This window comes from Alligator mississippiensis, chromosome 13, assembly GCF_030867095.1.
Source record: "Alligator mississippiensis isolate rAllMis1 chromosome 13, rAllMis1, whole genome shotgun sequence".
In the NCBI taxonomy this organism is placed as follows: domain Eukaryota; kingdom Metazoa; phylum Chordata; order Crocodylia; family Alligatoridae; genus Alligator; species Alligator mississippiensis.
Genome location: NC_081836.1, coordinates 57,254,745 through 57,375,796, shown reverse-complemented (window position 1 = coordinate 57,375,796; position 121,052 = coordinate 57,254,745). Strand labels below are relative to the sequence as shown.

Here is a 121,052-nt window from a genome sequence, read left to right as displayed (position 1 = left end):
CCATAGGCACCCCGCTGCCCTGAGCCACGCAGGCTTCTGGGGGGCCGGGGAGAGAAGATGGAAATCATAGAAAAACAGAAAAATGAGGGCTGGTAGGGACCTCAGGAAGTCTAGTCCATCCCCCTGCTCCAAGCAGGAATGATGATGGGTGGATGATGGGCTCCTCCATCACTGATGATGGGTGGAGGGGTTCCCCATCCTCTGCCCAAAGGGCAACACGCCCTGAGCCAAGAGCCTGGGACCTCCCCCAAAATCTCAGGCAGCAGAGGCCGAGCAGAAGGTGGCCGTGATGCCGTGGTGTGGATGGGACTGGCTCATAGCTAGGAGGGAGGGAGCATGCTGGCTGGGCCACCCTGGAGGGAAAGGTTTTGCTGCCTCCAGCCTTGCAGCCACCTGCTCTTCGGCCTGAAGAGTAAGAGGGGCGGGTTGGTTGGGCTGAAGCTCGTGTTTTCCACCTGCAGGAAAAGCCAAGCCATCTTGCTCTACCCAGATGGTCTGTTGGGGCCGGAGGGATCTGCCGCTTCTTGCCCCTGGCTCTTATGCTGGCTGGTGAAGGAACGAAGAAAAGGAAGCTGAGCCCCATGGAGGGAAACCCCACCTGGTTTCCAAGAGAGTTTCCCCCCCACCGACTGCAGGATCATGTCCTTATTTAGTTTTCCTAACGCAATGATGATGATTTTGGTTTCATAGATACCGATACCATGACAACTTTGACATCATTGCTCTGCTCAGGACAGGAACAGGCAGGAAAAGTAACCGTGAGGCCTGAACAGACAGGTGGTCGGAGCCTGGTTCTGTTCCTGGCTCTGCCACTGACTCCCCTTCTGACCCGGGGAAAACCATCTTCCTTCTCTGTGGCTGTTTCCCCACCTGTGACAGGGGGATAATGCTACCGGCCTGCCTCGCCTTGGGGGTGATGTGTGCAACAAGCTTGGAGAGTCCTGCCGTGCAGGATGCTATGGTCCTAGCACTGCCCTCTGTGCTTCCCCCTCCCAACCAGCCCAGCCCTCGGGGTTAAATCTGCATCCTTGTCTCTGACAAGTGCGGTCAGGAGATTTAATGGCCAAGGCTCGTTAGGATGCCATTCAGTTTTTCTCAATTCCAGGTGAGTCATCATTTCTCTAGATCTATTTCTGACTCCCAGCAGGAAGAGCAGGATTCAGCCTTTCATCCCTCAATGTCACCAGCTCAGTAGAAATCACATTTTACTATGAAAAAAATAAAAGGCTATTAAGGGAATACCAGGCTACCCCTAGTGCCTTCGCTACTGCAGGCTGTCTCACTGGGCTGCGATGGGATGCTCCTCAGGGGACGTCGACAGCCAGGGATTGCCACCCCATGTGAACTGCAGTCTGGGAGAGTGTGATCTAAGTGACTTAGGAGCCCAAATACCTTTGGCTTTCAGCAAGACGTGTTCTCCAAATCACTTTGCTGCTTCTGAACATCCCGTCTCAGCACAATAAAGCAGAGGTGTGCACAGTCCTAGGGGCAGATCCAGCTCAGGGACATCTGCAGTGTGTTCAGGTGCCTTTTGCTTTTTAGTCACTGGCCAGATAGCCCTAAGTGTCCTCAACTCCCACAGTCAAAGTCCTTGGGGAGAAGAATTGGTGCATTTCTGAACAGTTGCAGTCGAGATCTGCCTAAAATGCACCATTGAAAAGTTAGAGTCTATTCCTCCCTGTCTAACCACCCAACTCCCACATGCTGGTACTGCTTTTTTAAATGAATCCTTGTATTGTTTGATGTGTGAAACCAACATGCACAAAACACCCCCCTGCATACACGTGTGCACTCACAGCTGAAGAGGAAGACACAGAGCTCAACACTAATTTCTAATCGACAAATGAGAAGTGGTAACAGATCAGAACATTTAATTGGTGTCCACTGAATTACTGAGCCCACAAACACCCAGCGTGAAAACCACCTGAGGGGTTCAGAAATGCATGTGGTACAGGGCACACTGGTGCCTCGGTAGTGGACAGGCAGCAAGGTTTGTGGCAGAAGTGGCTGATAACAAGCAGGCACCTGGCAAGCTGCATTGTGCACCTAGCTAGTTATATAAAGAACATCCATTTACCTCCGCGGGGCACCATCACACTAACTTTGTGCCATGAACAAACAAGCAAGTTCACAATCAAAAAGCACACCCGAGAGCTATATACATCAGCATTCGGAAAGGGAAAGGAACAGCTGTAGGCAACGGTCGATCCTCTGGATCGTGGTGTGCATGTAAGAGGTCTAGTCAGGTGCCTCATGCATCCGGTTGTGGCTGACGAGGCCAATTTGAGAGTGACACAGCTTGTTACAAGTTTCACAGATCCATGTGTTGTCTGAGTTGGAGTCCAAGTTTACAGCAGGCTGCTTTCTTCTTTCTCGCTTGGCTTTGATCCTCTGGATCAAAGCCACTCCAATTTGAGCTGCACCCAGTGCCAGATGTTCCCTCTGGATCAGACGGGATTCTGCATGCTCCTCCCAGCTTTCTATGCTGATGTTGAATGACTTCATATCATTTTTGCATACATCATGGTACTGCCATAGAGGGAGACCCTGGTTTCTAGAGCCGTCTTGAATCTCGCTGTACAAAATATTCTTGGGGATGCGGTCTCCTCCCATTCTCCCGACATAGCTGATCCATCACGGTGGTTTCTGAGTGTGTCAGTTCTATGTGCTCCAGCACCTCTGTGTTTGGTATTCTGTCTTCCCACTTCATTTTCAGGATCTTACGCAGACATCTCATGTGGACGCTGTTCAGTCTCGATGTGCCTAGCATATTTAGTCCATGTTTCTCAACCATAAAACAGGGATGACAGCACACAAATCTCATAGATGCGCATCTTCACCTTACCTGATGGGTTGCTTTTATTCCATGCACGTTTCTGCAACAGCCCGAAATTCTTAGCTGCTTTTCCAATTCTGATAGTTCGGTCTGAAAGTCAAGATTCCTGCTGATTGTGGAACATAAGTAGCAAAAAACATTGACGACACCAGGAGATTTATCTTCCAGAGTGATGTTGTTGATGTCAAAAGTGTTTAATTCTTTGTTTAAACTACAGCTGCCTTTATTCGCTTGATATAATAAGTGAATGATGCTCAGTAGCTCAGGGGACAACATAGCTTCTTCAGAACAGTTTCTTCCGTTGACTGTATGAAAGGCTTTTGTCAGATCGATGAGGGCTATGCATAGTGGTATTCATTTTTCTCTTCACTTCTCTTGCAGTTGCTTGACCGAAAATATATCAGTGGTGGAGCGTCCTGAGCAAAAACTGCGTTCGCTTTCAGGATAGATTCTTTCACCTCGAGACTAGTTAGAACTTCAGCAAACAAATAGAAATCTTAAAATATTATGCACGTGAATCCCTGATGGTACAGGCCCAGCTTCCCAATCCAACTGCAAAGTGAAATTGTAACCTTCTCCCAACTCAGCATGGCCTGAAGAGGGTCACACATGGATCACATCATCTTTTTAAAAATAGTGGAGGATATTTGGTTGATTTGCATGGGTGATGTGATATGTTAATACAGGTGCTTATGGATGGTGGTGTCAAACCACATACCCCCTCATGTTACACCATCTGCTATGATGAAGTAAAGATCAATGCATTTAGTTAAGCACAGGTTAGAAAATATTTATGCAAATGGTGACTAGAGCTGTACTTGTAGGTAGTACTGCGTTGTTCATTTTAAATGTCAGAGGGCAGTTTTGGAGGAGTATGCTTGAATGCAAGTCCCAGGCAAGTTTGCAGTTTCTGCCAGCTGTTGGGACTTTGTGCTGGGAGGGAAATGCTTTGTTAGAGATCTCTGCTTGGAGGGTGTTTCTCATAACAACTCCTATTAGCGCTAGGTTAGCAGGTTGGCACTGTTTGTTTCTGAATGCACCATTATGTTCTGCTGCCATCAGGGCTGTGGTACAAATGGTCAGGATGGTGAAGGATTGATACTGGAGCTGCACTCAGCATGACTCAAGAAATTTCCCCAAATGACGCCAAGCTCTGCTGGTTCCTTTTGCATTTTTTACATTAATCTTTCAAAGGTTGCACCTTCCCCTTGGAGGTCCCTAGGAGTGGTATCTGATCCTCATTCTGTTTGCATAATACTAACTAACCCCCTTTGCATAAGACAAGGCTGCTGATTGAGACCTTTTTCAACTGCAGAAAAATTGACAATGTTAAAGAAAAGCCGCTGTACACAGAGGCGGTGTGATGCAGCGGGGAGGACACTGGGCTGGGAGACCTGGGGTTTGTTCCCATCCTGGCTCTGCATGACCTTAGATAAATCACATAATCTCCCCATGTTGCCCTCTATGCTCTGTCTGTCTAGACTGCAAGTGCTCTGGGCCAGGAATAGTTGGCACGATAACATTTTTCCCACAATTTTATCCATCTTATACACCAGAAAGTACCATTGCTTTCCTCCCTTGCTCAGTTTCTGCCCCTATTTCAGCACAGCTACCAGTAGGGCAAGCAAAGTTTGCCCTTCTCTTTCTTGTGTCATTTCTTGCTGCTCAAAAGCTGTGTCAGGATAGGTCTTGCCAGCCACGTGCAGGTAAGGACAATGAACAGCGCCCCTGGCATGTATGGAACGGTCATCATAGGGGAGGAAATAACAAAGTTACAGGGGATGCTTCTAGCAGCAGTTTCACTTGCCACAGGAGCTTTGCTTGCAATAGGATCTCCTCTTAGACTTCAGTGGGCTGCAGGTGTGGGGGACTGCCACCTGCACTAGGAGCTCATGGTGGTTTCAATGAGACGTTAGGACTGGGTTGCCAGAATCATGCATGTAACACTTTTCACTGGAGCTGTTTCAGCACCTGGGCGCAATTCACATTCCTGGGGCCTTGACGGCCTCCTGAGCTTTGTCCTTGCTGCAGAGACCTGCTTTTTACCTGGAGCTCACTGGCTGTGCAGCCCCGAAGGAGACAAGGCTAAGGTGGGTTCTGTCTTGAGCAGTTTGTCCATGCCAAGTGCAATCTCCACAGCAAGGGGCTGGCTTCAGTCAGCCACACTGAGGTATTATGCTAGGATCCTACAGTGAGAACATTACTCTGCAGCCAAGTAGTGATCACTGCTTGTGCAAACACCCTCAAGCCAGCTTTAAACTCCCCAGCTCAGCTACTGACAGCACCACAACTAGAGCAGCACAGAGCTCAGTGCAGGCTGCAAGACCTGCCCAAAAAGCTGGGGGAATACTTCAAGGCCAGACTGCCCTAGCTTTGGGCTGCTGCAGCTGGAGCTCATTGGCTCACCTGCAGAGATACCACCCTCTCTCTGACTGCTTTGTAGACATTGCCTTAACCCCAGGGTATCATGCCAGTGATCCACCCACAAGACAGGGGTGCCTGGTCATCCTGAGCATCTCCATCATCTGTGGATGACACAGGGCCAGTCCCCACACTCTTCTCAACATTAAAAAATGAATGGTGTGAAGGAGGCTTGTTGGGCTCTTATTTCCTCCATCGGGAAATGCATGAAAAGGGAGTGGGGGAAGGTGTCTCTAATAATCAATAGAGCATTTAAAGCAGGACATGCCTTTTGCATGGTGTCTTTCTATAACCAGCTGCTGTAGGGTTGGACTGAGGCAGAGAGATCAGGAGGACACAACAAAGGAATTAAACACCTGTAGAAACAAGTTCAGAAGACACTGATGGCTCTGGCTGTTGGAGTATTGAAATCATGAGGTCTAGTAAGCTCCATACTTTAGTCAAGCATAGTGTGATCTCCCAGTGGGGGGAGGAATCTGACCAAGCTTATTTTTGCAGTTACCAAGGCTAGAAATGTACCTTGTATTTAAAACAGGAGCTCAGATTCTCACACAATCACATGACTCTAGGAGCTGGAGCTTGGACCCTCATGCTAACATAGATTAGGTAGGAAAGCCAGCAGGGCTTCCTGCTGTGCCAAGGGGATGGAGTGATTGGAGCCCTGCCAGCCTGCGTGTCCATAAAGCTCTATGACTGCTTTGTATCCAGGATTCACTTCAGTGCATGAGCCCAGCTCCTGGAGCTCCAGCTTGAAACTAAGGAAGGAAACGTCAAAATTAACTCCAAAGGACAGACTCATTCATCTCTTAATTGGCCAGACACAGATATTCATGACTGCAGTAAACTCAGCTTAGGGCATGGGAGAAAAACGCTCGGCAGCAGCTGCTTGGCACTGGGATAAAATGTTCTTAGAGACACATCAGCAAATGTATGACCAGGCCTGATGCAGGCACAAACCACTGCCTGTCCTAAAGAGCCACGCACTGCAAATCCCGGACTAAGATCTCGGATTTAGAAACCCAGGGGGTTCTTTGTATGCACTACAAGCCACTGACTATGTAATCAATCACTACGTGCCTCCCACACCCCCATTTTCAGTGTATCTGGGGGCTTATGTGTGTTATTCTTGTCAGTCCATAGCTATCCATCATTTCTTATCTCATTACAGAGGTGTGGTGCTGCTCATGGGTCTGATGTGTTACTGATAACTGCTCAGGTCCGCTGGGCCAAATGCTGCTCTGAGCCATTATGTAGCTTTCGGTGGTAGTTACTCCCCAGTCACTCAGAGGAGGAGCTGATCCTTTCTCTCTCTCGCCTTGTCTACATGCAAGAGTCAGGCTGGGGTAGTGTAGATCAATGCAATTAAACCAGTGTACCCATACTGATGGTGTAAGTTTACATGGCTGGGCATGCACTGGGTTTAAGTTACCTGGCTTCTGAAGCAGCATCTCTAGGCTGTATACATTGTGAGGTGTTGTGGTAGATTGAGAGGTAGCCAAAGCCCAGAGGAAATGCAGAACTTAGGCCAAACTCCCGTGACTCCTCCTGCTTCACAAGTCACTCGGCTGCTGCTTGCCCGTGCCAGCATCCCAAGAAGTTCGATATCAGGGTCACGGGAGTCCTGGAAGACACTAACTAGGTAAGACATTTGGGCATGAACCTGGACGCTCTACTGAACCTCTCATGCATACTCATATAACCTTGCTTCCTGGACAGCATGATCTGGTTTGCATTGAAGCTGAAGTCTTGCTGCCTTTCATGGCAGCAATGTTTCATCTCCTCTCCTGCCACTTTTTAGAATGACTTGTTGAGGCAAAGTAAAGTGCAGGACTCCAGCCCCCACTGGGGATTCTGGCACTGATTGTAATGGAGACAGGTCAAGCCCAGGGGAATCAGAGCAGTGGAAAATGTAAGCCCGTGAAACCAAACGCTCACAGGCACTTTTCTACAGCAAAGCAGCAATAGATGATGTTTTTCTTTCTGGGTCTCTGCCTCTGCTTTTACAGATGAAACAAATACCTGGCCATATCTGCTCTTTAGCATCCTACAGCTAAAATACTGCTGTGAAATCCACCCTCTCCTAGCATCGTTCCTACCAGTGACTTTCAGCAGCTGGGACATTGGGACAAGCCCTTTTTCAAAGCCCGATCTGTGCAAGTATGAGCATGCATGAGAAGTTCCAGCCCCAGCGTACGGTCCATTTATGTTCACTAAATACCATCAGGGCTGAACCTGACCTGGTCTTTTTACACATGTGGAGAGGGTGAAACAGTCCTGCTCTTCCTTTGCTGTCTGAATGGCACATTCAATTGCAATTCTTTGTCCCTTAGCAACTAAACATCTTGTTTCATGATCATGCTGCCCTGAAATGCCCTGTGTAGCATCCATCAGGGCCTGACTAAAACTGCCTTGTACATTTAGCCTCTAGGAAGAGAAAAAGGAGCCAATGGAAATCTTACTGGGAGGTGCCTGAGAATCTACAGTGCCCAGGGCAATATAATATTCCTCATCTAACAATGCCTTAGCATGATATTCCTCTAAAGCTACAGAGTGCCTTCCAACCTGCTGCACCCCAGTTAGTTTAAAACTATATGATGATCACCCACCCACTGCTAATAGGCAATCACTCCTGGGGATGAATTCAGCAGGCATTCAACAAGCGTAAGCACAGGCCTATCCATGCAAGTACAGATACAAGTTCTTTTAACAGGAGGGGCTCTGGGGAGTAGCTTCTCTAGTGGAAACTGCCAGGGGAATTTTAGGGCGGTAGACTGCAGGGTGGTAGACAGGCTACACAGAAAGGTTAGTAGAGTTTCAAAGCTGGTAAAAACAAACCTGGAGTGTTTTATAATGTCCCCCAGTGGTGACATCTCGATGTCTCATTCCTGGAACACCTTGTTTGTTCATTCACAAAAGTGCTCATAGCACAAAAAGTCTTGGGGGATTTCCTAGGCCAAAACTCTGGATTAGTGAGATCCCCGGGGTATATATGATAGGTCCAGAAGGAGCCCAGAATTGGATAGAAGGAATAAAAGGTATCCGGGTGAACTCCAAAGAGACCTCACTAGGTCCAGACCAGCCATATCCTGCAGCAAAAGTCAGACCAGAAAGCTGCATTTTGCACTTGTCACTTCCTATTTATTCAGTACTTCAGCTAAGCATGGTAATGAGAGCAGGGGTGGACAGTGACAAGGATGCAGGACAGATCCACAGGAACCCGAGCAGTGATCTGGCATACAGAGGTACTGCTGCTCCCATTTGAACTACAATAGACCTGTAAGAACAGTGGTAAAGGGGCCCCTTTCTGCTCAGTCCATCTCACTTGGCATTTCTCATGGCATTGCCTTATACAAGATCAGTAATGAGCGTTCCAAGAAAACACACCACCACCGCACACAAGGCATCTACAGTGACATTCAGAAATGGGAACTGCCTTTTGGCTTTTAAGTGAATGCCCTTAATGAACGTTAAACAGCTTGTTGGGAGTGCAAGGGGAAATTGCAACAGGACATGACAGGAAAGTGATAGGACCAATTCTTAGGATTTACTGGTATTGCAGTAGAATATACTGAGCCTGGGGCCCTGCTGTGTTAGGTGCTGTACATTCCTAGGAGGAAGCAGTCCCTCTTCTAGGGAACTTCTGATCTGAATAGGCAAGACAAACAAAGGGTGTGAAAAAGTCATTATTGTCTTTATTATACAGAGGAGGAACTGAGGTCTGAGGATGAAGTGACTTGCTCAGGGAGTCTATGCTGGAGCTACAAACTCAACCCAGGTCTCTTGAGTCTTGGTTTTGATCTCCACTCCCAGGTCCTTCTCACAGCTGCTCTGTGCTGTACGTGTAGCATTTTATCGTGTAGAGAGGGCAACAATAAAACTTTTCTGCTTCCTTATACCACTGGTAGCACTGACCAGGGAGACAGAGAAACCTAGGTCCTGCCTAAGCATAGCTGACAGTCACAAGAAAAGCCCCATGTGTTTTACAGCCTGCGTGGAAAGCTGGGGTTCAGGAAATAGTTTTCTGTTTGGGGAAAAACAAAGGCTTCAAAGGAGGCTGAGGGGAAAGTCTAACTGGTTAAAATAAATCTGTGGGGGTGGGAAGCTGAACACTGTCTCATAACCACAAACCCAGAAGGAAGCTTCCCTAGAATAGCTTTGACAGGCCCACTGCCTTTTCTGCCTGAAAAAACAACCAGCTGCATCCTGTCTCAAACTACATCATCTTCCCTGAACTCCTGATTGCCCTTCAGGTCCTCCCTTTAAACTCCCCTTTTTCCCAGGACATATAGAGGTGATTGGCCATGATAATCTGAAGTCAAGCAGATGGCAGGGCAGGGTAACACCTTAGAGGCTAACTAGTTCAGAGGCACGGGCTTTCTAAGGTAACAACCTACTTTGTCAGATGCTATGAATGGACACTGCAACCTCCTAGGATGAGCAGTGAGAAAGTGGTGATCGCTGCTCCTGACTGGCTAAAAACTGTGCCCATCTTATGAGTGTAGACATGACCTATGTCACTGTCTTGCCCACCTGGTGAGCCTCCTCTTTCACGCTGTAAGCTGCTCAGGGCAGGGCCTAACAGGTTCTAAATGTTCATACAGCACACCAGAGGCTGACTTGTTGGAGGCCTCTCCTTGCAACAGCAAGAGAAATGTGCATTAATCATAACAAGGAACTTCCTGCTGCAGCTCCCGAGAGACCTCAGTGTCACCCACCAATGCAGACCACAAACTCAACAGCAGATTGCTTACGCTCGTCGTGCAGATGAGAGCTTGTTTGCAGCGAAGGGGCCTGGGGCTAGACCAGGGTCCGGGCTTGCAATGGCAGAAAATGTTGCAGAGGGGAAGCAAGAGAGCAAGGAATGCACGGTTGGATTTTATTTAGCTCCTGTACAGCCTCTACCATGAGGAAGCCCAACTAGATCTGAAAACTGCTATCTTATAGCAGTCACAGGAAGAGCCAACCCCCACAGCCAAGGCAGGAGGCACTATCTCCAAGAGCCTGCCAGACCTTTGGGGTGAGGACTGCCTTTTTGGTGCTGTTTGTACAGTGCCTAGCACAGTTCACCCTGTGGAACAGATCAGCAAGAAGCTTCAGAAGATCCTGTGGTTGGAGAAGTGACTACTGTAAAAGCGACAGAGGAATTCAGTGTTTTCAGAACAGCTTTCCACGCTCTTCCTGATTTGTTGTAGACCTGAAAAAAGCACCTGGATTGTCCCCATATGCTGGGAATTTGTGCCAGGAACGTCAAGCGGCAGGTATACTGATGTAAACACATGCCCGCTCCTCTGCACCCAGGTGATGTTTCACTGTGTTGCTGAGTACAGATTTCAGCCATGGGCAGATAAATAACCTTCTTCTCACTGCAGGCCTGTAAAAGTAACAGTCAAAAGAACAGCACATGTGCTGGGTAACCACAGAGCCAGGGTTAAGATCAATGTGCCCTGGGCTTGAAAAGTAATTGAAGTGACCTGCATTACCCCTCCTCCTACACATAGGAAGGGGGCTAGGAGCAGGTAGAAATCCTCTGACTCTGCTCTTCTAATCTGAAAGGGGGGTCGGACTCGATGATCTATTGAGGTCCCTTCCGACCCTAACATCTATGAATCTATGAAAGCCTGACGAAGAAATGGAGAAGTCAATGAAACAGATGTTCTGTTGCCCTCTAGCGGCTAATTCACTGGGATGCAAAAGAACTTTCCTGGGGAGCTGGCACAGGACCGAAAGTCTCAAAAAGGTTCCTATGAGCCAAAAGGGCAATGCGGGGGAAAGTGAGACACGGTGACACATGAGGAAAAAAAACTGGGATCAGAGTTGGGTGTGCTTGGAAGCCTCCACCGTCAAAGAAAAACAAGTGTCCACAGGCACAGTACTTTGTACCTTTGGAAAGTACTCCTTAGCAGCAAGCAAACTGAAAAGGCGGTGGGAGTCAGGAAAAGAACCCAAGAGTCCTGATTACCATGTCCCTGATCTAATCACTGGGCCAGGTTGACTGGACACAGTGTGTTCTAGAGAAGATTTTCATGAAGCCTACCAGTCTTGATCACAGCTCTTGGCGCTGTGTTATCTTCATCTTCTGCTTTGCTAGACTTTAATAATGCAATATATGCTGGCAGGATTGTCATATAGCGTGGGGAGGAAGAACAGTATCAAAGCAGGGAGATGGTGAGCTGGTTATCCTTTGCTTCTGGAAACCTGGAGAGGAATCATAGAAAGGATGGCACAAGTACTTGGAAATGGCATATACACACTGATGCGAGTGCAACCAGGTTGGCAGTAACCAGAGCTCTGCTCCTTTGTAGCAATTGGGTGATTGATGTATGCAAGTTGGTGTTTTCAATCCCAGTGGGCACGTTCCAGGGCTTGACTACCTTGATGACAGTCTCCACTGAGGGACTAATGACTGACTACCTGCAAAGATACCTTTAACAGCAGTCTCTGCCCAGAGTGATGGGGCAGTTTATACTGCTCTCCTCTAAGCCAGCAAACCTGCACTGACATAAAAGAAAAGGTCAGACAAATCCATCCCTTCAAGTCTCAAGCACCAACAGAGCTGGCAGCATCGGGTGGACAAAACAAAACTGTGCTAGGGAAGAGGAGGCTCTACACATTGCCTGAGAGAGATGTATGGGGGGGGAGGGAAATCCATGCATACTGTTACTCCCATGCGTCTTGACAGTGAAGGTGAACATTTACACCCAAAAGGTACATGAGAACAGTTTATCCTTGGGAAAATATTAGACACACATCCTTAGCAATGCTTCCGTCAGCAGCTGCATGGTTGTTTGCTGGCAAGGGGAGGCACAGCAACCTCATTCATGAGTCATGTGATTCCCTTGTTGCTCACTGCTCTTTGCATTCAGGAACAATCAGTTGTGAGTGCAAACACACCAGCAAGAGCAATAAGCGATTTGTGGAGATAAGGGCAAGTTGGGTGCTTATTACACAGAAGCAGCATTGGAATTACATCAAATGAGTTCCTTAGGGATTGCCTGCCTCTCCTCACCCTGTCTCCCCTCCTGATGGTCAGTCATATTAAAGGAAAGGAGCCTCCCCCCTGCTAGCAGCTGCTCTAGGGAGTTTAAGGCTGTGAGTGTTCATGTACCCAAAGCGACTGTTCCCCTTCAATGGGCCACAAGCCCTTGTGGGTGAAAGCTCTGGCTGCCTTTCTGCTGGAGTTCAACCAGGTTTCAGCTGCTGCAATGGTACACAAACTGACACAGGCTCTGATCTCAAGAAGTGCTTTAAATTCCCCATGCCCACAGAACTCAGCGGGTGACAGGCACTAATGGCATTTCTATAATTATTGATGCCTCCCAGTAAATCTTAAAAGTGGGTTTAACTCCATCTGCCTTGTCTCAGATTAGGATCCAAATGCACAAGTTAGGTGAGCTGACCAAGGTCAGACAACAACATAGTAGCACTGTCAGGACATCTGTTCTTTTGGTAAAGCCACATGGACCAGAGAAATCAGAGAGGAACTCGTTGGCTTTATTAGTTTGATATTAATAGGAAAAATATTTGCATACAGATAGTCTCAGAACTAAAGCACTGTGGGCACAGAAGATAAGGGAATGCATGCGCTTTTCCTTAATATACAGCTAGAAACATCTTAAAGAAATTACATAAATAAGGTCAACGCTTCTGATTTGCTCTAACCAGAGCAGCACTGCCCTCCAGCCCCCAGGTCTAAGATCACACCTGAAAAAACAAGACAGATCAAAGCTGTAAGGTGTAAACATAAGAGAAAAGCAGAGAATGCAAACATCTGCAATGGTTAGCTGGTAGCCACATGGTGCAGTTACTATCTGTCCTATTAATATACTCGTAGCCAGAGTTTGTTGATTGGTTATCAGCAGAGGCAGTCTTGAAATGCTATTTTAAGGACTTCAGGAATTGTCAACCTCCCAAGGCTTCCACCAGCATAGGTATGCTGGCATAGCTACGGGATAGCCAGCACATGAGGCAGAAGGCTATTTCTGTCTGCATAGTTACACATTCTTCCCACATGACATAAGCACTCTCCTACTGGCATAGCTGTGTCTCCACCAGGGTCTTGCTGGCATACCCATGTCAACTAGGGATGTGATCTTCTCCAGCACAATTTGGTGCTCTTGGATGACACAGCTCTGTCAGCAGAACTTTGTAGTTTAGATCAAGCCCAGGTGGGATGTAAGTGGTGCCTAGACCATCCCTGCAAAGGGATGAATTTCACACTAACCTAAGTATTACATTCTGTTGTACAATTTGTTGATCAAAATGGGTTGGAATTATTTATTTCACGTAGCGGAACATGCACCAAGAGAGATCTCAGTAGCATTTAATTGGCTGGACAAAAATCCCAAAGCCTTAATTCAGTTAAATCATAAAGATGGTATGAAATCAAGTTTCAGTTTGATTAGAGAAAAATACTGAGGAGTAAAACAACATACCACTAGCTGGATGCTACTTAACTAAAAATAAAATCTTTCTGCTATTTTTTTAACAGGTTCGGCTTCAAATGACATGAGAGTGTTATACATTAGCTGAACATCTTCCTAAAGCTTTGACTGGTTAAGTACTCACCAACAAGACCCTAGCACCACAACATTAGGGTCAAAGGTTTACTAACAGACAATATCAGAATCCCAATTCCTTCATGTGTCGTGATGTCCCCCATTAAAGTTTCTGTGCAAATCCCAGTCTACTTTCATACCTCACAGGGCAGATAAAGTAGCCCATGAAATAAATGCATGTAGGAAGCTCACAAACCCCCAGAAGGGGAAATACAATTAAAAGCATCAGAAGAAAATACACAAGGAAAAGAATTAAATACTGATATTGTAAGTTTGCACAAGGTCATTGGAACAACTAGAACCCAGAAATGCAATTATATTTATTATACATCTAAAAAAAAGGAGAAAGAATCATACTCTAATTTCAATAACTTGAAATAATTCTGACATAATTTTACAGAGCCATAGTCTAAGAAGAGCCAGGTTGCTTATATTATTTACGTTTCTATTTCACTTGCACCTGAAATTCAAGTGCACAAACCCCAGGAACATACTGATGCAGTACAGCCAACCTAGAGGCATAGTATTCAGTACGGAATTGGCCAGTTTCTAAAGGCGAAGTATACCCTACACACCATTTTGAGTTCACAGTGCATTTGGTACTTAAGACTCTAATGTAAGACTTAAGCAAGATTCAAATGCTGCATAGGCTTCTGTGCAAGTTCCTCTAGTCTAGAGAGAGAATTTCACCTTCAGGGTAATACCATCATACCAGGCCAGTCAACAATTACTCAAAGGATCTCAAAACACGTACACTGTTTTAATGAATCCTATACGTAAAGCAAACTTGAGTAGGCTTCATTACAACCAGCTATCTGTCTCTTCCACTCATGTCATAGGAATGGTCTCTGTGAACCACAAAAGTTCAGAGACAAAAAATAAATACTTATTTCTAAAGAGCTGGTTCAGTAGACTTGTCCCATGGAACTCACCTGGGTTAAAAAAAAATGAACAAACAAGTCACAAAGCAATTACATTTTAGCTGGTCAAAGAGTTTAAATATTTTTCTTCCTGCAGTGCCCTCTTGCTTCGAAGTGAGGCTCTACAAGTTTAGACAAAGGAATATAAAAAAGAGGATATTTGTTATGGCTGGGAATAAAATCCTGAGTTCTGATATTTTAATATTTACACAAAATGTTCTTGCCTTGAGGCTTTTAGCAAGTGAGTGTGAAGGCAGAGGAGTTAGTAGTTAAACAGTGTGAACACACAACAGCTCATAGGAAATTACTGAAGAGAAGATGAAGGACTACATGGTTGGCCCAAAACACAGGAGACTCATGAACCAGCAGTCAAATTGCCCGTCATTGGACCAGCACAGCAGCTGAAATGACAGAGTGAAGGAGAAAGGCACTGCCAAACGAAGGAAAGAGGCTTGAACAGGGAATGGAAAAGGCAACAGTGGCCACAAAGTGCCCCCAAAACTAAGGAAATGCCAAGACCTTTTTCTTTCTACAAGTTGCATCAGCAACTTTGCTTGAATTTGCCAAGTTTCTGACAGTTACTACAACAAACACAAGGTCCAGTCCCAGAAGATACATGACGACATAAAATTAGTCACTCCTAAATCAAGATCCTGCTGGGATGAGATAAAAGTAGCAGCCACCTTTTTACCATAAGCTATGTCAACCACACATACACACAAATATATTTACTTGCATCTCTTCATGACAATTTCCCACCAAAAGTCTTATGTTAGAATTGGTCTGTCTGATTCCCAGGGCAGTCTCTACAGATTAATCACAGCTACCATCTTTCCAGCCATCTCGCCAGCGTTCATCCACCCTGGAGCAGTCAAATTCAGACTTCCCCAATTTCTTGTTCACGTCATTATGAAGTACGCAAAACCACTGGGATAAGTTATTTCTGCTGCTGGTGTCAGGCTGGTTTGTACGTAATCTGCAGAGGGAAGAGGAATCAAATGCCGTTTACTTCTTTACAGTCACTGATTTCAGTCTCCCAAAGCACAGGTGTGGCTTGCTGATGGCCTGAGTCCCCCTTATCTATTAGTTCAAGACATGTCCCACAGAGCCTTGCAGACCGAGATCTGTATTCACTGTAGATTGCAGCTCCCCGTTAAATATGAAGATACATGAAGCTGCACTGGTTTTATGCAAGTCAAGTGGAGTCCAGAAATTCCTAGTCAGCTATCAATGATATTCCAAATTAGATACTAATCAAGCAGCTAATCCATGGCAAAACACACAAAGTAACCAGGTTTGTGAATATTCTGAAAAGAAAGAACTTCTTGACAAATATTACTGAGCTGATTTTCCATGTTTGGCTCCTTTCAACTAAGTCAGTAATTAATTTTCAAACTGTCCTTTTTTGTTTTATATAGTTCTATTTGTGGATAAGGTTAGCTTGGCTTTATACGAGAGGCAGGTCTCTTCTCTAGTAGACAGAATATACACTAGCGCTATTCAAGTTTAGAGCTATTCCTTCTACTCATCTCCATTAATGCAGCTGATTATTTAAGTCATATGGAGGGGCAATTTTATGAGATGAAAAAGATCAACTTCACAATGATGAACTATTCTCCAACTACTTAGGTTGGTCTAATAAAAGATATCAAATTCACCCAAGGAACCTTGTCCGCCTAACTTCACAATGACACATTTTAGCTCGTAATTAGAGATTCTGCATTATGCATCCAGTAATCCTGATAAATAGGACCCCATACCAAAGCACTGAAAACATTGCTGGAAGGGCTTTCATGCAAGACAGAAAGTGTTGTGGTTGTTTTGGTTTTTTTTTTTTACCTCTCTTTACAATAAGAAGCTCTGTTCTGAATCGTGAATCACCTTATGAAAGAAGCATTCAAACACACTATATACTGCTCCAGGTGGTTTGCATCTTGGAGTCGGTCAGGATATTGAAATGTTTGATATCAAAGTTTTAAAGTTCATCACACAAAACATAAGTCCCAAACCAAATGCACTGTTGGCAGTACTGAGATTTGAAGATGCTACCAAGTACCACACCCCACTCGGCCCTTGGCCCGTCTGCCGAGACTGGTAACGTGGGACCATTACTGGCAGTGGTTTTGTGGAGTAGGCAGCTGTCCACTGAAAGCTAGGCCACGATCCAACAATAAACTCATTTATCACACACCGTGAGATAGCTGCATGGTGTTGCTAGCAAGCGGATTTGAACCAGCAAATATACAGAACTCCTTTATGTAGTTTTGAGAGGGATAGGGCTCAATCCCTAAACAACTCACTCATTTTTTACAACACGTAACAGATGTGAAGAACAAGCATTGGAAAAGTGAATGACCTCGTGCCACTGGAGCGACAGGATCCCAAGATTTTACACGGGCCTCTTTCCTGCGGATGCATCGATAAAATACAACTCACCTTTCCCTCAGATCCTCCGCACATTCGTCGCACGGATAAAACTTAGAAAACAGGTTGATGAACTGGGTCATCTCTTGCTGCTGCACGCTGGTGGGGTGGTCTGGGTAGTACGCCGCCACCGTGTGAAGGACAGACCACGTGTTTCTCCCCAGCTCCTCTCTATCTAAAGGACAATTTGGAGGCTGCTCCTTTTCCTCATCGACGCTCGCTTCCTGGGTCACGGATTTAAAAAAAAAAAAAGGTGCAATTATTAACTCAAGAACTATTAACCCCTTGAGACGGATCTCATGCTCATTGCGTTTCTATTACCCCTTCAATTGGGGGGCTTCTGGAAACCAGCTGATTAAACCAACCCTTGCCCCCTCCTTCCACCCCTCCAGCCTGACAGCAGAGCCGAGAGCCCACTCCCGCCTCACAGCCCCATAATTAGGGGGTGGCTTAAGGGAGAAGAGCCCAGCCCTGCCTGGGGGCCCTCACCCCGGGGGCTGCAGCCGCCTGCTTCCGCTGCTCCCGGATCCAGCTCTTGAAATCCGTGCAGGCCCGGCACGGCTTCTTCGCGGCATGCTCCCCGGCCCCGGCCCCGGCCCCGGCCCCGGCCCCGAGCAGAGTGAAGGGGAAGGTGGCTGTCACCGGGCCACTCCGGCTCTCGCTGGGCGCCGCCATCTTGGAAACGCTAAGCATGTTGGGCCGGGTAGCCGGTTTGCCTCAGCTCTCACTGGGCGCCGCCATCTTGGAACCGCAAAGCATGCTGGGCCGGCCCTCTCTTGGAACCGCAAAGCATGTTGGGCCGGGTGTTCGGGCTGCCTGCCGCCATTTTGGAACCGCAAAGCATGTTGGGCTAGGATGGCTGTGTTGCTTACCGCCATCTTGGAACCGCAAAGGATGTTGGGCCAGGTGTTCGGGTTGCCTGCCGCCATTTTGGAACCGCAAAGCATGTTGGGCCAGGATGGCTGTGTTGCTTACCTCCATCTTGGAACCGCAAAGCATGTTGGGCCGGGTGTTCGGGCTGCCTGCCGCCATCTTGGAACCGCAAAGCATGTTGGGCCAGTATGGCTGGGTTGCCTGCCGCCATCTTGGAACTGCAAAGCATGTTGGGCCAGGATGTCTGGGTTTCCTGCCGCCATCTTGGAACCGCAAAGCATGTTGGGCCAGGATGGCTGGGTTGCCTGCCGCCATCTTGGAAGCGCAAAGCATGTTGGGCCGGGTGGCCCAGGCTGTGGCTGCAGGTGTGGGTTGATGCCTCAGAGCTGAGATTGAGGAAGGGGAGGAGGAGGTCCTAGGAGACCCTGAGGTTTCCCCTTGTCTCTGGTAAGGGGCTAGTACTGGTCCCTCTCTCTCCCTAGACTCCAGCTGCACCAGAGCTGACCCCACACAGCCACGGGGAGTGTCAGGCTGACAGGGGCCTGCAAAAACGACTCCTAATCTGGGAGTCTGGTGCCTCAGATCTTCCTGCACCTTCAAAGACCCCCAGGGGAAGCCTGTGGGGGGGCTGTGCACCTGCTTGCTGCTGCAGCGTGACAGCTAGCGCTCCTCCCTTGATGCAGAGACCAAAAGAAGGAAAGAAATGGAGATCTGAGCCTATTAAGGTAGCAGAAGGCTGACCAGGGGCCTCCCGAGCCTGTGGGTTTCTTACAGCTCTTTAGCCGCGCAGCGTTTCATTCTGTAGGGCCTGTTGCAGAGCTTGTTGAAGTCCTTGCAAAGGTGCCCATTGACGACTGGGGGTTTTGTACCTGACTCCGAGGGAACTCAAAATTTTAACAGTGCAAAAAGCCTACAGAGGCCAATGCCTGTTTTTTCAGTAGCGAGAGGCCGAAGAGAAAAGAGGGATTTTTAAAAAATGGTTAAGTAAAACCTTTGCAGCCATGGAAGAGACATCGCCGACAGTTTTGCTTCTGCAAGCATTTACACATCTAAATTATGTCGATGCCAGTGGGATTATGGTTTGGGTTACACAAAAGTGTTTGCAGGATTGTGACCTAATCCTTTATATTAATGTTTTTAAAGACGTAGGATGAAGACTATGTAAAAGGGAACAGAACGGGTAAAGGTTCGCTCTGACTTGTGCACTGGTTCGCGTGACCGGCCCGTGGTTTACCTAATCGTTAAGCACTGGTGTCATCCCCTAAGAATTTACAGGGGGGAGGGGTCAGATTCCTCTGAATTGCAGATGAGAGTAGGAAGCCTGTTTATTTTTTTGCAGATGTGTTAGACGTGCACACAAACATGTTCACTTTTATCATTTTTAAAGATACTGCACTGAGTTCAGTTCTTATTGCATTTGAATTATAATAACATTGATCTTATTTCCCGTGGTGTGTCCACGCCCTAGTTACATGAACCATCCTCCCAGCCTTCTCGCCAGCGTTCATCTATGTGGGAGCAGTTGAACTGGGGTTTTCCCAGCATTTCATTCACTTCATTGTGAAGAAGGCATAGCCATTGGCATAGCTGCTTTCTGCTGCTAGTATCTGGCTTTTTTGTGTTTAATCTACAGAGACAGAAAAGAACCACATACTACTTACTTCAGTCCAGAATCACTAGTTTCAGTCCCTAGACAAGAAATAGCTATCTGAGCGTGCTGAACTCAAGAAGGGAATATATCATGCAAATATCTGCATCCTTCATAACTCAAGCCTTTATATTAATAAATAATAATAGTAATTATGGGGGTTCTTGCAATCTTCTTTTTAGCTCTTCAAGCTTCTGGCAAGTTATTGATGCCATATTTCCAATTGAACAAAGCTGAATACTCCTGGAGCAGATTGCTCCAGTGCTCTCTAATGCTATAAAATTCCTATTGACTAGCTTCCTTGCAGAAGAAACTTTTTTTGGATCACATTTAGCTGCTGTTTCAAGCATCTTGTAACTTACTCTTTGAAAACCAGTCTCCCTCTCCCAAATACAACCCTGTCCTTGTTGGTTTCATGCACTTGTCTGCCAGGGACTAAGTTTTCATCTGTGTTTAGAAAGCACCTAGCCCATTTGTGATTGCTAATGAAATCAGAAAAATAGAATACAGTTTGCAGTGTGTGTAATGAATGAGTTCCAAGTTAGGGCATATATAACTGCCCTCTAAATGAAGGAATATACATTGAGTATGCTTAACTGTTTACTGCTTTCTGGTGATTAAGTTAGGGCTATCGATTCTTGTTAGATAGAGTTTTTTAAACCAAAAGTCATTGGCACCAAGGGCACAGGCTTTTAAGTATCCAGACTGTGTGTATTCTATATAATTTAGTCATTCATTATAAAAAAAAAAATAAACCAACTGAAAAACAGTGACAGTATCCCTGCTAGTGGAGGTTTGTTTTCTTTTATGAGAAACAGGATTTCCCCACACCCACATTTCTAAACTTTATTTCTAACCTTCTTTTTAAAGGCGGCTTCAGTGCCTTGGTTGTCGTGTTTTACTCCTGACGTGCTGTACCAGGCATTAAAGGTAGAATATAACATGTAGAAATAACTAAACAGTATTTGCACCTCTGGGAAAGCAGCTTCCAATTTATACTGACAGACTTCTGAAGCCAGCTCACTAAGGTTGTGTTGAGGCTTGTGTATTAATAGGATTGCACTGGTTTAACTTAAGGTGTAATGTTTAAACAAATGTTATTACATTCAAGTCTGTGGCTCACCTGTTCCTTAGGTTTTTTGCACACTTTTCACAGGGATAAAACTTGCTAAGTAAGTCAATGAACTGAGTCATATCAAGCTGCTGATTGTTGCTGGGCTCATCTGGGTAATACGCTGCCATGGTGTGAAGGAAAGCCCACACATTTCGCCCCAGTTCTTCTGTGTTGAGTGGACACTCTGAAGCTTGTACTTTTTTTCTTTTCTGGGGTCAGAAAAGTCAAACGTTTTACAAGCACGTTAGGACTGTGGTAGAACAGCCTTTTCCACTTAGCTTACCTAGTTCGTTTCCGCTTCTTCAGTCTAGCCTCATGCTAATGGGGAATGACATTTCAAACGCCACAGCATATCTGTTTTATCAGTGAAATGGAGCTGAGGGTTCCACAGATCTTATCAGGGATTCTGAAGGGGAAGAAAAATAGGGCTCACGCTCTGGGAAAATGTCAAAGCCCCTGTGAGGGTCTGCAAGTAAGGAGAAATGAATCTGGTAGTTTTTAAGGGCAGATGTTCAATGTATCAAGAATGGGGGAAGATGAAGACAAGAATTAATAAGAACAGCTGCTTAGGATCAGGTTGGGAGTTGCAGGCAGTTTCAGCTCAGTCATCAGCCATCTTGGGGTGGGGAAATAGACCACTTGAGGTTTATGGAGTTGTGATTTCTATAAGCTGTGTGTGCTTCCCATATTAGCTGAAATCAGGGAGTGACTCTTATGGAAGCTGTAAACCCACGCTTTGTATTTTATAACATCTATAAAGATATGGCATACTGTCTGTGGATACAAAAAGCCTATTTTCTATGTGGGGGCCCACCATCCATTCCTATCCCCCTTCGCCACCTAATGGTAATTCCAGTCAGTTCCTTAGGGTTGATCCCTGCCCATCCCGTCAGCCATTCCTTCCTGCACCTTTTTTGTCTGCTTCTCAGGGAAGTGCTTGTCCACAACTATTTCCGTAGGCGAATCAGTCCTCTTTCCCGCTGTTTTACCTCGAGGAACATTATTCATCTGCCCCCCACCATCCATGAGTGGTATTGAGAAAGAATTCCCTGTCCACTTAACCATTCCTGCCTTCCCCACTGAGTTGCCTTTACCTTGTCTGATGAGCCGAACCTCTTCCTGAGCCCAATCTCTTGTTTCCTTTTCTTTGAGCCCTTGCAGGTATGGCAGTCTTTCCTCCTGGACTGATTCTTGGCCACAATAAATGGGCCTCCCTTGAGGAGAGCGTTCATAGCTTGGTGGTCCATAGCTGGAGAGGTGGAAGACGTTGTGTTGCCTTTCTTCTTGCAGGGCGCTTCAGGTTTCGGTCGACCCTGTGCATCCAGCCCAGCCCAGCTGCTAGGGGCAGCACTATCAGCATGGCTAGAAGAATCTGAAGGCTCAGAAGGAACACTGGGAGGAGAAGGTGGCTTCTTTTCTTGCTGGTTCTTTTTCCAGTAAAACACCAGTAATAGGTGGTTTTTCTTCTTGGGCTTAGCCTGCTGCAGTGGTGCCATTGGAGAGAGATTTCAAGTTTGGAGGCTGCAAGACAAGTCTCCCACTGGGGACACTAATCTCCCACTGGGAACACTATTATTTAGAGTGTGAAATGAGTGTCTGCCTTTTTTTCTACCTCTTCACATCCTCTAGGCAAAGGAAACAATGTGATCAATTCGCTAATAAAATGGTCTCAGCCCAGCCAGGACAATATAGCCTTAGTGTGACTCTTATATAGCCTTCCTTGCAAAGTCCTGAGCCTCAGACACTGTGGCAACCCAATGTGAAATGTAATGATCGTGTCATACAGAGCCCAGTGACATCAGAGTGCCCCTTTAAGGAGACTGGTGGCTTTATTGGCCAGAACTAAAAGTGCCAAGCAGGTGACGGTACAGGCTATTGGGGCAGATGTAGTTTTGATAGGTCCTACCAGGTCCATATCTCTTCCTAGTGCCTGCAGTTGGACTCATAAGCTATGATCTCAGGCTCTGGTCCTGATTTTTTTTAAAGGAGTCCCCACCTAACCTCCCTTTTTATGGCTACAGTTTTGTAGGTAAATTTATTGGCTGGTACTAAGAAGGGAGACACCCAGCTAGCTGATCTGGGGAGACAGTCAAAGTGATTAGATGCCTTGTAGACAACTGTGTCTGAAAATTCCAGGCATAAAACAGAGGATAATAAAATAAGTTTTATTATGGGTGTTTTGCCTAAGGACAGATTTCAATGTAGGTGTTTCTGATGGTGTTTGTTCTTTTTTTTAAAATCCAGAGATCAGATAAACAGTCGGTACATTTTTTTTCTTGTTCCTTAAAGAGGGGCAACCGTATGGGAATTCCCGAGAGTGTTCAACTATTTAGCATTACGGTAATTAACAACAGGAAGGGATGCCTCTAGGTTAAAGGGATCTCAGCAGTGTAGTACTGATGTAGTCTTTCTGCTTCCTGGTCTATTGTATTTTGTCAATCAGATTGAAAACTTGCAGATATGATTCATTTGTTTGAAAATTAAAAATCTGCTGAATTAGGGTGAGGCATATGCAAGAGAAAAGGTTGCAGCCAACTTGTTCCTTTGTGCTGTCTGTTGCTCCAGAGATTCCTCTTTTAATCAGCCCAGAAAACGGCAGTAACTGACTGCAGACATACTGGTTCATTTTTCTTGAGAGTGGAAGAGTCGGGTCAGTGCATTGTGGTGTCCTGGAAATGGAGAGACCTGAAAGGTTCCAGTTGGAAACCGGAGACTTACCTTTGTTTCTAGAGAACTAGAAGGTTCTTTAATTCAGTGGAAAATAAACACATAAATGTGTTCCGCATAAGAGTGTAATTTTCTAAAGAGAACAGCAGACTGGCCTTCGGTCCATTCCCAGCTCTGTCACTGACTCACAGTGTGACCTTGGGTGGGACCCTTAAGCTCTGTGAACTTAATTCTTTCTTGATGTGAAAGAACCTCTTCTACTGACAGCATTGCATTATACCAGGCATAGGTCAGAACAGACTTTCACCTCCTATTTCCTAATCTTTTGGATAGACTTGATACTTTCGAATGAGGTATCTTGCATTGGATAACCTGAGGATTAATTAATGAAGGTAAAGCTGTTTAGACTATAAATGAAATAGTCATAGCTATGCAAAAGGGTAATAATAATTCCATTTTTTTAATATCTTACTGCTTTTAAATAATGAATTTTAAACATGATTTTATACCATGTTCCCTTTCTTGTTGGTCTCCAGCTCATTTCTGGGGGGTTTTGTGCTTTATTTGGTAACCATAAGAACGTTTCATCCTTGCAAGTTTCCTTTCATGATCTTTCAGCCAACAGAGCACTGCCACTGCTATGTTGTCTGACCATGAAACAAGTGACATTCTCTCCATGCTTTTTCTTGGAAGCCAGTTGGTCTGGGACTGTGGTTTTATGGCATATTCAACAAGGTTGCTTTTAGATGGAACAGAGGGATATATCCTGATCAGAACTAGAAATGCGGAAGACAAAGGGAGAGAATCCATCCCAAGTGTTACATGGCATCAGTGCATTCTGCAGTGGAACTTTGTCATTGGTCTATTTTTTTGACTGGCTCTGTAGGTTAGTGAAAGTTTGTAGTACAAGTGTGTGAGGCTCAGGGTTTGATCTAAGGAGCTCCCTGCAACCGGGGACATGGCACAGAACGTCTCACAATGGGGACTCTTGCTTTGAAAAAGGAACTTAAGGACAGTATTTTCATATAACAACAGGACTCCTATTTCTGTATTCTCTCCCCTGCTGAGACTTACTTAACCCTGTAATTTAGAGATCTTGTATTTAATGACTGCCGGTAGCTTAGAACTTGCATGAAACACCAGGAAGTGGCCAACAAGGCATCCATTATTTATATAATTATATTTAAAAGACAGGCCGGGGTGAATCCTGTTGAATAGGCGCCCTTCTTCCTAACTGCTTATTAATCCATGAATGAAATGGGGATAATAGCAGGGATGATATAATGTTCAGGGCTGTAGTGAGGTTTAAATAAGGCGGGGGATGAAAATCGGGGAAAAGGAAGATCATGGGATCCAATTGAGAACAAGGAATACAATTTTCAAAATCACTTGATTTAGGAGCTCCAGGCCCAGATTTCCAGGCTGCTTACTTAGATGCTTTAAAAAATGTTACCCAAAATCTCTAGGAATTTTTTTTTTTTTACCCCTCTCATAGACAACTCCAGCAGGGCATTAGTTCTCTTTTAAGTTTTCTTTTATGTTCTTTAGGATGGTACAAAATACCTTTAGGAAGTTATCGTGCTCTATTCACTTCTCAAGTATTTTTTTCCCCAAAGCTGTTGAATCAGTTGCTAGAAAGTGTTCAAATATTTGCCAGCCTTAAGAGTTAGTCGTGTAGATGCATGTGAAGTTGTTATCAACAAGGAAATAGTGCAAAAGGAATTAGTCTAGTAAAACATTTCACATGCCAGGTGAATTAATTATAGTAACATTTCTGTGAATCATTGGATATCAGGGAAGTCTATTTAGAACGCCTCATTTGTATAGGAGGCCAGCATTAACAGTAAAGGGATACAGAATTGGTAATTGAACACTGGTTTAATCAAATTGGTATCAAAATCAACCCCTTCTATTAAATTGATGCACCTTTGCATATAGATTGAGCCAGATTTTGACTTGGGTGTCAAGCCGGTGGCCTCAAGCAGTTTTGCCAGGCGGTATGGGCAAAAGGAATAATAGCACTTGGAAAACGCTGCAGAAATGGTATTTGCTAAACAGCTTGGTGCATGATCCCCATTTCCCATGATCCCCATTTGTAGACAGAGAATCTGACCACAAAGGAACCTGCCCAAGGTTAGACAGCAGGCTCGCAGCAGAGCCAGGGGTAGGACTCAGGCTCCCCAGCCAGCTCTGTTCACTAGATCACACTGCTACATCTGCTGAAGTACCTCATTGACATACTCCGAGTACCCATGTGCCTGCAAACATGAGTAAAAGGGAGCCTTTCATATTTTTACTTTTGAAGCAAAGTGAAATGTGAAATCCTCAGTGAGTAGCAAGCTGGAAACTACTGACTGAGGATTTCACATTTCACTCTGCTTCAAAAGCAAAAATACGAAAGGCTCCCTTTTACTCGTGTTTGCAGGCACATGGGTACTCGGAGTATGTCAATGAGGTACTTCAGCAGATGTAGCAGTGTGATCTAGTGAACAGAGCTGGCTGGGGAGCCTGAGTCCTACCCCTGGCTCTGCTGCGAGCCTGCTGTCTAACCTTGGGCAGGTTCCTTTGTGGTCAGATTCTGTCTACAAATGGGGATCATGGGAAATGGGGATCATGCACCAAGCTGTTTAGCAAATTCCATTTCTGCAGCGTTTTCCAAGTGCTATTATTCCTTTTGCCCATACCACCTGGCAAAACTGCTCGAGGCCACCGGCTTGACACCCAAGTCAAAATCTGGCTCAATCTATATGCAAAGTTGCATCAATTTAATAGAAGGGATTGATTTTGATGGAGCTGCTGCTGTCTCTACACACCCAAATTCTGGTTTGAGTCTCACCAATAAACAGGGAACACTGCTGTTGCCCCAGGGAGAACGGAGTAGACATTGTAATCCAAATATCTTGCATTTTAGTGGAAAGAGCAACTCCACTGAAGTTGACGGAAAATGGTTCAGGTCTTTGGTCTCGGGCTGCGTGAAGGTTACCTCAAACTTTTCTTATCCGATTCCCCCTGCATCTCCCATACACCTGGCTGCCTGTGTTTAAAGTAGCTCCAGATGGGATTCAAATGGGACAGGTAAAACTGGAAGCTTCCTTAATTGAAAATTTTTCCTACATCTTCTACTCTTTATGTAACTCTCCCTGATGGTAATGACTTCTTCAATGATTGACCAAAGGAGACTAATAGGAAAGTTTGAACATACTTAATTTAATTAGGGCTGGAGAAACTGGTTTGTCTCCGATAACAACTTGCATGAGCTTTCCTAGAAAAGTTCAACTCTGAGGTTTGGGATTATAATAAAGCAATTCCTTTAAAAGTGCTTTACTTCTGCAGTTTCTATGTATTTAGGCTGATACAATTAACTGAAGTAGAATTAATTACACCTCTTACTTGTCAAGTGCATATAGATGAGATGGGTTAGTGTAGAAGATCCACTAACAGGGCCCTTTGCACTTTGGAACTTTCCTCCTAAGGAGCTCATAATGCAAAACATTGATGTTCCTGCTTCCCTACCTCCACAAAGTGTGTAAGCCTCATCCCCTAAGAATCTTAGAAAATCATAGAATCATAGAAAATAGGGGTTGGAAGGGACCTCAGGAGGCCATCTAGTCCAACCCCCAGTTCAAAGCTGGAACAGCCCAAACGTCATCATCCCAGCCAAGGCTTTATCCATGCGGGTCTTAATTTCCAAGGATGGAGGTTTCACCACCTCTCTGGGTAACCTGTTCCAGTGCTTCACCACCCTCCTGGTGAGAGTTTTTCCTCATACCCAACCTAAACCTCCCTTGCTGCAACTTAAGACCATTACTCCTTGTTCTGTCATCTGCCCCCACTGAGAACAGTCTTCATTTTAAAGGGTAGTAAACGGAACACAGGAGGCTTTGTCTTCACTAGGAAACATAGATAAGCTATGGCTTCTTGATAACCTCCTTTGCTTTAATGTCTGTCTGTCTGCTCAGCAGTGCGATGAGGCTAAATGAAGTCTTACCACTCAGTCACCGTCTATAGTCTAGTCCACACCTAGTGTTGGAGAGACTAGCAGCACATAGCAACAAGAAAAGTGGATGTTATTGCCTGAGAAGCTGCTTTAGAAACTCAAACCTGCACAAACAAGCCTGGGAGGACATTTTCAACCCCTTTGTCTTCTCATCTCCTGGTCTAGCTCTGACATGCGGGCATGCCCTGCAATGACTTCTTGTCACATCAGTTGAAATGTGATCTTTGCTCCTTTTCTAAGGACAAAGCAGGAAATTTTCACCTGTGATGGAGCAAGTTGCATCATGTTCTTAGCTGGAAATTTTATTTTTAAATAGTACCCTTGTCCCTGGCTTGGCCTCAGGCAAATGGATGACAAAACCATGATCCTCAGTACAACATGTGGGTCACTCCCAAAGAAATTACAGACCTATTGCAGCTGGTTTTTGCTAACCAAGAGCACGAGACAGGTATTTTTTACTGTTTTATGACAAATGACAGCTTGTGAAATGAACCAAACATCTCCCTCCCTGCTGAGCCTATCTTCAGAATACATTAAAGGAAGTACAGATATGTTCATCATGCTATACTTTCACATTGCTCAGCTGAAAAATTCCTTTGTAGTGGCAGGGAAGGGAAAGGACTGATAGGATGCATCTTCCTGATTCTCTCAAATCTCTGATTTTGCTCTAATATTGCTGGCTGGAGCATGATTTTCATCGTAGGATTTCAAAGCACTTAAACTTCCTGACACTCACATCATCTCTGCAGAGAGAGAGATCACCTATTATTGTTTCCATTTATGCAGCAGGAACTTTTACGTACTCTGTTAGACAGGTCCTTTAATGAATTCACAGAAAGCATCTACTACAGTATCCCATCAAGTCTGCCCCCTGTGCTGGGAATGGTGAGATGGGTAGTGTAGAGCCCAGGACTTCTTCCATGACCAGGGAAAAGCAGCCTCATCCCCATAGTTTCCAAGCACCTTCTAATGATAATTAACTGATGAGACCAGTATCTGTCATGTGTACGTTGTTCTTTCTCTTGTCCTCTCCTCCAGAAGAGAATTGTGTCTTCAGTGCAGTGTCTTGCTTTGGCAGGGTTGTGTTTAGTTTACATGTGCAAGCTGCCATGTGTTTCTTTGAGATGTTCAGCTCAGGCCACACAGTCAGACACAGTTGGGAATAGGACCCAGGTGTCCTGACTCCTCCTCATTGCTAACTACGAGACAGTGCTTCAGTGTCCACCTGACACAGGCCCCACTGTTCTTCTCTAAGAGGGATGTTTCTGACTGTGGGACCAAATGTGCCCCTGTCTCATGCAGGCTGAGTCTGCCTCATGTGTCTCCGTTTTCTGTTACTTCCTACTGTTTGCATTGGAAGTACTGGATCAGGAAGCTCAGTTGCATTAAGTTGCAAGTCCTTTTGGTCTGTGTCCACATATGGAGGAGATCAGCAGGCACAGAGCTATAGGTCTGGACAGAATCTCTTTTCTTTCCAGTGGGTTTTAGTGCTGGTTTGGCAGCCTGGAGAAAGCAAGATTCAACCAGTTGGGCAAGGGCAACATGACAAGAAGATTCTCCATGGGTGATTTAACTCAGTTCTTGGTCTCTCTGCTGAGCGTGCTGGTCAAAGCATGGTTATGTCTGATGCTAAGTGCACCAAACAAGGGATGTGAGGTCTGTGTAGAAGCTCTGAGACTCTGGGGCAGCATCTAAGTGGAAAAAAGGAGACTGGCAGAGAAGGAAGGGGGTTAAAATAAACCAAATTGTGGTGGAAAAGCATCTCATGAATGTGTCTCTTGGGTGTGCTCCTGGCCACACACTCCCCTTCTCTCTATTCCTGGGCAGCCAAGAAAATCACAGAGTTAATCTCATGCATCCTCTCTCTGGCTCAGCACAGCTGTAGGGCTCCCTGCTGGGTTTCCCCTGCCTCCAGGGAGGACTTTGTCTCTTTGCTACAGCCAGCCAGTTTTTCTCCCCATATCCCTTGCTAAGATAATTCGCCAGCACTGCTGCATGAACAATCAGGTGGCTGAGCAGAGGTGGAAGTTCAGTCTTCATGTATTCTCACTTCCTTTGCCAGGAGGAAATCATTATAGACTGCACTAGTTCAGCACGACTACAGCTAAAACTCCAATCCCAGGCATGGTAGCTAACACTTGTAAAACACCCTTGGTGTGGGGCAACAGTGGATGCTATGCAGGTGTTGCAATTTCGTGCTGTTCCGAGCAATGGTTTCTTGCAATGCTTTTGCAGTTAGCAGAGAGGCTGCTTCAGGGCAATCTGGTCACAGGAGTCCTTCCCTTAGGAACTAGATGGCACTCTCTTATGCACAGTCTCTAAACAGTGATTACAGGGTACTCACCTTCGCTTAGACTTGACCCAGGAACCTAGGGTTGAGGCTTTGGGTTGGTTGGCGAGTTACCAACATGGAGTAGCCATCACATCATTTTTCATGTGGTTCCATTGGTCTGGAAGGATCCCCAAGGCACTGTCATGATCCCTGAAATGCAGCTAGCTCTGGGATAGTGGAGAAAGACAGCCCAGTGGAGACCAGGACTGCTTAAGATATACATGACCATTCTGTACGCTGGAAACATTTGGATTTGAACAGCCCCTTGCAGATTAACAATTTCATGCAACAACTGATGGATTTAGAAGAAAGCCAAACACATTCTTTAGCTTCTGGACTTGACATTGTAAAATCTCTCATCCCAGTTTACATTTCTTAGATCGTTTACAGAGCCAAGGCTCCTTTTGTCTGCTGGAGTTTTTGATTTTCTTTTAATCTGGGCCTGTCTCTATAATTAACAAGCATCTCAAATCATCCCTTTGTGCTCATACCATCAGCTTTTAGGCAGCTGGGTTTTTCATTAAGGGTGCTGATATGTCATGTCCCGACTTAGTGCAGGTGACCTCCAGGAGCTGCATGTTTTGATTCTGAAGGCGATGCTGGGAAGAGATTAAGCTCTTGTACTGACAGCATTTCAGGTATCAGTGCCACCCAACCCTGCCTACAAGGCATTCCAGCGCCGTTTCTGTTAGCCTATTAATAATGGATTCTTTGATAATTTTTTCCAGGATTTTACCAGGGATTGAGGTCAAGAGCCAATATCAAGCACCGCATCTCTAGCCCAAGGCAGTTCCCGAGAAGTCTTACAATTACACAAGAAAAAAAAGGGGGTGAGACATCTCATTAATACTCCTTGTGTATCTGACTGAGCTCCAAGATGGTTAGCAATCAGGGTGAATTCTTACAACTGCAGCATATGGGACACTGAATTCCTTATCCAGATCCCAACCAAGGTGAGAGTGAGTTGCTCTCTGGCTTGTTTATCTTGCCAGAGAAAAGCACAGAAAGGAGAGATTCTCAAGGCAGCCTGGAGATACCATAGATGTGGAATTCATTTCCATGAGCAAACGTGGCTTTGTTGCAGGCAGGCCATGCCTGACCAACCCCATTTCCTTCTATGATCAGGTAACTTGCCACCTGGATAGGGGAAATGTCATAACTTGGACTTCAAAAAGACCTTTGACTTAATCTCCCATGATGTCCTCATGGTACAATTGGGAAAATGCAGCCTTGACTATTTTACGGTCCGGTGGCTAGGTAACTGGCTCAGAGGTTGGACCCAGAGAGTATTAGTAGACGGAACTGAGTCAGAATGGCAGAAGGTGGCCAGTAGCGTCCCTCAGGGCTCAGTACTCAGACCAGGGCTTTTCAACATGTTCATCAATTATTTGGATTTGGGTGTTAAAAGCGTAGTGGCAAAGTTCGTGGACGACACCAAGTTATGGGGGAGTGCGGTCTTGCTCGAGGAGAGGCTGGGGATACAGGCTGGCCTGGACAGGCTTGCAAGGTGGGCAGATCATAACCTGATGATGTTTAACACCGAGAAACATAAAGTGCTCCATCTGGGGAGGAATAATCCGTAACATACACTTACAGGCTTTGCAGTGCTATGCCTGCCAGCACCACGACTGAAAGAGACCTGGGGGTTGTGATAGACCACAGAATGAACATGAGCCACCAATGCGATGCTGTAGCAGGCAGAGCAAGTAAAACTGGCATGCATTTACCGAGGCATCTCAAGCAAAACTAAGGATGTCATCCTCCCACTCTACTCAGCCTTGGTGAGGCCGCAGCTGGAGCAGTGTGTCCAGTTCTGGGTGCCACACTTCAAGAAGGATGTGGAAAAGCTTGAGAGAGTCCAAAGGAGGGCTACATGCATGATTAGAGGTCTGGAGAGCAGGTCATATGAGGAGAGGCTGAAAGACTTGGGACTGTTCAGCTTGGAGGACAGAAGACTCAGGTGGGACTTGGTGGTAACCCATAAGTGTAGCAGGGGTGAACATCATGGCCTGGGGGAGCATCTGTTCACCAAGGGCCCCCAGGGGAAGACAAGAAAAAATGGGTACGAACTGATTGAAGATCGCTTCAGATTGGACATCAGGAAAAACTTCTTTACAGTTCGAGTGCTGAGGGTCCGGAACGGACTTCCCCAGAGGTGGTACAGTCGCCCACCCTGGAGATCTTTAAAAACGTCTTGGCGTGCACCTTGCTGGGGTCATCTGACCCCAGTGGTCTTTCCTGCCTAAGCGCAGGGGGGCTGGACTCAGTGATCTCATGAGGTCCCTTCCAGCCCCTGACATCTGTCAATAGCCACAAGGTTCCACTTTGTGCGATTACAGGATGTTGTTAACAATCTGGGCCATGTTCTCTTCCCACTTAGATTCCCTGCAAACTTGTGGGAAGCTCCTGGATTTAGAGCTGCTTCTTATGTACACCGATGTGACATGGTAATCAGGTCCCAAAAGTTCATGTGTTTGGGACCTTTCACAAATGATGAAGTTGGGGGTTGGCCTTATGCATGAAGCATGGGACAAGCAGTCTGGGGCCTGAGCTTGGCTTGTGGCTCTGCCAGACTTCCCTCTGTAGCCTTGGGAAGTCATTGGCCTCTCTGGATCTGTGCTGTTCTCCCTGCCTGTACCATGGGGATCCTTGTGCTTCCTCTCCTCCCCAGTTATCTCTCTTGTCTGTTTAGACTGGGAGCTCTTTGGAGCAGAGACTGTTTTCAACATTATTTTTCCCCCAGCGGGGCCTGACTTAGGTGTGATCGTCAACACATGCCTGTTGTATAAATAATGGGCATCATACAAAAGGCTGCAGCTGTAAAAGGAAAAAGATATGCAAATATGTATTGATGGGGAAAAAGGCAGCACCCAGAGCCCTTCTCCTGAGCTTCTATTTCCTGCACTCAAGGCCGCCTTTTATTCTTGAGTTAATAATTATAACATCCAATGCCCTGGTTTGTTGTAGGGTCACAGGAGCAGCAATAAACACAATGTAAATACTACAACAAATTTCTGTTGAGCAAGACAGAGAACTGTGCAAATACACCTGGAAAGCAAACAGGTGAATGGCCTTTTTTCTAAGTAAGGCATCCTTTGGTTGAGCCCTCAGCCCTGGTGTTCATGCAGCCCCCGAGCTCTGAGCTTGTCCATGCTCACATAAAGCAGTGTTTGTGGTATCCTATCATCTCTCTGCGACAAAGGGCTTGACAGGTTTCCTTCATGCACAGCTCCAGTCCAGCTGCCTCTCACTATAATAACATGAGTTTCTTATACAAGTTTCTTCCTTTCCTAACCAAACTCAGCAACGAGCAATCAGTACTGTACCCACGTAGCACAGAATCGAGTATACTTGCAGTTAGCCTGTAAGTACTGCTATAAGAAGGCCAAGCCAGTACTCTTCCTTGAAGGCATTTGTGGGCAACTTAATTACGCACTTATTATCTGTACCTCTCAACTGGGATCTCCTTAATTAATTGCTTCAGTTTCTCACACTATTAAGCCAAGCATCACTTGTTCACTGGGCACATCTGCATGCTCGTGCTCTCAGCCTGGGGGTTGGCACAGCTAAATTAGGACTGAATTTCCCATCGTTTTGAGGAATTGCAGTGTCTCCTTCCTTAGGCGTTGAGTGAGACATGCTGGGGGAATCCCACCTGGCTGCAGGAGTGACAGCACAGACTGATTACAGGAGTGATGTTTCTTTCATCGCGGTGCTTGGTAGCTTCTGAACAATCTCAAAACCCCAGGAATAAGGAGGAACAAGCTCTCCTGAAAGAAGTGAGCTCTCACTTCACCAGAACAATACACGTGCCTGAGTCGAGCATCATTGTTTGCCTTGATGCTGGGTGTCTGCTTCAGGTGAAGAGGGAAGGGTTTGGAGATTGAGGACCTGATCCTGGGAGCTGTTGAGAGCACTGAGCGCACGGTTGTATTGGACCTTGAATGCAAAGATCTTTGAGCTGAGCAGAGTGGTGTCACAATGACCCGACAGAAACCTTCAAGCCATGGGATCTTCTCCTCCGGCACATCTACCCCAGTGGGAAGCAGCTCAGCAGCTGCTGCTGCTTCAGCTTCTCCAAAACAGCATCTTGTGGCATCTTTTTCTTACAGTAGCAGATTGTTGTGTACCTTAATAAAGGAACTTAGCTATTTACATTGTTTTCTTTGTAGGCCCTGTTAAGCCCATATCATTCTTTGCTAATTAATGAATTCATGCCTGCAAAGCTCTTTGAGGCTGGGAAGTTCTGTGCAACTGCTTATTAGTATAATTGCTTTGTATTATAGCCTTGCCTCGCTGATAGCAAACAGGACACACAATACTCAGTGCACCACACCTACAGATGTGTTTGTCTATACACACCAAAGGTTTTACTTTAAAGCGCCAGTATCCTCAGTTTGCAGTGGGGGAGTCTGAAGTGCGTGTTGGTGAAGTGACTGGCCAAGGCAGAATCAGTGACAGGTAGATCCAGGTGTCCTGACTCCAGGTCCCATACTCAGTATAACAGCCTTCCTTCTTTTGCATAGAAATGATCCTTTCCAGATGGAGGGAGCTGAGAGAACAGTAAGCAGTTTGTGTTTCCATACCACAGTGAGAACACTTGGTTAGTAATGATGCCTGCTATATAGCTATTTTCCGGTAACTGGTTCAGTGTATTGCATTTTTAGGGTACAGATGGAACGGAAGTAAGCCATGTGCACGTAGCTGGGCTGAGTTAGGATTGGATATCTCTGAGTGCTGGTGGTGCTCTGTGTTCAGGTTCCTTGGCCAGGGTTTGGCAACGTTTTTGGCCTGAGTGTCAGAATCATCCCAACCTCTACCCATGCCTATACATGGCATGCTAGAGATGGGGGAGCCGCAAGGGGCCTGATCTTCATTGCTAACAGATGGTGGGGAAGGGGCCAGGGTTACACTGCCCCATCCCCTTCCCCACCATGTGCTATGAGCTCTGGCACCGGCTCCATGGCAGCTGCACAGGTGCCTCTGGGTGGACAGTGAGGGAGGAGCCCGGGTTGTGCTGCCCCAGGCTCCTTCCCGGCCACACATCCAGAGGTGCACGCACAGCTGCCACAGCCATGGAACTGGTGCTGAGGCAGCAGAGCTTCATGCAGCTGTTTGTAGCCCAGGCTCTGAGCAGCTGCTGGCAGAAGCTGCCCAGGGTCCAGGTTGGCTGTGGCATGCTGAGGAAAATGGCCTCGCATGCTATGCTCTGGCTTGCATGCTGGGGGTTGCCGATCCCTGCCCTGGGAACTGTATATCCTGCGAAGGCATTGAACGAAGGATTCTCAACCAGGGTCCCTTGAGATCCTTTCAAGAGTACTGCAGGGTGCCACACAATGGTAGCATTGTCGGTGTACAAACATGATTCACACGATAAATCCAGAGATTTCAAACAGGAATCTGTAGTGTCAAAAAATATTCTGCCCTGTTGTGGCCTCTCTGAATTCTTTGCAACAGAAGAAGTGCTCTAAGATTTTTCTGTAGTCAAAAAACAAGTAAAAACTAAGAGGTGGCATTTTCCAAGGGGTGCCCCGAGTCAATCCAGGGATGCCTCAAGGCTCAAAAGGTTGAGACCTGCTGTATGATGAGATAGCTGCCCAGATTGTCTCAGCATGCCTCCCTGCACCCATAGATGGGCCGTGTGATTTGCACGGAAGCATGGACATGGCAGACGCATGGCTGCACACTACATACACAATCTTCCTTCCAGAGAAATTGTAGAGGGCCCAACCCTGGACCGTGGCATGCAAGCCTGGGGCCAGGATGTGCTCTGGAGAGGGGATGACAGTCGGGGGGTTTAAAGAATCCTCTAACCACGGCAGTGGGTCTGCTCCACAAGTACTGGGGCCTTTCACCTCTCCAGTGGGGTGAAGGGGGATCCTGGTGGCTATAGCTCCAACAGCCTTGCCTGTCCACCCCACAACACTTCATTCTCAGCTTCTTCACTAGTAAGATCCACTGTGAATCTCGCTGTAGCCTAGCGGCACTCAACCCACAATGCCATGTCGCCCAGCCTATAGAGCATCCCCTGGGTCTGGAAATTTGGCGGTGGGGAGCAGTGGTATTATTAATTGCCACTCCCCTGCTGCCAAATTTCTGGACCTGTGGAGAGCCCCGCAGGATCACGCAGGCACGTGGGCTCACTCCATGGCTGGATGCAGTGCATGGGGTTGGGGTAGCACACTGGATCCTGGCTGTGGACTGTGGGATCTGGCCCACTGACTGACCCTATGCCACTCGTGTGGCCTGCGGGTTCTGGTAGGTTGGGCACCACTACTCTAACCTAATGACTTCTTTCTTTTGCATGTTGCCTCAGGACATAAAATCGATCCAGCCCTAAGGGGGCTCTCAGCAGGAGGCGGGAAACACAAAGCAAGCCCTTCTGTATCCGCATGTTTGACTGTGCCCTCTGGCACCCGCAGTTAGTTGCATTGGCCTCTCAAAAGCAGGGAAGCAGCCTGTCGTGTGCTCAGCTGAGAGGCATGTAGACATTTGCCTGATTCTGGAATTTCTGGGCCCCTAGGTGAATTCGTGGGTGGAGCAAGGAAACAAAATCCTCTCTATAGCTTGAACCTAACTGGCTGGGTAAGCCTCTGCACTCCCTCCTGCTCCTGTCTATTTAGCTTGCAGGAGGCAGCTGCTGACACCAGACTGTGCTGAGCCTCAACCAGTGTAGAGAGAGGGCAGCATCAGCCTCAGGGAAAGATGAACACAACCTGGTACCCTGTTGATGTGAAAGCTGTTGGCTTGATGAAATGCAGAAAGCAGAAGGTACTTTGATCTGAGTCTCCTTCTACTAAATATATTTACAAGCTAGGAAGCTTAGGGACCTTTTCAATTACTATGACAGGACCAGGTTCATTCCCCTGGGCAATGTTGGGTTCAGTCATTATGTAGGATGCTGCTCTTAATTATATTTTTTGTGTGTTTGTTTTTTTCTGGTGAACCATATCTTAGCAAAACAGCTGTTTCTTGGATTCTCTTGCTATTCCACTCCTACCCCTAAATCCCACCCAATGCCTACGGCAGTTGCTTACATAGACTAGCAAAGTATTTCATTCATGTTTTGCTGTTTTCAGTCATGTGGAGGCTGGAAACCATTGACTGGCCAGCTCTGTGTAGAACCCTACCAAGTTTCTGTGCACCCCAGTTTGGAAGCCTTTGATTTTTACAGTCATGATTAACGCACGCTGTATTCCCTTTTGTTCCTTTTCCAGAACTACATGATGTCTGTGCTCTGGCCAGATCGAAACAACGTTCTTATCTACCGGACTTTTGAAGAGTTTAAGAAATTCCACGTAAGTTAACAACCCCCTGGAGATAATTTTTGTGTTTTTATCTTTGTTTTTTTCCTGCTTTTACCAGGATTCAGGAGCATCATCACTTATTTTCTCACTCTTTTCTTTTCTCAGAAAGAACTGAAAAAAAAGTTCCCCATAGAAGCCGGTTTACTAAAGAAATCAGACCGAACCATTCCCAAGTTTAAAGGTGAGAGGGTTTAAATAATTTCAGTTGATGGACAGACTTGAGGGAGTGCAAAAAACAGAACAAAAGTGCAGACATGATCACAGCAGTCAGAGCAGGTTATAGATGAGGGAAAATAAGAGTTCAGTCAAGTCAGTTAGTAAATAAAACATCTTTTTAAATGTATTAGTTAATGAAGCTTCCAGTCCATATGGATCTGAGGTCTCCTGCAACATTTTGATGTGTGCAAAGGCCAAGCTAACGTTTAGCACAGAATAGTACAAATCCCAAAGTGCAAGCCCATTTCAAATGGTAAGAAGAATTACTGTTATGTTTATAGCCACTGACCTTGATCCTTTATGCTACGGGAATGGAAATTAGGAGGCAGTGCTGCCATTCCTTGGCAGAAGGTACTGCGTACAAGACAGCAACATGTTAGGATCCCTTTTGCTGATGGTGATTTTGCTCCTGTTGTTTCAAAGATGCCCCTCGGATGCAGAGAAAGAGCGGGAAGCTGAGGAGGTCTCTGGAAAGACTGAAACTTCTGGAGCTTTACTCCCAGGAGCTGATGAAGCTGGATACAAAAATCTCCCAGAGTGAAGATGTGACCCAGTTTTTCAAGGCACAAACCCGAGACCTAGATCCCTCATTTCCAGAAAACAGGTACCAAATATCACCATTTGTATTATAGTAGCTATATTTCCCCTACTCTGTAATGTGTGTGTTTTAAAAACAAGGAGAAGAAAAAGAATTTCAGTTAAAAATGGGTAGAGGGCAGAGTTGTTTTTTTTCCTGGGAATCACTTTAATTTCTTGAATTAATTAGAAATGTTCAAGTTGTGAAAATGAAAGTCAGCTTTCTGCAAGCTGCATCCTAGCTCCCTTTTTCCAAATCTCTCGCTTGCATTTTCAGGACATAAAACTTCAGGTTTTCCTACTTTTACCACTTTCATTGGTATGTTTGAGCAGCAGAGGAGGAATTACAAATCAACCAGGATTTTACATAGGAATATATGCTCTTTTCACCCCAGCCTGAGAGTTTTTGCATAAGCAGCTGCTTTGAAAATCTAAGGAATCCCCTTATTTAGGAGCAATAGGTTTCAGCTTGCTAGAAGCAAAATCATGATGGATATATGCAAAATGAAACAGTTTTTACTTGAGACCAAAGCAAGTTCAGCAGCTCCGAGACCTGCTGGGATTTGATGTGTGGCTTATTACAGAATACATAGAGCACGATAACTGCACATTTGCATATGGAGAAAAGATTATATACTACCCAGTAACCTGTGTGTCACCTCTGACTTGAAATTCAGAAAGGATATTATAAACTATGTGAAGCAGCAATGCAAATGTTTAGCTAAGAATGCAGGCTAGTGGAAAGAGAACAGATATCAGAGCCAGGAACTTCTGAGGTTTATTTCTGAGTATGTAATTGCCTTCCTGGATGATTTGACCTCTGTTTTACAATAATCTGTGCCCCATATCTAGTCTGTTTCATGGCCATAAGATCTAACTTGAAATGGGCACTACAATTTGGAAAATACTTTCTGAGGGCTTTGGGATCCTATGGACTTGGTCTTCTTCACAGGGGCGCTTTTCCCCAAAAGGACAAGCCTGAAATAAATCTTAAAGCCAGCCTCCTCCGTGGCTTTGTAACAAACAAGTATTGCACTTTTCTTTTCAGCATTATAATCATGCCATCAGAATTTGGGGATGAGAAGAAAAAACAGCTTACACAACCAAGCCCCTCTATTACATACCCAGTGGCTTCCCAGACCTACAGGTGCATCGAAACCTATGAAACGAAAGACACAAAGAACAGACCTTTCAAAGTTGCTAAGGGGGAGATCGTTGAAGTCTTAATCAAGGACATGACAGGTATGTTTCATTTAGACTGTTCATTATCTGCTTCAGAGGGGAACTCTAAATTAAAGTTTTAGCCTTTTCACTCCTTTGCAAATATGTGTTTGTAGCATGATGAATATATTTGTTTATGTACTCCAGAATATAACTTATATCATGAAGGATTACAAGTATTTTATTAGGAGGAAAAGAGGAAGGAAAGTAGGGTTTTTCAGTTGAGTGAGGAGTTTGAGGGTCAGCACTCCTGGGTTCTAGTCCAAGCTTGGGAGAGATGATGGTCTAACATGAGAAGGGACCAGGAGTAGGAGCTCTAGGGTTCTGTGCTCAACTGTGCTACAGATTCATTGTGTAACATTGGGCAATTCACTTAATCACTTATATGGCATGTAATTTCTATATAAAGCATAATGGAAAGTGTCAGGCAGCATTTACTCAGAGGTTGCTGCCATCTCCCTTCTGGCACTTTCACACCTCTTTTGAGAGTTGTGAAGCTTAAATAACATATCTCTGAAAATCACCCTTTGAGCAGTGTTCCAGGGTCTCAATAAAAGCATGTATTTGTATGCTCCTGCTTGCAGGGTGGTGGCTGGTAGAGAACGAGGACAAGCAAATAGCCTGGTTTCCAGCTCCATACCTGGAGGAGAGAACATTTGGAGAGAAGGCTCCAAGTTTCAGGGAGTCAGATGAAGAGGGTAAGCCCACTTCTTCCTTGCTGTGGCCCAGGTCTTTCAATCCTTGTTGTCAGCTCAGGGGCGCGTTCTGTTAGTGTTATCCTTCTCTGCTAAAATGAGTCCGGCGAGTTGCAGAACAAAGGGCAAACACCTCTCAGAGAGGGAGTGCGGGTTGGTGGTTATTGTTCACAGCTTGGGCTATGGAGAACTGAGTTCTGTTCCCAGTTCTGCTGCTGTGAACAGGTCACTTAAACAGATACAACAGTCAATTTGGAGATAATACTTCTATGTCTGAAAGTGTTTGCTACTAACTAGAATGGCCCCAGGAGGACTATTTTTTCCTCATTAGTTTCTTTCATGCTGTTAATGGCACTTTGTAGATAGGCAGGATCCCTGCTGGTCCTGTCAGCCCATCAGTTATTTTTCCCTGCCAGGCAGTTGGAAGTGGCCCTCAAAGACCGGAGCAGACCTTGGAACTACAGGCCTGTCTCTGTTAGGGGGCTCGGGAGATGCAGTAAACAGCAGCAGAAGGGAGTTTTCTGCTGACTTTGCTCTCTTCCCTTCTTGAACTGCAGAAGCAAAGTCAGCAGGAGCCCTTTTTTTGCCAGCGGAGAAGGTTTGCGGACATAGCTACGCCAGCGTAGGTGGGGTGGGGACTGAGCTCTTTACATCCCTAGCCAACAAAGCTGTGCTTGCAAAACTGTAGCATAAACCAAGCCTATACTTTTCTCCTTTAAAGCCTATGAGGTCTTCAGTCATTGTGGACTCTTTCAACCTCTGTATGATAGTTGTAGGATGTACCCTAAGCCTTGCCAGGTGAGTTAAGTCCTCCCATTGCTGGGCAGCCTAGACCAGTGGGTTAGTCTGGGGTTGCGATCCAGTGACCCCATACACTGGCTTGGCCCCACATGCCAGAGAAATTTGGTGCATGGGACCTTTTCACTCAGCCTGCAGGGCTCCCCAGGGGTACAGAAATTGGTTGGTGGGGAAGTGGTGGCAGTATTGATCACTCTCCTGCCACCATATTTCCGGGCCTGTGGGGAGCCCAGTGTGCTGGATGACATAGCCCAGTAGTTTGGAATTGGCCCATGGGCTGGATATTGAGCACCACTAGCCTAGACCATTGTTCTAGCCTCTCTTGTTCCCATACTCTACCCCATCTCCTTATCTTCTTTGTCTGCAAAGTGGAAATGATTCCTCCCTCCTTCCCACAGGGTCCAGGTATTACACTGTGCGGGCATACAAGTCTCAGGAAGCAGACGAGCTCTCAGTGAATGCTGGGGTCATTGTGGAGGTGCTGGAGAAATCAGACAATGGCTGGTGGCTCATCTGGTAAGGAGGTCCTCTTCTTCCCACCACCCCAAACCTTCTCAGTCAGTGTGGTGTGAGAGAGCCAGTTGACAGCAGGTACTGCTCATCTACTCTGGGTCCCAGGCAGTGGACAGTGGGGAGCTGTCACCCTGTTGCAGTGCCCCAGACTGAGTAGATAACACTCTCAATTGCAGAAGGACCTTCCCCTTCCCCCATGTCCTATGTACAGTTATGGGCTCAAATTCCTCATCAGATTCCAGGATCTGGACCCTGGTCTGAGAGACTGCCCATGCAACACCCTTTGTGCAGTACTGACTTGGAGAAAAAGCACCACCGACTGGGTGAATTTCCAGAGTGAAATTTCTCATTTCCCCACAGCACCTGAATGAGGAAACTCTACCTGTAGGCTGGGGGTTGCAGCCCTAGATCCTCTCCGTTTTATACATGGTGGGGGCTTGGCTAGAAAATGTATGTGGGCATGGATCCATGGACTGTAAGGGCCTCTCTGCACTTGCCTGCTCAAATCTGACAGGTCTGACCGTTCAGCAGCTTGTGGGGTCCCTCTCCCACGTTTGATATGGGGAGACTGTTCCATGCCACCCATCATTCCAGTTAGCATCACTTTGGGTCTTTCTTGGCCTCGATGTCACCAGGACCCAGGTCCCTTCACACCTTCCCTCGGCATTACATAGCAACATCAAGTTCTGTCCAGAAGTACCACATCTGGCATTTGAAGCTGGCACTTAGCAGCCACTGGCAGCATTTCCTACAGATGGGGGTGCTTCCAGGGGCACTGATCCCCTCCCGGGTGAGTTCTGAGCTGACAAGAAGCTTCCTTTACCCCTCATTGTTGTTTCCGCACCCCTCTCCCTCAGGTACAACGGGAACACTGGCTACATCCCATGCATGCTCCTCCAGCCCTATAAGAACCCTCACAGCAAGTTCCAAACGATTGTGAACGCTGGCCTCAACGCCTCCACGCCCAACCTGCACCTGCCCTCCAGCCCCTCCTCAGGGAGTGCTCTCCCGCAGGCCAACCCACAGTGGGGGGGCCTGCCCCAGAGCTACTTGGGGAGCGAGAGGGCTGACAAAGGCAGGGGTTCCTTGAGTAGAAATAGATCGAAATCCTTGCCTGGGCTGGACACTGCAGCCAGTTCCAGCATGCTTCTGGAGCCAGACAGCTCTTCTGTCAGCTCTGGGAGTGGGAGCGAACAGGAGGTCAGCCAGAAGCCTGGCTCCCCAAGCTCTTCATCTGGTGTCAGGCAAGGCAGCAGCAATCCTCACCTCAGCTGCAGGGACAAGAACAGTTTGGACTTGGAGGAGGCATCTTCAGGCAGCTCCGCGCATCCCCCTTGCTGCCCAGACCCTGCTGCCAGCATGCCCAATGTGCCCATGCGGCCCACCACCCGTGAGATCCTCCAGAAATGCAGCACTGTGACACGGAGAGCCATAGAGCGGTCTGCCCACAGACCCAGTCTGCTAGCCACACCTCACATCCGCCCCTGAGAGGGAAGGGGGCCATGAAGACCGGGACATGGGAACACGCAAGCCTCAGATAAAATCTCCTTGTCGTTCTGTGCCTATGGGAAGTAGGTCGAGGGTCTGAAATTTCCCAAATCACCGTTGCTCAGCTATCAATTCTGCACTGCAGCTGAAATTGGTGAGAGAGGAGGGTCGGTGCTCAGGCCTGTCACCTGCTGAGAGATGAAGGAGTTGGCATTTAATTCCTGTCTGGAAGATAACTCTTTCATGGCTGCTCAGCTGGCTGGCCTGCATTGATGCACTAATCTTGCCTTTCACTGAGAAGGAAGGGGCTGCTGGAACGTGGTTTGGGTCCGTCGTGCTGACCTGCAGAGGCTTGACACTGAGATTCACACTGTGTTGGTGCACTTGGATTGGATCCTTCATGCCCAACCCTTCCATGATTAGAAACAGTGTCTGCAGGCAGGGACATGCAATTGCCTGATGTCATTTCTGCTTCCCCCAGCCGGGTAGCCAACTCTTGGGATCAGGTTTCTGCTTTCTGGTAGGAATTCTCACATGAATGAGCTGAGTATTAACTGTCACTGAAGAGTCTCTAATAGTGGCTTGCTTTGCTCTCTGCACTGCAGTTCCTGCCTACAAATGCATGTCCTAAAATATGCTTGAGAAAAATCCATCTCTGACTCAAGCAAGGACTTTTTTTTGCAGATAGCTACTCACCCGTCATTGGAATTAGTCTTTCATACAGCTTTTTAAAAAAAATGTTGATGCTTAAACATGCTTGTGATCACTATGAATTATGTTTTGTCCAGCTTACAAGGAGTTGATATTGTTCTAAATTATATATGCCACATATACATATTTATGTCTGGATTAAGCACAAGCAAAAGAAAATATATTTAACAGAAAATCTGAGCCAGTGACCAGTTTTTTTATTTCAAAGGGTTATTAGCTCGGGGGTTAAAATCTTGCAGGAACCCAAGGCTGTTATGTTTCTAGAGTGATGGGGGCATATCCTCGGTTGTGTCAATGCAGCTAGGCAATAACTACCATTGGAGGATCCAGCCTTTGTATTGTACAGACATAACGTGAAGGAATGAGGCACTGGAGGGGATGTATGATCCACATGGAACTGGATATGAAAAGCAACATGTAGAAGGCCACCATGGTTGCAAAGTCATGCACTGAAAAGCTAGGAAATGCCAGAATTAAGGTAGCCTATGCAAGGAAAGTGTGACAGGCTGATGCAGCCTCTTGCTAGCGAATGCAGACTCCAGGAGAGCAATGTAGTCCTGAAGCTCCACATCTTTAACAGCCCTGCTTTCCTAACCACTCACTTCCCACCTGATTAGGGCTACAGTAGTGTAATCAGCTTGTGGCTACTCTGAGTTAGTTTTCAGCTTCCTTAGGATTTGCCTCCTTTCCAGATAAAAGAGCAGACACTTTTGCTTTATTTTCAGACCTCTAACCCTTGTTATCTGCTCTTCATTCACTGGCCCCTGTTGAATCACTTACCACAAAATATATCAGCATAAACACACCCTTCAAGTGCATTGTTCATTCTGTAGCTGCCCCTTTGAAGATTAAGGCTGAACTAAAGAGTTTATTACGGGGATTAGTCATGTTAGTTTGCTGATCCTGCTTATGTGAAGAGCTAATTCTTCACAGCAACTCAGGGAGCTGCAGCCTCCTTCCCAAACAGGGGGATGTGGATGAACACCCATGTCTGTACATGGGGAGAAATGAAAGCCATTTCCTTTTACATACACACAATCTTATTTGCTCACATGTGGTTCCAGCTATCCTTTCCACATCGCTATCAGTTCTGCCTCTGCACTCCTGCCTTCTCTGCTCAAAAGGGCAGAAGGATATTTAGTGCCTGAAACCTTCTCTAACATCTCTCTCAACTGTACAGTTGGTCCAGTTAAAGGTATCACCAATAAAACCTTGCTGCTTGCATATTTTCTGGACTATCCCAGCCACTACACTCCATCCCTTTGCCCAGGCAGAGGGCAGCAAGCTGTACTTAGAAGAAAAGGATCTTTTTTGTACTGGGACTGGAGTTGTAAGTCACTCTTGCAGATTATACCTTGCGTGGATTTTAGGTACCCCAATAAGTGCCTGAGCAATCCCCAAGACTCAGAACAGAGAGGAAACGACTTCCCATTTCAACGTGGGTCTCATGCACAGTCCAGCTGTCACTGCAGTTTCTTAAGGGAGCTAAAGGGACCGTCTCCAGTGGTGGTTTGTGTGGCAGGAGGCTTGGTGCTGAGGCAGCCTGCAGATGCAGCCAGGGTTGATTACAGAGTCATCTGACTCTGGAGGAAGGCTGGGCTTGGGTAGGATACAGGCCCAGACCTGAGTGGAGCCAGCAGTAACAGCTTGGAGCCCACTGAGAGATCAGCATCTCAGCAGGGAGGGCTGCAGCTCCAGAAGGTAACATGGAGGGTAACACCTAAGGCAGTCTGGAGGTTTGGGGAGGAACTAAAGGGAGGAGGAAGTTCCTAGGGACCCAGGGAGGGGTCTGGAGCCCAGACTGAGGGCCCAGGAGCCTAGCGAGAGTGTGGGAGCAGAGAGGGGCTAAGTGGAAGGGAACATCAACGAGGATGCCACCTGTGAGGCATGGAGCATCGCGTAGGGGCGGAATGGAGCCATGCAATTAGCCCATAAGGCAGTGACCACAGGCACCTGGTGGTTATTTGAGAGATCAATTTAGGAAGCTCTGGGGCAGCCTCCCTCACATAAAGACATGAAGGCATGCTGGGCAACTGAAGGGGTGATTGCCCATAAAGTGAGGGCTGAAGGGGCTCCAGGGCCTTCATGGCCACACCTGGAATAGCATCCTGTCCGTTTGCTCCTGGGAACTGCCCTAGGTAGTCTCCTACAGCAAGGCTGCCATGCAGCTTTTTCAGCTTTAGGATCTTGAACTAGTTATCCCAAAACAGGGACCATATTGTTGCCAAGTTTATATACATTACCTTGCACAGCTTTTAAACATGCAAAAGCTATTAGCAAGCAACAAGCAGTGGTTCACTGAGCACAGGGTTGAAGCCTCAGGCTACAACAAACACATACGGCAGTAAGGGGAGGCTTTCCTTCAATAGCTCTTTGTAGTACTATTGACTCCTAATCTGGAAACCTCTTCTCATAATCCATTTGCATTTCAAACTGCCCTGGGCCTATTATCTGCAAACCCGCTAGACTAGAACTGTCACTGGGCTAAAAAGCAGTAACCAGAGCATGATCGTTAGAGCAGATTCACCCTGTTCTCCTTATTTAACCCTATTGCAACCTATCTGTTGTAACACCTGAAGCAGTGTAGCTACAGGTATGTGAGCAAATAAATTAAAAAGTAGTGGTAAGAAAGAAAAGTGCAACACCTGCCCATAGTCTTTTTATCCATGGCACTTGTTTCGTCCTAGTTAAGTTTCAAGACCTCAATAATAGCAATGTACTGAAAGCCTGTCTGTGACCTCCAGTACCTGATCAGTCTTGCTGAGCATGCTTACACCCCACATAAGCACCAAAGATGCATAACTGTAGAGTTACTGTCACAGACTCTTCCCTTTTGTTCTGATCAGCAACAGGAACGAGAAGGTGGCAGTTTAAGCAGAGAAGCTCTTTTAGGCATTGAGGGTGATCTGAATTTATGGTGGCATTGTGGCCTATAAAAAAAATAAAATAAAAATCAGACAACGAACCCTGTTAGGCTACTAGCTTCACTTGGCTGCATTAAATTAAGGTCACAACAGGCGTGTTTTCTGTCTGCTCTCATCTGGAGCTTAAGGTGTCAAGTGAAATGTGCTTTGGAAATGGTCTGATTTTGTACTGCCAAGAAATCTGCACGTGGGGTCTGCTCTTATGGAAACTGTTTTGACTGAGAACATCTTGAAGTTCTCCGCTCGGTACATGTTCCTTTCTGTTCTTTGCCACAGGGGAGCTGTTGCTTGAGGAGGAGAAGCCAACAGCGCCAGTTCTTTTTGGACCAGGCAGCCAGTGAGGAGAGAGGTCAATAAGAGTTTCAGTGCAAACTTTGCCTTGCCAGACCCCCAGTGTCTGCTCCATTGCTGCTTTTGTTCTGTGTTTGTACTGCACACAGCCCTTTTCTCCAAAGATCTCAAAGCAGGTGAGTACAAGTGCTACCATTTTACAGAACCAGGGAACTGAGGTAGTCAAGCAGCTTGGCCAGGATCATGTCTTTCTCTAGGTCCGAGCCAATGTCAGGTAGTCAGAAAAAGACATGCATTCTGAGAACCTGGGTTCTGGAAGTGGCCCAGGGTGAAGGGAGCAAAAACATCACAGGATGTCATGGGGTGCAGCGAGATGCCTTCACACTCTGGACCAGGCTGTGCTCTGATGATCCTCACAGCACTTTCATGGCCCATATCTTGTGAAATCTGCCCAGGCCCTGCAGTGACCAAAACAACCTGTACAAAAGCCTGAATTCAAGCAGCATTTGCTAACTCTAACTCTAGGAAACCAGACTATGCCCTCAGCAACATGATACAGACACCCCTTAATTTAGTTCCTCTCCTTAGCTCACTTTCTGCCATGCCACCAGTCCGGCAACTGGTGTATGACTGCTGTTTTTCACACTGACCAGTTGTCTCACTGTACCAACATGCTCCCCCATCGACATGCTGTCTCTTGCCTTATCCTTAGCTTGTACACTATTTGGCCAGGGACTGTCCTTTGGATGGATATTTGTATAGGATGTAGCATGGTCTAGGATTATCTACAAGGGGTTCCAACACAGTGCAGTTACTTACCATAGAAAATGAGGGTTGGAAGGGAGCTCAGGAGGTCACATCTAGTCCAACCCCCTGCTTAAATCAGGACCAGCCCCAAATACATCATTCCAGCCAAAGCTTTGTTGGGCCGGGCCTTCAAAATGTCCAAGGATGGAGACTTCACCACCTCTCTGGGTAACCTGTTCCAGTGCTTCACTACCTTCCTCCTGAGAGTTTTTCCTCATATCCAACCTAAGCCTCCCTTGCTGCCAGTGGAGCCCATTGCTCCTTGTCCTGTCGTCTGCTCCACTGAGAACAGCCAAGCTCCCTCCTCTTTGCAGCCCCCCTGCAGGGAGGTGAAGGCTGCTATTTTTCAGCCTTCTCTTTGGCAGACTAAATCAGCCCAGTTCCCTCAGTCTGTCCTCACAAGTCATGTCCCCAGCCTCCCAACCATTTTTGTTCCCTCTGCTGGACTCTCTCCAACTTGTCCACATCCTTTCTGTAGTGGGGGGCCCAAAACTGGGCACAGGACTTCAGATTTGTCCTCCCCAGTGCAGAATAGAGGGGAACAATCACTTCCTTCAATCTGCTGGCAATACTCCTGATTAATGCTTACCAACTACTCACTAAAAAGGGAGAGTCTGTAATCTTCCAGCATGTGCATAAGGTCCAAGGTAGGTGGGCTCGGGGGGTTCTACCAGCAGGACCACTTACTGTAAGAGTGTCTCTATGTGGACACTTGTGCTATTTGCCATTTCTCTCAAGCTCATGCACCAACCCTTCAAGATTCAAGGTTTGAAGAGTGAGAGGAAGGTGATTCTTGGCTAGGAAGACCATCCCCTCCTTATCCAGGGCCTTGGGAGGCAACAAAAAATTGGTGGACTCACTATTTTATAAAAACTCACACTTAAAAAATTTATTATAAAAATACCATAGCTTCAGGGCTGGATGGGAGAGCCAGGCACCGTTAGTACCAGTCACTGCAAGTCCTTGGCTCTTGGTCATAGTCCTCAGTTGACTGCAAGTGGCATGTGAATGGTCACAAGCCATCCTTGTCCCACTTGGAAGTATCAGACAGCCTCATGTTTTGCCACATGAAATCAATGAACATGGCCGCTTGCAGTAGCCGGCCCAGTCTCTGGAAATGACGCTCTGCAAAAAAAAAAAGAAAGAAAGAAAAAGGAAATGTTTCTGCGAAACTGCTATGGAGGCCTGAGTGTGCCAAGAAAACTGGGGGGGAAAGGGGAATGCCCATCTCTGCCCTGACCGTGGTGAATGGAGGGAGCAGAGAACGCGGAGCATTTGCCACCTTTACTGACACTGAGAAATGTCTTCAAAGGGCACCACAGGCCAGTGAAGAAACTCCTGGCTATACCTCATGCTGTAGCAAGCTGTTAGCTACAACATCTCGGTCTGACATGCAGCTCAGAGCGCAGGAGTCAGGCTGTGGGCAAGATCAGGTGTAGTGCAGTGCAGTGCAGTGCTAGAGGTGTTGCTGCAGGAGCCCTCGTGTGATACAGCTGCGCAAACAGCAGGACCGAATCAAGGTGCAGCCTCCTTTGTAACTCACCGGTGTAGGGCAGAAGTGATTCCACAGCAGATTTAATGCCGTCGTACTGGAGGAGGCACTCGGGGGATTCGTGCTTTAGGAGGATGCCAAGGACAGCCTGAGCCTCGTGGCAGTTGCGAGAGTTTGTGTTCCACGTTACTGAGAACTTCAGCACGGCCTCTAGGAGGGAAAGCAGGAAATACACGGGTTACTCAGGTCTGACTGCGATTTATGCACAAGACAGCGTCACACCATGGCAGAGACCAGGCCAGGCCTATCCAGCTTCCCCCAGATTGAGTGGCAAACTTGCAGGGAAACTGTAACAGCACACAAGCCCCTCACTAAACTGACTGCGACCCCGGTAGGTCATAAACAACTGACCAGCAACATAAAAGAGGGGCCCTCTCAGCAGGGATGGCGATAGCCACATGTGACCAGAGTTCTGTATTCCTGGCCTTGTCATCAGTCCACCTCAGGCAACTTATTTAATCTCTCCTATGCTTCAATGTCCCCATTCTGTAAATGGGGAAAATAAAACTTAGCTGCCTCCCAAAAGGGGTTGGAGGACTTTGAGAACTTCCAACAGAAGATGCTATAAAAGTGCAAAATAACACTGTGTGAAGATGGTTGTGAGCCTCAAATCAGTTCATAGCAGGCTTAGGTCTACATCATGACCAGCTTCTTTCCAAATGGATGAGCCCTGCCTGGTCAGGGGTAAAGCCATGGCAAACAGAGGAAGAATCTGTTCCCGCTAATCTAAGACTTATTACTCATTTGAACCCACAACCAACCTTTCTGATCCTTCCGCAGTCTGAGGATGTTCGTTTCCAAGTTCTCTCTCCCATCGGTCTCCTTTAGGATGGCTAAAAGGAGGGGAAGAGCAAAAAGACAAGGAATCAGGTTAATACAAGTGTTTTAAAAGTTGAAAAAAACCAGAGTTCAGAGTTTGGAAGTAGGCAGTATCCAAGGATTTGGGACTGCAAGGTGTGCTCTGGTGAAAACAGGTGCGCTTTGCTCTTACAACTGTGCATACAACCCACAGGCCTAACTGGACAACTTCTGTAAGCAACCTTGTGGCAGCTGTGTACCTAACTCTTCCAAATCCAGATTCTAGAAATTATGGGTAAGAAATCAATCAAGGATGAGTCATCGACTTCCAGTAAAGAAAGGGCATCTTTAATCAACATATTTCTTTGTTTTATTTCTATTTATTTCTTTTCTCTTGTCCTGCTTTTCCAGACGACCGTCACTCATAAGCCTGGACAATAGGTTCTGCAAAAAACCCTATTTTATGATCAGAAGAGAGAGCCTGATTCTCCATTGGGTCATGGTTACATGTGGAAGGCAGCTCGAGTCTCTGCCAAACCACTGCATATACAAATCTCATATCTAGCCTCAGAGGATCTGAAGCTGGCAGCCTGACACCCAGAAGTGCAAATTACTGCTTGCACTGCAACTGCCAGGAGCATATTTGAAACTCAGAGGCTGCAAAGTAACAATTCACCTTGATAGAAAGTCTGGTTTCGGGCTACTGGTTTTGGAGAGAAAGCCCAAAGTGGCCTATCTTCTCACTCAAGACTCAAAGCTCCTGGACAATCAGTCACTGTCTGCTGCACTTAGAGGAGCCACTGAAGCGTATACAGATCACTGTGTTATACATACCTCTCTTGATGTGAGCGTGTGCAGAAAGACCACAGGACCACTACAGCCATGTGCATTGCAGTGAGGCAGTGGAGATTTCAAAGTGTCAAATGGAAATGGGGAAGACTGCAAGAGGAGCTGTCTGCCCAGCTGGGCTTCTACATTTGTTACCTGCCAATCCAAACAGATTTGGAAGGCCAGGGTAGCAGGCAGCATGCTGTCTCAGGATTACTTACCTTTGACCACTGTCAGAACGGTGTGCGGGCGATCCAGTGAGATTGCCAGCCCTAAAGCTTTCAGATATTTCTTCTCGTGAAGCAGGTTGGAAAGCTCTTGGTCCCTGGAAAACAGGAACAAGACTGCGTTAGAGGGGCTGTTGATTGATGGAACAAACCATACGCAGAAGGCAGCACATTCAGTAGTGACACTGTGGACAGATTTAGTGCCAAGAAGTTAATAAAAGGCTGCTGGCCAGTGCAAACTTCAGTGCCTCCATTGTATGGGTAATTATCCTAGCAGCGCATTAAAGGCTTTCCTGAGTTATTCTGTGCTGGCTGACATAGGAGAAAATGAATGATGAGTAAGTTTTAATGGTCCAACTTGGCTTATCTCAGCAGCACAGAAACATGAATTGATTTCTGAAGCTGACATATTACAGGAGGGCTCTGCAGGAACAGAAGAGCAACTACAGAAGATGAAGAGACTACAGCAGTATTGGGGCAAAAGGCAAGGAGTGAAACAAAGGAATGTCTTTCTGGAGAGGAACGAACTGAAAGGCCTGGATTACAGGCAGTCTTGTTGGCTAGCAGGGACCCATTCTATCACCTGCCATCCTAAGCACGTCTTAGGGTCACTCACTTCATAATCTGCTCCTCCTTTTTAGCTTGCTCCTCTGCCAGTTCAATTTCAGTGACATCCTACGAGAGATCAGAAGACAACTACAGTCAGCTTTTTCAATAAACAGCCAAAGAGCTGGTATCGTGTAGCAAGATCTATATGACAGGAACCAGCTGCTCCCCAAATTCTGGAACCCGTCCAGGCCCTTTTTAGACAGTGCCATCTTCCATCAAGAGCCAGGCTGCTCAGGGCCATCTCTTGTCTCTGCCTTTGGAGAGGAGTGACAGCGCTGTCTGGGGAATCTTGATGCTGGCTTTAGGTGAGATCCAACACTCGTTACAGCAATATTACACATGGAGAAGAACGGAGAGGCTAGAAGTCACCCAGAGTCAGGGTGGAGCTAGGAACAGTCCCTGCAATCTGACTCCTCCACCCTGCACTCAGATCACCTCTAGCCTACACGCTCTCCATTTCTTCTCAAGGCAAACCCTGAATCATACCTTCCACAGGGTGATGCAGGAGTCGCTGGAGGCTGTTACAACCATGTTGTCCTGTTTGTTGCTGTGCAGACCCCACACTTTGTCTTCGTGAGCGTCTAATGTTTTCACGCATTCGTTGCTTTTAATCGTCCAGAGTTTTAAGAGCCCATCAGACCCACTGTTGGAAAGGGGAACAGAAACAGAGCATCAACCTCGGGGTTTCAGTCTAGAGTCCTGTTCTCTGCCTGCTCAGCTGCAGAAGTGGTTGCATGGTAATAGCGGCTCTTGAACAGTGAAAAAGGAAACTGTCCTGGTATCTGAGGCCCTCGGTTCACCATCGGAGTCGAAGGACTCCCAACACTGTTGTGTGTTTATCTTTAAAGCCCTGTATAAAGCTAGAGTGGGTAGGAAGGCACAGAGAAGCTAAGTGTCTTGACAGGGTCTCACAGAAGAGCTGTGAACCAAACCTGGGTGTCTCACATCCCAGCCTAGTGGTATAATCCCAGTCTCTAAACAAGGCAGTCTGTAAAATATGGTTTGCTTCTCATGATGCAGGCAGTTTATTGGCTGCCAGCCCACAAAACAGAAAGCTAGTTCGTTCAGGTTTTGCAGTAGTAAAAGCAAAGAAACCTTTCCTCGAAGGCCCTGGGTTCATGCCCTTCAGGTGATTATTCTGTAGCGTGCCAGATGTGCTAGGCAGAACCCGCACCCCCAGAGCTGCTTTGCACACTGGGTCTACCCATGATCTCTGGTGGGGCGGGGGCATCAGGACGCAGCTGCCCAGGTTGGAGGTTGAACAGGGAAGGAGCTAATCTCTTCAGCGTCTGTCTGTCCTCTTCCCATCAGCCAGGTGAACTGCAGGCACCGTATCTGCTCCTTGGAAAGCCTGACAGCCAAGACACCAGGTGCTGAGCCAGCTAGTCGTGGCTCTGGGAGCATTATAGACCCAGCTCAGTGGGAGTCCTCCCAGACTTCCCCAGAGCAGAACACAGTTCCCTCTCTTGTGTGAATCCCCACTGTGAAGTGCGTGTCCCACCCTTGAGGAAGAGACTTTGCAAATCTAATCTGACTGCTGCAGCCTCTGCCCTCCAGTCGATGTTGTGGAACAAATTTCTACTCAGGACTGGCTCTGACATGCAGCACACAGGTTCCCAGGACCAGCACATACCTACTAAGCAGCTGTGTCCCGTGGCTCACAAAAATGATCTTCAGCACGGAGGCATCGTGGCCTTCAAATGTCTGGAAAATTAAAAAGGGAGCATAACAATGCCAAAGCTGCCTAGAGACTAACCAGCCACCATCCCTGCTGCAGATGCATGCCCGTGGTGCTGGCTCCACCAGCTAGCCAGGCCTTGCAGGCAATGCAGGGAGAAGAAATTGTTCAAAAAGGACAGTTCTCTCAAGAATGAAGGATTCCTGAAGCACTGGGATATAAGTTTCAATGGGCAGATGGGACTGGAGAAGTTCCCATGTCTGGACATGTCCTTGTATTACTTTGTTGAAGGCTGGTGTAGTTGCTTTAGCTTGCGATGCACACCCAAACCCCAAGTGGTATAATCAGAGGGAGACAGCTGTGCCCTCCTGAAAAGATTGAGTCACCAGCTATTGCCTATAAAATACAGGATAATGCTGCTTGGGTGAGTATCCCAACACTGGGACTGCTGGGTTCTCTAAAAGGAGCGGGACACAGCAGGAAGTGTGGAGTTTAGCGTCTGCCACCTCAAATTCAGTAACAGACTCTCAGTCTGGACACATGCTTCTTCATGAAAATCATTCTTGGCCTGTTTCCTTCGTGGTTACGCCTGCATAAGGTCAAGGGAGAATGTGCCTATTCTCTGGCAGTCAGCTCGTGAGCTAGAGGGAGGCAGTTACTCAGAGCACCGACTCTGCTCCTGTCCAGGGGTTGGCTTAGTGCCTATGCATGCCTCATATCCCAGTGACCAGCCCAAGAGAACAAAGTCAGGCCTGGGTTGCGTGCCGCTCTGCCTGGCAGTGCTGCTGTGCTTCTGCTAGATGGGCCAGCCCCCATGCCTGCTTGGAGCCGCCTTGCTGAATCTCTGTCCTGTTTGCGTTCTGTTACCTTTAGACAACTGAAGTCACGGAGACCCCACAACTTCACGGTGCCGTCAGCTGAGGAGGTGGCCAAGACCTGATCCACAGGAGAAAACTGCACACACCAGATCCCACGTTTGTGTCCAGTAAAGACGCCCATCAGAGAGCAGTCAGGACAGGACCAGAGCTTGGCCGTCCTGTCCTGAGAGCCGGTGGCAATCAGCTTGTCATTTGGAGAAACTGCCACACTGTTTATATCCTAGGGAAAGTCAGGTAGAAGGGTGCACAGGGGTTACGTTCTCTTGCCAAGCTTACCCAAACACCTGGTCAATCCAGGCTAGGAAACAGGAGGGGGGAGCAGTAAGAAAACTTGCTAAATATGCTCCAAAAGAAAAGAAACTCACTCACATCTGCTGGCATTTTACCTTGTTGTGACCCTTCTCAGTTACTTGGGCCTGAAGGATTTCCGGACTCGAGATCAAGGCGGCTTTGGCTTTGGAAGTGAGGGACTCTGGGAGATTCCAGACCTTGATCGTGCTGTCTTGGCTGCAGGTCACAACAAAGCTCTCTTTCATTCTGGAGGGAAAAGGAACAGGCCAAGAGGAAAAACGTCAAGTGCAATGAAGCAGAACAATCACTTTACCGACACGGAGAAAAGGCCTCTTTCTACCACCTTCTGCACGTATCCAGACACTCAGCTAGGACGCTGAACAGCTAAGTCCTTTAATGTTTTTAAAAGCTTCAATTAGTTTCAGGCAAGCCCTTGCAAGAGCCTCTGACAGTTCAGACATTAGCCACAGGCACTGTTACTCCTCTGAACCGAGCATCCATTCCTGTATCACCGCTTCTGAGTACAGAAACTGGTCTTCAGAAAGGAAGTAGAGACTGGAGGAAGGAGCAGAACGTATAAACAAGCAGGGCTTCCCAGGCAGGTCTCTTATCTCGGTGTTTTTCCAGTTCAGTACCATGAAAGCCAGGAACCTTGATGTACCTAGCCCCTACGGCTTTGTGTTCTTTAGGATACTTAGATGTCAGGTCAAGGATGAAAAAACCAAGCACTAGGGCTGGATGGGGTGGGCACTGGGGTGTCAAGCGCCCCCCTGCACCTTCAGTCTGCTACATCACATTGGCACCAAGAATTACAAGGATCCAACTCCAGCATTTGCCCATGTGTGCTATAAAACAAGTGCACCTCCCGCCCCCTCCAGTGCAGGATGCTACACAGGCGACAGCGACCTGGCTTCATCTAGGTGGCAGCACCTGCATTCAGATGAAGGCCCCATGTAAGAACAATACCTCCATTACCTCGAGCAACAGATTGTGCCCACTCCATACGTGTGGCCTACTCCCTGAGCCAGGCAGAGCACCTCACCCGCTTTATTCATCCGCCAGATTCGGAAGCTTTTGTCCTGAAACAGGAAAGCTGAAAGTCATCACCCTTGCAAATGGATTAGAACAACAAGTGCTGAAAGGCTTGGTATGCACTGCCTTCAAATAGCATCTGTCTGCATTTTTCACAGCATCATTCCTAGCCAGACCTGAGACTTGGGCTTATGGATTGGATTTGGCCAGGTTGGGGAGCTTGCGCTTTGTCCCTTTGCTTTGCCTTGCCTCCTGGGTATGAAGAATACAAAGCTGTAAGAACCCAGATGTACGTTGTCTCTGCTCCCAGGCTGTTTCACAGCCGTACCTAGCAGCGAGCTCACCGGCTGCAGAGCAAAGCACGTACCCAGGAAAAAACGTGGCACCACTATAATAAAAGGAACACGCACTTTCCTGGGGCTAGTATGAAGAAACGATGGTGAATGAAAGAGTGGGGTTTAGAAAGCACTCAAAAATGTCCATGAAAGGGGTAAAGCTCAACTGCCAGGGCAGAGTTCCCTTCAGTGCAAAGGTCCTTCCTAACACTGCCAGCAAAGAGCAGGAAAACTCTGCCCAGGAGACCAAGAGTCACTTAAAGTAAAATGCCTTCTATAAAGGAACAAAGTACCCCATTACCTTGGCGGAACTGGCAAACATCATGCCCTTTCTGAAGACATCCAGGGCCAGAACCGTTTCTGAAAGGAGACAGTAAGAGAGCAGCCATGTAGCCTTCTGCCTGGCCAAAAGACAGACATGAGATATGGCTGAGACCACCACCTCGTGATGGGGCGGCTCCGACAGCCTCAGGACATATCAGCACTGTGAGCTCCAGCGCGTGCTGTTAAGTGACTGGCTGAATCTGTAGATGAAACCCCAAACACACTGGACTGGTGTTCGGAGATTACCATCACCCCAACTCTCTAACGGAAGCAGATGTCGGTGCTGGTGAATGGTGCAGGACAGACAGCCCCGAAAACTGGAAGCTTTCCCCTTGTGCAAAGTGGGCACAGCACGAACAGCAGGAGGGCAAGCTTCCCGCACGTGCTGCCTACAAACCACGGGCCTCTATGCTGCTCTAGAGAACTAACAGTGCGGCAGGATCTGCACAGACAAGTCTTAGAAAGAGAGAAGCCAAATGACAGGAGAGACGCACACGCTCCCCTCCCTCCCAGCACAGAACTCACAAGCGTCTCAGTCCCTCATACCTGTGTGCCCATAGAGGATTTGGCAGTGTGACGTTGCTAGTTCAAACAATTTCAGCTGAGGGCTGTTTGTAGCCACGACAATGTGAGAGTCAGCAGGACCGAGGAACCTCACGTCCAAGACCTCATCGTTGTAACCTGCAAACTGAGGGCAACAGAACAACAGGCAGTTTAAAAGGCAAGGAATGAGCTGGCTAGAGCAGAACCAAACAACAGCTCACATACTCGGTAGCACCGAATTACTGTTGCTTTACCAGGCAATCTTTCAATCAGTGCCACACATGCCAATCTGAAAGAGCAGTCTCCCTTGAACACACACGTCAGAGGGCCTGGAGCACTCCTAAGCTGATCTACTCCTCGCTGACCATGTGTTTCAATACTTTCCTCTACAGAGCAACCTCTAAGTCCCAATGATCAAAGCTCAGGACCCTCTGTTGTCCAGTCTCTGGCTCCCAACTCCTTGCACCAAGTCAATGCCGTATGCAAAGCTCTCTCAAATAACTCCCCCCTCTGCAAAGCCATGCTCTATGCCTTGGAGTCCAATACAAGTAGATGGACATGTGGTACCGCACTAGAGAGGGAAAGACTTGGTCAGACAGGGAGCTGTCCCAGAGGGCAGTGAGAAAGGAGAGAGAGACTATCCATACCTGCTTCCTCAGCTGAAGAGTCTGAATGTCGTACAGGACGATATTATGCTCAGCAGTCACGGTTGCAATCTCGTTTTTCTCGGGCACCAGCATGCACTTAGTCAGGCTGTGTTCATTAGCTTCCTCCTCTCCAGACTCCACAGGCTGGTAGGGCACAGGCTGGGTGTACACGCAGGCAGCTGTGGCCGCGTCCCAGATCCGCAGGGCCCCTAATGGAGGGAAGGATCGCTGAGGGGCAGCTTCATGGCATTACCAGGGCAGTATGCCCCAAACCGTCTCCTGAGCAGTACTGTATCAAACACTGGCCTTGCTTACACGATCGTGCTGTTCTGGTTTACTAAAGCTGTGACCGTCCATATATTGTTTTAGCGGCGCACAGAGGCTATGTGGACACTTGTTTTGGCCTAAACCTCATTTCAGGTTCCCCCAAGTCAGCTGCAAACAGGCTTTAACTAAACCAGTGGCTTTCAACCTCCAGTCCATGGACCCCTGGTGTCTGGAGACTATGTGTAAGGGGTCTGTGAAAGATGACTATGATCAATGAAAAGTATGTGAATACCCACACTTATAATTCAAAGCCCCTCCCCCCCACCATTCAAAATTTTAAGGGGTTTGCAAATGAATAAAAATGTTGAAACCACTGAGCTAAACCAGTGGAAGCCACTGCAACTGGGTTAAGAGCGTCTACACAGGGGGTTGCACTGCTTTAAAACCCAGCTTAATTTAAACCAGTGCAATTTTCTATATTGGACAAGGCTTTGAAGAAAGGAGGTGTTGTCTGAGCTCACTTTAACTACAGGATCTGTCCAGGCATTCAGTGCACTCTTCCCTAGGGGAAGAACAAGGCAGAACTGGGCTGAGGGAGAAAGTGCTGCTTCACCTCCCGCGGGCATGCTGGAAAAGGCTCGCTGACTTGGGCAAGGGCTTTTGTCAGACACAAGGTAACGGCAGGACCGTGAGCCCTGGCAGCGGAAGAGAGTGGAGTTCCCTTCCCTTCCGCAGCCAGGCAGGGACAAGGCAGGAAATACCAAGGGGTTTGCACTCACCTTTGCTGCCAGCTGTGACAAAGTGAAGCCCTTGCTTCTGCACGCCGAGCTGTGAGAAATCTCCATCCTCAGGTAACAGGACTGCAGCTTCCACGCTCTAGGGGTGATTCAACAGGCCATGACACACTGGCTGGGAGCCCCGGATCCAATTCCTTCTCAGCAAAATGTGAGAATTTTATGGAAAGCTATTTTTGTTATCCGGCTGAGCTTTGCCTTCCAACTGCACCCACGCTGGACTGTACAGGAGCATGGGAAACAGTAATGCAGGCAAAAAAAGCCACCCTTGGCTCCATAAAGGGTGACGTCCCTTTTCACCCTCAGGACTTGAACAGCAGATGGCACAGGTGAGTGCTAATTGCTCCATGACACCAAAGAACGAGGGGAGAATAAATGACACAGGAGGGATGCTGGAAAGGTGGCTTCACACCCAACCAGAAGACACGTGATGTGCAACATCAGAACCTCCAGGATCCAGAACAGGAGCAACCCTCTCATGTAGCAGCATCCAGGCTTGGATTGCAATTTGGGCTGTATTTGGACCAGTTTCCTAGAAGTCCCAGTAGCTGTATAAATATTTATCTGCTTGCTATCCCCTTCCCAGATCCTGAGCCCCCCAGCTAGAAAGCATATACATGCAGCAACGGGAAAGTTAAATGCGAGAGCCTGTCTAACTGCTCAGTCTTGAGGCAGGCCCCCTTCTCTCCTGCTTGGAGGTGGTGCTCCACTGAGGTAGAAAAAGTCTTTCAGCGTAATCTCACCTCATACACAGGGATAGTCCTCTTGGCTGCTCTTGTCTTCAGGTCCCATACCATGCAGATTTTATCACGGCCTGAACTGCAACAGAGTTGATAAAAGCATTTTCACTAGCAGCCCCATTTGACCAATGTGCAATTCCAGAGCTGGAGTTGTGAGGACTCAGCACTTCTCTAGGTCAGACCCATAAAAGATGAGGTCTGTGAGCCGGTTCAATGTTGTCTGTTTTACAGACACAGAAAGCGAGTCACAAAGAATGGTAAAGCAAAACCCAGACCCCAGGTCTCTCCTCTAATGTCCCCACCTGAGACCGAATGGGCAGCATTGTCAGTCCTCTGCTCCCATGCAGAGTACAGGTATGCTGTGTGTTTCTTGGCAACAGGGAGGTAAGTGGAAGAGGCAGGCTGCGCCCTTAACCATGTTACCTGATGAGCGTATTCCCATCTGCAGCAAAAGTAAGAGAAGTGATAGCGCTGTAATGGCCGTCAAGCACGGCAATGCACTTGCTGGAAGTCAGGTTCCAGATCCGGATCTTATAGTCCATTGAAGAGGAGAACAGCTGCAACCGGGAGATGTCGGGGTGGAACTCAACAACACTGAACAGAGAGAGGAGAGAGACAGACACACTCACACAGAGCAGGCACGGACCATCCAGCAGCGGTAGTTAGTGTGCAGCCTGCCCAGAAAGTTCACTTATGTTAGCTGCACTGAATCTAAGATCCTATTTCCTCTGCAGGATATCCACCGTACACACCTGGTTTATCAGAGAAAGATACCTACGGTCTGTGCTTGCCTTATGCCTCTCAATTGCCAGCATCTCAGTTTAAGTCTACAAAGCTCTTTAATGACATCATACACTTCCCTATCTCGTCTGCCCAACACAACCACCACAGGACTCTGGGAAGAACAGTGTTAAGCGGTGTAATTCAGCCAGGATGTCACGGCTGACATCCTTGCTATTAAGAAATGCTCTGTGGGATGTTTTCACGTGTTATCTCTAGAAGAAACCATGGTGCTCCCTATCATCAGCCCTAACTCAGAAGTTCTCTAAATCGGGTTATCCTTTATAAACTGGAGTTTCAGGAATCTCATTCACAAACTCCTATCTGCAAGCTGCAATTCCTTATTTTAAACAGGCCTCCTGGGTGAAATGTCATGCTCTGGTGACATGGTCTCTGCTCGTTTCCTTAACTGAAAGGTGAGAATAAGAGGAATTTCTCATTACTGTACAACCCCTGCTGATCCTTTCAGGTTGTGTGTGCAGTACTGTTTGATCACATCCCAGATCTTGATGGTGCTGTCACAGCCGCCTGGGAGAAGACAAGACAGGAGAAAGGAAGTGGGGTCAGCACATCAGAATCTGTATCCGAGTTTCACAGGTTACAAAAGCGCGTGCGAGAGAGAGAATGACTAATCATAGCAATAACCATGGAGTACTTCCTAAACCTGAAGGTTTTGCAAAAGTAACTCATTAAACTTGCAACAGGTGGGTAATTTAATCAGTACTCACAGCTGAGGAGCGAGAGAGACAGAAGTGAAATGACTTGGCAACAGCCCTGCAGGGAGTCAGCTTCAGGGCTTGCGTCAGCTCAGGAATTCCTGACCCCCAGTTCTGTGCACAGACCCTCAGACCAAGCTGCTGCTTTAAGTACGTATTACAAATATAGAACGTTTATTGAATACGTTCTCTCTGTGGAGCTCATTACATGATTCTTGATGAAAGCAAAGTCTTGAGAAACTACCTGTTTCTCTTCTGATTTCTTACAAACATCAAGGCATCTCTATCTTATATTGTCCTGAATAAGCCTAATATAGCCAAATACACAGACTTCTTCACCTTGCAACATTAAATAAGGTTGTACCTGTGGCTAACAACGTTGAAGTGGAATCGAAGGTCATGCTGGCTACTGGTGCCATATGCACTGCTTTCCACGTGCGCGTACACTTGTTCTCTCGCCAATCCCACTGTTTTAACAGCAATGCTCGGCTTCCCGTCACGAGAATCTGGTGACAACAAAACCAGGCAGCAAGAAATAGAAACTCAATTAGCTAGTGCAGAATAGGACTGTATTTTTAGGCTCACACCAAGTTTTAGAAGACCTGGAATCAGGCCAAACCCTAGAATTTTCAGTTACCAAAAGAACCCAATTCTGAAGCCAATTTATTTCTCTGTGCTACACATTTTGCTTTTGTTGTAATAACGTCCAGATTCAAACAAAAATAAAAGCACGTTGTAATGTGATGGACAGAAATGCAATTGTGTAATGCCACCGACAGAGACTGAGTGCGTTACAAGTGTGTTCAGAAGCAACCGGCATGCTGTCAGGACCACTGATCAGAGGCAACAGTAAACACCTAAGCACGCCTGCAATGCATTTATGCTTTGTAAGTTGGAAAGAGAAACTAGGAGGAAGTGTAACTTGTCACATACCTCATCATCGGGACTAAGAACGAATGACGTAATGTCCTCTTGATCTTCCTATAAACAAGGGAAGACACTTGCATCATCTGCAGAATATTTGTAAACGCCAAGGTCCTACTTTTCTTACAGGCAGTGTAAACACTAGTTTATATCTACAGCTTCCTGTACTCACTGAGAATGCATTTCACTGTGTAACTTCCAGTGGGAGAAGCTCCAGGAGGGTCACAAGGAAGTCAATATATAAACCTGCTGAAGGAGCAACTCCCACCTGTGGATGCATTTGCCTGGCTGCGGGATGTAAACCCATCATGTTTCTGGGAAGCTATTCATAGCTTCCATTTAACTTACATCATTGACAAGCGCAAACTTTTTGTTCTAGTTGGCCCCCAAAAGCCCCACATTTCCAGAGAGAGCACGTGCAGATATGTTGCCTGCTCTGACCAGGGGGATCTGATACCGACTATATCAATTCTCAAGCAACTCTCAGCAGCATCATTATAGAGGCATCTGGAATCTGGGACTAAATCCAGTTCTTGATGCTGAGAAATACTGAACAGATCAAGACTACAGGGATCCCACTTGGACAGGTGGGAGAGTGAGTCGTTCAAGAGAAACCTGAACGAAGCACAAAAGTCCAGGAAAAAATCTATTTCCTTGCATGCCATGTGCAAAGGCTGCTTATCCAGGGAAACTCAGAAGCTGCTTTTTTCCACTGATGAAAAAGATCCTCTCTGTGCTGTGATATAGAATTGAATCAGCAATCTTCTAGCAAGATTTATACTATGGCAATGTTTTCAAATCATACCATAGCTAGGGACATGGTGAGCAAATAATGTATTTTTCTGGTTGTAGATTTCTTGTTCTTTATTCTCCCAAATTTTCACTGCCAGTGTCTTTGGAACGGCGGTGGCCAACCTGTGGCACTGGCAGCTGGGGTGTGAGGCACATGGCAGACTGGGGAAAAGACAAGCAGCACAGCAGCAGATACGGCAGGAAGCGGAAAGCGGAGCGGCAGACCAGGACGGGGAAGGGGATGAGAGTGGCACTCGGTGAGAGAGCGGGGCTAATTTTTGGCATGCCTGCTGAAAAGGCTAGCCCCCACAGCTTTAGAAAACAGCACAGAAATAAAGACATCCCTCAAAAATCATTTGAAAAAAACCTGTTGATTGAGTAAACTTTAGTTTAATTTGCGTCTCTCACCTGCTCGATGCTGTGAACCACAGCTCCTGTTGCTATATCCATTACGTTCAGCTTGGTTCCACAAGGGCAAAACATATAGTTTCCATCTCTGCTTATCTGGGGGGAAAAAGGCACAAGTGTCTATGGAACCAGAAAAATAGCTGACTTTGTTTTTAGCAAACATTAGCAGTGACACCTTGCCATTACTCTCTGCCTCCAGCATTTCAACAAAGGAAGGTGGGGTTTGGCAGTACCTGAATTTTCCCTCCTTTGTAGAAAGGCTCAATTTTCCTCGACACAGCATAGCTGAAAGGAGAAACAGAAATACAAGTAAAGTAGCAGTTAAAACATTTTGTTCACCTCATTTGCAAACCAACACACCAGGATAATTCTTTAAGCGCACAAACACTACATCCGTGCGTCTTGCTAGGCTGAACTTGATGTAATGACTGCATGGAGATAAAAGTCGGGGAATGAAAGAAAAGGGCCAAACAAAAGTGTGTGGAAATTTGACTACAGTAGTACAGGTTGTAGCCGCGTTGGTCTGAGGACACAGGCAGACCAGGTTCTTTGGGTAAATCTGATCTCTTTCATTAGACCAGCTCAGCTGGAAAAATTCTTCGCAAGCTTTTGGGTACAAACACCCTTTGTCAGGTGTGTAGGTTGTCGCTGAGCTGGTCCAAGGACACAGGCAGACACGGTTCTTTGGGTAAATCCCATCTTTTACTAGACCAACTCAAATAGTCACAAAAAATTCTTCTTTGCAAGCTTTCGGGTGCAACCACCCTTCGCCAGGTTGAGGAAGCGGCTGCACTTGGTGTGTCAGATGCTTCCTCAGCCCATTTCCCAACAACTTAGTTGGAAAAATTTTTCTTTGCAAGCTGTTGGGTATAAATAGGCTGAGGAAGCACCTGACACACCAACTGCAGCCGCTTCCTCAACCTGGCGAAGGGTGGGTGCACCCGAAAGCTTGCAAAGAAGAAGTTTTCCAACTATTTGAGTTGGTCTAACAGCAGATATCAGATTTACCCAAAGAACCTTGTCTGGAAATGTAATTGCTATTTTTTAGCTGGTTTAATAAAAAGGTATCGCTTCTGAATCAAGAGTTTCAGAGTTTTGTATTTCTGGAAACATAATGCGTTGCCTGAGACACGTCCGAGCAGCTGAAATCCTTGTAAAACGCTTCAATGCAACTGTCAGGTCCCATGACCGCTTTTCCTCGATAAATCTCCGTTTCCAGCTTGCGAAGCCAGGAGATTCAGACACTACCCGACTCCAGCTGCTCCCAGCTTGGCATTGCTTTCAACAGGGCCGACTTCGGCGTGGCAGACCCTCCAGAGCGTTTCTTTTCCCTTGCTACAAATGGCAGCGGCCAGCATGACAAACGCGCCCTCGGGAGGCAGCGGCACAGGCAGCTGCGGCTCAGCAAACCGCGGGCGACTTGGAAAACGCCGATTCCCGGCACGGCCACGGATCCTGCGACCCGTGAGCAGCCTGACAACAAATCTGGTCCTTAGCCCTTCGCGCCGGATGCGGCGGGTGCCGCATAAACGTATAACATGCAAAAGACGCCGACCGGCTGTCGAAAGGGGTTTGGAGAAACCCGGCCAAGCTCCGTAGCGAGGAGCTTGTTCAGTATTAAATTGCTGCGGCTTTCCCACCGGGAAAGTCAGGGGGATGCTGTGGAGCGGCGGTGCCCGTCTGGCACACGAGGCAGTTGCGGTGGAGGGGGCAGCTTTCCCCCATCCCAGGGACGTGGCCTGGCCCCTATCCACTCGCACAGCTTGGGGCTGGGTGGCAGTGGGGGAATTGAATCGCTGCCGCTGCCCCCTTCCACAGGGAGTGCCGCGGGCTGGGCTGGGCTGAGCTAGGCTCCCCCCCGGCCCCGCTTCTCACTTGGTCTTGAAGCGCACGGGCGCGCTCCCTGCCGCCATGCCGCCCCGCTCGCCTGCCCATGCGCCACGTGCGCACCACTTCCGGCGCGCTCCACTTCCGGCGCTCCCGGATGACGCGTGCCCTCAAAGAGCTGCGTTGGCGTCATCTTGGAGACGGGCTGGAACGGCGGAGTCCGCCATCTTGAGTGTGGGCAATGGGGAAGGGCAGCCAGTTCTGGGGTGGGCGCACAGGCAGGCACAGGGGTGAGGAGCTCAGGCCCCCCAATAAAACAGATTACATGCCGGCACCATTGCAGCAGGGTGGAGAGGGCTGCAGCAGCAGCAGAACTGGGAAGCAATGAAAATAAATAGCCTTTTTTTTTTTTTTTAACTCCCTGCTCAGTTCTTCCAGATCAGCTTCACCCAGAAGAGGAGATCCAGCCCTCCCCCCCCCCCCCCCCCCCCCCCCAAGCATTGGCTTCAGCAAACAAGCCTTGTTGGGAAAACCAGCAGAACTCACATACGCAGCTGGCTGTAGGCCCTGGCTCCTTCTGGGGTAACGCTCAGGTTCCCACACATTGTTCGCTCCCTGCACATGTATCCACGAGCACAAAAAAAAGAAAAGAAAGCTAACCTACAGCTACAAATGCAAATGGTCACCTGTTTTCTAGTTTATAAAATTAAAATCGGATAACGAAGAGCTAAGAGAGCCAATAAGGATTCAAGTGTGGTTTGCCACCCGTTTCGGAGAGATGTTAAGAACAGCCATTAAGTGACAGCGGGGGAGGAAGCCAGCTTGGGTCGACAGGTCCGTGCTCTTGCAGATCGGCTACGCAGATGCTGTGGAGAGAAGTCTCAAAGCCACGAGAGCCAGCTTTCAATGCACATGTTTTATTGCTCAGAACAGCCAAACAACACAACTGCATTATTTGCAACTCCCATCCCTAGAAAGCTATATAGGAAATGCTTGTGAACATGAGAAATCGTATGTATACGATTATGAAGATTCATCAGCTGGCAAGCCCATCAACTTGCTCGGGCTTTTATTTATTTTTTTAAAAGGAAAAAAAACCCTTGACTAGAGGGTGGCCATTAACCTATATTAGGATAACATTTCTTTTCCTGGTGAGTTCTCCTTACTCTTTTTACAAGTAGCAGTTGAATGTCAGATGCAGAAGAGATGAATTTCCCTCCATCTCTACCTGTCCCACTCCAGCTGGGTGCACCTTTGGGCCTCATCACTGCTGTAAAAGCAGCACTCGGAGCTCAGCCAAGGGCATGCTCTTGGCATTATGTACCCCCCAATTTCATACTACCTCCCCCTGGTATCCTTCCCTCATCCATTCCCTAAATCTTTCCTGTAGGGGAAGGAACAGGAGCCAAGAAGCAACGAAGAGGAGACCTGGATGTTCTTTCTGGTCCTCCCATTACTCTGCTGTGACCTTGGGGCAAGTCACTTCACTTCGCTGCAGCATTTCACCTACTGTAGACCAGGCTTTATTAGTTTAAAGACCGAAGGAAGCCCAACCATCAGAGACCTGCATACATGTCAATGTAACCCGAGTCTGCCCCTACAGTCCTCACGCATGGAAGTAGCTGTATGTGGGGAAACCGGACTGGTTAACAGCTGAAGAAGGGTTCCTTCTCTCAAAAGAAGTATTTAATGCAGAACGTCTTGACACGAAGCAACCTCTCCCAAGTTTCTCCTTGATGCATTAACATCTGCAGATCACAACATCCGCTCTTCGTCCTTGTTCAGGGTGCGCAGTAGCCTTCGTGCTCCAGTTCCACAGGGTTGTCGAGTATCACCGCTGGAAGAGAAGCAAGCGTTTGCAAGGGACATGTTATGTCAGCATTTTAAACACCCTCTTCTGCAAAGGAGTCCCCCAGCTCCACCCCCAGGCTGCCCACCTCGCATACAAGAGTTATAGGAGCACGGGTTTCATTCCCCACATGCAAGACTTGTGGGCAATAAGCTAAACGCTCCCTTTGCTGTTGGCACTGTTATCTCACCAGAGGCCACTGGAGAAGGCCACAGGCGATTTTCAGACTGTGCCAGAGACCTCACACCCTCTAGGTCTGAGGGTTTCACCCCAGAGCTCCTCTCCCCACTAGCAAGCACACAGGGGAGGGGACAGGCATGCAGCCCAGGGACAGCAGCCTCAAGTCAGTCCCCTGCTCACAACCGAGTCAGTTGGGGAGCAAACCTACTTGCAGCACAGGCATGCGGGGGGGGGCTGACTACAACTCCCAGCATGCCCTGCAGCAGCCTTCCCCATCATGCCATGGAGAGCCTGCTGCAGTCCACGCTGGGAGCTGTGGTCCTTATGCCATGTGCCCACTACAGAGGGTGGGCAGATTACCTTTGTTGGCAATGGATTTGGACCCAGCCCCTCTATACCTTTGCTCCGGGGCGAGCACAACCCTCAGGCCGACCACACCACCTGCCAGGAGATAGCAGGCGAGTTTATCGATCCAGCGCGACGACAGAAAAACAGCAATGCAAACAATCAAACAATTCTAGATTTACCAATCCTAGGGCGGTCAGAGTCCAAGTACATCTGGTCAGGACACAGGCTCCACTGAGACGGTCTTAGGTGTCAGCAGTCTGCAGGTGGGATGCCGAGGCCCACAGCCCCCCTCCAGTGGGGTGCACGAGACAGCCTGGTGCATGCCGTCAGGTCATGGTGGCCTCTGCAGGGTGGGGATGGGGACCTCTTACGGAGGGAGACGGGAATAGAAGGGGTGACCCGTTGTTAATCTCAAGTCTGTTTTTGTATTCTTCTTCCCCCTTGACGCCTCTTCATCTGTGGCTCTCTGCTCGACCATCTCTGTGGTCACACGTCCACGTAGCCTTCCAGGCCTCCTCCTAATGTGGTCTGTTCCCCCAAAACCGGGACTCAGCTGGTTTTGGGGGAACAGAGAGGCTGTGAGTGTCAGACCCACACTTACAAATCAATTAGCTCCTGCTACCCATCTTGAACCCTTATAATGCACGTATCTATTATATCTATAAGCCAATCCCCCCAAAACAGGCCTCTAAATACCATTTCTAAGCCAACACTTAGAAGTCACATGAGCACCCCAGTTCTGCGGACGGGACTTAGGCAGAGCAAGCAAAGACCAGCAGGAGAAAGCTGGAGGAAGGGGGCTGCGGATGCCCCAATAGTAACCCACGTGTAGTTGCCTCCCCCAGCCCCCTGCGCTCTTACCTACTCCTTTTGCAGGATTCGTCCAAGGCGATTCTGTCGCAGGCGGGCGCCGAGTCCTGGGACGACCCCCTCCCATTCCCACTCGACTCGCGGGTCTCCTTCCCGTGCCTCCTCTTCAGGGGCTCTTCTTTTTTCTCCTCTGCCCCCTTGCTCCCTATTGGTGCTTTGGAGGTCGGGACCACGGCAGCCACCCCTTCGCTCTTCGACATGCTGATGAAGCATTTGGGGCAGGCTTTAAAAACGCGTCCCTTTTCCCCGCACAAGTTACAGCGCCCGAGCTCCTTACAGTCCTGGGCCTTGTGGCCTTTCGCTTTGCACATGCAGCAGACTTGGACAGGGCAGCCCACCGCCAAGCACAGCACAGCTTGGGCAGCCCAACCTTCATCACCTCTCCAGGCTCCCCAGGCACCAGCCCATATCTCACCTTTGTCTCAGTCTTCCTCCGCAGTTCCTATGTTCTTGCAGTAGGTTTTTCAGCTAAAGCTGCACATCCTTTTCTTCTCTTTCAGGGGTGCACAGCTCAGTGGTGATCAGCTGCTCTCTCCTGCTGCCTCCCCCAGCAGATCCAGAAAGCTGCAGCTGCAGATCCCCACTCTCTGCACAGATCTCCTCCCAGGCCCTGAAACCAGACTCCCCCCTCCCCCAGCCTTGTGACTGCTCACCCACGAGCCAATGCAGCCTGACTCCTTACCCTCAGCAGGACCTGCGCTCTTGCTTTTCTTAATGTTTGTTTTAGTATGCATATATATATATTTGCAAAAAATATAAAAGCCTACAGTTTTTTTTTTTTTGCAAGAAGCATAAAAAGCCTACAGCTTTCTGTTTTTTCGAGCTGCATGCCTGAACCCAAATAGCACTAAATCCTATAAACTAACACCACACCACCCTACAACTCAGCTCCTCTCCCCTTGCAAAAGGAGCTGAGCCCTGCCCCCTCCACCCCTTTTATACTCCTGCTTCTAACTCATGCTCGATCCGGGGCCCCCCCGCCCCTCTACGCATGCGCCCTGTATAGCGAAGCGGCGACCCGTTCCTGTGCTCCAGGGGGCGTCTGGCTCATGCAGGGCGTGGGGTCCTGCTGCTCTCGCGAGATCTCGCTGGCTATAAATCCCGGGCTCGGGAGGCCGCGGCCTTCTACTCTAAAACGCTCACGTAAGCGGCTATGGCGGTGCCGGGGCGGGGGGCGCATCCGCCGCCATCGGGCCGCGCGGCGGGGCGGGCGGGCTCGGGGCGGGCCGGGCGGGCTCCCCCGGGGCCTCGCCGCTGCGACGGGGCGCGATTCGGGGCGGCGGCGCTCACCGCCCGCGTGCTTCTCCCCACAGCAAATGGCGGACGACGCCGGTGCAGCGGCAGCCCCGGCCGCGGCGGCGGCGGCAGCAGCGGCGGCGGCAGCAGCAGCAGCGGCGCGAGGCGGCTTCCGGGGCGGCTTCGGCAGCGGCCTCCGGGGGCGCGGGCGGGGCCGCGGCAGGGGACGGGGCCGGGGGCGCGGGGCCCGGGGCAAAGCGGAGGAGAAGGAAGTAAGTGTCCGGCCGGGGGGGGGGCGCGTGTCCCTTTGCTGGGGGAGGGGGGGGGGGGCGCGTGTCCCTTTGCTGGGGGAGGGGGGGGGCGCGTGTCCCTTTGCTGGGGAGGGGGGGCTGGTACAAACCGGGGCAGGAAAGGGTGAAGCACATAGTTTCCAGGTTCCTGGGGTGAGGGATAATGAAGCAGGAGCCGGCTTTTGCTGCAGAAGAGAAGATGGAGGGGGATTGAATAGCAGCCTTCACCTCCCTGCAGGGGGGCTGCAAAGAGGATGGAGCTGGGCTGGTCTCGGTGGGGGCAGATGGCAGGACCAGGAGCAATGGGCTCAAGCTGCAGCAAGGCAAGTTGAGGTTGGATAGTAGGAAAACCTCTTACGAGGAGGGTGGTGAGACACTAGAGCAGGTGACCCAGAGAGGTGGCAGCATCTCCATGCTTGCAGGTTTTGAAGACATGGCTAGACAAAGCCTTGGCCAGGATGATGTAGTCGGGGCTGGTCCTGCTTGGAGTGGGGGGGTGCGCTAGATGTGCCCTCCTGAGCTCCCTTCCACCCCTTACTGTGTGTGACCATCGGATGTTCTTTTTACAGTGGATTCCTGTCACCAAGCTCGGCCGCCTGGTCAAGGATATGAAAATCAAGTCTCTTGAAGAGATTTATCTCTTCTCCCTTCCAATCAAGGTAAGGGGGTGTGAATGGGTAGACGCTGAGCATTTGAGCTCCTGTGCCATATGCTGGTCTGCAAAGTGAATGGGTGTTGTATTACGAAATGTTCATCAAGGAGTCTGCTTTCAGGGTTGGTTGTTACTAGGTAACAGACCCTTACACAAGGACCCCAGACGTGCTGTTTCACTTTCCTTTATGTAATGCGCTGCTTGAGGTAGCACAAAGTAGAGCAGTGGGGTGATTTAATGCAACAGATGTTGTTTAAGGGAACCAGGTGAAGTCTGCTCATGTAAACGTGGATTGCATTATGCCTTTCAAAATGTGTGATACTTTTTGAATATTTAAAAACAGTATTTATTGCAAAAGATTATGCAGATATCCACTACCTTAGTGGCTGGCTGGCTTTATTGGAAGAGGTTCATCTTTAGACCATCAGACTACTATCCTGTATCCTAAATCTGTCTGGTTGTAGCCCTGTGTACCAGAAGGAGCAGGGTCATGGAGAAGTTGCCATGCCAGGAAAGACCATAAAAAGCCTGGGGTTCCCTAGTTGAAAGGAGATGGTTGAGGGGGATCTGGTAAAGGTTTGTGACCATAAAGATTATAAAATCATGGTGGGGTTAGACCAAACAAACAGGGAATTGTTCCCAGGTCCCAAATACTAGAACAGGGGTCACCCACAGAAATTAAAAGGTGACGGGTTTATAAAGCTAATGAGAGAGTACGTCTTCATGTGGCATGTAGTTAATTCATTGCCACAGGAGGTGGTGGAGGCAGACAGCATAGCTGGGCTCTGAAAGGGGCTGGATGAATTTGTGGGTGATGGGTGTGGTGTTTGCTATTGAACAGAGTGGCTGGAAAGGTTTCCTCTGGCATCTCTAAACCAGTAATGCTGGATGCAGTGTGGGGTAGTGACTATTGAAATGTGGATTCGGGGATGGATCACTTTTGAGACCTCCACAGGATGCTGGGCTGACCCAGCCTGGCACTTCTTATGTTCTGCTGTGACGGACTATAATTTACTTTGATTTCTGCAGGAGTCGGAAATCATCGACTTCTTCCTGGGATCTTCCCTGAAGGATGAGGTGCTGAAGATCATGCCTGTCCAGAAACAGACCCGGGCTGGTCAGCGTACCAGGTTCAAGGTGATGTTTCCAGAGCAGTACCTGCCTCTGTTTAATTGTTGCTGTTAGGGTATGTTGTGATGCTGATGTTCCTGGGGTGCCGTGTTGGGATGGTAAAGAATCCGTTCCTTCCATAAAGGTGCAAATACAACCTTCACGGGGCGTGCACAGGTGTGAATCTAATGGGGATAATTATAATGCCTACAGAAGTGTTCAGTGGTTGTGGCTTCAGGAGGGCCTTGGGCGACCCATTTTCCCATTCATCCAGGGCTGCCCTTGGACCAGGAACAAGAATAGCTGGATCTTCAGGGCCCAGCTTTCCTTTAGCGCAAGCTTTAGCTGGAGTTGCTTTTGCTTCTACCTGGTTGTAGTGGGGTGTGACACTGGCTTTGCTGTACGTGGGGCGGTACAGAGAACAGAGCTGGAATATCCCTGTCAGGATGGAGCTTTAGAGGCAGACTTTTCATTTCTGGGCTGTGGGGTGCAGTCGTGTTTCCTTGCACTGTGGCAGGATCCTTTCTGATGTGGTGAAAGGGAGGCTGTGTGTGTAAGAGTGCCTTAGCCCTACTAAAGGTTTGGTTTTCTTCATTTTAGGCTTTTGTTGCTATTGGTGACTACAATGGGCATGTTGGTCTTGGTGTCAAGTGCTCCAAGGAAGTTGCCACCGCTATTCGCGGAGCAATCATCCTGGCTAAGCTATCCATCGTACCAGTGCGACGAGGCTATTGGGGTAACAAGATCGGCAAGCCCCATACTGTACCCTGCAAGGTGAGGCTTGGTCAGCTTTATTCTGTAGTCCTGTGCTGTGCTTTCAAGTGTGAACACACATATGTTGTGTTGTTCTTAACCCCCTCTTCTCTTGGACTAGGTGACAGGCCGTTGTGGGTCTGTGTTGGTGCGTCTGATCCCAGCACCCCGTGGGACAGGGATTGTATCGGCCCCAGTTCCCAAGAAGCTGCTGATGATGGCTGGGATTGATGACTGCTACACCTCAGCCAGGGGCTGTACTGCCACGTTGGGCAACTTTGGTAAGTTTGAGGCTGTCGGCTCTGCGCTAGTCAGCTGGACTTCTGGTCATTTTGTTACCCCTCTGATACAGTTAGTCTCAGTGTGTGACTAAACCATCCATTTAGGCACTACTAGTTTTGCTAATTAATTTGAAAAACCCTTTCCTGGACAAATGGGAAATCAGACTGTGCACGCTGCCAGACTGCAGAACATAAATTGGTCCTTGGGAGAAATACTTAAATCTCTTGTACCAAATATTCCAGGTGCTGCCCAGTAAGATGCCCTTTTTCTTCCCTTTTTATTCAGTTTAAAGCTCTCTCAGCTCTGCTCAGTTGCGTCTGTCTGTCTGAAATGGTGCAACTGTCGTTATTGGAGAGAGAAAGGAAATGAGTTTAATATGCACGGCAGTGGGACCTTGTGATGTGGTCTCCCTGCTCCTTTTCGAACTCGACACTTGTTTCTGTGGTTTGGTTTGACTGTGTCATGCAGTAGGTTGTTTCCCTTGCTCTGAGGCCTTCAGGCGGCTGCTTTGTAATGCATAGTACCTGATGTCTGGTTTGTTTTTTTTCTTCCCTGAATAGCTAAGGCCACCTTTGATGCCATCTCCAAGACTTACAGTTATCTAACCCCTGACCTCTGGAAGGAGACTGTGTTCACCAAGTCTCCTTATCAGGTAAGAACATGGAATCGCTGCATTTTGTGTGCACAACTTGGAGCCTGTCACATGAAGTTCTGTAGAAGGACTTTGCTAGCAATAGTGACTTTAAACCTAGTGCAAGGGGCCATGTGAGTCTTGCCTTTCCACTGAGAAAGTAAGTATTAGTTGTTAAACCCCCATGGCTGCAAATGCTGCCAGTTCAGGATCTGTCACCAGCACCATTCAGTGCTCCGGAGCAGGCTGGCAACTGCCTTGTGAGAGAAGAGTGAAATGAAGCTTGCATAGCCATAGCTGTTGCCTGATTGTCTAGTGCCAATAGGAAAAAGAGTCGCTTGTTGATCTCACCGGTTAAATATTACCACTTGGGAATTAACATGTCATGAAGCCATCTGTGTTTGAATTAAGAACCATTTTTTGTTCATTGCAGGAGTTCACTGATCATCTTGCCAAGACCCACACCAGGGTCTCAGTGCAGAGAACCCAGGCAGCTGCTGTGGCAACAACTTAACATGTTTTTGTACAAGAAAATAAAGTGAAAAGTGAACCAGACCTTGATGTTAATGTGTGTTGTGCTCTGAGCCCATTCTGGGGACACAGTACAGATGCCATTGCCTGCACAGCTACAGATGGGGGACTGATGAGCTAGGCTGCAGTACTGCTGAAAAAGGACCCTGGGGGGTTGTGTCCGGAAAAGTGTGCAAACCAGGAGATTGATGAGAGAGAATACAGCCAGCTGCTGCTGCCTATTAAAGCACTGTCCTTCCTGAGCAATAACCCTAGTAATGCTTTGATATCTTAGCAGCAGTTCCAATCTGGTACAGGTACCACCAGTGGTACCCAGACACCTGTCAGTAGTACATGTTATAAAATTAATTGTAATACATTTGTTACAACAAAAATTTGCTGGTCGTACTTAAGGCTGTATCATTTTAAATTGGCGGTGGGTAATCTGTTGGTTTGGGAACTGCTCCATTATACACACTGAAATAAAATGGCCAAAATGAGTGCAATAAACAGGCTGCATTATTAAAAAGTTAAATCCTTTCATAGCAGTGCAATTCTAGGCTGCCTTGGGAGTATATAGCAAGGATGGTGAATACTTGACTACACTTGATGTATAGAGATCCCTTAGCTCCCTGTGAGAGCTTGTAAGAGCTTAAAACATGATTGAAAAGCAGCACTTGCAACTTGTAGGCAAACACGTTCAAAATAACTTCATCTGCTGGGGAATGGAGGAAAAACTCAAAAGCACAAGTGCCTTTCCTTGGAAGGGAGGAACCAAAATACTTCTACCAGCTGATCCAAGTTCCTGTCAGCCTGCAAGGGCCAGGCATTGTGCTGGTGCTGGGGAAACCACTAAAGGGCACTAATATTTTCTACTCCTAAAACTGATGAGCAGCAGGGTTTTAACATTTTGGGGCTATCTTTTTCAATATCCCTCTAAGAAACAGCTGTCTTGAGTACATCATCATTTTGAAGTATACAGTTAGCTCTTTCCATAAAATGATCAGGCAGTGTTTGACGGTGAAAGAGGCTGAAGGACTCTGCTGCTGTGCCACTTTTACACTAGTCAGACCAAACCCGTGGGCAGGCACTGCTGCAAGAGCGGTCTTCTAGAAGCGCCGAGCTACTACAGCTCCTCAAAGTGCTGCAAAGAAGAGAAGCCCAAGGGTATTTGCTCTGCTTTGCCCTTCAGACATCGCAACACAACAAGGTCACGGTGTCTGGATCAGTTTGGCAGAGATCCCTGCCTGTTTTATTGGAGTTAAAGACTATACAGCTTACAGACCATACCACGGTGCAACGATGCATATAACGCAATACCACGTTCTGGCGTCCTACGTCTGCAGCAACCGTTCAGTGCTTGTTCGCTTCTGCCTGCGCCTGCTTCCTTTCTTCGATCATTCTGTGCTTCTGCTTCATTAAGCATTGTCTAGCGCCACGATACATGTCCAGATCAGCATCTAGAAGAGAATCGGGACAGTGCTGAAACCTCTGGTGCGCCCCCCACCAGCTTAGGTTGTAGCTAGAGGAAAAATGGAGGCGGTATAATACAGCCCCAGGGCTTTCCAGAAAGACTTCTAACAACCCTCCATGGAGGGCTCCAGCCTGGCACGTCTTAACAGCATCCTCCTTCCATCCCAGCCAAACCTCAACAAGTCAAAAACAAAACAAAAACACTGGTCTGCTTTACTCGTACTTACATCTGAGCTCAAAGGCTTTGGCGACGTCCATAAATTGCTGCAACTCCTTGGCGCAGTTTTGAAGGTAAGCCTCCCCTTCCCTGTACTGACAGACTTTAAACCTGTCCTGGATTATCCTCACGATTTCCCGATCGACTTTCCTGCAAGACAAGACGGAGCCCGCTGCACCAGGACACCGCACAGAGCGACGATCCCGACGGCGCCGGGTCTCCTCAACGCCGCTTCATCCTCCCGGGCGAGCGACGGCGGCGCAGCGTGACGCCGCCGCCGCCGCTGCCACGTACCTGTCCCTGACGAACTGCATCTCCGCCTCGAAGATGCACAGCACGTCGTTCTCAAAGCACTCGGAGATGTACGGCACGCGACGGTACTGCCGGTGGTAGTAGTAGAACTTGTGCTTGGCGTGCTGACGGCTCATCCAGTCTGCGCCGCACGGCGCACGGCGCAGCACATGGGGACCACGTGGGATGGGGGGGTAGGGAGAGAGAGGTGGGGGAGGGGCATATTTAGATTTCCAAGCGTAGGCCCCGCCCCCTCACTCCGCGGGGATCAGTAGGCCCCGCCCCCTCACCCCGCGGGGATCCGTAGCGGACACGGCGTTGCCCCTCCCCCCGCCGCTACCTCGGAAATAGGTGACGGGCCTATCGACGCCGTAATAGAAGCACTTCTCGAAGAGGCCGATCGGGTTGTAGGGCTGCTGCTGGACGACCGGGGTGCGCGTCGGCGGCTGCTTGTAGACCTCGCGGTCCCAGTCCTCCGGCATCGCGGCAGCTTCGCTTCAGCCCGGACAAGATGGCGGCGCCGCGGCGTCAGGCCGGCGGCGGAGGTTAAAGGGGAAGGGAAGGCGCATGCGCGGAGAGGGCAGCGCGGCGCCGCTCGGGAAGAGGGACGCGGCGCATGCGCGGGTGCGGAGCATCCCGGGAGATGTAGTTGTGGGCGGTACTTGCCTGAGCCGGCCGGCAGGGGGCTGCAGAGCAGAGCAGGAGCTGCAGCTGGGCAAGGGGCAAAGAGCAAGGCGGGGGGCTCTGGGGCACCCCCAGCCCCTGTGGCCCTGGGGGCTGTTGCACAGCTTTGCTGCCAGGGCTGAATAACAAGTAGGGTGCCGGGACCCTAGGCTTCCCGTGCAACCTCTGCAAAAACCGCCCCTGGGCCAGAGGGTCTCAACTCAACCCTGCTAGCATCAGGAAACCCTGGCGCTGGGCCGTTCTTGCAAGGCAAAGCCACTCCGCGAGCCCTGCATTCCTGTTGCACTTCTGGGGCACCCTGAAAAGGATCCCGCGGCACCCCAGGGCAGGGGGTCATGGACCCCGGTTGAGAATCATGGTGCCGCTGCACATCCTACAGCGACAGGAGGGGAGGGGCGGTGCTCCTACTCTCCACTGTTTTAAGGATGGGTGGGTGGGAGGGTGGTGGGAAGAGATCCAGGGAGCGTGGGAGCTTTGCAAAACGCAGGCTGACCCGACGCCAAGGAGCTGCAATGGGTCGTTAGCACCCTGCATCCCGGATGGACATTATTAGCCCCAAGCGATGAGTCAGGGCTGCCGTGCAATGGGCCTGTGGTGTCTGATGGGGGGATCACGTGCACGCAGACGGCAGCAGGGAACCCCAATGGCAGCTTTCTGCTTGAAAGGGCTCAAGCCTCCTCGCCGATTAAACTGCACGTGAACTAATCTCGGGAGAAGTGAAAGCCGTCGTCTGCCGGGATGAACGGAGCCCGGGGAAACAGCTTGCTCAAGCCCCGATGCAGAGAAAAACTCTTGCTTCAAACTGCAGCCCTCAGTCCTGCAATGAGCTTTACAGGGGCTCAGTCAGGAGCAAAGGGCCCAGTGATACACGCACACGGGTTGGGGGTGGTTTTTGGACTCTTGGTTGTAGCCGTGTTGGTCGAAGGGACGAAACTTTTGGGGCCAAGGTGATATCTTTTATAGACCTTTTATAAAAGATACCTCTGCCCAACACTTTTCTCTGTCTGGGTTTTGGGGTTTTCTGCATGCTCTCCAGGGGCAGTTCTCACCACCTCTGAGGACAGGAGTTAGGGTTGGGGTGTGCTGCGCAGAGCAGGGCAATGCTTCTCCTGCCCCCAAATCAAGCCTAAAGTTCCCCCTCGAGCGTCCAATTTTATCCCAGAGCCTCCGGCAGGGATGGGGGAGCCCTGGGTTCATGGAGGACGTTCGCTGGAAGCGAGCGGGCTGCGTCGGTGAGAGGAGAGCTACACCCGAGGCAGCACCGGCGATCAGCCCCATTCATGTCCGAGTGTTTCCAGGGGTAAATTGAGACACCAGCCAGTGACCTTTAGCACGTCACAACTGTTGTGAGTGTCCGAGCCTGCCAGCTTGCCTGAGTGTGAAATGAATATCATGTTGAATGAAGCCAGCAGCTAAATTTGTGTCTTCGGGCTGATAGACATCTTGGATATTAGACTGTCGAGGCGCTGGGTGACAGCCTCTTTCTGCCTCTGCCCTGCGTTGAAGACACCTCATGGTCGGTAAACTCTGCGTTTGCTCTTTTGGCGGGGCGGGGAGCGGGTTGGGGATCCTCCCTCGGCGGATTGAACTAGCGGGGTGGAAACAGGATGGAAAGAGACAGTCGGAGCCACTTCAGATTGAAAAATAAGCGAGGGGAAAGGGAGACGTGGCCTGGAAGAGTTGAATGAACAGGCTTAGCCAAGAGTTATCAAGGCTGTAAAATTAACTCCTCGGCACCTGGGCTTGCTCCTTTACCTCCGCCGACTTTCGGCCGGCAGCGGGGAAAGCCGATCTGATTCTTCCCGCGGGCTCGTTGCTTTGTGCTGCCGGGCCCAGCTCGGTGTCACGCGTTCAGCATCGCGTGCGTCCCCTCTCCGCATGCACCTCCCGATTCCTGTTCCCTTCACGCCTCCTCTGCCCCTTGCTCCGTCGTTGGTGGTGGGGGCGAGCGCAGGACCGAGCGCGACGCCGCGGCTGTGATGCGAAGGAGCGATGAGACTTGGCCTCGGCGGGACAGATCTTGCAAAGGCTGCGGCTGGTTTAAGGCCCTTTCTCCGAAGCGAGGGAGGCTGTGGCCGGGGAGGTTTATTTAGTTCAACCCAGTCCGCGCTTTTCAGAGGCAGGAATTCTTCCAGGCCGGGCATGGGGACTGCATTTAGAAACCTCAAATAAGCCCCTTGCTTTTGGGGGCGTGGGGGGCTCTTCCTACTCACTGGAAAGGAAGAGGGAAGTTCCTGTCCCAGCCTGGGAAGAGTTAGTTTGATCTCTGGATCGGTCTGTCTGCCTATGCAGTGGGTGAATGGGTGCCTAAAAATGCATGGAAAGGCTAGCGAGACACACGGTTGTTCACATCATGGCCATGTGTCGTCTCGCTGATGGATCCTCTTGGAACAAGCCGCCGGCTGGGAACCCTCCGGGGAAGCCCGGGTCCGCTCCAACGCCCGCTGAAGTCCCTGGAAAGCTCCCCGCTGACTTCAGCGAGTCTTGCTTCAGGTCCTTCATCAAGCGGGGTGGGCTGTAAATCTGGATCCTGTTTGGTTTTCTCCCTCCTTCCAGTCCCATCGCAAGTTCTCGGCGCCCCGGCACGGCCACCTGGGCTTCCTCCCGCACAAGAGAAGCCGTCGCCACCGCGGGAAGGTGAAGACCTGGCCTAAGGATGACCCCAGCAAGCCGGTCCACCTGACGGCCTTCCTGGGCTACAAAGCGGGCATGACGCACACCTTGCGAGAAGTGCACAGGCCGGGGCTGAGTAAGGGTCTTTGGCTGAATCCTTGAGGTCAAATCCAGAACAGAAGGGACGGCCTTGCAATGGGCTGGACGGCCCGTGGGGTTTGCAAGGAGCCCCTTTGCAGCGGGGCTGCATTTGTCAGGGCACAAAGCCGTGGAGGTGACTAGTATCACGTGAGCTGGGGGTGCTTAGCACACGTCCTAGCACGCCGGGGCTAAGTGTTGGCAGAGAAGCCAAGGAGCACATGGGCCGTGGGGAGGGGATGCTGCCCTGTGGCAGATGCTGAACTTGAGGGGTATTATGGGGAAAGAGATGCTGTTGCCCAGGCTGAGCATGGTCTCAGGGCTTCTGGCATTGGGGCTGTAGCCCACGGCATGTTTGCCTGCACACCCAGGAGGAAAGGGCGAGTGCGCGTCTCCTCCCAATGATACAGAGCCCTGCAGACACCAGCATTCAGCTTATAACCAATTCCCAGCCACCGATGCTCTGCGATTGCAATTGCCTCTGCTTCTGTCCCAGAGGTGTCCAAGAGGGAGGAGGTGGAAGCGGTGACGATCGTGGAGACCCCCCCACTGGTCGTGGTGGGGCTGGTGGGCTACATCCACACGCCCCGCGGGCTCAGGAACTTCAAGACCATTTTCTCCGAGCACATCAGCGACGAGTGCCGGCGGCGCTTCTACAAGAACTGGTGAGAGCACCACGGGTTCACGGGCCGTCATCTGGCTGGTGTGCTCGACCTGCCCACGGAGACCCCCGAAAGCTCCCCGTGATGGACAGGCTTGGGGCTTGCCCCCCAGCAGCTTGGCACTGGGGCAGCTGGGGGGGACCAGCCAATGCATGTGCAAATTGTATAACCTTAAGGTTTCATCTGAAAAATCCCATGTTGCACTGGTTAATTAGTCACTGGGGGGGTGCAGCCGGGTCCTGCACTCTGTTATCCTGGGTAACTGGGCAGATGCCCCCCACTGCAACCACTGCAGATGCACAAGTGCACAGATGCAAGCCCCATATGGCCTCGGCACACTGCTGTAAAGGCCACCGCACAAGTCCTTGGGTGGTGGTGGGGAAGAGGATGGCTTGAGTCTTCATGGGGAGGAATCGCATCTTTTATATCTGCCCCTGGAAATGTTGTCAGAGCCTGCCCATCTGCTGTCCCCTTCAGCTCTGCTTTTCCCGCGGCATTTTGACCACACTGAGCGAGTCAGAGGCACAGATGTGGCTTCTTCCTACTAAAAGCTCCCCAAATTGCCAGCTGTTCCAGCAGCCCGGGACTCTCCTCTCCGCCCCGCGGTCCCTGGCGTGTGCTCCTTTTGCTCCGTTATCCGGGGGTCTGAATGTTGGGTGGATCGTCCATGCAAGCAGGCTTCCCGTGCACCTGCGGTTGCAGGAGCCTGCGCCTTGTTACAGCAACCAAGTGTCATTGCAATGCTCCCGTCTTCAGGCACAAGAGCAAGAAGAAGGCCTTCACCAAGTACTGCAAGAAGTGGCAGAGTGAGGACGGGAAGAAGCAGCTGGAGAAGGACTTTGCTGCCATAAAGAAGTACTGCAAGGTCATTCGGGTCATCGTACACACGCAGGTGAGACCTGGGCGATCCCCGCAGCCGAGTGGGGCAGGAGCAGGGGAGCACGGGGTGCCTCTGGCCATGGCGGGGGCATGGTGGGGCTGTTGGTAGTGCATCACCTTTGCAGGTGCAGCCATAGGCATCACCTCCCAGGGCACTGGCACCAATGCCCCAAAGGCTGCAGCGGGATCAGGGCTGGGGTTTCCTCTCTTCTCTGCCCCTCGTGTGTCTGGAGCAGACAGTGGCTCCGGGGAGGGGGGCAGACACTGCTCCAAGTGCAGCAGCATAGCTCTGGTATCTCCGGGGCCACGGACCCGGTGATGAACTCCCCTCGAATTAGCAACTGGCGTCAGATGACGGGGTAAAAATAACCCAGGAGCAGGGAAGGGCTTGCCAGGGGCCAGAGCTGCTGCCTGCTCTGGGGCTGGGGGGATTTGGGTCCTCGGGGGGCTCGTCTCCCTCAGCATCCAGGGGCGCCTGGGCTGGCTTGGGGCTTGGAGGCTTCCCTTGGGGGTCGCTCAGATCCTAACCCCAGACCACGTGGCAGCGCTGGGCTGTGGGGAGAGGCCAGGGGCACTGGAGCGGGGCGGAGGGGCCTTGTGGTCACCAGCTAAAAATAGCCCTGGGGAAGGAGAGAGGGAGCAGGACGGCCCGAAGCAGGTGCCCGCTTCCCGGAGCGGAGGTGCTTGGGGAGCCCCTGACCGCTCCTGCTGCTCCCCCCCACGGCATGTGTGCTCCTCTGGCAATGCGTGTGCGGCAGGAGCGCATGCATGTGCACACGTGCCAGGTCCATGTGCGTGCCCGCAGCGTGCCAATGCCTGGGTGCGTCTCATCTCAGCAGCAAGCAGCTGGGTTGCTTTCCCAGTCGAGATTTCTATTCTCCGGGGTTTTCTCGGGGTTTCTGCTTCGCTCTGGCCAGGGCTGACTTTCCCCCAGGCCCAGGGGAGCTGGAGGCAGCTCTCACGGGGGCCTGTTAGCGCCGCCGGCTGGAAGGCGGGGAGGAAGAGGAGAGACGTCTTCAAGGAGCTGAGGGCACTTCTCCCTGCCCCAGCCCAGCTGCCCAGGGACCCTGGTACCCCAAGGGGCCACAGCCAGGGAGGGACGCCCAGCATCTGTGCTGGTGACGCTGGTTTTTAGCCAGTGTGAAAAACCAAAGCAGTGGAAAGATGTTGCAGAGCTTTAAGCCGGGCCATCTTCTCCCAGGCGGCGAGGAGCTGCGCCTGAAAGGCTGAACCGCTGGTGGGAGTTATACCAGGATACACTCCTGCCTGCATCTGTCCTGGGGTAACGGTTTACTAGAGGCAAACAAGCTAGAGAAGGGAGCTGGGTATCCCTGTGTCTGTCCCTGCTCCTGGGCATCTACCCGGGTATAGAAACCCACTGTCTGGCCAGTAAAGCCCCTGGTCGGGGTTTCCTGCCAGCAAGACAGCAGAGAACAGATGATTTGCACGTACCCAGGCAGGTAGCAGACAGACACACCGTCTGCCCTTCTCAGTCCAAGCTGGTTGAGTTCCCAAACACCTATACGAGATCAGGGCAGAGCTCGGGGGCAAGATGGGGAGCAGGCTCCATCTGTCCGCCCTTTGGCTGCCCCCCATGCTCTCTTCTGCCAGGCTGGGTCTCACTCCTCTATGTCCGCCACAGATGAAGCTGCTGCCGCTGCAGCAGAAAAAGGCCCACGTGATGGAGATCCAGCTGAACGGCGGGACGGTGGCTGACAAGGTGGACTGGGTGCGCGAGAGGCTGGAGAAGCAGGTCTCCGTGCATACGGTCTTCAGCCAGAACGAGATGGTCGACGTCATTGGGGTGACCAAGGGGCGCGGGATGAAAGGTACAGGGTGCAGGGGGGTGCAGGGTTGGGGCACTCAGTGTGCAGCGAGTTAGGATGGATGCACCATGCTGGGGTGCCACGGGGGCAGCCATTATCTAGTGGCCAGAAGACTGGAGTTATGATCCCACCGCTCACACCAATGCTCTTTGTGGCTCTGGGCAGCCAGTCGCTGCCCTGTCACTGCCTCAGTTTACCCTCTGCAAGACCTAGGCAGCCATATATACTGCCAGGTATCCGCTGCTTCAGGATCTGAAGAAAGCACGTAGCACAACTGGGAATAATTGTTATCCCACCGTCTCTCATGACTGGGGCACAGCTTCTGCTCCTCTGCCGATGAACCGTGAGGGGTCGTTAGCAACAGGAGAAGGCAAAAGCTCTGTGGGTGCTTGCTAATTAGCCTCAGTGCCTGGCTCCCTCCCTGATGGTTTGCTGTTGTCAGCTGGCGATGGCTATAGGTCTGTGACTTCTGCTGGCCCAGAGAATGGCAGAACGGCCTGGGGTCTGGCCCCCGGAGCAAGTGTCTCCCACACGCTGCAGCCCAGCCACGGTCCAAGCCCAGGGACGCCAGCACGGCTTGCGAGCAGCTGCCAAATTTCTGCCCTGCTGGCTCCTGGGTGCCGCGGGGCTGGGGCTCTTCTGTGTGCCTCATGCAAGAGGCCGGGTCCTGGGTGAAGCCACAAGCAATGAGACAAGGACCAGAAAAGCCCCTGCCTTGCTAGCAAAGCCTGTGTATGTGCGTGTGCATGTGCATGCATGCACACATGTCTGTTTGTATGCACATATGCATGCGTGTGTGCATGCCTACACAGGTGTACAAGGGCAGGGGGAAGATGTCACAGCCTGACGAGACTGGTGGAGTGCAAGCAGGGCTTTGGTCTCTGGGCTATCAGCCCCTGATGGTCCCCCTCGTCCCGTCTCTCCCAGGGGTGACAAGCCGGTGGCACGCCAAGAAGCTCCCGAGGAAAACCCACAAAGGCTTACGCAAGGTTGCCTGCATTGGAGCCTGGCACCCAGCCCGGGTTGGCTACTCCATCGCCCGAGCTGGCCAGAAGGGCTATCACCATCGCACGGAGCTCAACAAGAAGGTACGGTGCCCAGAGAGCCCGTTCCCCTCGCTTGGCCTCCCTCTGCCCCTCTCTCAGTAGCACATGTGATTTCAGGGGCTTCCTCAGGCCCTGTGGTGCATATGCCCATATCCCCCATGACTTAGGCCGCGGTGGGACTGGGCCAGAGCCTGTCTGGGGGGGATCAGCTCTGCTCCGGGCAGCTCAGCCTCCCGTTGGTGCTTGGCGTGCCGTCACTTTGCAACACGTGGCTCGTGACTGTGGTTTAAATCAGGGGGGCTGACCTGGGGTCTGGGCAGCTTCTGTGCCCGACATGAAGGAGGCTGGGGATGGGACAGGACACACAGCGGCAGATAGGGCAGAAAGCAGAGCAGCAGCTTGTTCAGGGAGCGTAGGGAAGGGAGCAGAAAGCGGAGCAGCAGCTTAGGAAGCATAGGGCAGGGAGCAGAAAGCAGAGCAGCAGATCGGGCAGCGGAAGGGGATTACAGTAGCACTTGGGGAGGGTGCTGGGCTAATTTGTGGCACTCCTGCTGAGAAGACATTAAAGCATTAACTCTTTTCCCCTCGGGCTCCCCACTAGATTTACCGCCTCGGCCGCGGGGTCCGTGTAGAGGACGGCAAGGTGGTGAAGAACAACGCCGCGACCAACTACGATGTGACCGAGAAGACCATCACGCCGCTGGTAATGGGGCTGGAGACGCAGGCAGTGCTGGGCTGGCGCTGGGGGGCCGCGGTTCTGCCCCTGCTGCAATGCATTGCCTTGGGCTGGTCTCTTAATTGCTCCTTGGGAAGGGCTTTTTCCACATCATTTTCCTTTTCCACTCATGGGTCCTTGCCCCCAACTCCAACCCCCTTCTTTATCATTATATATAATTGACTTCAGCAAGGCTTTTGACACAGTCTCCCACAGCGTTCTTGCAAGCAAGCTGAGGAAGTACGAGTTGGATGAATGGACTGTAAGGTGGATAGAAAACTGGCTGGATTGTCAGGCTTAATGGGTAGTAATCAATGATTCAATATCTAGTTGGCAGCCGGTATCAAGTGCAGTGCCCCAGGGGTCGGTCCTGGGGCCGGTTTTGTTCAATATCTTCATTAATGATCTGGAAGATGGGATGCAGCGCACCCTCAGCAAGTTTGCGGATGAAACCAAGCTGGGGGGAGTAGTAGATACACTGGAGGGTCGGGCTAGGATTCAGAGAGACCTCGACAAATTGGAGGATTGGGCCAAAAGGAATCTCATGAGGTTCAACGAGGGCAAGTGCAAAGTCCTGCATTTAGGACGGAGCAATCCCCTGCACTGGGACAGGCTGGGCAGCAGCTCTGCAGAAAAGGACCTGGTGGGGACAGTGGACAATAAGATGGACATGAGGCCACTATGGGTTACTATTCCTGGTGACCAGCAGACATGCCACAGAAGGAGTCACTGCTTGGGGGTGTTGTGAACCGTCCCTCTGCTCACATCCGCAGGGAGGATTCCCTCGCTACGGCGAAGTGAACAATGACTTCGTCATGCTGAAGGGCTGCGTGGTGGGCACCAAGAAGCGGGTGCTGACTCTCAGGAAGGTGAGGCTGCCACTGGAGATGAGTCCACACCTCGGGGAGCAGCTGGCTTTGGGAGTCCCATAAGGATGTGGCTTGGGGGATGTTTCCCAGAGAGGCTGGTCTTCATGCCCAGGCCATTCTCCTCGGCCTGGCTTTCTCGGGGTCTCATCTGCCCGGGAGCTGCTTTGCTTTAATTGGAGTGGGTCTATCTGGCACAATCCCCTGCTGGGAGTGGAGCTGCCTTTCAAGGTCAACATCTGCAGGTCTGGGAGGGGTTAGGGTTAGGGTAACCCTGGTGGCAGCCAGATTCGAAGGAGGCAAATTGCCCCATGAGCTGGGTCGTCATTTCCGTTCCAAGGAACTGAGATGTGGTGGCACGTGGACTCCCACTGTCCTGGGTCTCTTCCCTGCAGAAGCCACCGGCCAGCTAAGTGTCACTGGCTGGTGGACATGCCTGAGAAGCCTTAGCTCTGCCCCAGACAAATCTTGTATTCCCGTGCCTGCTTAAACATGAGCCTGATGCGTGTCGTCTCCCCCTCCTCCAGTCCCTTCTGGTTCACACAAAACGCCGGGAGCTGGAAGCCGTTGAGCTGAAGTTCATCGATACCACTTCCAAGTTCGGCCATGGCTGCTTCCAGACGGCGCAGGAGAAGAGAGCGTTCATGGTGAGTGGTGTCCTGTGCTATCTGTACAGTCCTGGCCCCGACTCTCAGCTGAGCACGTGGTCCCAATAATAAAGGTAGCATCCAGCACTGTCTTGCTTCAGAGACAGATGCGTCAGCCTTGCCATCAGGAAGTCTGCAAAGGGGGAACACGGCAGCTGGGAAAGTATCTGTGCCAGCCAGAGCTGGGAAATGTCGTACCATACGGTGAACCCGTTTGCACACGCAATGGGATGCGTTCAGCCAGCAGTTATGTTGGCAGCATCTCGCTGGACATATGGCTCCTCTCACCCTGGCAGTGCAGTTGTTTGATGGGCTTGAATGCACTGCACTCATCACTCCTGTGTTTTTTCAAAGCATCAACATCGGGCCATGAGCCTGGGGATTTTGCAAAACCCCAAGTCAGGTCATTTAAATGTAAGGTCATCAAGCCAGGTCGTTTAAATGTAAAACAGAGAACAAGTTTTAACCCAGTATGCTGAGACATTTCCCTGCTAGGATTGCGGTGTCCCCATCACCCTGTGCTAGTGCGGTGAGCTGAAGGGGAATAAATGAGTTATTCAGTGGGCAGCTCGTCAGCAGGCGTGCGCTGGCACAGCACCACTTGTCCCCAGACAGCAGTCCAGCTCACCACTGGTTAAACTCACACAAGCACAACTGATTTAGCTGCAGGGCAGGAGGACCAGCCACAAAACCCCATCCGTGTACTGCGGGGTGGCGGGGTTAATGCTTTGGGCAAGCAGATGAGCACGATGCCTGCACTACTCCATCTTCCCCCAGCTTGCCTGCCCCAGCAGCAAAGGTTTGTAGCCCTGGCAGGCTTCCTGCCAAGCAAACAGCTGGTTCTGGGGCAGGCTGGGGAGGCCTTGGGATAGTTGTGACAGCTGCAGTGACCAGGAGAGCTGGGAGGCTACAGCCCAACAGCTGGTGTTGCACACCTGGTGCTCTGGGATGGAGTCAGATGGGCACAGACACTGCTCAGCACCACATCTGGCTCCTGTGCCACCTCCCGAGGCACATCTGCAGCCAGCCGCTGATTGGTTATGAGATCTGCATGGGTATGGGCTGGGGCTGACTGGCTGGGCAGCAGCTCTGCACAAAAGGACCTGGGGGTGACAGGGGACAATAATCTGGATATAAGCCAGCAATGTGCCCTTGCTGCCAAGAAGGCTAACAGCATCCTGGGCTGTGTTGGTAGGAGCGCTGCCCGCAGATTGAGGGCAGTGATTCTTCCCCTCTGTTCAGCACTGGGGAGGCCACATCTGGAGTCCGGTGTCCAGCTGTGGGCCCCCACTACAGAAAGGATGTGGACAAGTTGGAGAGAGTCCAGTGGAGGGCAATGAAAATGATTTCAGGGGTGGAGAACATGATTTCTAAGGAGAGGCTGAGGAAACTGGGCTGGTTTAGTCTGTAGAAGAGAAGACTGAGGGGGATTGAATAGCAGCCTTCACCTCCCTGCATGGTGGGTGCAAAGAGGATGGAGCTGGGCTGTTCTTAGTGGGACAAGGAGCAATGGGCTCAAGCTGCAGCAAGGGAAGTTGAGGTTGGATATTAGGAAAAGCTCTCACTTGGAGGGTGGTGAGGCACTGGATTAGGTTACCCAAAGAGTTGAGGGAGTCTCCATCCTTGGAGGTTTTGAAGACCCGGCTCAAGAAAGCCTTGGATAGAACGATGCAGTTGGGGCTGGTCCTGCCTGGAGCAGGGGGTTGGACTAGATGGGACCTCCTGAACTCCCTTCCAACCCAAATTTTCTATGATTCTCTCATTTCCTCTGTTTCCACTTGTTTTAGGGTCCCCAGAAGAAACACTTGGTGAAGGGGAAGCAGGAAGCCCAGGAAGAGCTGTAAGGAACGTTAACCCATGTCCACCCTCGTTGTGCAAAGACCCGTCCAATAAAGGGACTGCAAAGCCTCCGCCGTCCTGCTTTCCTCCCTGGGCCATGGAGGCAGTGGTTCGGAGGGGCATCAGTGAGTCCTGGAGCCATCTCACCAGGTGCTGATGTGGGCATTGCTGCTCTGGGGGCAGCAGGGGGATAAGCCCATTGAGAGTGGGGTCCCTGGAGATGCCTGTGACTAATTTAGATGCTGTTTGCATCGTGCCAGAGGCAGCCTGCAGCAAGGGGGCTGCTTTGCTCAGCCTTTCCAAACCTGCTCTCTCCAGACCATGCATCCTTCCCAGCAGAATCCCTGTTGGATCCAGCAAAGGGGAACAAAGGCAAGTGCTGGCACAGAGGCCTCCCACGAGGCTTGGGTCCAGCAAACAATTGCTTTGCTGAGAAACCTGCTGTTCTTGGAGAGCAGTTGCATGGCTCCCTGAGTGGCTGGGAAAGGTTGGGCAGCGTCTCTCCCTGCTGCGGATGCACTCGCTCAGCCTGTATCCAAAGCCTTGAAGCAAAGGCACAGGGTGGTGCTGGTCTCAGGGGAGAAGAGGCTCCCAGGAACTGGTGGGGCAGAGCAAGGAGGACAATGCTAGGGTATGAATACATGGGGTCCAGCACCAGTACAGGATGCTGCCTGAGCTCTGGGTGCTAGGCCACCGGCACAGCAAGATGAATGAGGTCTTCCTGCTCTTACCTGGAGCCTGTCGTATGGGCTCTTGCTGTTCTGTGTCTTGCAGTTGTGCAAAGGAGGGGTGAAGGAGGAATCTGGGGGGTGCCATGGCCTGTGAATGCAGGGACTGGACTTATGGGCTCAGGAAACCCCCCCCCCCCCCTCCCAGCCCCGTGCTCCTGTAACTGCAGCACAGGCAGGAGGTGGGAGGAACAGAGCTGGCAAAGAGCAAGGACCATGTCCAGGCTGACAGATTGATGCAAACCTTTATTTGGCTGTGCCAGCCCACCCTGCTCAGCCCCAGCACACCCATGGAGGTTTGCAAAGCCCTTGGATTGCACGCAGCTTGGGGACTTCCCTGGCCAGAAGCTAATGCCATTATTGCACGGGGGAGGCAACCATTCCACTCCTCGCTGCCCCCGGGCTCACATTCGGATGCTCCTGCCTCTGCCCAGCCCTGACATGTGCCAGACGGCTGGAGGTTTGCATGCATGACCCCAGGAAAACATCTGGAGCAAAGGGACCCACCAGAAGGAGACCGACAGGGTGCCTTCCTAGGGCTCCGCCCCAGGGCAGGGGGATTACGGGCATGTTCCTGGACAGGGGCCGTGTACCCCAGACAGATGCACAGACAGCCTTTTACACCCACATGCTCTCTTCCAGCAGGGCATGATACTCAACCCCACTGTGCAGGGGGCCAGGGACCAGTCACAGCTACTGGGTATCAGGAGGAGGGAAGGGAGGGGTTTTGTCTCTATTTCTTTCCTGCCTGCAATGTTCCCGACAGACTCAGGTGCTCCGTGCCAAGGCCGGTGCCGACTCGGGTCCTGGTAGCTTGGAGCTCCCATTTCAGGACCATGCCAAGCCCATCCCGCAGCCACGGACCTTTCCCACCTGGCCTGAAGTGGGTGTAGGAATCCACAGGGACCCAGGAGGAGAGGAGGAGATTTCTTCTCCCCTCTGCTCCCTCGCCGGGTGAGAAGGCTTGTGCCCTTGCTGCGCTGCGGATAGTTAAAGGAGAGGTCCCGTAGCCGGGGCGAGGCATGCTGGAAACAAGATGAAGAGATGAACCACGAAGATCCAGGCTGGCGCCCGGCTCCGGCAGGCAGGCAGTTCCCAGCCCAGCTCAGCAGGGCCCATCAGCGACCGCCCCAGTCCTCTACAGCATCCAGGCCCCAAAATCAACCTTCGGAGTCCGTCGTCTTGTTGTGCGCAAGCCCGGCCTTTCAGGGCCCCGCGGCGGGCGGCCGGGGGTCCATCCCAGCACGCATGATGGGCACAATGAGGTCATCCATGTTTGGCATCACCAAGATTTTCTGGGGGAAGTGAGACCGACCTAAGAATCGCTGCTCAAACCAACGAAGCGCGTCGGACGGCCTCCGAAAGGCCCTGCTACGCCACAGGGACCTGGCACCTGAGACCACTCCAGGTTTTTTGGCTTCCCAGGTGGCCCAATCGTGCCCATTTGGGGCTCATTTGGGACTCCGGAGAGGCTCTGCAGGTGTTGCCCCCCCGGCACCGCTCCAGCCAAACCCCTGGGCTCCCAGCCCCTTCCAGGTGGCCCAGAGCCCAGCTGTCCCCACCCCGGCATACCTGGAATTCGCGCTGCAGCTTCTTCTCGATCCACTCCGTGACGTGGATGAAGGTGACTTCCCGCTCCCCCAGCTTGGGGCGGACTCTCATCTCCAGCTGGGGCGGGAGCCGGAAGCTGTACCTGGAGGGGCGAGACGCCGTTACCAGCTAGGCTGCGTCCAGGAGATGGGAGGGGCGAGATGCGCTCGAGTGCACGCACACCCATGCCCACATCCACTCCCGTGAAGCTTTTATTGCTAGAATTCCTCGGTATCGTCAGGATATTAAGGAATAAGCTGGGACATCTCCGCTGATGGAAGGTGTAGCCACTTGTGCACTGGGAGCGGGGGCCTCCCAGCCACCACCAAGTAGTAAGAGCACTCGGTCCCTAGCTATTAGCCAGCTGGAGATTTGAACACAGAGTCTACACTGGAGAAGGGCTAGGCATTTTCCCTTATCCCTGATGCATCTCTTCTCTGATCTGGGACAAGGGTTTGTGCCCACCTGGGGTCCCCAGCGTCTCAGGCCCCTGCCCCTTGTCCATGCCCTGTTAAACACTGGGCTGGAAAAGCCGGGGTGCACGGTGCAGGTGGGGACCCGGGCTCTCCTACCAGATTCGGTCCGTTGGGGGTGGAGGGACATTCACAGCCAGGGTCCCCGACAGCTCCTGGACCTCCACCGTCAGCAGCAGCGGCGTGTTGGACACCTCCTCGATCTTCTTTTTGATGAACTCGTTCTCGGTGGCTTTCTGGAAGTACTTGGACTTGGCGATCTTGTCCACGAAGCGCAGGATCTTGCGGCTGGTGCTGTTGCCCCCGACGTGGCCCAGCGGCGGGGAAGGGTGGGCCGTCAGCCTGCAGGATGGAGCCGTGCTAAGGCAGTGGGCCAAGCAGAGACCTCACCACATGTGGCCTTCCCTGCACCCATGCTTGGAAAGCCCCTTCATTAGCCCTTCCCAGGGGGGTCCGACATACCACCAGTAGCCGGCAGGGACAGGTGACAGCTGCTTAGGGCCACCCCGATAGGGAGGGCAGGAGGGGTGAGATGCACTCAAGTGCGTGCACATCCCAACCCACATCCACTCCCATTGCTAGATTTCTTTAGCATCTTCCTGAGAGAGGCTGCATCTCACCTTTGGACTCAGTACTGCATCAACCCCTCCCCAGCTGTTGTGATGCCGATGGCCCCTGGCAGACACCCCACCCCAAGGCAAGGTCCCTCTCCCCTGCTTTACCCTTCGGTGGTGGGGGGCACGATCCTCTCTCCCAGAGCGCCAGAGGGCTCTGCTGCGGGGACATCCTCCTCGTCCGAGGAGCCAGCGCTGGAGGACTCTGCATCGCTGTCTGCCAAGAGATTGGCCCGTGGCTTCACCCTGCCAATAAAACAAGGGAGGGCATGAGCCTGTGGAGGACCTGCCGTGCTGCATGGACCCCAACCCTGCACAAGCCTTTGCATAGGGCATGCCCAGGCACAGACACCAGCAGGGCTGAGCCCTTGCATCCTGATCTCTTCCCCACTGCACTAGGGTAAGGCAGCCTTATGCAAATGCACCGCACCGCACCAGCCACACGCTCTACCCCTTTGCAAGTCTGCAAACCCAGCACTGCGGACTCACCTTTATAAACACAGCCCCAAGGCATGCTGGGATAAATGGGATTGGCTGGCTGTGGCAGCAGAGCATGCTGGGAGCAGGGGAGCAGCATATAAGCAGGGATGCAGCAAGCCCTGGTGTAGATGTTATAGTTGGGGGGAAGGTTTATGGTCTAGGCTGGAAGGAGACCCCCAAAAGGCATTGCTAAGCCTATGGGGTCCTGGAGGGGACGGGGTAGAGCTGGGCTTTCTTTAGGTTTAACTTACTTTTCCTTGGGGGGGATAAAAAAAAAAAAGTTAATGTACTTCTTTTGGCTTTCCTGCAGGGAGTAGGGAGATGGAGCCTGAGGTGCCCAGGATGGGCTGGTCTGGGGGCTGGGGAAGGACTGGGCAAGAGGCTCTTTGGAGTCCTCTTACCCCTGGAAGGGCTGGAATTGATTTGGCTGCCCTGGCAGCACAAGGCAGGGAGCAGAGGCCGCGCGTGCCTCCGTCCCCAGAGCCGTTATAAATGGTTTCCACGTCCCCCCAGGCAGGCTCTGGCGCAGCGATTCGTAACCCTGAGATCCTTACACGGGTGCCATGCGGGGTCAGCCCCGCTGGGTGTGCAGACACGACTCGCAAATAAACCCAGAGGGAGTCCTTGGGGTTAAAAGCATTCCTACCCACTGTGGCCTTTCTGAGCTCTTTGCAACACAAGACTTTCTCCATTTGTTTTCTGGGGTCAAAAAATGAGTGAAAACAAAGAACGGGTATTTTCATGAGTCTAAGGGGGGCTGGCTGGAGCACAAACGGTTGAGACCCGCTGCTTTAGCACGGGGGGGTGAGTGGATCTTTGCAGCCTCTAGGAAACACAGGTGGGATTTAGGCACCAGTTTCTATTGGGAGCTGATGGTGCCGGGTCTGGCAGAAGGATCCAGCCCAGTTCCCTCCAGGCTACGAAAGACCATCCCCAGCGAGTTGCCTGGAGCGCCTGTGGGCAACCTTTGGTCTGATGCAGGTCGAGGGAAGCGAGCTCCCCGGAGCTCGGACACGCGCTGTCTGGCTCGGGGCCTGTCTCGGGTCCTGGCTTTGGGCAGGAAAGTTGTCCCAGAGAGAATTTGGGCTGCTTCCCCCACGCATCATAGCCTTTCCCACCCTGCTTTTTGCTTTTTCTCTACTGGGGAAAAAATGTAGTTGAATATTAGATTCAGCTGCGGGAAGGAGGGGGATTCTGCTGCGGGTAGAGAGGGCAGGAGCAAACGCGGGGCTCCCTCAGGGCCCTCGAACCCTCCCGCGGTGGCAAGGATGGAGATCTCCCCACCACCTCCTGGATTTGCCGGGGGGGGCACCCGGAGCTGAGGCCAAACCCATCCGCCTTGCCTCCACCAGCTGTGCCAATACCCATCACGAGTGGGTGTTAGCACCCAGTCACTCTGCCCCGACAGCACTGGCGTGACCCCCCACTCCTTCCCTAGGTGAGGAAATGGGTGCTGCATGGGCAGGAAGGACTTGGCTGCTATTTTAAGCCCTTTGCAGAGCGATGTGGGCTTGTGCGCCTCATTAAGACAAAACACCCTGATGGCATTGACCTAAATACGGGCATGAGACGGGGGAGCGGTGGGAGAGTGGGTATCGCATGGTCCCTGTGGACGGCAGCCCCAGAGCTGAGCTGGGGGTGGGCGATGCAGCACTCGATGCTGATCCGTGTGAATAGCGTGGATTAAAGTGCTGGGGGGGAGTCGGGCTCGGCGCTCCCTTTCCCTGCTCGGAAATCACTGCAGAGCCGCGGCCCCTTTCCTCCTCCTCCCTCGAGCAGCAAAGCCGTGACTTGCTCGGTGAGGAAAACGGGCCCTGAAGTGACCTGCGAGGGGGGCAGTGTCCTCTCCCGGCCCCTTGGCATGCAGCCCCCACCACGGCAAGAGGTCCAGTGGTTTCCTCAAAATCCCCATCCTCCTCCATGGGAGCCCAGAGCGCGCGAGCTGGAGGGGATGCACTGAAGAGGCAGGTCTTTGCTCCTGGACCCCGAAGCTGTGCTGCCAGGCGGCGTTTCCCATCTCCTCCCGGCATCTCCGCCTGCCTGATGTCTCCTCGTGGCACTCGCCCGTGCTCTGCCTGGCTGAGCAGAGCTCCTAATCCTTCTTCCCCTGCTTCTTAATCACTCCCCCAGCCCTCCTGTCACTCCAGCCCGTAATCTAGACGCTGCTCTGATGATCTTTATGTCCAGGCGTCAACTGGACTTTGCCCATTTTTGCCGCATCACCTCCCTAGGACCCAGCCTCTTCTCTCCAGGCATGTGCTGTCCCCCTCGCCCCATGCTCCGATGAGCCCTTTTCCCTCAACAGACAGCCCCAGCCCCCATGTCTGTCCAGAGCACCGACACTCATCGAGCAACCTCCAATGGGGCAGAGTATTTCCCCTTCTGGGTCATGGCCCTCCTCACCCCAAAACCTGCTTGTATTTCATTAGCCGGTCAGTCTGTGCCCTGTCTGCAGCCCAGAACCAGCACAGGATGCCCGGCAATGCTTGGGAGCTGCACGGGATACCCAGCAATGCCTGGGCTGGGAGCTGCATGGGATTTCCAGCAATGTCTGGGCTGGGCGCTGCACAGGATGCCCAGCGATGCCCGGGTTGGAAGCTGCACAGGATGCCCAGCAATGCCTGGGCTGGACACTGCATGGGATGCCCAGCAATGTCTGGGCGCTGCACAGGATGCCCAGCAATGCCTGGGCTGGACACTGCATGGGATGCCCAGCAATGTCTGGGCGCTGCACAGGATGCCCAGCAATGCCTGGGCTGGGAGCTGCACGGGATTTCCAGCAATGTCTGGGCTGGGCGCTGCACAGGATGCCCAGCGATGCCCGGGTTGGAAGCTGCACAGGATGCCCAGCAATGCCTGGGCTGGACACTGCATGGGATGCCCAGCAATGTCTGGGCGCTGCACAGGATGCCCAGCAATGCCTGGGCTAGGCACTGCACGGGATGCCCAGCGATGCCTGAGTTGGAAGCTGCACAGGATGCCCAGCAATGCCTGGGCTAGGCACTGCACGGGATGCCCAGCAATGCCTGGGTGCTGCACAGGATGCCCAGCAATGCCTGGGCTGGAAACTGCACGGGATGCCCAGCAATGTCTGGGTGCTGCACGTTGGCGACAGCAGGAGATGAGAGCGCTTGCAGCTGCAGACAGAAAGCTTTGCTCGGATCCCCGCCCCCGGCTGAAAGCGGGGAGCAGTTTCTGTTCTGATCACTGAGAGATGATTAAGGGGTAGCCAGCCGGCGGCTGGCTCCAAGCATAAGCCGGGCAGGACAATAAGCCGGGGCGTGTGCTGCTGAGCGCCTGGTTATGACATGAATCTCCCCGTTCCTGCTACAGCTTCTCTTCCTAGGATCAGGTTCCCAGCTGCTTCTGCCTTGTTCAGACCAATGGAGGGTGCTGGGCACAGCTGGCCCAATCCCACCCCCAAACAGGGGGTCCTTCCTTCTGGCCCAGTGCTGGCTGGCTGGCCCCGCAATTCCTCCCCTCAGCCTTGGATTATCAGCTCTTCTCTAAGACGCTCCCTCCGGCGAGAAGGCAGCATGACGAGAGCAGGGGCTGATCCCGTTTGGCGGTGCCAGGCCGCCTGCCCAACAGGTCAGGGGAGCCCGCCCCGGATGGGAAAGCCATGCAGGGTCCTCGAGCTCTGAGTGAGACCAGGGCACTCAGGAGAGGAGCCACGAGCCCGATGGAAACTCATTGCAGCGGTGGGGCTTGATACCACAGGTGGGGTTACCTCGATACCCCCGCCTGCACCCCAGCAGCTCCCTGCCGTGCCCCTGCGTGCGGGGTGAGCACCCCTGATGGGGGCTGGGATCTTACCGCTCCCCACCGGGGTCCGCCTGCCCGCTCTCCTCGGCCAGCGCCTCCTTCCCCAGCTTGCACAGGTTCATCTTGGTCTCCAGGGTCATCTGCAAGGACCCGCTGTAGGTGACTTCCAGATCCACCCAGAGCCCTGCGGAGAGGAGGGGGCACATGTGAGCGCGGGGCTGGGGTCGGGGGGAGCAGGGTGCACTGCCGAAACCTGCCGGGGCCAGGGAGGGAAGCCCCGTGTGGCCTAGCGGACAGAGATGCAGATGACCTGGGCACGAGTACCACCCCGTGCCTCAGTTTCCCCATACTGCGGCACAGGGATCAGGATCAGAAGTGCCGGGGCGAGCTGGGGAGGAACAGTGCTACGGAGAAGCTGTAATCCCCTCCGCCTCCACCCTCCACCAGATCCCCTGCCTACTCATAGCTGATTCAGCCTCTTGGCCGCTCTGCCAGCAGCGGTGATGCCAGCCTGCCACGATGCAGGTTTAGACCACGGGCCCCTTTCTCAAGAGGCCATGGAGGAGCCTCCAGACTGAATCTGTAGCCTTGGGGTGCTTCGTCAGGGCTGTGGGCTCCCCCCTGCTTGGCCACCCCCACCCTGCTGATACGGCGGCTTTGCTGCTTCCATTGCAGACAGGCCAGCGCCAGGGACTCGGAAGACGTTCCCTGCCACAGACCCTCCATGTGGCCTCGGGCAAGTCCTTCAACCTGCAGGGCCCCAGTTCTCCTGTGAAACTGGGAACGATAAAACAGTCCCCCGTGGGACTGCGCGCATCTCTAGCTTGAAGCCTGCGAGAGAAGCCAGGGGTGCCACGCTCCCGGGGGTCGCCTGCGCTCATTCAGGGTCCCTGTTCCTGCATGGCACAGATGGGGAAATTCACCCATTGGTATTCAACGAATGCCAGGAGGCAGGGAGCTCCCCGAGGGGGGATTAATGGAGACAACGGGGGTCCAAGTCAGAAGGGGGGCATTAAGGAGTGAATTTCTGGGTCTCGTTTCCAGGCTGTAACCTCCATGCTCTATTTTTGACCCAGGCAAGGAGCCCTCCCCGCAGAGCCGCACATCTGGGGGGTCTCACGCACAGCCATGGTATAAGCACGGGGGCATGGCAGGACCCCTTACCTCGGCGGTCGATGGTGGGGTTGGCAGCACTGAGAACCAGGGGGATGGACGTCCCCATGTCCAGCTCAGTGAGCGCCAGCTCGTTCATGAAGTACGGGAGCTAGGAGGGAGCAAACGCAAGGTGGAGGTGATTGCAATCGGACTTCCACGAAGATGTGGCAGGGAAGCTGGTTCTCACTGCTCAGAGAGGGACCGGCGGCAAGCGTTATTCCAGATGCAGATAATACCTGAGGCCAGGGACTGGCCCGACCACTGTTGGGCTTTCCTAGCCCTGAGCCATGTGTGTGTGTCGGGGGCTCGGTCCTGCTCACTTCAGGCCGGTGCTGGTCTTTAAACCAAAACACCCGCCTCTGTCTGGCTGGAGCAGAGTCGCTGCACGGCCCCAGGGGCCGTTCTTGATTAACTTTAAATTAAAACCAGGCAATGCATAAACAATGGACGGACTTGGAGCAGATGGAAGATGCAAAGTGACATCCGGAGAAGGGCTCAGAGCACCTCTGGCCGTGTCCCCGGGCAAGGACACACTGCTACGCTCAGGGCTCCCTGTCCCGTCCTTGCTGTGCAGCTTAGGCGTCCCCGGCACTGAGAGGGTCCCAGCCCTCACAAAGTTGGCACGAGGCCTCCCCAGAAGCATCCTACTCTGCAACTTCCCTAGCAAGCCCTTATCCTTATCTTTGGAGCCGTCGCCACCAGGTTTCGTAGCAATGCGAGAGTTGAGAAAGTGTGCGTATGGGCGGCTGGCTCATGGGACAGCACATCCATCTTCCAAGATGGGCTGTAGGTAAAGGGCCAGATCCTCTTCCCACTGAAACCACCAACAAAACTCCACTGAGAGCATGGGTAAACCCCCCCCTGGCTCTTACAGCCGTGGGATGGATGCATCACGCATAATCGCTGCGCTAGGGCCAGGCTTTCCCTCCGGGCACTTGTACACGTGACCATCAAGACAAAGGAGACCCCCAAGGCTCAGCTCGGAGCAGAAGCCTCTCACCTTGATTTTGCTGAGCTTCTTCTGGATCTTGTTGGACACCTGGTCCGCCCAGTACTTCTCTCGCAGGAAATCCCAGAAAATGCGGCCAACCAGGGCATTCATCCAGGCCATGTAGCTCTCGCTGCTGCCGTCCACGTCCCCAGGGACCTGAGGGCAAGCGAGAGAGAACAAACGCTAGCGAGCAGCTAAGAGAAAGCACAGAAGGGATCAGGAAATGCCTCGCAGGTCGAAGCAGCTGGCGGTAGCTTTCTGCATGCCACGGGCTATATTTAGGGCGGGCGGTGAAACGCAGGCATGCGGGGTGAGGGCAGAGAAGAGCCATGACACCTGTTGCCTGGCACTGCTACCCTGTGAAGCCTGCGACAAGGTGCTTAGTTGTGTTGTGCCTCAGTTTCCCCAACTGTAAGTTGGAGAGGAACAAGGTTCCTTCTCGTTCCTGAAGCTAAGGCGGCAGCACCCCGAGGGTGTTTCATATTTACCAGGCAACACCGGTCTGGTGGGCTGCACAAACCCCGAGGCTGAAGGCCCGGTGCGGGCAGTAAATAGGCAGTGGGGAATCGAGTGATTTCACTACGTCTCCCCCAAAAAGGGCACGCGGGCTGCTCTGAGCGCCCCCGGCCAGCCTGATGGACCTGCCTGTTAGCAGGGCTCCCAGACTCTTGTGTGCACAGAGCATCGGACAAGAGAGCAACCCGGGGACCGACTGGATAAAGCAGCAGCTCTGCGGAAAAGGACCTGGGGGGACAGCGGACAAAAAAGTGAAGATGAGCCAGCAGCGTGCCCGTGGTGCCAAGAAGGCGACCGGCATCCTGGGCTGCATTGCTAGGAGCGGTGCCAGCAGATCGAGGGAAGTGGTTATTCCTCTCTATCCAGCACTGGGGAGGCCACATCTGGAGTGCTGTGTCCAGCTGTGGCCCCCCACTGCAGAAAGGACGTGGATACATTGGGCAGAGTCCAGTGGAGGGCAGTGAAAATGGTTTGGGGATTGCTGAGGAGAGGCTGAGGGAACCGGGCTGATTGAGTCTGCAGAAGAGAAGACCGAGGGGGATTGAATAGCAGCCTTCACCTCCCTGCCAGGGGGGCTGCAGAGAGGATGGAGCCGGACCCTTCTCCTGCTGACGTGGGGCTGCAGAGCGGATCTCCTCCACACACGAAGGTGTCTGGGGAGTCCGCGCCCAGGCCGGCGGGCTGGTGAATGCCACCACGTCTGCTGCTCAGAGGACGTGGCTTTCTGGAAGCGGGGAGCTGTTGGCCTGCCTCACCTTCCTGGGGGTCGGGCTGCCCGCAGAGCTGGCGCAGGGGCTCGGGAGCGGGCTGGGCGCCACGTCCGGCTGCACCAGGCGAGACATGTAGGCGCCGTAATCCAGGAGCAGCTTCTGCCGGATGGTCCCCACGACATCCTTGGGCTTCAGCAGGGAAGGGATGTCCTCCGTGCTGCTCTGGCTGCTGCCGTTGCTGCCGACCCCTTTCCCCGAAGGGCTGGAGAGCTGCTCTGGCCCAAGCCCTGGAAAAGAGAGAGAGCCGGTGTCAGCGCAGGCGGCAGCCTGGATTTACAGAGCAGGAGAGCTCGTGGGGAGCTCGTACAGGTGGAAGAGCAGGATACCGGAGAGTCACCCTTCCCTCTCAAAGCGCCGGTCTCCACCTGCTCTGTCAAGCCATTTCCTTTGTGCCGACAGGGAAACTGAGGCACAGAGTGGTGCGGGAGCTCATTTGCAAGCCAGGGCCTGGCTTAGACTTCAGCAAGGCCTGGAGGCGCAGTATTTTAACAGCATTAATGTTCCCCTAATCCAGCTATCCCTTCTTCTGCTATTCTGCTGTCTCTGAGTCCCTCCTGCTAATGTAGCTCCTACTTCACAGCCCCGCAGACTGTTTTTAACGCTAGGTGAAAACAGCAACAGCTCAGGTGAGCGTTAGCTCAGGTGTGGAAATAACTTTCAGTAAAGTACTGGGTGTACCGGCAAGATGCTCCAGAAGGCTCGACCTTGCTTTAGGGATCTGAAGAGACAGGCGCTTCACTAATGATGACAGGGCTAAAGACACAGCGTCTTTTGATTGCTTTTGCCTCGTTTGTTCCGGGTTTTTTTAACACATAATGCGTGGTATCGTAAATGAATCCACATGCCAATCAAGTTAGATTTGTTTTTCCTTTGATCACAGACTGGATAATAAGGCTGGATAATAGACTGGATAATGCCCTGGGCACGTTCGCAAAGCTTCTAATTCCTTTGGACCTGGAGAAAAATATGAGCTGCGCTCCATACGGTGATGCACCTCAGCGTCTGCACCCCCCTTTTCAAATCCTAGACCTGCCCGTGGTGAGGTCTGCCATCAGGGACCAAGCACGCGCCCAGCCTGCATCCGCTGCTGCCTGGCACCTGCCTGAGCACACGGCACCCCCGTTTCTGTGCACAGCATCTCATGCACAGGCAGAGTCATCCGGCACGTGAAACGGCAGCAAATCTGCTCCTGCAGAGCGGCTGCAGCACCTAAATCCATCTCTCTACCTGTGTGCAGAGCCAGACCGACTGCTGCCACAAGCTGCCACAGCCCCTTGTCCTGCCCTGGGGTGGCACCTGCCGGCCCTCGCTCTCCCAGCAAACAGCACGAGCCCCCCAGGCCTCCCTCGCTCCAGCTGTGCTTGCAGAGATGCAAAAGGAGCTGCGGTGGGCAGGTTTTACCTGATCGGACTTCGCTGCCGCTGGGGCTTTGCACCTCCTTGCAGGAGGCTGCTGCGAGATGCTGGAACCACTCCTCCTTGTCCCTGCCTGTCCTCCCAAAGAGATAGAGGGTCCTTTCCCTGGGGTCCCCGGGAGGCTTCGTGGCTGCATCTGGGCCCGGCACCGCAGCTCTTCGCAGGCCCTCCTCTCTCTGGACAGCTGCGTCGGGCTCGCCGGCGCCTCTGAGATCCAGGTCGTCGTGCTCTGGGAAGAGGATGCAGATGGGATACTTCTTGTTCCACATCCGCTTCCGAGCCAGGCCCGGTGGGAAGAGAAAGACCTGCAACACCAAGGGGACCAGTTAGACAGAGCCTCCCCATGGGGACCCCAGGTTGCTCTATCGGCCACGGGGCTGGGCATAGAGATGGAGCTACGTGTCCATCCCACGGCTTATCCAGCCACACGGACTCGGTTTTCAAGAGAATTCCTCTTTGGAGAACGGAAACACTGAATGGAGGATCACCCTGCCTCCGCTCAGCCTGTGCCAGCTGCTCCCCGTGATGCTACCGGAGCCCCCGTGTCCAGACCTCACCTTGGCATTGCTCATGTCGTAGCTCCGGTGGCTGACAAAGGCCACGTCGAGCAGCTCTTCGTCGAAGGTGGCTCGGCGCGGAAGGTTGGTCTTGGGGTAGGAGAGCTTCAGGACGCAGCCCTCCAGCGTCACGAACACGGAGTGCGTGAGCAGCGGGTGGTAGATCTCGGGGTCGTAGAAATACATCTCGTTCATCCAGCTCTGCAAGGCAAAAGCTGTGGGAGGCAGGTCCTCCGCACCCGCTTGGACGTGCTAGTTGCACTTATTGCAACGCGTGGATGGATGATGGAAGGGGACAGGTGCTCAGCGGGTCGTGTCCACCCTCCGGGGAACCCCTGTATTGCACGTGATGACCTGCACTAGAGAACGGGTGTGTGCAAGAAGGCACGGCGTGACCATGTGGGTGTGCATAAGGGATATAGGGGTGTGACATCTCCATGGGGCTCCTAAATGATGATAGCACCTAGAGATGGTCCCTACAAGACAGCCTAGTCCTGGGTCTCTGCACGCCACGGGGGCGTGGGTCTGACCTGGGGTGGGGAGCAGCACTAGCAAGCACCCAGGCACCTGTTTTCCTTCGGGGCACTGTCCCGGGAGTCACGCCTGCCCAGAGCTGGACCGACCTGCTCCAACCTCCACCCCCGAGAGCATCTCCCCTCACCTTGAGCATGTGGGGGTCCCGGGGCTTCCTCGCCAGCTGCTCCAGCAGCTGGTCTTGCCGGCCCCGCGCCCGGTGCGGGCACAGGGAACGCCGCGGCACCAGGAACAGGATGAGCAGGAAGCCCAGGAGGAAGCCGCAAGCCAGCCCCAGGCAGAGGCCGGAGAGGTAGGAGGGCAGAGGCAGGATGAAGTAGCTGTACGCCGCGATGGCGATGAAAGCCAGGGTCTGGCAGGGCACCACGCTGCAGGCTGGGCCCGGGCGCAGCTCGTCATCCGGGGCCGGCAGCAATCGGGCATCCTCGACGCCGCGCTCGCTCGGCTCCACCTCCACCACCTGGATCACGTCCCCGTAGGAGCAGATCTCGTACCGGCAGTTCCAGGTCGGCTCCCACCTGTGCCCCCAAGGGACGCAGTCCTTGGGCTGGCTCTTCCGGCTCGGCTTGCCCGCGCCCTCGGCTCTGGCGGGGCTGACCCGGGAAGCCTTGGCCTCCGCGGTGGCGGGGTCTCCGCTGTGGCTGGACAGGACGTCGTGGGCACCGGCGCCGGGCTTGTGCTTGGGCGAGGCGTTGTTCTCGTCCCCAATGATCTTGCTGAGGCGGCTGAGGGGCTCCTGCATGGCCTCGGAGAACCGGCGCTTGGTGTCCTCGAACTTGGCCTCCTGCGCCTTGAAGAAGCTGCCCCGGCTGTCCGAGGGGGAGACGCTGGGGGAGGAAGGGGCCGTCCGCGAGTCCCCGTTCCGGCCCTTGGGCTGGGTGATTTGCCGCCAGCGGTGCACGTGGAGCTTGGAGTCCGACTTGGACGGCGTCACCTCGGGCTCCAGGCGGGAGATCTCGGTCGAGATGGACTTGACCAAGCTCAGCAGGGGCTGGGGCTTGAGCGCGGAGCTGTCCCTGGGCTCGATCTCGGTGGACAGGGACTTCACCAGGTTGATGAGCGGCCGGGGGCTCGAGGATGCCTGCAAGCCGGGCGGCGCCGGGGGGCTTTGCCCCGGGAAGCCGGGCAGGCTGCAGAAGGGGAGGTTGGGCAGGAAGCCCGGCTCCGGTGGGGAAGGCATGGGGAACGGCAGCTGGAAGGCGGCCTGGGGGTGGGTTTGCGGCAGCCCCGTGTCCACGCAGACAGCAGCCTCCTCCGGGCAGTGGGCAGCTCCTTCCTCATCATCCTTGTCCAGGGCGAAGATGAGCTCGCTCCCCTCCGGGCTCTCCCAGTCCGCCCCGTCCTTGGCGCCTGGCAGCTGGATGAGGATCCCCTGGGAGCCGGCCGGCGTGGCGTCTCGCTGCGGGGAGCCGGGGGACGAGGAGGAGGCTGAGGACGACCCCTCGGGGTCCGAGGCGGGTCCGGCGCGGTCAGACATGGCTCACCTCATCGGGGCGCCGGCTCTGTGTGAGGAGGAGAGAAGGACACCCAAATCAGCAGGATTCGGCCCATTTCATGGGCCCAGCACCCCTGGCAGGACTGGGCTGCCTCTCCCTTGTTCCCACGCAAACTGCTGGCTCCAAAAACAACAATTGAAAAAAATCAGATTTTTTTGATTTAATCGTTTTAAAACATTTTTTAAAGCTGCTTTTTAAAAACAATAAACGTATATAGTTTAAGATATTTTAAAGCTCGAAGACATACATCATCATGGAATTAGGGGTCATGACTTCTAATGATATACTGTTTGAGACAATATATTCTTGTAACCTTTTTAGAAAAGTTTTATAAAGAGGTCACAACAGGCTGCAGACTATCTTAGGGGCCAGCCTTTCTGGGGCTCCCAGCGGCTCCTCTATAGATTAAAGAAAACCGCTCTATCCAATGGGACTCAGTGCTCAGTCTAGGAGACCCCATTAAGCATCTCTGTGATGCTTAGTTTCAGTCTCAGATTGTGGATTTGTCTCTAGAGATAACATCCTTGATGACAGCGGTGTATGGGGAGGAGAGCTAACAGCCCTGGTTACCCGCCCGCCTGCCCTATTATCTCTCTGCAAGTCTGTGCACACACGGTCAAGCCTTTCCCTCTCTCTAAAAGCGCAGTTTCAAGAAGTGCAATGAATAAAGGCTATCCGACAAGAACGCACCTTTTGTAGAAAACAACGATTAAATCGAGGTTTCCTGACCACTGATTTAAATCGATTGGATGGAAATGACCCCCACCCTGGGCTCAGCCCCCCTGCCCCTACCTCCCAGATCCATCGCCCGCGGACGCCGCCTCTCCATCACGGCTGCCCCAAGCCCCGTACCCCTCTGTCCCCGGTCTTTAGGGCAGGACGTGCCCTACGCAGCTAGGACTGGGCTCTTCCCATCCCTGCCAGTAAGCTCACCGAAGCATCGGCATCCAAATCCCAGCGCTGGGCTGCGATGCAGCGGGAGCCCAGGGTGCCCCAGGAAGGCTGCAGCCCAGAGCATGTTTGCAAGGGCAAGCGTGGCTCTCCCCTGCGTGCGCCAGCGGCCACGACTTCCTCGGCAAGGAGCTGGCTCAGGTACAAAGCCTTGGCAGAGCCGCGTCCAGCGGGACCGACCTCTGGGCCCTGAGTCAGCAGAGGTGGAGACTGAGCTCTGCTCAATCCCTTCCCTGCGACTGCTGACACTTCGCATCCAGACCCCGCTCAGGCCTGCCAGGGAGCAATGAAGAAGAGGGGGGCGAGGGGAGGGAAGGACCCAGGCGGCAGAAACGGAAAGCCTGAAGCTTTCACGACAGGGATAAATCACCCGGAGGCAATTACCAAATGGGGCTGGACGCTGCAGTCCTTACTCAGGACTTCAGCTGATCTGCGGGGGGCTGCCTGTGCCAGGACTCTGCGCTGCAATGAAGACGGCAGCTCGATTCGAGGGGCACGACAGGACCAGCCCATAAATACGGCTCTGCTTTTATGGCCTTGGCCTCTCATTGCTTGTAGCAGACGGGGAGAAGAGGACCGCTCTGGATGCTGGAGTGGGCTGAACGGGGGGATACGTCCCTTTGATCCTTCCTTTTTGCAACGCGCTCATCCCCCCAGCGCTATCCGATCATGTCTGTACGCAGGCGAGCTCATCCGCTCTCGTTTGGTCACCTCAAATTAATCCAGCGCTTTATGCAAACTGACTCGCTGGCCGCCGCGCTCTGCAGGCTCTCGGGGTATGGCTGTCTGGGTGAACGTGCTCACCGCTGCAGCCCGGGGGCCCTGACGGAAACGATGCTGCAGCTTGGGAGACTTTCCTCTGGGAACGACACGTAATTAAGTCTGACCTGGAACGAAGACAGAAAAGTCCACCCGCTCAGGAGGAAGCACTGCACAGAGGCCTGGCTGAAAGGAGAGGGAGGACCGTGGAGGGGAACGCGGGAGATATGAGTGCCGGGTGCAGGGGGTGCCTGAACTGCTCCAGGCCTCAGTCTCCTGCCTGTAAAATGGGCTAACAATGCGTACCCCTTCCCCCGGGGGGCACCAGGACCAATCCATCACTGCTGGGCCAGACTGGTGACCGGATCCACACAGATGCCTGGACAGCAGAGCAAACCTCGGGGCTCTCACTGTATTCAATCAACAGCCCCTGGGCTACGTTTCCCGCCCGTGTCACGCGGCTCCGGACGGTCATTCAGAAATGCGCACGTGGGAGTGACCTGCTCGCACGCGCAGACTCTTTGCACGTGCAATCACGAGCACACACGCAAGAGGCAAGGAGACACAAATGGCGACCAGATCCCTGGACCCACACAACCTATTTTGCAAAAGGAAAAGCTTTCCCTGTAGCTTGGCTCGTGTTCATCCCACTCGGCTGGGAATCAGGAGCTCCATTTGGGGCGGTTAATCCCGCGGCGGCCTGATTTATCGCTAGTGGTTCAGATTACAACGGCAAATCTTCTTAGCTTCCTGCGGCTCGGGTTATAACAGCCCACCTCGATGACGTGCGGACATTTCCTGCCTCGCTGCCATTTAATATAGTCCCTGCTTTGAGCCAGGGCTGCACGTGCGATGTTCACCTCCCCCCTCACCTTTTTGTACTTACCTTTTCCCCCGGGACCAGAAGGTTTATGGAGCAGGGGCTGCCTCTCGGCGGGTGCGTGCGGAGCATGGAGCACGGCAGGGCCCTGGTCTCAGCTGGGGTCTCCAGGCCAGCGGCTCCCAGATGTTTTGGACGCGTGGATCAGCCCTCACCATGCCCTGTTACTGGAAAAAGCAGAGACCCTGGTGTGATCCACGGGTCCCCGTTTGGGACCCCCTTGCTCTGTGCTCCTCCAATGCGAAGGCTATTTGCTGTGCCAAGGACACCTGCAGACGGTCCTGGCAGGTGCAGCACGCATGGGCCATCTTCAGCGGCCCCAAAGCAAATCCTTGGCCGTCTACGTGGCCACTTGGGTCTTCGTGGGAGCAGGGACCGGTCGCTCTTCCAGGCCTCCTACCACACCAGGGGAAGGAGCATCTCGTTCACTGTCTCGGCCCCATCACACACGGCGTCCGGCTCATTCCTGGACCGCGCGGCGTAGCCAAGGTGAGCAGCGAGCAACGAAACCCCGTCGTCCTCTCCCGGCTGCACTTCTGCTCGGAGGAGCCAGGTGAGGGGTTCGGACCCCAAATGAGGAGCGACGTCAAGCTTTGGGGGCCAAACCCCGGCAGGCAGGTGCAAGACGTGTGGCTTGCTTACGCCGGGGATGCTGCTGGCCCTGGCTCGTCAAAGCCCGTTCCTGCTGTGAATTAATTACAGGCTGTGCCGCAGCTGCCGTGGGCTCGCTTTCTACAATCTCACGCTCTGTGGTTTTCCATCCTCCTGACTTTGCCGGAGCAAATTGCTCCCGAAACACGCCGTGCCGCTGCCTGAGTCTGTCTAGGAGTCCGCGGGCCAGGGAGCATCGCCGCAGCGAGCCCCACGGCCGGACCGATTGCCCCCTGCTCGGCTGGCAAGCCCTGGCTCTCCCGGGCCGTGGCAGAGGCACCGGGAGCTCCAAGCAGCCGCGGCTGATTTGCATTTACCCTTCTGCAGCTGTCAGGAGGCGTCTAGATGGGAGGAATAAAGCCATCTGCTCAGCTGTGCTCCACCAACTCCCGGGGGCGGCCGGCTCACATCAGCCCCCTCCTCCCCGGGCCTGCTTACTGCTCCCGGAGACGGCCCCGCCGGCTGCAGTCACCTCCGCCGGCTTTGCGCGGATGCTTTTTTTGCTTCCAGATCCAGGCAGCTCCCTGCAAGGGCGGCCTCCTAGACACCTCCCGAACTCCCGCGGCACTTGGCAGGCCACCTGTCCGGCCAGGCAGGGGCTACCGTGGCCTCTTAACAGATGCTGAGCAAAGGCAAAGGGAAGAGAGGCTTGAACACGGGAACCTAAGCAAGAGGTTTCCCCTCCTCGAGGGGCAGCTGCCACCCAGCACGGCGCCCACTCCCCATGCCTGGCGCAGCCCCTTCCCCCTTCCCCTGCCCTGGCACCGGCATGGCTTCACTTACCGAATCTCAGCAGATGCTGGCTCCAAGCAGGCGGCCAGATCCTGAGAGCTGCTGAGCTCCTGCCATCATCCGCCAGCACTGTGGGGGCTCAGCCCTCCTCCCAGCTGGGCTCTGCCAACCCGGAGCGCTTGGGTTTTAAAAGCAAAGAAGCCCTGTTTCCTGAGAGACCGTGACCACGCTGGAAGCTGCTCAGTCACAATAGCCTGCGTTGATACGGCTGCTTCCATCCCGAAGGGACCCCACGTACAGCCCGTGCTATATATACGTGCACACAAACCACCGGCGTGCGGCTGGCTCTGCAGAACCGGGGCAGAGATTGCTCCATGGGCATCGCGCGGCACAGCCGGGCAGGGGCAAAGCGGGCTGGCGCTGCATGCCGGGGAGAAGGCGGGGGGTCTTGCACATGCGTGGTCTTCTGCAAGCCTTGCCCTGCCTGGATTAGGTCGCGGGGCAGAGGGCTCTGGCTGGCAGGACGTGAGGCTCTGGGTAGCTTATACCTTATACCCCAGCCACTCTCATGCACAGGCGAGCCATGGGTGATGACGGCTCGTCACCCTGGTCAGATGGACACAGTCTAATTGCTTTGCAATTAGGTGATTTGTGTGTGTGTGTGTGCGTGCGTGTATCCACCATGCGGGTCTTTGCAAAGTGGCATACAAGTCATCCTAAAAGATTAGTGATTCTGGGGACTTCTGATTAGCAGGGGGACCAACTCGAGATGCAAAGGGGCCCAATATTTGCAAAGCGTTGGGTGTATTCTCTGCAGTCAGGTCCCTTGATGGTTTCTCGAACTGAGCTCCCTATAGCGGAGGGGTCCCAAATCCCTAGGCACTTTGCTGGAAAGCCCGGGGACACGTCTCCGTGGGTTCCAAACCTCCTCAAAAGCTTGCAAGAGTTTGGGGCCAGGGGCCAGATTCAATTCAGCAGAGATGACATAAGAGAGAGCTGCAACCACGCGCTCTGTGACTGCTCAGCCGGGACGCTGGGGTCCTGGACTTCCTCAGCCCGCGCACCCTTGCTTGCTTTTTGAGAGCACAGTCTTTACATGCCATAATCCATAAAGGCCTCCATCCTTATTCCCGTTACCAAGTAGGCACCGTCCTTACAAACCCGCTGCGATCGTTCTGCCATACAGTGGTTCACCCAACTCAAGTCCTTCCAATTACTGCTTGGAGCAGCTTGCTCCCAGAGGAGCTATTGCCAAAGCGGTGTTTGCTTTTGTTGTTAGAGAGTTAATTGAAAAATTAATTTTCAGGAGCTCTCTCCAGTTAATTAGAGCCTGCCGGTGGCTGCTTGAGAAGGAAGAGGGGTGTTGGCGGGGACTCCTGCTCCGTCTCAACGAGAATGTTTTCTGAGCCGACCCAAAGGGTCAGAAATCCCTCATCTAATTATCTCTGAAATGCACTGATACGGAAAACAAATCGCCGTGCTTATGCCTTCTGCAAGTGGAGAGCTCTTTGACTTGTCCTTGGATGAAGAAGCGCTGGGCTTTGAAGGAAATCAAACTGCAATCCAAAGATATCAATTATCTGTGAAATGACCTGGTAGCATATGTATGCTTGTGTTTCAGGCAAAAAGCTAGTGTCAAGGCTGGAAATCAAGCGCTCAGAAAACAGGACAGGCACCGACAGGTCTCAGCTTCAGCTGTGGACTCTTCAAGATGTAGGGTTTATCAATGCATCCTCGAGTTCATTTCCTACAGATCGGTGTTCCCGATCCACTACAGTACGTTGCAATACCGCGCATGCAATCTTCAAGCGCGGTTTGATCTTTCGATCTCAATGAGGTCTATCAAACAAGACCAGGCTGAAAAAAAAGCAGTGCTGCAGCTCTGCGCTAAGGTGGCTGATTCAGATGCAGACGGCTCAGGAAAGAGTGACCCTTTCCATCAGGGTTGGGGCAGGCGTGCAAATCCTCAAGTGGGGCTGGCACTGCACAGTGCAAACCCTCTCCGTCAGCGTCCCCCTCGGGGCGTTGCAACAGCACGAGCGTGCCGGCCGGGGCTTTCTGGGGACTCCTGTGCTGGGACCGAGGTCTCGTTGGGCCCTGCCACACATTACATACATTACGCAATGAACTGGTGAATCGTGCAATACGTTTAGATGGGCCACGTGTGTCAAGTAAGACCAGCTGCGCATGCAAAGTAATTCCCATGCCATAAAAATGTCGATCCAGCTACAAAGCAGCCAACCAGCTACAAAGTTAGTGCTTAAAAACATGGAACGACTTTTCTATCCAGCTTTCATTTGCAAGTCTGGCAGGGCCCTTTTGCCTGTGAGCTATATCTATCTGCGGTAGCTCAGGCTGCTGGGCTGACCTGGCACGGACAGGCCATGAGAACGAGAGCAGAAGCCATGCCAGGTGCAGGGACCGTCTCTCAGTTCAGTGTTTCTGCAGCACCTACAACAGAGCCTGATTCAGGCCTGGGGCTCCTGGATGGGGTCAGAATAGGTACAGCAATCCCAGGGCAAGGCTTTGTGTCTGCCTCCTGGATGCTGACACCCAGGGGCTTCATCGCCCCTGTGACCAGGCCGGCGCATCCGATGAGGGACCTTCCTGCAATGAGGTTTTCCTGGAAAATCACCCTGACTTTTCTCCCCGATACAGAGTCCCCGCTGGCGGGTCAGGAGTCTCTTTTGGGGAGATCTGTGCATTTTACTACAGTGCTGATGTGACTGGCTGTCGCCGGGCAGCTCACGGCCAGGCACCTACGCGGCACGGAGGAGAAGCCCACCCCAGTGCCGAGGCAGCGGGGACGAGGAGGCGTGGGCAGTATTAGTGTCTGACGCGCTCATGTCCAGGGTACCCCCCCTTTACCCCCACTGCCATAGGTCCTGCCAGACTCCCGCTGTCTGTCCGCTAACTCCGTGCAGAGATCGTGGTCTGGCCCCTTCCCGATCGCATGCAACCCGGAGCAAGCGCCCGCCGGGCTCAAGGGGCAGACCCCCAGCGCCTGCAGTTCCCACTGAAGTGAGGCAAGGTGTGAATGCTGAATTGCATCAGCAGAAGACCCGGCCTCAAGGCATTCCTTCGGCCCGTGGCAGCTATGCCGAGCCCTTGACGGCCATGCTCGGTGCCTGTCCCCATGCAAAGCCTAAATCTTGACAATAAGGTGCCCCTTGGTCTAGCTCAGCAAAGTGTCCCCGCTTCCGCGCCAGCCCGGTGCCACCTCCCCCATGCTCTCTGCTCCGTTCGTTTAGCATTCCCAGGGGATAAATCCCGCTTCGTACTCGAGAAGAAATCTGCCCGAGACGAATGACTGACCTAATTTCTAATGGCAGCATCCAGCGGGCAGAGTTTCGGCACGGAGGTCTCCGGTGCTGGTGGCAGACACCTCTCCCTTCGGAGCCGCGGTCCAGAAGCTGCTCGGGACTGAGGACCCCGGAGGCCTCCAGCCGGCCTCGTGCCCCTGGAGTTGCAATCTTCACAATCTTCTTGGGGGGTTTTTTACACTAAAAACGCAGGCCTGGCTTTCTCTGCCTTTGCTGAAGTGCTCTCTGCATTGCCGGGAGCCCCTGAGCTCAGGGCCTCGCGCGTGCCCGGGAGCAGAGAGCTGCTTCCCGGGGGGTCGTATCAACTTCCATTTTGAGGCCTGGGTTTGTTTGCCTCTCTGCATTGCCAGAATCGCCCCACTTGCCCCAGGTGGGTGGGACGGGAAGAAACCTGCCCTCTCCTGCCCCTGCCCCACTCCCTCTGCATCCTCCTTGCCCACTCCCTGCCAGCACCTCTGGATCCACACGAAGCCCCTTGGAAGAGCTGTGAAGGAGTTTGCCTCTCCTTTCCATACTTCTCCAGGCTAAGCCTCATGGAAACCACACCTATACAGCTCCATGCACAGCTGTCAGGGCATAGGGAGAAACAACAGCCATGCAGCTGCCAGACAAAAGCCGTTGCCCCAGGCCTGTAAACCCTGCACCGCATGGGGCAGATGCATCACACCTGAACCAGAGAAGCTGAAGAGCCTGATGCCTGGCTGTGGGCTGAGAGGCACCGAGGCATCAGACTGGTGTCCGGGCCCCGCAGAGCCCAGCCACGGTCTCACTTCCCTGGGCAAGCATGGGCGGGGGACCGAGGACCTGTTAGGACTCCAGCACCCATGCGGCAGTCTGATGAAGGAGCTGAGTGCAGGAGATGCCGCCAAGTTCACAGCGCTGAAGACCAAAGACCTCAATCCAGGAGCCAGAGCAGGGTCAGAGTCAAGGTCAGGGTCCTCCTTGCTGCCCTGCCCACACACCACTCCCCTGATCTGGAAGGCTTCCTGCCCGGGAGCAAGAGATGCTCCGCTCCCCACTGTCGTGGGCCACGGAGGTTTTGGGGGCTGCAGCGATGGCATCTCTTTGCAGAACAGCTCAGTCATCCCTGCCACGTGGTTTATCCAATGCTGGCCGGTTGGCAAGGTGGTCCAGGAGAAGGGCTCTGGGAAGGGGACTGGAGAGCAGAGGGAGAGGGGAGCCCTGGAGGCTCCCCAGCCCTGGGGGAGCACCCTCGAGCCTGCAGCCAGGATGGGCAGCAGCAGTCTCTCGCCTCGTCGCATGGCTCAGTGGGCTCGGTAGCCAGCTCACGTGCCAGCGGTGAATCCTCGGGTCGGCTCCGAAGAGCCCCTTGCTGCAAGTCCAGAGGGCATGGCTAGAAATAGCCAGCCGCACAGGCAGTGCAGCGTACGTGGCCATTATGTGCGTGTTGTTGGATGCACTGCCACATCCCGTGTGCACGAGGCTGTAATGGAGATGCCTCTGTGCAGGGCCCTGGTTTCCAACCCCCTCCCAGGGAAAGGAGCCTGGGAGTCTCAGCAACTTAGGTGTACTCGCACACACGTACACACCTACATGCACAAACTGACACACAACCATGTATACTCTTATGTGCGCAGGCACACACCAGCATGTATATACCTGTGTCCATATGTGCACGCACACACACACTGGCATGCATACCCATGCACACAGTCACATGCACTCACACGCTTACACATAGACATGCACATGCACCGACATTCACACACCCACACACAACTCACATGCGTGCACACACATACACATGCACTTACACATGAATACAGCTTGCACACTCATGCACACACTCCCCCGTGCAGGGTGGGTGCAGCCCAGCCCCAGTGGCGAGGCCCGGAGCCACCTGGGGGGAAGGCGCGAAGGTTGTGAGGGACCATGGGCAGCCACCCAGGGCCAGGATGAACCTTGATCCAGGGATGGATGGAGCAGGGGCTGGGGGATCCCGGGGCGCTGCCGTTCCTTTCCCACCGCCCCCCGACCAGTGTGCTCCCTGCCCGGACAAGGGTCCTGGTGCAATTAATTCCCTGGAGGCGGATCACTGGGGGGAGGCCCGCTGGTGTACGGTGGGCTCCGGGGGAGGCCTGGGGAAAGCCAGTGCACAAGAGAAGGAGGCACGAAGATTAGGGGCCAGGTTCTCAGCAGCTGCAGTAATCTGTATCCTCACGGGTTGCACCAGGCTGATCCTGGCCGGAGGCGCAGGCTGTGCTGTTCAAAGCCATTCTCTTTCACCATCGCGACTGGCAACGGTGGGAAAGACTCGAGACCATCGGACCACCCAGCCCTGGGGCAGTGACTTTACTTACAACATCCTACTGGTATCGCCTGCCTGTTTTCCAGCGCATCCCCCTGCCCATCCGTGACTTTTGGGGTGAATCTTTCTGGATCCCAATGCATGTTCAACATCGCGGTTTGCAGCCTCTTAGTGCTGCCTCAGTTTCCCCCAAGGCTGCCCCTCACTTTATTTGCTGCTTGGCTTTCTTGTCCTGTCCTGGCAGCACCTGAGTGCTGGGAGCTCGGAGCCTGCAGCAGTCGGCTCCACGGCTGGCTTCCTTCTCCCTGTGAACCATTATTCTTGAGGGGTCTGCGGCTGGAGACGCAGCCCTCTGCCAGCCGATGTTGCCCGGACACGGCAGAGCTGAGAATTCGCTCTGACTGTAGCTCAACACATCTCTTATTCATGGAGAAAACCCCGGGTGCAAGCAGGCAGCTTGCAACTGCGCCGGCACAAGCTCTGGGGACCAACAAGGCTGTGCGGGGGGAACAGGTTCTGCTTTAAGGACCTGATCCTGTGTCGAGCTGAGCACCGGAGGCTCTAGCCGGGTCAATGGGGGTCTCGGAGTCTCAGGATCCAGCCCAACTTCTCCCGCAGCGTAACTGCGGGCCTTGTTCTGCCTTTGGCGCTGTGCGTGCAGCAGGCCTGGCCGTACCCGAGCAAGGGCAAGGGTTGTCCCGAAACACCTGCGCACCACACTAAATGCACCCGCGCCCCGACCGTCCATCAACCCACTTTGGAGCCTGGATCCGCCAAGTCGAAACTATCACCGGGGATAACTAAATACAAAACCACATCAATAATTAAATCATGAATAATAATTAAATCAAATAAATAACTAAATAATTAGCAGGGAAACAGAGCAGCAGGGAGGAACAGCATGCAGGCGGCCTAGAGGTCCGGACCAGCAGGAGAGCTGGCTTGCCAGACCCAGAACATAACCTGAGTCTGCATGGAGCCAGCCCTGATGGGGATATGAAAGTAAAGCTTTTAGACAATCTCACCGAAGGAAAGGGATGAGGCTTCCAGCGATAGCGTTTGAAGCGCTGGAGCAGCCGATAAAAGCGTTTGATGAGTCTTGTGACCCCAGGCAGAAGGAGACAGCCTGCTTTATTTTTATTTTTTCCATGAAAGCATGAAGCAGGAGAGGGAGCTGAGAGCTGAGAGCCACACGCCGGCCCCACGAGCCCTATGGGACTTCTGGGACAAGACATGTGTGGGTCATGCGATTCCAGCTGATGGGAGAGAAACATCTTACCCTAGAGAAATGCCTCCAAATAGCAAGAAGACTGGGAAAGGACCAAACCAATGAGTCAAAAGCACAGAGGTGGACCTGGGAAGCAAGACAGAGACTGCGAACGCGGGTGTCCCGACACCCAACATGTGCACTGTGGAAATGCCAGGCAGAAAGGGACGGGCCCAGCCTGGGAGCAAAGGGAACAGGAGCGTGGGACTAAGAAGCGGCGTGTGCCCCACCTGCCCTAAAGAGGCAGGGACTGAGGATGCTGAGGCTTCCTGTCCGCAGCGTTTCCCCGGCCGCTCCAAAGACTCACTGCACCGGCGCTGCAGGGGCAGGCTGTCAGCCATGCGACGGCCTTATTTGCAGCGATGCTACCGGATCAGGGGCCAGGCTGATTCCAGCAGAGCTGGCAGCAGCCCCAGAAAGCCTCGAAGCAGCAGTGCTAGCGGGGAGGAACGTGTCCAGGTGCTGGGATGGATACGAAACCCCCCTCCCTTTCCTGCCCCGCCATACAGCGTCCATACCTTAGCACGGAGGGAATCAGCAGCCTAGTCCAGTGCATCCTTTTCCCAGGGTCCAGGTCCTTTATTCCTTGCTGCCCAGTGGAGTAAGGCACGTTATTACCTGGAACACCCCATCCGGCGTGGTGCTTCGCGGGGTTGTCTGCGTCAGCTCTACTGCAGCCAGGCCCAGGGACTCGGGAAGGATCGCTAGGCTTTATCCTCCCGTCGTGGGATGGGAGTCTCCACAACACGGGCCGCGGGCCCCTGGGCGCTCACGGCCGTGGCTTCTTCACGGTGCATGCAGATGCCTTGGGACCAGGTGCTCTGGCTTTGCTGTGCAGGCTCGAGGCAGAAGCGGTAGCTCATGTGTCACAACGCATTCTCATGCAGCGGGGCGGCTGCTCCGGGCAGGATCAGGGCAGGGCAGGGCAGGGCAGGGCGCACGGCACGCTCTCGGGATGGAGGAGGGGAGCAGCCCCCTGGGCTGAGTGACAAATGCAGCACGGGGGAGCGCTCTGCTGCAGAAGGCTGGCAAGGCTCCACGCGGGTTCCTCCTTCTCCTGCTCTGACAATAACCTCAGACAAGGCACAGGCAGGTTCTCTGCAGCAGCAAAGCACCGGCCAAGCCAAACCCACCAGACGTGGTCCCTGATGCACACCCCGCCGTGTTTGCTTTGTGCATCGTCTCCTGTGACCCCCGGGGCAAAAGCCTGAGTGCTGCTGGGTGGGGAACACGTGCAGAGCACCCGTGCATATCCCCGAGGGATCGCAGAGTCACCCGTGTCTGGTTTAAGCCTGCGTGCAAGTGGGTGTGCATCTTGGACTTCCTGCAGGGCCCCAGTGCAGCCGGGACGCCCCCTTCTTTCTGGGTCTCTCAGAGAAACCCCCTGCCCCTGTGAAAGAGGAGGCTGAGGTTAGACAACGGGTCGGTCTGGGGTGAAATCCCGACCTGCCTCAGGCTGGACTAGATGTGACCTCTGGAGGTGCCTTGCAGCCCCACTTCTCCATATGCTCCTATATCCCCCGTACTAGGAGCTCCCAAAATCAACTCCCTGGGACTCAGCACCCAAAACATCCCTGGAAACGCTACTGCCCTGCATGGGCAACTACCCAGGGTCAACTAAGCTCCCATGGGCGCTGGGCCCAGCATGAAACACAGCATGGGTTTTTAAAGGGGGAGCTGCCTCCTTGCTGCTTGTCCCAGAGTCCTTGCAACGTCCCTGACGCAGGTGCACTGCTCCCCTGTGCTGCTCCTCCACCGCAGTGTGGAGGTAAGCTGCAGAGGTCATAGAGAGGCAGGGACCTGCCCCGTTACCTCCAGAAAATGGAGCAGGCGATGCTTGCTTTGCTAAAGAGGAGGAGGATGAACAGCTCCAAAACAGCACCTTGCAAATGTGCAAGAACGCGGAGATCCAACGTGTCCATTGTGGAGGAAGACAAAGCTTCGGCCTCAGCAGGACCTCTCTGGGGCCAGCGCGTGCTCGGCGAGTGGCAGTGACCGGCTGCGGAGATGCCAGGAGTTTCACCCTGAGGGACGGGGTAGGAAACAAGCACTTAGACCACTTGTGAAATGCCCCAACGTGAGCCGTGGGAGACGTGGTCCTGATCCGTTCAGGATAACCGCTTCTGTAGCACGACGGGGCTGTCGCCACGAGACTGCGGCTCCATCTCCCAGTCCCGGAGACAAGAAACTGGCTTTGGTCTGAGGGATCCCACTTGGTGCCTGTCCACCCATCAGCTGTAATCACCCCCCTTTCACCATGGACCTCCCGGCAGCATCAGCAGAGGGCTCACGAGGCAGATGGCAGTTCGCTCTCAGAGGACATCAGAAAGCAAAGGCATCGCCCCGCAGCCTGGGGTGGCTGAGACACTTTCTGTGGGGTCAAGGAGGGACAGTGGGAACGTCTGCCCGGCGCCTGCATTATCCCCGTGCAACATGCACGTCGTAGCCATTCCCTGCACGCTCAGGGCTGTGTGTGGTTCAGCTCGGGGAGTTTGAGGGGGAGGCGATGCTGCTTCTGCCAGGGATTTAAAGTGCTGCTGCCAGGGGAGCTAATGGAATATTTTGGATCTTGGAACATAAAGCCCCTAGGAAGGAGGGAGGCAGAGGGCTCAGGGAAGCACCAGCAATAAGATCGGGCCAAGTGCTGACATGTGCTGCTGGAGACAAGCACAGGCTCGGGTGGAGGCAGCCTGCCTCCTCGCTGCAGCACCGGAGCCCGTGGAGCCAGCGATCTGGGGGAAACTGGTGTGGGAGGTAGATTGAAACCGGTGTGGGAAGCAGATTAAAACTGGTGTGGGAGGCAGATTGAAACCGGTGTGGGAGGCAGATTAAAACCGGTGTGGGAGGCAGATTGAAACCAGTGTGGGAGGCAGATTAAAACCGGTGTGGGAGGCAGATTGAAGGTACTGCTCTGAGCTCTGGGATGCTGCGTAGGGCAGGCCGGACAGACTCCATCCAGGTCGCAGGGCAGGGTGCGATGCCCACTTGCTCTGACCGTGTCCTGGCGGGGCGGGCGAGGAAGGTCTGGCCCGAGCTGCAGCCTTCGCTCCGTCGCAGCCCTGCAGCGCTCTGCTCGATCGAGCTCTCTCTTCCCCACGACACCCCGCGGTGCTGCGGCTACTGATTTCTGCACCAGGCCCAGCTTTGCAAGCGCAGAAGCTGGCAGGAACTCGAGAGACCTGGGGTCACGTTGTCCCTTTGCACTGCCTGCGTGTGCACCGGGCCGCAGCCTCCCCGGGCTCATCGCTTGCACGCTCCATCTGTCCAGAGGGCTGTCACTGCCGATGCAGCGCCACGGACACGTCTTGAGGCCCGGCAACAATTCACATCAATCATAAGCAGAACAAGGTCCCCGAGACCTGCTGTGACCCCCACTTCCCCGGGTGGAGGGGGCAGGCATGACTGGTCTTCAGCCAGCCCCTGGGAGAGGAACAGCCCCGGAGCAGGGCAGCACGTCTGAGACGCCAGAGGACTATAACAGTGTCACGGCCGGGCAGCGTGGCAAGTGGCTTGCGGGTGCCACACGCCTGTCACATCTTACAGACGAGACGGGAGCACGTTGCACAGGAGACGAAACCCCGGGGCGGCTCGTCTGGAAGGAGATCCAGCCTGGCTCGAGGAAGAGACCGGGCTTCGGGGCCAGGGTTTGCTCCAGTCGCTCCGAACTCGTGCGAGGGCTGGGAAGGGCAGGAACCGGGCGCAGCCACAGAAAAGACGGGGACACCCTGGCACGGACAATGGCTCGGCGCTGGGGACACCGCTGCGAGCAGAGGCGCAGGGAGCTGGGCTGATTGAGTCTGCGGAGGAGAAGCCGGAGCCGGGCATGTGGCAGCTGCAGGGGAGGCTACGCGGGGCTGTGCTCAGCACGGCGGGGGGCGACAGCGCGAGCAGCAACGGGCTCAGGCTGCAGCGCGGCAAGTCGAGGTCAGCGCCGCCCGCCCGCCCGCCTGCCTGCGCCGCCTTGTCCGGCAGCGCCCCCTGGCGGCCGCGGGGAGCGCGCGGCGCGGCCGGCCCGGACAGGGAGCTGCCGGGAGCGGCCATGTCCTTCTGCGCCTTCCGCGGCGCCGAGCGCTACGCCGGCCTCTTCGACCCGGGTGAGCGCCGGGGGGCGGCTGCCCCGGGGCCCCGCTGCCACTGCACCCACCCCGCTGCCTCGCCCGTCTCCGTGCTCCCCCCGTCGGGACCCTGCCTCTACCCCATTACTATCCCTGCCCCTACCCCATACCTACCCCTGCCCCTAATCCTACCCCTTCCCCATCCCTACCCCAATACTACCCCATCCCTAACCCTGCCCCTACCACTGCCCCTAATCCTGCCCCTGCTCCTACCCATACCCCTACTCCATCACTATCCCTGCCCCTAATCCTGCCCTTACCCCTACCGCATCCCTAATCCTGCCCCTGCTCCTACCCCTACCCCTACTCCATTACTACCCCTGCCCCTAATCCTGCCCTTACCCCTACCCCTACCGCATCCCTAACCCTGCCCCTAACCCTGCCCCTACCCCTACCCCATCCCTGACCCCCAGTTGTCTTTCCTGCCTAGCACAGGGCGGGCTGGACCCCATGATCTTGCGAGGTCCCTTCCAGCCCCTTACAGTCTGTGACCCCTATAGACAACATCCGCTGTCTGTAGGGTGCCCCTGCCCCACAGGGACCCTGCTGCCTGTACAGCGCCCCAGCTTCCCCTGTAGGGACCTTATTGCTTCTAGGGTGTCTATGCTCCCTTATAGGGTGCCCCCATAGGAACTGCACTGCCTATAGGGTGCCCCTGCCTCCCATGGGGACCCTAACCTAACCTAACCCAACCCTAATCAACCAACCCTAACCCTATAGACAACATCCAGTGTCTGTAGGGTGCCAGCTGCTCCCCCATAGGGACCTCACTGCTTATCATGTGCCCCTTCTTCTGTAGGGACCTTTCTGCTTATAGGGTGCTCCTGCTTCTCCTGGAGGGACCTTGCTGTCTATAGGGTGCTCCTGCCCTCGCATAGGACCCCACTGCCTATGGTTGCCCCTGCCTCCCAGTGCAGTCAGGGTTGGCCTGGGCTGTCCATAGGGGTGTCTGTCCCCCCACATAGGAGCCTGGTAATATGGGGGGGTCAATCAGCTGCAAGAGCCCAGCTGGAGATGGGTCCAGCAGCAGGGGTGGGACACCCAGGCAGGGCTGGGACGTGGTGCCTACCAGGACAGCAGGATTGTACACGTGTGTGCATGCAAGAGGACTAAAAACCACGTGTCAGAGGTCCTGTGCTGTGAGGGGGCAAAGTGGGATTCCCCCCAACCCCTTCAGTGGAGGCCTGTGAGCTCTGCAAACTCCCCCCGACAACATCCAGCACGCTTTGATGTGGCCGGCCCAGATCCAGGCTGGGGCGGAGGCGCCGTGAAAGCCCAGTTAACCTGCCTGCTCCCCCCTTCCCAGGCATCTACGTGTGCTCCAAGTGCGGCTACGAGCTCTTCTCCAGCCAGGCCAAGTTCGAGCACTCGTCGCCGTGGCCAGCGTTCACCAAGACGGTCCATGCCGACAGCGTGTCCAAGTACGAGGAGCGTCCGGGCGCCCTGAAGGTGGGCACGAAGTCTTGCTGGCTTGGCAGCGAAGGTCCCCGCGTTCCCTCTGCGGCCCAGACCCTGGCTGGAAAGGGTGGCCGGACAGGTACGTCCCTGCGCTCACCGCTGTCCTCTCTTCCAGGTATCGTGCGGCAAGTGCGGCAATGGCCTGGGCCACGAGTTCCTCAACGACGGGCCGAAGAAGGGGCAGTCCCGCTTCTGAATATTCAGCAGCTCGCTGAAGTTCATCCCCAAAGGTGAGGGCTTCCCCCGTGCCCGGCTCCCTGGCTGCCCGGTTCGGCTCGTGGCTCCAGGGGCTGTTGCGGGGTGAGGAAGGGACTGGTCCGTCTTCTGGTTTTGGGGTGTCTGTCTCCAGGGCTGGTGCACAATCCCAGCCCAGACCCCTGAGAGCAGTGCTTCCTCCAGGCCTGCCTTGGCTGTGGTGCTCTTTTTCCGAACTTCCCTCTCTTCCTCGTGCTCAGTGAGGGTCAGCTGTAGCCCAGGATTGCGGCGGCTCTCAGTCCCACACCACAAACGACCACGGTGGCCATAAAGGATCCCGGAGCTGGGTGCAGGGAGTGGGTTTTATTTTGACCCATTCAGCTCCCCTGACAAGGACCCCGACGGGCTTCAGGGATCCCAGACCTGCCTTCCAGGCTCGAAGGTTTGAGAGCAAAACCCCTTTGAGTTTCCAAGGAGCAGAGGCAGGGGCGCCCGGGGAGGGAGGGAGCTGCCTCGTGGAGGTTTTGCTGTCCCCCAGCGATGGAGGAGCTGAATGGCTGGGTGTTTGTGTAAAGAGCGGGGCTGTGAACTTGCAGGCCCGCGAACGGCGGCTACCAGAGTTGGCTCGTTCATTTTAGCTCTCTGCCGCCTTCTAACATGGCACTGCCCGGGATAATTAAGTGTCGCAGAAGCTGTAGGAGAGACATGAATACTGCCTCCCCTCCCCCTCTGCCTTGCAGATGAGGAAGCTGAGAAGCTGACGGCTTCCTCGAACCATGGGGTTTTCCTCGGTCGACGGCTCCGGGGACAAGCCCAGAGCACGTGATCCCAGTCCAGCTTCTGGCCCCAACCCCGTGGTGCTTGGGAAATAGGAGCTGTGGGTGCACGAGGCTAGTGAGAGCAGCTCTGAACAGGCTGACCCTGAGTTTCTCTTTGTTTTGCAGCCAAAGCAGACCAGGGGCTGACGGGGAAGTAAGCGAGCTGCCATACTTCGTGCACTGCTCCTCCCTGCGGCGTGTCTCGTCCTGCGCTGGCAGCGCGGGACGGGTGGCCGTGACGGTGTTTCCGGAGCAGGTGAGGATCTGCTGACGGGAGGACCTGCAGGCTTCTCCAGCGCGGTACTTCCCAGCGCAGACCCGTACCAGTCTCTGGAGGCTGGGCACTGGCTCATGGGCTGGGAGAGCACCGACGCCACGACCCAGGCTGGATGCGGGGGAGCCGCCGCTGGCACTGTTATCAGGCTGGTCCTACTTCCAGTGCTGTCACATCCCCAGCCCCAGCCAGGGCCAGGTACCCACTGCTGAATGCCGTCGCCTCTCCATTGTAGGTAGGAAGTGTGGCTGAAACTCTGGCCCCGCTGACCTCAGCGTTGGCTTCCCTGGAGCCAGGGTTTCACCCTTACCTCCGCAGTGGAGCAGAAGCAGGCGCTGGGCTCCGAACGGTTCCCCCCTCGGGAAATCCAGCCAGTGCCCTGGGGCAGGCAAGGGCCGCACTGGGTTTCCCCGAGGGGAGAGCCTGGCCCTGCTCACCTGTGCTGTTTTCTGGCCTGGGATCATGGTATGAATCGCCCCATGTAAACTCCCCCGGGAGGGCTGGGGCGAGGATGGTTATATGATCCGGCCAGACAACGGCCCAGGCTTGTCCTCAGATTTGCACAGAATAGAAATGATTTCACAGCCTGATTCAGGTTCTTGGTCTGGCTGGGGCCTGTCTTGCACTGGGCTTATTCTCGCCTCACCCCATCGGCATTAGCAAGCGCGACAGCCGATTTCCACTGGCTTTGGCCGGCTTGGCTACAGTGCACATCACTCAGGCTTTGAACCCTGTGTTCACGTTACCTCTTGATACCAAAGGGCTACAACACTGATTCCCCAGAGTGCAGTGCCTGGGTCCTGCTGCCTTTCCCCAGGGCCGGGGTCTCACATCAGGCCTTCGTGGTCTCCACAACACAGCCACTCTAAACGCACAAGGGGGTTCAGCTCTCTTGTCCAAGTCTCCTGCATTGCCTCTTTGGAGAGGCTGCAGCTGCTCTGTCCTCTCTGAGTCCGGAGTCCAGCAGACGTGGTGCATTTGTGCCCCAGTCCTGCAGGCAAAACCCCCCTTGGCTTCAGGTGTGCGGGTTCAGGCAGGTATATGAGATCAGGACGTGGGCTCCAAGCTCCAGCAGGCAGGCACGATGGGAGCCCTGCCTCTAGCCACTGGTGCCCTTTCTATCTGGGGACGCAGCCACAAGGCCTTGCGAGCGGTGCAAGGAAGGAACCCGCCATGGGGCCAGCGGTGTTACGGTCCATCTGTACTCAGGGGCACTTCACCAGCTCTTCACACCGTGGCATCTGCCGAGATGCAGCTGGCAGGGGGGCCTGCCCCTCCGAGCACCTGGTGTTTGCTGCGGCTTTTGCACTCGCCTCTGTAAATGTTGACCTGATAATAAACTGTT

The 121,052-nt window shown here is 52.2% G+C and overlaps 9 protein-coding genes, 1 long non-coding RNA gene and 2 other non-coding genes across 18 annotated transcripts in view; 5 read left to right on the top strand and 7 right to left on the bottom strand.

Annotated features, from left to right (window-relative positions):
- Positions 1–12,727: 12,727 nt before the first annotated feature.
- LOC102569877 (FAD-linked sulfhydryl oxidase ALR) lies at positions 12,728–17,925 on the bottom strand. The gene is made up of 3 exons (XM_006270495.4): positions 17,646–17,925; positions 17,169–17,380; positions 12,728–15,708 (listed from the first exon to the last, which is right to left on the bottom strand). The coding sequence occupies exons 1-3, from the start codon at positions 17,847–17,849 to the stop codon at positions 15,546–15,548; spliced, it is 579 nt and encodes a 192-aa protein (XP_006270557.1). The 5' UTR covers positions 17,850–17,925; the 3' UTR covers positions 12,728–15,545.
- Positions 17,926–19,313: 1,388 nt separating this feature from the next.
- LOC109284878 (FAD-linked sulfhydryl oxidase ALR) lies at positions 19,314–22,534 on the bottom strand. The gene is made up of 3 exons (XM_019494537.2): positions 21,886–22,534; positions 20,801–21,000; positions 19,314–19,656 (listed from the first exon to the last, which is right to left on the bottom strand). The coding sequence occupies exons 1-3, from the start codon at positions 22,285–22,287 to the stop codon at positions 19,494–19,496; spliced, it is 765 nt and encodes a 254-aa protein (XP_019350082.1). The 5' UTR covers positions 22,288–22,534; the 3' UTR covers positions 19,314–19,493.
- Positions 22,535–36,405: 13,871 nt separating this feature from the next.
- On the top strand, positions 36,406–62,502 carry NOXO1 (NADPH oxidase organizer 1). 3 transcript variants are annotated; one of them, XR_009456383.1, is made up of 9 exons: positions 36,407–36,558; positions 37,005–37,085; positions 37,200–37,275; positions 37,734–37,914; positions 38,935–39,128; positions 39,692–39,805; positions 40,999–41,116; positions 46,513–46,703; positions 62,150–62,502. XR_009456383.1 is itself a non-coding variant. In XM_019494579.2 (8 exons), the coding sequence occupies exons 1-8, from the start codon at positions 36,493–36,495 to the stop codon at positions 42,599–42,601; spliced, it is 1,461 nt and encodes a 486-aa protein (XP_019350124.2). In that variant the 5' UTR covers positions 36,406–36,492; the 3' UTR covers positions 42,602–43,492. The 3 variants fall into 3 exon arrangements, 2 of the variants coding, with proteins under 2 accessions (XP_019350124.2, XP_019350125.2); XM_019494579.2 differs by lacking the exons at positions 46,513–46,703; positions 62,150–62,502 and adding an exon at positions 41,971–43,492 and having other exon boundaries at positions 36,406–36,558; XM_019494580.2 differs by lacking the exon at positions 62,150–62,502 and having other exon boundaries at positions 46,513–48,132.
- On the bottom strand, positions 48,197–64,474 carry TBL3 (transducin beta like 3). The gene is made up of 22 exons (XM_006270500.4): positions 64,373–64,474; positions 62,731–62,782; positions 62,498–62,593; positions 61,307–61,354; positions 60,738–60,879; positions 60,101–60,185; positions 59,301–59,471; positions 58,881–58,956; positions 58,123–58,219; positions 57,077–57,285; positions 56,433–56,574; positions 55,864–55,922; positions 55,171–55,274; positions 54,291–54,441; positions 53,894–54,124; positions 52,982–53,052; positions 51,835–51,991; positions 51,356–51,414; positions 50,734–50,837; positions 49,648–49,719; positions 48,878–49,036; positions 48,197–48,459 (listed from the first exon to the last, which is right to left on the bottom strand). The coding sequence occupies exons 1-22, from the start codon at positions 64,408–64,410 to the stop codon at positions 48,347–48,349; spliced, it is 2,436 nt and encodes an 811-aa protein (XP_006270562.2). The 5' UTR covers positions 64,411–64,474; the 3' UTR covers positions 48,197–48,346.
- A 751-nt stretch (positions 64,475–65,225) lies between these two features.
- On the bottom strand, positions 65,226–68,499 carry LOC106738213 (uncharacterized). Of its 5 annotated transcripts, none has more exons than XR_002092485.2 (5): positions 67,987–68,499; positions 67,563–67,772; positions 66,881–67,254; positions 66,714–66,794; positions 65,226–66,161 (listed from the first exon to the last, which is right to left on the bottom strand). It is a non-coding gene; the product is annotated as an uncharacterized LOC106738213 (long non-coding RNA). The 5 variants fall into 5 exon arrangements; XR_002092486.2 differs by having other exon boundaries at positions 66,752–66,794; XR_002092487.2 differs by lacking the exon at positions 66,714–66,794 and having other exon boundaries at positions 67,567–67,772; positions 67,987–68,498.
- LOC132244708 (small nucleolar RNA ACA64) lies at positions 66,274–66,404 on the bottom strand. The gene has a single exon (XR_009456445.1). It is a non-coding gene; the product is annotated as a small nucleolar RNA ACA64 (small nucleolar RNA).
- Positions 68,500–68,884: 385 nt separating the features above from the next.
- On the top strand, positions 68,885–73,080 carry RPS2 (ribosomal protein S2). The gene is made up of 7 exons (XM_059716722.1): positions 68,885–69,079; positions 69,667–69,756; positions 70,779–70,886; positions 71,460–71,633; positions 71,734–71,893; positions 72,455–72,546; positions 72,959–73,080. Exons 1-7 carry the CDS (start codon positions 68,888–68,890, stop codon positions 73,037–73,039), a joined length of 897 nt encoding a protein of 298 aa, XP_059572705.1. The 5' UTR covers positions 68,885–68,887; the 3' UTR covers positions 73,040–73,080.
- LOC132244703 (small nucleolar RNA SNORA64/SNORA10 family) lies at positions 72,186–72,329 on the top strand. Its single transcript, XR_009456440.1, has one exon. It is a non-coding gene; the product is annotated as a small nucleolar RNA SNORA64/SNORA10 family (small nucleolar RNA).
- Positions 73,081–74,260: 1,180 nt separating the features above from the next.
- NDUFB10 (NADH:ubiquinone oxidoreductase subunit B10) lies at positions 74,261–75,552 on the bottom strand. The gene is made up of 4 exons (XM_006270501.4): positions 75,357–75,552; positions 75,020–75,158; positions 74,736–74,875; positions 74,261–74,495 (listed from the first exon to the last, which is right to left on the bottom strand). The coding sequence occupies exons 1-4, from the start codon at positions 75,496–75,498 to the stop codon at positions 74,389–74,391; spliced, it is 528 nt and encodes a 175-aa protein (XP_006270563.1). The 5' UTR covers positions 75,499–75,552; the 3' UTR covers positions 74,261–74,388.
- A 593-nt stretch (positions 75,553–76,145) lies between these two features.
- RPL3L (ribosomal protein L3 like) lies at positions 76,146–87,000 on the top strand. Its single transcript, XM_006270502.4, has 10 exons — positions 76,146–77,216; positions 78,257–78,449; positions 78,948–79,116; positions 79,870–80,005; positions 81,635–81,821; positions 82,746–82,906; positions 83,466–83,567; positions 84,353–84,448; positions 84,973–85,092; positions 86,880–87,000. The coding sequence occupies exons 1-10, from the start codon at positions 77,214–77,216 to the stop codon at positions 86,934–86,936; spliced, it is 1,224 nt and encodes a 407-aa protein (XP_006270564.1). The 5' UTR covers positions 76,146–77,213; the 3' UTR covers positions 86,937–87,000.
- An 885-nt stretch (positions 87,001–87,885) lies between these two features.
- LOC102568261 (testis-expressed protein 2) lies at positions 87,886–102,017 on the bottom strand. The gene is made up of 11 exons (XM_019494524.2): positions 100,647–102,017; positions 99,986–100,186; positions 99,415–99,733; positions 97,999–98,240; positions 96,737–96,883; positions 95,746–95,845; positions 94,633–94,765; positions 90,445–90,582; positions 89,822–90,064; positions 89,232–89,352; positions 87,886–88,954 (listed from the first exon to the last, which is right to left on the bottom strand). Exons 1-11 carry the CDS (start codon positions 101,994–101,996, stop codon positions 88,865–88,867), a joined length of 3,084 nt encoding a protein of 1,027 aa, XP_019350069.2. The 5' UTR covers positions 101,997–102,017; the 3' UTR covers positions 87,886–88,864.
- Positions 102,018–116,831: 14,814 nt separating this feature from the next.
- Positions 116,832–121,052, top strand: part of MSRB1 (methionine sulfoxide reductase B1) — a 4,233-nt gene continuing 12 nt past the window's right edge. Inside the window, exons 1-4 of the mRNA XM_014608439.3 lie at positions 116,832–116,941; positions 118,269–118,411; positions 118,536–118,650; positions 119,560–121,052. The exon at positions 119,560–121,052 is cut by the window's right edge and continues 12 nt beyond it. Coding sequence (XP_014463925.2) covers positions 116,887–116,941; positions 118,269–118,411; positions 118,536–118,650; positions 119,560–119,591 — 345 coding nt within the window. The 5' untranslated portion in view covers positions 116,832–116,886 and the 3' untranslated portion in view covers positions 119,592–121,052. The remainder of the gene's footprint in view (positions 116,942–118,268; positions 118,412–118,535; positions 118,651–119,559) is intronic.

Excerpts from the sequence above, each read along its gene's own strand:
- LOC102569877 (XM_006270495.4), bottom strand. The coding sequence starts at position 17,849 with ATGCTTAGCGTTTCCAAGATGGCGGCGCCCAGCGAGAGCCGGAGTGGC. Across the intron at positions 17,381-17,645 it reads AGGCGGCTGCAGCCCCCGGG|GAAGCGAGCGTCGATGAGGA; the intron begins GTGAGGGCCCCC and ends TCCGTGACCCAG. Across the intron at positions 15,709-17,168 it reads GCGGAGGATCTGAGGGAAAG|ATTACGTACAAACCAGCCTG; the intron begins GTGAGTTGTATT and ends TTCCCTCTGCAG.
- LOC109284878 (XM_019494537.2), bottom strand. The coding sequence starts at position 22,287 with ATGGCACCACTGCAGCAGGCTAAGCCCAAGAAGAAAAACCACCTATTA. Across the intron at positions 21,001-21,885 it reads GGTTCGGCTCATCAGACAAG|AAAAGAAAAAAAGTACAAGC; the intron begins GTAAAGGCAACT and ends TTCTGACCCCAG. Across the intron at positions 19,657-20,800 it reads GCAAAAAACCTAAGGAACAG|ATTAAACACAAAAAAGCCAG; the intron begins GTGAGCCACAGA and ends CTGTCTCTGTAG.
- NOXO1 (XM_019494579.2), top strand. The coding sequence starts at position 36,493 with ATGAACACAACCTGGTACCCTGTTGATGTGAAAGCTGTTGGCTTGATG. Across the intron at positions 37,276-37,733 it reads AACCATTCCCAAGTTTAAAG|ATGCCCCTCGGATGCAGAGA; the intron begins GTGAGAGGGTTT and ends GTTGTTTCAAAG. Across the intron at positions 37,915-38,934 it reads CCCTCATTTCCAGAAAACAG|CATTATAATCATGCCATCAG; the intron begins GTACCAAATATC and ends TTTTCTTTTCAG.
- TBL3 (XM_006270500.4), bottom strand. The coding sequence starts at position 64,410 with ATGGCGGCAGGGAGCGCGCCCGTGCGCTTCAAGACCAA. Across the intron at positions 60,186-60,737 it reads TTCAACGTTGTTAGCCACAG|GCGGCTGTGACAGCACCATC; the intron begins GTACAACCTTAT and ends GTCTTCTCCCAG. Across the intron at positions 57,286-58,122 it reads TGTCACAGCTGGCAGCAAAG|GGGCCCTGCGGATCTGGGAC; the intron begins GTGAGTGCAAAC and ends TCCCTCCATTAG.
- RPS2 (XM_059716722.1), top strand. The coding sequence starts at position 68,888 with ATGGCGGACGACGCCGGTGCAGCGGCAGCCCCGGCCGCGGCGGCGGCG. Across the intron at positions 69,080-69,666 it reads GCAAAGCGGAGGAGAAGGAA|TGGATTCCTGTCACCAAGCT; the intron begins GTAAGTGTCCGG and ends TTCTTTTTACAG. Across the intron at positions 71,634-71,733 it reads CCCATACTGTACCCTGCAAG|GTGACAGGCCGTTGTGGGTC; the intron begins GTGAGGCTTGGT and ends CTCTTGGACTAG.
- NDUFB10 (XM_006270501.4), bottom strand. The coding sequence starts at position 75,498 with ATGCCGGAGGACTGGGACCGCGAGGTCTACAAGCAGCCGCCGACGCGC. Across the intron at positions 75,159-75,356 it reads GCCCGTCACCTATTTCCGAG|ACTGGATGAGCCGTCAGCAC; the intron begins GTAGCGGCGGGG and ends CGTGCGGCGCAG. Across the intron at positions 74,876-75,019 it reads ATGCAGTTCGTCAGGGACAG|GAAAGTCGATCGGGAAATCG; the intron begins GTACGTGGCAGC and ends CTTGTCTTGCAG.
- RPL3L (XM_006270502.4), top strand. Across the intron at positions 83,568-84,352 it reads AGAAGACCATCACGCCGCTG|GGAGGATTCCCTCGCTACGG; the intron begins GTAATGGGGCTG and ends TCACATCCGCAG. Across the intron at positions 84,449-84,972 it reads GGGTGCTGACTCTCAGGAAG|TCCCTTCTGGTTCACACAAA; the intron begins GTGAGGCTGCCA and ends CCCCTCCTCCAG.
- LOC102568261 (XM_019494524.2), bottom strand. The coding sequence starts at position 101,996 with ATGTCTGACCGCGCCGGACCCGCCTCGGACCCCGAGGGGTCGTCCTCA. Across the intron at positions 98,241-99,414 it reads CGGCAGCGAAGTCCGATCAG|GGCTTGGGCCAGAGCAGCTC; the intron begins GTAAAACCTGCC and ends TCTCTTTTCCAG. Across the intron at positions 88,955-89,231 it reads AGCTGCAGCGCGAATTCCAG|AAAATCTTGGTGATGCCAAA; the intron begins GTATGCCGGGGT and ends CACTTCCCCCAG.